This window comes from Xiphophorus couchianus, chromosome 7 (genome assembly GCF_001444195.1).
Source record: "Xiphophorus couchianus chromosome 7, X_couchianus-1.0, whole genome shotgun sequence".
NCBI classification, from domain to species: domain Eukaryota; kingdom Metazoa; phylum Chordata; class Actinopteri; order Cyprinodontiformes; family Poeciliidae; genus Xiphophorus; species Xiphophorus couchianus.
In genome coordinates this window covers 8,996,193-9,140,371 of record NC_040234.1, presented here as the reverse complement: position 1 = coordinate 9,140,371, position 144,179 = coordinate 8,996,193, and the positions used below count along the sequence as shown (strand labels likewise).

Genomic DNA, 144,179 nt, shown 5'->3' with positions numbered 1-144,179 from the left:
AGATGAACTTTCTGTTACCAGCTTCTAAATGTACTTAACTCATACCTCATTCGTACCAAACCACAGTCATAATGCCTGAATGGAGTACCAACATATACTCCAGCGGCAGTGAATACAGATAAAATAGATAAAAGGGAATATACATGTTTTTTGTTATGAATGTATTAAATCATGACACTACAGTATGTTTGTATCCAGCTTTTGAAAAGTCCTTCTGACGTTGATGGTTAACATGAAGATAAGCCTACAGAAAACAAATTTGAAGTCCTGTGAAGTGATGGGGACGTATGTGCGCGATGTGGAATAGATTTAAATGAGACATTCCAACATTGTGTCTGCGCAAGCCGCTACGCGTGTACACGACAGAGGCAGGCGTATCGTACACAACACGTGTGTTTGTATTTGTGCGCTCGTGCATCTACATCCATCTGCAACCATTTCCATTTGAAGGCGTCCATCCCGGCGCAGATAATAAGGCAGAGTGTGTCTCCCCAAAGGGAGTGAGTGACAGTCTGAGGGAGCGCGGCGCTACACTTATTCACACTGATGGAGAGATCAGAGTGAAACATGGCAGACGTTGTCATTGCAGCCTTTCCACCAGAGAACGGAAAGCTTCCTAATGTTGAATTCTGCAGCCGTGGATGGCGGACAGGGATGCTCTGAAGATGAACAATCGCGCAGGGCGGCTCGGAAGTAGAAAGAGAGGGAGGAGGACAACTGGGCAGCAGAGGAGGAGATGTGATGTTTGGATAAATTATAGTGTTAGAAATATATATATATTATCCTTTTTTCTATTGCCACTTTCTTAAACAGACTGAATCTACGGCATTCTCACATTTTATTTTTTGAGAGTGCACAGTGCATTTTGTAGGATAAGAACTTGCGTTGCACTCCAGCGCACAGGTTGCTTTACAGCAAGAAGGTCTTCTGTTCAGATCTTTGCCATTGCCAATTACTGATTACTAGCCACCTTTTTTTTGCAAAACACAAATCTGGGTTGAATGACCTTCAACAACATTTACAGTACTAAACATTCAAAGGTAAAAATCACTATTCAAAAATCACACACCCCTTCTTAAAGAAATAGAAACTGAAAAATCAAAACTTTTCATGTATATGAAATATTTATTCAGCACAACTTGGAAAAAAAAAGAAAAGTCATTAGGAGGGTGGGGGGACAAATAAAAAGGAGTTCATATTTTAATACTTTGTCAGTCTTTGGTAGAGGTCCAACAGCCTCCAACTGCTTGACCTGCTATCTGCCCACTCAAACTTGCAATGTTCTTCAAACCTTATAGATTGTAAGGCCATCTCTCGCCAACAGGTTTCTTCAGCTATATATGATAAATCAAACAATATTGGCAATGAGTTTGCAGCTCGTTGTTTTTTTGTTAGGACTTCTGCTGATCTGGAATTGTTTTGCGTTAAAAATGGACGCCACCTGCCGTGCCGCCTTTACTGGCTCAGAACGGCCATCTTTACATGATGGGTGGCTAACCAGAAAAGCAACTCAAGCACTCCTCTTCCCTTCAGCTTCTTGTCTGTCTTTATTTTACTGTTTAGAGTTGTCATGTCTCACCAGAGGACATTGCTCTGGTCCCATTACTGACTTTAGATGGGATCTAATAGCGGTCTAATGGGCTCAAGCTTCAGATCAATAGTCTATTCATAAGAATCAATAAGTACACCAGAGACACCATGCATGAGAACCAGAGGACGGCATGTTGCATGCACACTCTGATACCTGTTAGGGGAAAAAGGAAGACGGAGAGAGGAAGGAAGGATGGCAGATGATTTGGGCTGCAGGGGAAGCAGGGCCTTGGCATGGTAACAAAGGAAGCCTCGTCTGTCACAGCGATAGACTTTTCTTAACCTTTTAGCCGCACTGGGAATATTATAATCCAAGGATAATGAACATCTCATCTAAGGCTTTTTATGTCTGGCCTAATATCCTGTTGATTTTTAATGAATCTTTTTAATCAAGAGCTAAAATAATGATTTCTACAGGTTCTATTGCCATGATTGTGAATATTCCCATGCAGTGTGTGTGCCAGAGTTTTATCGAACATGCATGCCTGACTTCCAGGCTGCAGTCAGACACTGAAATAAACCAAGCCCAGCTGATGTGTGTTTACTTTCACTAAAGCCCAGGAGGATTTGGGTAATTGAGCATGAGAAAATCAGCAATAGAAAACCCATCTTGCACTGAGAAGCACACACACACGCCCACACACACTCCTGCCTTTACTTTCTTGTTGCCTATTGACACATGCTGATCCCTTTGAAGCAGTGGCGCATGAATGTGTGTTAACATAGATGGAAGTGTTGAGTGTGTGACGGTATCAACCCTACGGGATGAGTTGGACATTTATGATTTAACGGCAAGTATATAAATGACAGTATGATTTATAGTTTGTGAAGATGCTTAAAAAGGTAGAAGAAAATTATCATTACCTTATTGAAACATAAAAATTTACTTTTAGCTTGCAAGCCAAGTTAGACACAGATACATTTTTATTTATTGTGTTTAATAATTGTGAGTGAAAGGCAGCTGTGTGATGCACAGTACCACATATAAAGTCCCTAAGTGTAAAATAAAGGGGTTGATTTGCAAAATTTGAAACACCCAGCTGTCTGCTGAAAAGGTCGGGGTTCTTCTTTCAGATTCTATTGATGCCTGGTTCACTGTGACCCAACGCAACATGCTGTAGAGCTGTGACCATCAGAGCACCACAAACACAAACGCTGCTCTTAAAAACAACACACATCATGAAATGGGCTATTTCAGTACACCAGAGAGTACATTTAGTAGCATGACGGCACAGCTAAACTGTAAACATTTGATCACATTTATATTAAATATATTAACACATGGCATTCTTGTGGACGCAACAGTGGAAACAAACTATAAAAAACTGTTAAAAAAATAACAATCAAGGAAGCAAAAGAAACATACTAGCATCATCCAGCTGTTTATTTTTTTACCACGATAAAGCCCAATTCCTATCATAATAAAAAAATATATATTTTTACAGATCAATGACGCAATATCTGCATATGATTACTGACACCCTGACGAGGATGTACCCTGCCTGTTGTCGATGGATGGAGGATGGATGGATGGATGGATGGACGGATGGATGTTAATCTGAGTATTTTAACCTTGACACTCTATTATATCGATTTTTGAGACTCTTATTTTGAAATGAAGGGAAGTAGTTCTTGAATTGCTGTTAGTTGACTATCAATTATTTAGTACTGGTTGAAACCGATCAGCAGCAAAAGCAACAACGAACCATAGATCACTTGGGATATTTATTTATTCACTTATTTTAAATGTTAAAATACCTGGATTGATTAAACCTGAACTAGATTAATTAAATACTAATGCAAAAAGGGAGAATGTTCTGTTTCTTTTGCTATTTCATAGACATGCATAAAAACCACAGAAGGCAGACTCAAACCTGGACTGTATTAGTCTATAATATTTGGATAATCGAGACACAGTTTACAATTTTTCAGTGTTTGGTTCTTGGTTTCCTCAGAAGTTCTCATAAACACAACATCATGTTTCGTCTCGCCTTGTGAGCTTAACGTACAGTTACACCCTGTGGCCCACCACAAGTTTAAACACCTGCAGGAAGAGCTCCAAATCAATTCTGACCCAGAGATGCTCCAACTGGCATCATGCAGGACTTCAACGACTCGTCTCTGACATCTTTATTCTGGTTCTACAGACCATCTGAAGGGAAATGTCTCGTTTGTTTGGCAACGTTGCAGGACTTCCACATTATTAGCTAAGAGGTTTTTAGTGTTTTGGCTGATCAGTTTACATGATCAATGTCCCACCACTGGGAAGTAGAGCATGCATGTGTTTGTGCATGGATGTATGGATTTTCCTGTGTGTGTTTCTGTCTAAGCGTGCATGTTGATGGCATCATTGTAGCATCAGCTTCCCCGCTCTTGTAATGTAGCCATGTAATGGCGTAATGAAAATTCATGATGAGAGCATGTTAACTGCATTAGCCAGTCTCCTGAGTTCCAGCACATGAATAAAATGAACAAGAGAGGGGGGGGGGAGAACGAAAAAAAAACAGGAAAACTCATTTTGATGCCTAATTATTTTTGGACTTGACAGCCTGGCAGCAGCCTGGCCTGGGTATGTATGAGTATGCATGCATATATGTGTGTCTGTGTGTGTCTGCGTAGGTCGTCACTGTTGCTGAGTAGATGCACACAGCGGTAAGCAGGGCCCTTCATTATGGGCCATAATGAGTACATCCACCTCAGATACAGCACCTTGGGAACCTTTGTTGCATTGTTTTGTTCCAACACCTTGAGAAACAAATCAACACACTGTACATGGCTCAAGTGTCTGTATTCTTCGTCTTTCTCTAAATGTCTAACAGGGACAGATCCTGGCTTCGTGCATGTATACATGATTTTCTTTCATTATGAGCTCATGCTTTTTATTTTTCCTGTAGAAATCATTATGCTAAAAAAAAACATTGCAGGAAAGCATTTTTTTTAATAACTGTGTTATTTGTGTTGACAGATTCCATCTGATAGTGGAAAGCTGCAATATATTTATTGTTCATATTCCTGACAGAGAAACAAAGCAAGCTACGTAGACGCTAAGTTTCAACCTATAAACAGAGTCCTTGTTTCATCTGATTTGGTTGCTTTTTATCCTCCTAAATGTTAAAATATTCCCCCAAGTTGATTGTTTGGGAATGTTTGAGGTGAAATTTTGTTAACATGAGTTGTAGGTGTCATAATGTATTATACACCCACTTAAGTTGCCCACTGGAGGGTGAAGTTAAAATCCTAAAGCAATTCGGGTTTCAAAAGTGGGTCCCATCCAAGCAAATTCTGTCCAATACTCTTAAAAACCTTCATTGACTTTCAGTGTTTCTGCTCACTGTAAGTTTTTACAAGATCTCTGGATTAATGGTGTCAAATTTTCAAGGGTTTTTTCCACATAGGAAGATAATTACTGAGGTGTTGTCACTTACTGCTATTTCCTGTGTAAATAGTAATATTAAAAATGCAAATAGTTTGAGTAATGTGTAAGTAGTTCACATTTATCCTAAAATCTCTGTATTTGGTCTAGTAGTGACATCAGAATACACCTAAATCCGGATTTTTAGGCTAAATATAGACCTTTTTTTAGTCTATATGTGAGAGTGTATACTGATTTGAAATTTAATTCATGCTGAACTTTGGTGAATTGTCTATTACAAACAACTGGCATTAATCTATAGTGATATAGTCTTGTTGTCTCTGCTCGGCCTCTAAACCTTGAACGTTTTATCTCAAGTGTTTAGCGACACTTTTTAAAGTGTGTGTTGGTTCTATATCTAATATCTCAATTATTAATCTCAGTTATTAGCATTCCAAAAAATGGATTGTAAAATGGATTGTCGCAATTACCCCAACAGAACAAACGTTTAAATTATATTATGCATGGCAGTCTCAAGTGGGCTGCATGGTGATGTAGTTGGTAGTACCATTGCATAGCAACTTGGAGGTCCTGGGTTCAAATGTTCTCCCAACGCATGCATGGGTTTCCAAGTACTCCGGCTTCCTCTCACAGTCCAAAAGCAAGGTCTGCAAGGACAAGTGGGAATAAAAGACCGGACTAAAATGTTTGATATTTTTTGCCTGATAAACAGACATCTTTTGTCTGTCTCTTAGTTTTAGACTACACAGTTTTGATTCGGTCTATAACGAGATGAGGTACAGGTATGCAGCACTGATATGTCGCCTCAAATGTAACTATGGTTTACCAGTTCACACATTGGTATGATCAGTTGGTCTGGATATACTGTGTACAAAATGAAGATGGCATGAGGCATATCAACTATAAAAAACAAAGAACAAATATGCTAATGACCAAAACAGAACCTCATTTAAAAATCTTGAATTCTCCCTTTAAGGCTTTGCAGCAGTAAACTGTGCAGCATGTGCTGTTGTGGTTACCAACATAGAGGTTTTTTAATGTCTCACATGTGTCACCATTAAAACCTTATTCTCCTGGAAACTGTGGTTTGCTTGATTTTAAGGGCAATGAGCAGTCAAAGTAAAAGAAAAAAAAAACAGTAGATGTCGTGGCTCTGAAAGAAATGGATAAAAATGCTTTGTCTATGGAAATGTCCCAAAACAAAAGCTGATATTCAGCTCTACGAAGGTTCCCTACCTTACATAATCAGACACACCTGTGTGGTACAAATGATTGTGTGTGTAATCAACCCCCAAGGGATGGATGGATTTCTTCCTGACCATGACGGAGATACGCTCCAGTGCCACGGATGCAACGCGGGATTCCCGAAGCTCCAATCTTCCAGGATTAGACGGTCAAGGAACATGAAGCGGGGCTCCGGATGGCTCTTATGGGGTTATGATTGCCCTTATCCTTACTGCATTAACCTCCTGATTGCTTGAAAAGACATTATTAGATGCATCCAGTGGAACAAAAAAAAGGAGGAAGAAAAAAAAACGCAATGAGGATCAAGTATGGGCTAACAGGCAAGCATGCCCAACAGCCCATGTGCCTAATGTAAGGCCAAGGACACAAAGAGAGCGACAGCGCAACAGACATAAAAGGAAGGAAAGAAAGAGAGAGGGGAGGTGGGAGTGGGAGAGGGGGTCTTCGATCGTCGATTAAAGTGCAATTGTGCAATTTCATTCCTGTTCCAGCACAATGAGGAATGAGATTAAGCTCAATTTGGACCTGTTCAGGAGATCTCCTCACCTCTGTCGGAGGTGCACCGTTCGACACACACACGCAATCACGCAACACCTACACACCCCTGGAGCCCCTCACCATGTCAGCACCCCTCCAGGGAAATCAGGCGTCTGGAGACAGGTCAGCCCTGGCCCATGTATATATTCATGGGCTTAATCTGGCATCATTTCTCTGTGGTGCCGGAAAAAGAAATGTATTTAATTTACACAATCCCCATTTGGCTTGCCCACCAAGGAGAAATACATAGGGAAAGTAGGCCCACAGTCAGAGCTCCCGCTCTTTAACGTATGCTAGTTTGTACAACCAGTGTGTGCATATACAAGTTGTGCACGTCTCTGTGTTTCTGTGTATGTCAGGATGCATAGCAATATTCTGTCCGTGCATTGCGAGGGCAAAAAAAAAAAACACATCTTATCATATTCCAGACCTGTACAGTAGACCCAAACAGGGGCAGCTGTGCTCGTCAGTTTGAATGGGAGGATGGGAGTTGTACCCAGCAGATGCTGTGTGTGTATTAAACAGATTAATTATTAAAAGATGCTTGACAGATGAAAAGTGGGTCCTCGGGCTATAAAGGAAAATGTTTATTCTTCTGCCATAGACTGTAGTACACTTAGCTTCTGCTCTCAACTTATCCCGCGCCTCAATGAAGAAAGTAAACACTTTTCATGCTCTGCACGCTTAAAATCCGATCCAGAATCATTTAAAATGGCCGCCTGGGATGAAACCTTCAAATGTGGATGCGTGTTCAGTGATTTGGGTGAAATACGATTATTGTTCGGTAACAGCTTTTCCATACGTGTGTGTTTGCACAGGGCTGGGTAGCCTGAGGACAGACCCAATCACTTTTTTTTCTTTTTTTTCCCCAGATGGACACCGAATCAGATAACCTCGTTCTCAAATCCACGTCAACCTTTCATTGAGATCTGTTTCCTTTAAGATTTTAGAAAACCACACCTGAAAACGTCTGACTCTGGAGTAAAGGTTCTGCTGTAGTTATTAATTCTGTTTGTTGAATTGTCAGCATGATAGTAAACAGTTTCAGCGTTAATATGCTGGGAGGAACATCATTGTTATACATTATCACTGAGGTACATGTTGTTGTGATATCTAAGTAGCAATTGTCAAAGACGTATTTATTGCATTTTTTAAGTACAAAAACCAATTAGCATTCATGCAAAAAATAAAACTCATCTAAGAGATGAAAATCCTACAGATTATTAGGAGATTTAGATTTAGTTAGTACATGCCATTCTGAAGAATTTAAGTCACCTAAAAAAAATTTTATGAACACAAGGTTCAAGTATGTTTTTGGTGAGTATAAGTTCGTGGTTGTAAATAAGATCAGGATTTTTTGTATTCTCCATTGTTATTCTTAAAAGGTTGCGTCCATGCATCCATTAGATTTTTGCAGATGGGCGGAGCCTAAATCCAGCAGGGCAGGGCAGGGTGAACCCTGGACACGCTGACTGTCGACATTGTATCATTTATCTTTATTAGAAAAAAAAAGATCATGATGTGAGTTGTGATTTGTCATGACAATAATGGCAGTTTATTGTTTTTTTTATATATTTGCTTGATTGTTACGTTTACCGTTTGCTCACTGACGTTTGAAGGCTGCATAGGCAAGGCCTGGTATTTGATGGATTTATGGAAGCTATTTCTGCATAAATTAACAAACTGATCCTAAGAGTACCGAAAAGTCAGTAAAAGAAATTACACGTCAGAAAGACAGTGGGTATTCCTGCCTTAAGAACAGAAAGAAATGACACTACTGCAGGTTTTACAATTATTAGTTTACCAACATTTAGAAATATTACTTTTCCCTTTTGTAAGGCTATGATTTCTTCAAATCCATTACTGGGGGTGTGACGATGCATCTAGCTCCCAAGAGGAGATGATAAAAAACACTGAGTTCAAGAAAACCAGATGAGGCGAACGTTTTAGTCAACAAAGGCATTTATTACATATATTTTTAGAAACAAACTGTCTTTTAAAGCTTCTCTGTTAAATAGAGTTTCTAAGTATTTTAGATGCTGACTAAAAAATAAATAAATTCAGTCCAGATTGCTTAAAAACTGTGAAAAATCCTGTTGGTCCAGCACTTAGAGGAAGCAATTTCCAAACATCAGCAGTTCAGCTTCTTTCCAGAGTATTTTTAGCCATTCTGATGAGAAATCTTTATTAGCCATCTCTGTTGTCAGATCAACTCAGAAACCATCTCCTTCATTACTTTAAATTTAGAGTGTCAAACACAGATTGAACAGGGTGTCTAGCCTAAAGCACTCATCTTCCTTTCCAGGGCTCATAATGGTTGCTTACTTTACCAGACAGACTTTAATTTGATGAGAAATCCTATGGTGACTCGTTCAGAACCAGCATTAATTAGTCTGTATGAAAAGACTTAAAACAAAACTGGACAATACAAGAGAATGAGACAGATCAAAAAAAAAATTATAAGAAATCCCAAAAGAACAATCTTGTCTTCATCAGTTAGTAGCACAATTTCTATTTAAGGCAGTCAATGTGCTCTTTGGAAAACTGCAACCTCTGGCCCATGATGGATTTTCAACAGTTAAATTTTGCTGAGACTTGCAGCCAATTGCTTTGCTTCACGTAGATGTTTCGGTATGTAACTTGTACAAAAATTTGTTTTTATACTTTACACTGCCTACGTGTCGTGACAGTATAATATGACAGAGATAATCAGTGAAAAGACCAAGCTCCGCCTGTTGTTATCAATATGAGCAAAACCATATCTACATTTTTCCGTTTTTTTGTGTGCAATATATAGACAGGTATTAGCATGGAGACTTTACAAACTGAATGTATTCACTGTTATAGGGTACTAAACGTTTCCTCCATCAGTTTGTCGTCAACAATAAAAGCCAAAAATATGGGGAGCTAAATGATAATAATTCATTTTAAGGACAGTTTGTGAGAAGTCTTTATTTGCTTGTCTTTTTTTCCAGACAAGAGTGCAACACAGTGAACAAGAACCCCAGGAGAGGACAAGAGGATTGGGGGATGTTTGCTGTCAGACACATCTGTCTGCAGCGTGGGGAGGAGGGAGTGTGAGATACCACCTGCTCGTGCCATTTCCCCACTTCTTGACTCCATGTAAATAGGTTACAAATTCCTCACTCCTGGATCTGAGCATGCAAGGCCTATCTGAAAGTAGAGCCAAGAAAAATGGACCAGATAACTTTCCATTTTTGCTTTCTGCCTTTATATATGTATATAGACATGACAATAAATTTTCTCCCCTCCCCCCATTGCTGCAGACGCACACATACATTGATGCACACACATAGACACGGGTTGCTAGGCCCCCTGTTGCCTCATCTGTCAGCCCTTCAACCAGACACACACACACACCCGCACACACACAATTGCAAGATCTCAAGGGAGAGGGTCTCAGATGCAGATCATCAGTATTATCAGGCGGCGGAGGGATTAGCATCCCCCTGCAGTGACCTACAGGTGTAGCCCTGGGTTAAAGCAGACAGTTATCTTTGCAAGCATCTCTGGGTCCTGACCTCCGGCCCGCTCCGAAAGCACCTCACACCAAAAAAACAACAACAAAAAAAAACAGATGAGGAGGAGTTACACACTGCATAACATAATGCCTTAAAGAGAATCTGAAACAGTAAGCAAACAAAATAATCATTATAACGGAGAAAGTGCAGTTACTAATATAATCCTTTATAATTCAGAATAAGAGGATTTGCCTGAAGGTCTGCCGATTTCCCCCGTTTTATACTTTCAGGTTATAGAAAGCCCAAATGACAGGAGATTTTCTTTTCTACGCAGCAATAATAGAGTTACAAATGCTCCTGTAGACACTTTCATAAATTGTAAAGGCCGTGTCATCAAGTTCCCTTCAAATCTCTTTATATATATCCACAAAGTCCCGTTCTGTGCCTGAATTTCTGTCAACACACTACAGGAGGAATGCAGGGAACACCCTGGACCAGTCAAAAACTTCTGACTACCCTAAGAATAGGAACAGATGATTGTATCATTCATCTTTGTTGTGTGAAAAAATTATAATCATGCATAAAAAATGTGATTTATTGTGATAAATAAAACCTTCAGTTGATTGTGTCTGTAAACACTCAAAACCGACATTGCTGGGATTACTTTTGAGAGACTTTTTCTCCCCCACCATTAATAACTACCAGTTTAGTTGGAAAAATATTATGAATATATAAAGTAATAGTTTGCTGTTTACGTGTATGATGCAACGTAATCGCTGAAGTTGCCTCTTTAAAAGTGAGAAGATGTTTATTTTTCAAGTGATATTTGTGTTTGTGAAACACTGACTTCATGCAGTGACAGGTGTATTGTGAAAAAAAGGTAGTCAGGGAAACAACAGAGAAAATCTACACCTGCATAGGGAAACTTAACAAACATACAGGAAACCCCCAGCAGAGACTAGAACAGGAAGGCTTCATATTGTGAATCTGCAAAGCTTTTCAATGCTACTTCACTGCTATAAAATCATGTCAGCAATTCTGCCATATTCTCAAAATAATATAAAATTCTTACAGAATTCAATTGGTAAGACAGGGGAAGGAATTTGACTTATTTTATGGTTATCAATCATATATCACATTACTAATGTGTTCCAGCAACTATACTGACATGGGCTGGTTACCAGTATCAAGGTATGGCAAGTTGCATTACAAAAGAATAATAATAACAATAAATCCCTGGTACCGTTTACAGCAGAGTTTTCTCTGGTTGTAAGGAGCAGGGTTCACCTGTGACTACAAACTGCAGGTGAGCTGGCTGAAAGTAGCGCCCCACACTTTCACCCCAATTGTTAGATAGAAAACGTTGGCTGTTTGGAAATATTATCACATGGACAGTAACATCACGAAAACTAAATGGGTAACACCCATCAGTTTCATAGGAAATGAAGTATTTTATAGCTGTGGTTGGCAAGCTGTCAGAAACACAGCGGACTGGATCCTGGTAAAATGAATAGACGGGTCAACCAATTAACCAGCTGGTACCAAATCAATATGTTTGAGCTATTCTGAAGAGAAGAATTGCAAAAAAGCTGAAATCCTTCACAATAATTTGTTGAAAACTAGTATTCAATTTAGTGTTTTTTTAAAATATATTTTGTTAGGTTATTTAATATTTTATTATTTTTATTTTGATGCCTAAACTAACTGCAATAACAAATATGTTACATAGTTTTAGCAACAATAGGATTTTATTTTACATAATAAAGCTGTAAAATCATATTCTGTATTTTATTTTACTTATTTTTTTGCATAGATTCAATTAAAAATGATAGCATGATAGCTCAACGAGTGTGAAACTCACACAGTCTCGTGCCTAAATTAATTAGAGTTAGAAAAAACCCAGAACGTGAGTAGAAATTATTTTAGCAGTGTCATTTTTGCAATTTATTTTTAAAGGCTTTGACCCCTTTCGTTCGTTTCATCCTTTCTGGGTGCGTTTTCATACCTTACCCCCGTAATGTAATGCATGCTGGAGCCATCACCTGAGAAAAAGATGGCGTGATACACAGATGAAGTCAAAACAATGTGAAGATCGAGGCAGACAACCAAAAGGGCCTTTGGTGGTTGACGTTCGTGTTTTGTTTGCTGTAATATCATTTGAACCTGGCTTGTGTTGTTGCCTCCCGTCGGACTCCTCGCATTCTGTTGACATTGTGCTGTTATTTGTACGCCGCAAAGTGGTCCATTTTCCACGCATCAAAAGTGCTTTTACGTGCATGTGTCAGGATGTCTTTGGTGCTTACCTTCAGCTCCTGTCAGGCAGCGAGAGCAGGGCCTGTGCTCAGGAGCAGAGGGGGGAAAAGGCTTCTTTGTGCCCGAAGCGTTTTTTAGCGAAGGCGAGAGATCGCGGCTCAAAGGCTGTCAGTGCACACGCAAACACACATCAATGTACATACAACAACGAGCGTTTTTTTTCCCATCAGCTGCACTCTCGGAAAGAAACAAATGAAGTCCGCCTTGCATGCTGCATGCTCATTACATGGGTTCTGTGGCCTTGTTTGTCTGTGTTAAAGGCTGCAGAAGCGTGAGGGTGGTGAAGGAAGTTCTGATGAAAGCATGTAAAGTCGGGTCCAGATAAAAGCAAAACAGCCCACACTGTAAAACAATGCATCAGCAGCTGGAATTGAGTTACAAATGACATTTCTGTTTATGAAACAACAGTTGTGAAAGGATCTTTTGTGCTCCATCAGAAGGCAAATGCAATCTACACTTTTTTTATCCTACCTGTATTTCTGCAGAGGATAACATGATCAAGGAATTTTCAAATATAAGGAATCTTCTTACTACAGGCCTTCAGGAGGGTTAGGGTAACTCTATTGCAGGAAAGCTAAACATCTGACTTGGAAAAAGCCAATCACATTGTGAGATTTGTTTTGAAAATTAAGGACAACGTTTAATTTTGTGAAATCTCAGTTCGGTGGATCATGAAGAAATGTTTATGATTGAGTTTATAGCTAAGTTGATACAATTCCTCGAGTTAATCATATGACATGATTGCAGAAAACCCCCCGAGGTAAAAACATTCAGACTTGGAGGTTTGATTTACTCGTATGATCTTGGGATATTTACTGACACCCTCTTGGATTTGTGTAAAAACAAACGATGTTCAATACAAATTCTCCGCTAATCCAATAATATTCCAGAGTTTGCGATAGACGATGGCATCAGCTTGATTAGCTTCTGTCATTTTCACAAATTATCATTTACACTGTGACACTGACATTATAAAGCTTCTGAATTAATAAAAACAGAAGAAGTGTCTGCTGGTAAGTTATTGTATTAATATAAATTATATGCAAACAGTGCTGTGAAGAAATGTTGCCCGCTTACAGATGTGCTTCTGTTTTTTCTTCTTTTATCACATTCCAGTGTTTCAGATGATGAAAACAAAATGTTTATATTTTTTTTTTATTTCTTCATTTTAATTTAGCCTTTACTTAAGTTACCATTGTTCAGCTTGTTTCATGGGGACAATTAGTACAGATTTAACCAATATTTACTATGAGACTGCTTAGTGAATGTAGCTCCCTGAATCATCATAGACAGTACAGTTTTTACAAACTGTCAATCGGGAAGCTTAGTCACTGGGCATAACTGTGCAAAAAGAAAAAGAAAGAAAAAAAAACTTCTAAAAAAATTCACACACTGTGCAATGAAATCTCAAAGGTATCTGTAATGTTTAAAAGTACAAAATGGATTGAAAAACATTGATGTACAGTTTGTATAGATAATAGTTATTAGGGCTGTTAATAACTACACAAACTAGCACACCATAATGTTTCTTAACTTGAAACTGAAATAGCAAAATTGACAAAACATGTTTTTGGTTCTTTGTTGTCATTTCATTGTGCTTGTGTCAGCTCTCATTTTGGGATGAAAGCTGCAGAATAACATGTCACAGCAGATTATTCTGAAAAAGATCATTCTCTCCTTTCTACTAAAACCATGGTTGTTGTTTTTTTTGTCCGGACACAGTAGTTGTGCGAATATAATTTCTTACATAAACTAACTTTAAGCAAATGTTAAAAAAAAATAAAAATAAATAATGTACATTTATTAGAAAAAGCAATATATTATGCTTGTATACATTTCCTTTGATTTGTTTTAGGGTGTTAACCATTAAGTAATTACAAGTAGACTATCATCATCCGAGCGCAGTGTTGCGTATCCAAACGTAAGGAGCGGTTTACTCTCCTCGTTCTACATAACATGCGCCTTGTCGGAGGAATTCTGGATCTCAACTTTTCCTTCCCTGCAAATGACAGCAGTGTACCCCTGGTGTGTTGGAGGCTGCCAACCACTAAGCAGTCCTGGCATTCTTCAGACAGGCCAGACTTGTGGTTGTTGTTTTGCTCAGTCTTTGGCTGCAGGCTATATGCAGTGTACAGACAGCTAGCCTGTTCCCACACAAGGGTTCAGTGCTAAAGGTGTTCAGTCCAATACTCAACTTTGGGTACTATTTGCAAGGAAAGATCAGGTGGGCAAATCTGAGCAGAAAGGAGGAGCTGAGAAATAGAGATCTGTCTGAAATAAGTGTGTGTTGGTTCAGAGTAATTACCAGGAGCAGAAACGAATTTCAATTATGTGAAAAATGTAGAAAAGAAGTAAAAAAATTTAACTTCTACTAAATATTTTTAGTAGCTAAAAATATTTAGCTACTATCAAATCTAATAATTTGATAGTAGCTAAATATTTTGTTGTTGTTGTTTTTTCAACCATTTTCTTTCCTGTTACTCTTTCAGTCATTTGGTTTGAGTTGTCCAGAATGTTTTACCACAAACTCATATTGTCTCGAGTCATTTTTCACAAAAAGGAGAATTCTGGGCTAAGTTTGGGTTCCTTGGTGAGCCACGGGCCATCGTGACTCAACGTAACCATCCCTTGTCATGCTGTTTCAATTAGACATGACAGAAGCTGGAGGACTGTCTACAATTCAGTGTTTTTTAGAGGCAGTGTACCGTTTCACTACTTAAACACTATGTTTGGTCTTATTCTGGCATTCGCACACAACCATGGAAAGATCAAATGTGGAAATGTTTCTTCACTCGACTCACTCAATGTGATATAGTATCGTGTTTTAGAAGAAAACGCCTCTTCAGCGTTGTACAAAAGCTATAAATTAACTTATGGTGATCGTCTGATTATAGTTTAGTCTTTTTCTTTCTGAATAATGAACGCACCACACATAAGAGCAAAAAGATTGTGTCGACAACAACAGTCTTTGGTGCAGAAGTTGCTACAGCAAGAGGAAGGCTCGGCTGTTTTCGGTATCAGTGAAATGCTGGAAAATGAAATCAGAGGAAAGGGAAAAAGTGCAAAAAGCCTGTAAAAAGAAAACTATGTTTTTCGTAGAGATGTGTTGGCCTTTTCTTCAAAATGTAGCGAGACGGCAACAAATAACAGGAAGCTGAACGTATTACAGCAAAATTACCGTAGTTTTCTTTTCAATGCTACAGATCTGTGTGGTATTGATCGTTATAGATGAGAAAATGTCGATTTGTTGCACACGTCACAGTGAAGGGAATACTTACTGATGCTTAAAGTGAGAACTGATTTTCATTATAATCGCGCTAGAAACTATATAAGATTCTAAAGCAAGTTGAATTAGATTTTTGCTGTAGTTTAGACAATAATAGAGAAACAGTGTTTATCTGTGGAGCTGTGTAACACCACCTGCTCTCTCATGCTCACACGGTGGGACTACGGTCCTTATGGAAACAGTTAATAATTATTTAAAACAGAGACTACTTTGAGCTCTATTTTAGTCACAATAAATAACTATAAAAGACTTAATACAAATGATTAAAAATAATCATTTTTATTAATCTCAAATATCTCAAATATTAAGTTAGGATTTGAAAGGCTCTTTTTGACAAAAATTTAGACTTTTGAGATATAATGCTGTGCATTTTGAGGTCAAATGTTCCCGGTCTATATTCTGCATACATAAAACATGTCCAGCACTTTTTGGAGTTGGATTTTATTAATAAATATAGTATCTATCCCATGACCTTAACTGTTTTAATATTGGTAGGTTTTCAATGAGTCAGACCTGTAACATGAGGCTGCTCTTCAGGTCAGTTTGTTATTTTACTATAAAACATTTTATCGTGAAGACAGAAACATTTCTTTCTTCCCTTGGAAGTACAAAAAACCCATTTTATTTGTAATTGCAGTGCTTTAAGAAAAATCTAAATTGGCTGAAATTGGTATCGACAAGTCAGAGCTCTGTTGTATTTTGGACAAGGAAAATCTCTGAGTGTTGCATCTCAAGCAAAAATACTCCACAAATATCCTTTTAACAGGTGTCAAATATTTATTAAAAAAACAGTCATGACCTCTCTGATGAGTTAGTGTAATATAAGCCATTTTATTCACTTCCTGTGCTTGTATGTCCTGCTGTGATCCAAATCCCTCCTGGTCTGAGTGTTTGGTCATTTAGCTTAGACATACCAAAGTCTCTGCAGCACTAACCTGTTCATATATGCACTTTTAATTGAGTGATAATGAAGTGAGCTTGTCCAAGATGAGGCTAACGACAGTGTATTAATTTGAATAGGACCCTCTGGATTACCCCTGGCTCGGTTCATGCAAGAATCAAGACCATTTGGTATTTCGAAATGGGCCACAGGGCAACATAAGGGTGATTAGCATGTGATTTAGACCCATAGTTTATGCGAGTCTTGAATCCAAAACAGTTTATCCACCTTGATAAGAAATTCACCAGACAAACATGCAAGACGTTACTGCTAATAACCACAGGGCAAATTAGAAATCTATATCACTGAATCGTGACATAGATTTTTATCTTTCTTTTTATTTCTTCAGCCTTCTGTCCATCGCCCTTTCTGTCCCTATCCTCAGCCATTGTTGTCATCAAATGATACAGTTGCTCAAGCGCAGCATTTGAATCCTAAGGACCTCTGGGAGCGGATTTGTCTCCACCAAGCCCCTTCTAACGGGGATTAAGAGGATTAAAAACCATAAAATGACCCCAGCTCCAGGTCCCCAGAGCCAGGCCCTGCTCGTCTCAGACAAGCCCAGTCAGGAACGGAGCCCTTGGCCGTAGGCCTTTACCAAAGGCCCCTTAAAGCTCTCCGTTAGCATGACAAAGGAGCGCACCCGTCCCATGATCTGCCGAGGAGACGACACAATGGAGTGGCTGCTTTCTCTCCAGCTAATTTTCATGGAGACAAACAGCATTACACTTGGCAGTGACATTGTTCTAAACTCCAACACGGAGCCCCTCTTTCTCTGCGGAGCTCAAGGTGTCAAATTAATTATTTAAATCTGATTTGGATTTCCAGCGAGGGATCCCTCCAAGGCCTTCCTTGCAGCCAGAAGGTCTGGGATCTGCATTCGTTTGGTTAATTAGACCTGAAACCGAGCTTTGATCTCAACCAAAATCGGAAAAAAGAGCTAAACTTCCAGAATGCATTATTTCAGCCTAAACCTATTTCTTCTTTATAAGTCTTTCCAATTCATTTTCACCCCCTTTAAAATGTTGTGAACACAAATGTGTATCTGTCACCCTCGGTGTTTCTGAGCGAATTAGAGTGTTTGTTCAGTCACTGCTTTTGGGGTTAAGGATTTTGCAGTTAACCAGCTTCATAAGGTCAATGATGAAGGTAATTGAAGGCCACTTTAATCCACTCAGGAGGCATGACAGAACCATTTACTCACATCGCCCCACATGGACGGTACAGTTGGACTCACATGAAAGAAAAAAGTACATGGAAAGGTGGAGAGAACACGACAGCTCAGGCTGGGGTGGTCTTTCTCTCACAATCCCATTTAAACATAAAGAAGAAGAAGTTTGAATGGGAAAACGGTTAAATGTAACAAAGCTTTGAGCGTTTACACATTAATTCACCATAGATTGCACAATAATAGCAGAAAGAAGCTATGGAGGCTGCTCTTTGAGAGGTTCAAGTTGAGATGAAGTCCTGCAGGCAGCGTCATTCAAGCTCGACTAACAATGAAGCCCAGCAGTATGCACTGGAGCTGGCAGATGTAAAAATATATAACGGGGGTGTGTATCATGGCATCTCAGTTGCTGACTGGGTTTAAGTTCTATCAGATATGTTTAATAATATGAATGTGAGGGCGGGTCACATGGGGAGTGTGTGTGAAAGACAGGACAGCCACTAAGACATGCATTAAGCTCCCCGCTGTCGCTGTCAGAGATATATCTTCAGACAGCCCTCTCCACTGGATTCCGTGTCATTCCTCTTTGAACGGCCAAATTGACAAGTTTATGCATAATTGAGGTTTGTATTACGAGAAAGAGAATGAGGGGAACGTTTTCTTTTTTTTTTTTTCTTCTCTCTCGTTGAAAAAAGGATGAGCAGAAGGCTAAAAGCAGGATTGGGGAAGAGGGTGGGGGGCGTTTGAGGGGGTAACCTCTTTTCTGGTCCGGAGGATTGAGATGGAAGAAGGTGAACTGGGAGTTTCTCAAAGAAATGCAACGCCTAAAGCGTGGAGGTGGAGCCCAGGGTAGCAAGGCTTACCTACTAGATGAACTCTGTAGGATTCTCTCACACAACCCAGACGGCTCACAGAACACACCCAAATGGATCCAAATGAACTTTGGTTTCCTGTCTATGTTGATCATTAAAGTTGCAGTTTAAAAACTTCACAAATGTTTTTTTGAAACTGTCACAATGTCATGACTGTGTAATATGAGACAGATAATCTGTGAAAAAACAAAATCAAGCTCCTCCACTTCCTCTCAGGGTTAGGGTTAACCGCTATTGCGGTCTGAAAATGTTGAAGATTTGATCTTTTCCTCTATCTCTTTTAGCCTCTTTTAACTGCTTACATGCACACGCTGCAGCTTACATAACCATGTTTATGTGTGACTGCGAATACGTTTATGTGCGAATACGTTTAAGTTTTTTGCAAGTTTTCTCTTACCCACATGTGGTCAAAATTAAACTCAAATACATACAAACACCCCATTAACATCTCGTTAAATGCCATCAAGTTTCAGAGAAACCATATCCTTTCTGTAGCCTCACCAACACTCCAACAAGGCGTCACGTGGTGCAGTGGTTAGAGCGGGCGTCTCGAGTTCCCGTTGTTGGTTCCTTTGCCGCAAGTTTTCCCGCTTAACCTTAAGATCAGTCACTACTGCTAAATGATTATCTGCAATATAAGCATGAGGCACCTTGCCAGCTCATGGTGCATGGCTACTGAGGTGCATGTTGTAAGGGAAGTCCAGTGTTGAGTCAAAACAGTAAGGTCCGGGTTTGCAAGAAGGTTAAAATGGTCTAGTCAAAGTCTATATCGCAATAGAATCTATGGCAAGACTTGACATTAGATATGAATAAGCGAGACTGATACTGAGCTACATGGTAAACAAGGATGGGCATAAAAAGTGTCTACCTGTAGTTGCAGCCAAAATGTTCCTGCATTGTTTTTAGGGAAAAAAATAATTATTTTATTTTCACTAAATACTATATTACGACATGTTGGTTTATCACATTAAATTTCAATAAAATTCTCTGTACATATGTGATGAAATGTGAGAAACCAAAATATTTCATTTAGCAAATAGCAACATTAGCTAAAAGGTCTGGTAAACGTATTGTTGGACAGCTGCCCGTAAAACACCAATAGCCACACAAAACTAAAAAATAAAATCTTTTTTTTAAAAAAAACAACACAGACGTTATAAAAATTTCCACAGAAGCGTCCAGTGTAGTCATTCTGTCCCCTCCTGCATGAGGCCAATTTACTTCCCTCCTCTTGCACCATTTCTCAGATGTAGATCAAACTCGTGTCTCAAATGTGTCTCATTCTAATATCCAATTATTTATAAGCGATCGCCCCGAACCCAAAAAACGTGCCCATGAACACACACACAAACCCATTCCTATTCCCACAGACATACTTAGACTGACAAAAACATAATGACAGTGAGTGAAATAATCACACGCCTTCCCCTGTAGCACTGTGGGCTTGAAGTTGACCCCCTGCCCTAAAATACACACACACACACGCCAACGTCCATAAGTACACACAAGCAGCAGGGTCCTCTTCTCAGGCCCATGCGACCAGCCCTCAATGAATACAAAGGATTGTGGGGATTAGGCAGACATTTGGTCGGGCATTGTTCTGGCCGGCTAAATGAGGTTTGGCCGGTGGCAGCCGGCACGGGGGCCGGGTTCTGCGTGAGGCTAAAGCGGAGACAGCGGCCGCCCCTCGGAGGAAGAGTTCTAATTACCTCTTCCTGAGAGAGATGACAGCTTTGGCCTCTGCATCCCCGAATCTTGGACATTAGCAACTGAATAGAGAGCTTTCATACTGTATATCATTTTAATCTTTCATGCTCAGATCCAGCAGATGGCTTATTACCAGCCTGGGTGAGGAGGCAGCGAGGGAGACAAATGGCCCATGTCTCTTTTAAGAAGGGATGCCGGGGAAATGGCATTCATATAGGGCAAGAGCAGCGGATAATTGTATATCTGGCTGTTTTGGAGGTGCAGCACTGCTCACACGCTGTCAGCCTATAAATCATAAAACTATTAATCTTGGACAAATCCCACTCGGAAGGTCTGATGGTGAGGTGGGGGTGTGGGAGGATGTGGGGAGCGTGTTTGGTAAAATGAGATTCACCAAAAATACGAAGGATTTCAATATGACATGCATGTTAAGTCTTCAGACATTCTTGTGCAGCCCAATACATTTTTATGTGTTTACCTGGCTTTCTCCTGCATTAAACAAAGCCATAAAACACAGGGTATATTAAAAGATCTGATTATATGATCAGGGAATAGCTTTATCATTGATAAATAAATGAAATAATCTTAAAAGGGTTTACAGCCCTTTAACATTTTGTTGCGTTAACAAGCTTTAATGTGTTTAAATCTAATTTTATGTTAGACAAACTCAAGAGTGGCACAGTGTGAAGTGCTCATCTTTTCAGCCCCCTTCACACAAAAGTTTAAACATAAAGCTGTAAGACTTTCGTGTCATTTCATTGCCAGCTTCCCCCCCCCAATTCTTTGCAAAAAGCCCAAAACCATTCAATTGCACTTCTGTCTGTGTGTTTAGTGTCGTAGTCCAGCTGAAGGGGGAACCTCTGCCCCAGCCTCTTTTGCAGCCTCCAACAAGTTTTCTTCCAGGTTCGCCCCTTTTATTAGCTCTATCCATCTTCCCATCGGCTCTGATCAGGTTCTCTCTCCCTGCTGAAGAAAATCGTCTCCACAGCATGATGTTGCCACCACATTTCATTGTCGGAGGTGTTGCAGTGTTCATTTCAAATGAAGAGCATTTCAAGATGAGGCAGATACTTTTATTGTTGCAAACAAAATTAAAAAATGTATTGAAAGTCTTCCACTTCGCAATTGCCACTTTCTATTGGTCGGTAACATAAAACCTCAATAAAATGCATTCTTGTTTGTGGTTGTAATGGAAGGTGAAATGGAAAAGTTAGAACAGTATACTTTTTTTCAAGTCAGATTTTCTCTTTATTTTCTGTCTTTTATGCATTCAGATCGACCCATTGACTTATGTCGTTTCGGTTCTTTATTGCTTGTTTCTGCGAAACAGAACTTTTCGGAGATCGCCAGGACAAGCCCGAAGCATAAATCATCAAATAGTGGCCAGAAGAAGAGAATCCACAAAGTAATAAAAGTCTCGAAGAGCCAAGTTTTCTATTATTTGAAGAGGTGTGTGTGAGGACGTCGAACATCTGACTTTTATTACATTTTAATATACTTTGCATTTAGAGAGCCCACCACCTCTCCCACACTCTCACACATCCATCCCCCTTATTGATAATGCCCATCCAAAAAGAAACAATACAATTTCATCTCCCGCTCTGACAATGATGCATGGGCCTGATGGAAAACACTCTTCAGGTGTTGTCATTATGAAGCCGTTTTTTTTTTTTAACCCTCTTTTTCTTTCTGAAGCCCCGTGTGAAAGAAATACAAAAGACAGGGCCCAAAGTGTAGGACTCTAATAGCTCTGAAGCTTTTCATTGGCGTGTGTGGAGCCATGGCTGCTGGATTGTCTCCTTTTCAATTACCTGATCTTTTCAACTCAGTGGAAAATGAAAAACGTGCGGCACAGTAGGGAGCCCTGGACCAAAAGGACCTTCACTGGCCGCCCACTTTTATTCTCCTCTCCACTTCTCCCTCTCCAATCATTTCTCACATCTTCAGACCTGTGCAGCCTAAGTGTTTCCTTTAAAAATGTTTACCTTCTGTTAAAAATTAACGTTTGACAGCAATCACCCTCCTTTGCCAAACTAATTTAGCGCTGATATTAAACACTAGTCACAGATATGCTAACCTGATGTGGATGTCTGAACGTTTTGATTAATGGTTTCATTCATTTGCTGTGACTCGTTCTGGTTTGAGCATCAGCTGGAACAACTCTGGTGTCTGACTTCACTCTTCTTGTCCAGCTGCATTGTTGAAGACAATTTGCAGATTAGTCTTTGTTAAGACAAGATGTTTTGATACTTTTAAGTGACAAAGATCTGACAATAAAACCTGGTTTATAGTAAAATATTTGACAAATGACTCATCTAACGTGGAAGCAAAAGCTCACTTGAGCTCATCTTGATTGTTTCCTGATGTAAAGCTGCTTAATACTGTAAAAGAAACAGTCCGACATGGTATTCATTTGTTGAAATATCGTAGATTTAAAAAGTAGCTGTACAGGGCCCTCCACATTTATTGACATAGCTGGTGAAGAAGTGTCTCATTTAAAAATGTTTTAGTGCACTGTTGTAATTTCAAACTAAGCAATGTGTAAAAAATAAATAAATAATAAAAATCTACCCTTCAATTTCAGCACATTAATTCAATGGGAAAATAATCACATTTGAAGAAAAGTATTTTTTGTGTCAAATCATTTGTACCACCATTTTTGACACCACTTATGTCAACACTTCGTTGGTCAATATCACAGTCCTTATACTCCCAGAGCATGGTGGGAGTATGTTGAGAGGGAGAACGATTCGTCCTTTTCTTTCAGTGCAATTACATTATCCAAAGTGTTGGATGCTCTCTTATGCGCTCTACGTTTGTACAGAGATGAAGGTTGACTTAGTCATGTGTTTTTGACTGTTGCCTTGTTTAAAGAACCACTGATTATCCATTTTCAGTATTCTGGTGGAGGACACCAGATCCATCCATCCATCCATCCATTTTCTGTTCACCCTTGTCCCTAATGGGGTCGGGAGGGTTGCTGGTGCCTATCTCCAGCTACGTTCCGGGCGAGAGGCGGGGTACACCCTGGACAGGTCGCCAGTCTGTCGCAGGGCAACACAGAGACATACAGGACAAACAACCATGCACACACACACTCACACCTAGGGAGAATTTAGAGAAACCAATTGACCTGACAGTCATGTTTTTGGACTGTGGGAGGAAGCCGGAGTACCCGGAGAGAACCCACGCACGCACAGGGAGAACATGCAAACGAGGACACCAGATATTATTTAAAATTTCCTGATATTCAAAGACTCGTGAGTTCCTTTGGAAGAAAAGCAGACACACACCATTATAGATCTTCCACCATGCTTAGCTGGGAACATGAGGTGTTTTGCCATTTCATGGTTTCATCATTTTGTTTTACGCCAGACATGTCTGGACAAACTCTGTGCAAATTCCCAGGTAAACGTCAATTAGCATTTAGCAAACTCCCTACGTTTACGTTTGTGACGGTAGGACGGGAAAGGTTGTTTGTTTGTTGGTTTTTTGGGGGGCGGGGGGGGTTGGTATACCCTGAACACAACTAGTTACCATTAGATTGTGTCAAATGCTTGCAACGGAGACTTGCTGACCTCAGGATGCCGCCCTTCACTGCAGTTTTCAAACATTAAATATTGGACATTTTTACGTCCCTTACGAAAAGGCTTACTGTTCATACTGGCAACAAAAACTGAAGATATGAAGGCATGTGGCCAGAAATAGCCTTGTAAAGAAAGAAGTGCTTGTCCCTCAGTCTCCAAGTACAAGCAACGGAGAACTCTTTTGAAATGAGTTCTGGATCTCAAAGCTCCGTGATAAACAATATTCAGAAAGTGTTAGATTTGAGAAGAAGCTCACCGTATGTATAAATCACGTCACTTTAACCGAGTAAAGACATAAATGTAGCAGCAACGAGCCTTTTTAGGCCTTGAAAGAAATCCATTTTCTGATTCATGAAGATAAAGATTAACGTGATTTAATTCTATTGCATGTTCTCTTGTCTTACCCATTTTGAAGAGAGCCTAGGTAAAATTGCCTTGTGAAACATCTTATTTTTAGAAAAGAGGAGGTCATAGATTGCAAATTCAAACATCATAGATACTTGTATCGATAAACTGTACATTTTTTAAAAAATGCATTATTTACATTTTTTTACAGGAAAAAATTGTAAAAAATTTAACCAGGCATGTTGATAATTGGGGCACCGATTTTTATGGTAATTTGGATTTTTCTCTCTCTTAAATAAATGTATTTAGACAAAGAGGATGGATTTTCCTACATGTTTTTTGTGAGATTATGCAGCTGCCAGAAGAAATCCATCTTAGCTTTTTTTTTAAATTATTAATCTTACACATATTTACCAGCAGTGACTTTGACTTTATTTATGATATCTAAACATCAATAGTACACATGCTCGCTCCCTTTCTTGGGTTCGTGTTTTATAAAACAGGAAATCAAGCCATAACACAAGGTGTATTATGTGGTTAGTATATGTTATGCATGAGCCAATACCACAGCATAGCATTTGCTCAACAAACATCTGGCATCAGATAAAAAAAGGCAAATGTTTGTCGAAATGTGCCCTTTTTTATTGTTTGTTGTCAACAACTACAAAAACCATATCCTTTCGTAAAAAAAAGAAAAAGAAAATGTACAACAGCATGCAAGAAAAAAGCAGCGTTTTTACACCTGCAATCCACCACCAAAGCAGCTGCATGCTGATTGAGGCCAAAAAAGTAAGCAGTGTCCTTTGATTTTGAGCAGAAAAACAAAACTGCAAGACTAAGAGCCCCGCTCCCTGTCATGTCACTGTTCCCTTCAGAAACAGCAGAAAGACTCCAGTTTTCAAAGTCACATGCAACCGCAACTGTATAGTCTTTCAACTGCGGTTTGGGTTCAAAACCTTGCGGCTCCTTCGATTGCGGCAAAGTGAATTTACTAAGCAGGCAGACATGAGGGGAAAGCAGCTCGGCCTACTCTCCGTGGAGCTGCCAAAGTTTGATGAAAAAAAAAATAGAAAAAAAAATACAGCTTCCTTGCAATAAATAGCAACATCTGATAAATATGGTACAATCATTATTTTGTTTATGAATTTCTAACGACTACTCCAATAGCCTTGTTGTATCTCACAATAAAAAAAAACAAGGGGTTCTACTTTGAACAAAACAAAACAGACCAGGGAATAAAAAAATTATTTAAAAATCTGCCATTTTTGCATACTGATCATTTTTTGCTTTTATTTCTTCCTGGGTGATGTCTTCACTTTCCATTTTTTTGAAGCTAATTTAATTTCAAATAAGCCTATTTATTTTTATTAAACAAAACCCCTTGTGAATATGTATTACTATTCAACTTGAGCTCCAGCAAATAACATTTAGACAGTAAACAGAAACATGTAGCTTCCTGGAGAAAAAAAAAAAAGCTTCCTTTAAAAACATCTTCTCTTCTCTGTGCTGTTAAGACATGGGCTTGACAATATGCCCTAAAATTAATATTGTGATATACTTTGGACTTGTGATAGTATTTGCTGTATCTACACTTTTACAACAACATTTAACAACTTAAGTCTTTATTCAGAATTTTCTTCAAATGTGCTACAGATTGAAGCAGGACAATATGGCACAAATGTATCACAATATGTTTTTTGTTTTTTTTAAATTGCCATGACACAGTTTCAAATAACTGTTTCCAAGAAAGCATTGCTTAATACAAACTAAAAGTGCATATTGACCCAAACATCATTTGTTGCATCAGATGCAATACAACATGTACTGCATCTGGAAAGTATTTACAGAGCTTCACTTTTTCCACATTTTGTTACTTTACAGCCTTATTATTAAATTAATGTCTTTCCTCAAAATTCGACACACACACACACACACACACCATTATGATAATGTGGAAAAAAGTTTTAGTTTGTTTTTTTCACAGACTTTGCTTAATACTTTGTTGATCCACCTTTGGCAGCAGTTACAGACTCAAGTCTTCTTTGAATATAAAGCCACAAGCTTAGTTTACCTACCTTTGATCAGTTTGGCTCATTCTTGTTTGCAGTTTTTCTCAAGCTCCTTTAGGTTGGATGGCGATGTCTGTTTGGAATTCCAGATCTTTCCAGAAATGTTCGAAAGGATTCAAGTCTAGACTCTGGCTTGGCCATTCCAGAACATGCACAGAGTGACTCTGAAGCTTTTAAGGTCTCAGCTATGGCATTTGGGTTGTTGTCCTGTTGGGAAATGAACCGTCACCCCAATCTGAGGTCAAGATGCTCTGGAACAGGCTTTCCTCCACAGTGTCTCTGTACATTGCTGCGTTCATCTTTCCCTCTATCCTGCCTAGTCTGCCTGTTGCTGCTGCTGCTGCATAACATCCTCATAGCATGATGCTGCCACCGCCATGCTTCATTGTAGGGATAGTGGAGTTTTCTCCAAACATAGTGCCTGGCAATTGCACCAAACTGTTCAATCTTTGTCTCATCAGATCAGAGAATTTAGTTTCTTGTGGCCTGTGAGTCTTTCATGTGCCTTTTTGTTCAACTCCTCCAGATGGGCTGCCATGTGCCTTTTATTAAGGAATGGCTTTCCTCTGGCCACTCCACCACACTGGCCTAAGTGGTGCAGAGATGATTGTTCTTCTGGAAGCTTCTCTACTCTCCATCCAGGAACTTTAGAGCTCTTACGGAGTCACCGTCAGGTTCTTGGTCACCAGAACCAAGAACCAGCCAGCTCTAGGAAGAGTCCTGCTGGTTCTAAGCTTCTTCCATTCACTAACGATGGAGTCCATTAAGCTCACCAGGAGCTTCAAAGCAGCAGAAATGTTTCTGGATCCTTCCCCTTGATTTGTGCCTCTAGACAATCCTGTATCTGAGGTCTACAGGCAATTCCTTTGATTTCATGCTTGGTGTTTGGGCTTTGACCTGCACTGTAAACTGAACTAACCACAGATGGACTTCATTTAAGTTGTAGAAACATTTCAAGGATCATCAATGGAAACAGCTCAATTTTGAGACTCATTGGCAAAGGCTGTGAATACCTATGTAAATGTGATTTCTTGGTTTTCTATTTTCAATAACATTTTTTCAAAACACCAAAAAAATAAATAAAATCCACATTGTCATAGTGAGGAGATTGATTTAAGACTATTTGGAATAAGGGTGCAACGTGACAAAATGTGTAAAAATGGAGTCACTGTGAATACTTTTCAAATGCGCTGTGTTTTAAAGATTTGCCAGTATTATGGCTCAAAGCCAGGAAAGAGTTAACAAAAAAATCCCAAGTTGGGCTGTTTGCAACCCAGCAGCTTTTAGAGTGTAAGAACCTGGACATTTTACTTGTATCCAGCATCTTTCCTCTTGGAGTGATTATTCTAACAAATCAGCCACCGCATGAGCTAGTTATTCAGATCACAGTGTGTGAAGGTAACCTACTACTGTGCTGCTTTGAGGAGATCCAAAGGACACAAAAGCACAGAGCTGGTTGTTGTCCTTGCGGCTGAGATGCATGTTTGAGTTTTCAGCCTCCTGTGGGCAAATCATTAGAAGAGCTGCGACATCAGGAGCTGTAGGATGTCTCTGGAATCAGTGACAACTCTGAAACAGAGCAGGACCACGGAAACTTTGGCAGATGGGAACAGACAGAAGAAGAGAGCGAGGCACGACTCATTAACGCCATCCCAGAGGTGAGGGGAAGGAAGGGGGCAGGGCAGGGGTCCCACTGGTCTTTCTCATTTGTGACTGGGACTGCACAGGGATTGAAGGGGAACAGCTGGAGCAGGGTTCGACTTCTGTGACCCTCTAATCATTAGGCCGCAGAAGCGCTCAATTACAGTCAAACGGGAGGAACACAGAACAATAACACCCTTTAAAGCCATTGGGCGACTTTAGCAGCATGCCGACTCACACACAACCCCTAATCAAACAAACACACCTTGCTCTTATCTGCCGCCACGCACCTGCCAATCAAGCCACAGTTTGAAGACACAATCAAAAGTTGATTTCAAAGCTTGTTTCACAGTGGAAACTATGCGAGGGATATTTTTTGTTGTTGGTGTTTTAACTAAAACAGACACACATCTATATGTATTTGAATGAAAAAGCAGTCTGGGTTTAAAAGCAAGCGGCATGTGTTGGTGATGGAAGGCTGCGTCAGTAAAGCCTTTACAGGCGATCATGAGGCAGAAAGAGGACCGCATGTTACCAAAAGCATTGAGCAGGTGTTCTAATAATTGTCCTCAGATCAACTGACAACTGTTGCTCCCAAAGCATTGCCGCCTATGAACTGAGCGCTGCGTGTCCTTTCTAGGTATTTCAGCCATCACCGCCCGCTCGGTCTCGCTGCCTCTACAGCTGACGGCTGCCAGTGACAGAAACCTGTGAGAAACATAATAACAGCCTGCTATAAACCCAGCACCTGGCACTACGCTTCTCACAGGTGAGATGTGATCACGGCCAGGGCAGCTACGTGCATCCGAAGGCTGCCGCTCGCCGGTGAGTGCCAACTCCTCCATTATTTAAAGCTCCTGCCTCCACCCGGAACCCTTCGCTTCGTGCACTGACAGCACCATACACAGCCTCCGTAATTGCATCCGACTGAGTCGTGCCAACCGTCCTATTTGACACAGGCCCAGACTGAGACCTCTCACACAGCTCCCCTGAGGTCAAGGGGTCGACTGATGCAGACAGACACGCACAAAACCGTCCCCAGAGCACGACCAGGTGATGTGGAGATGATACCAAATGAGAAAATAGAGACGGGCAGTCAGTCAGATGGCAGGGAGAGGGGAGGAAAGGAGAGAAGAGCGATCATGAGGTCGGAGAGGCCGGCAGTGATTGATTGGATACATCACCAGGTAGCTATTTTGGGTTTTAATCAACCTTCTAAACACACAGAAATGTAAGCAGATATATGCACACATGAGGAATTACGGGAGTTAAGACATGGCTTACACAGCAGAGGATACAGACTTTCTTTTTATATCGAGACGTCACATCACAACATGTTTTGATAAATATCTGGAGTAAAGTTACGTTACAGTAAATTATCTTAAAGTTTACAGATAAATCATTCACAGCTAAATCAATGTGTTGACTTCCTCTCCCATGTGATACGATGCTCTAAAAGCTTAATACAGTATAAATATCATGATTTCATGGCATGCATACACAAAATTCATTAGGAAAATCTACACTGTGGTTTAAATTGTTCTTATTTACAACTTTAAAAAAAACACAATTATCCCTACTACTCCACAGCATCTTGATCACTGAGGTTGTCCATGACATTTAGTTTTGTTGTAATATTTGTTGACAGTCATTATTAGAAATGGCAGTCAGCTTTTTGAGGCACTGAGGACAATGATTTACAAATAATATTTTTCAGTTGACTATATTTAGGAAAAAGACAGAATTAAATTTGACTTTGGTCACAAGTAGTCAGATAAAAATTAAGCTATTGTGAGCCTAAGATTAAAAAAAAAAAGCAGATTTAATTTTTTAATGGATTGAGACAGTGGAACTGTCTTTTAAAAAAAAAATCTTTACCTTAATTACAGTGGGTGCCACTTCTTTAGTTTGAACACAACTTTGTGGAGGAGTTGACTTTTTGATAAATAACAGATATGAGAATGACCAGTAGAGCGGCAAAATAGGTAAGGAGGGAAGGAGAAAAGCATCTCTTTTCCACTCAATGAATGAAAAGGAATGGAAATACACAACAAAACTTTTTCTGCCCTCCTTTTTAATGCAGTTTGAGCCAAAGGAACAAGGTTACAGCTGGCATCTAAGGTTTGTGTACTTTGTTACATATTATATGTAATAAAATAAAGGGAATTCATCCTATTTATATCATTTCATGTGTTTGTCTTTCTTTTTTTGTATTTTGATCTAAAGAAGACATCTGAGTGAAACACTGTCATCTCGTTTACTCAAAAATACATGAATACATGTGCAAGAAGTATTTTCAGGCCCTTGTTTTTATTGTTTCTGTGTAAATTCCCATGATTAGGTTAAATGTAAATAGAGAAAATACACGAGGCCAAAACACTAAGCAGAAAGTTAATGGGTTGTACCTTCACTGGTTATACCTGCACCTGGCACTATGCTTCTCACAGGTGAGATGTGATCACCTGGAAAGATATGTCCAGGTATGTCCTGGTTATACCTGTCCATACCTGGACAGGTAGTAGTTGTTTGAGAACCTCTGCTTTAATCAATCTGTTTGAAACAAACAGCTTGAAAAAAGTATTTGTCTAAAAGGAAACTATCATCGCTATGTGTTGTGATAACAGTAAAGCACATTGCTCCACTCCTGTCTAAGAACACTGCAAGCGAAGAAGTGTGCAAACATCAGGAACTACTTATAACAATTTGCCTAAATCTTAAAAATCACCTAGTACTTATTGTCACTTCCCCAGAAGTAGGTGGATAAGCACAATCAAACAAACTATAATTTACTTCAACCACTAAAAAGCCAATGATTGGTCGCCATCAGTCAGGGTTTGATCCAGAACTTGACATTCAGCATGCCAGAGGAAATTTCAGAAGTAATCGACAAGAAGGCTTAAAACAGGAAATGTTGGCCCCACAAAAATCACATATTTGCTAATAACAAGGTTTAAAACTTTCTTTTTAATCGTTTTAAATTCTTCCTCAACATGGACAAAAATGTATGTTGAAGACAAGTATAACATCTGTCACTGCCAAAGCATTTATTGGCATGACTGTACAAACAATGTTTCTGAATCAATGTAGGGAGATTAGGTTTTTGTTCTGGTCCTTTCACTTTCACCACACAAACCCCTCTCCCACCCTGTTACCACTACTGTGTAGCATTTGGAGGCAAGCCAGACGCATGATAGTGTACGTCTTTATCAAAACCGAGCTGTATTAACATAATTGTCATCTTTTACTATATCTCGTCTCCTTAACATCATTGTGGTTGTATTTTTAGATTTGCGGCCCACTTGAAATTCAACGCGGCCAATTAAATAAACAGAGCCGCTCCACCACGCCAAATAAACTGATGTCTTCTCAGCAAGACTGTCAGATGAACCTGAACACTCACTCACACACACGCCCACCTAAATGCAAACACGCCTTCCTCCAGGAGACGCTGAATCCATTCTGATTACCGCAGTCATCGTCACAGACTGACCGGTGAGGCTGTGAGAAAGCACAAAGGCAACATTACCGGGGCAATAAAATGTTTACCTGTCCGGTAAATAAAGACGAAGGGAAAAAGTGAGAGGATGTGTCTTTAACTGTGTGTGCATGTGTGAGAGAAAAAAGCGAGAGAGTGTGTAAGATAATGACCTGGATGATTGATAATCAATGGCCTGCATCTCCTTCTTGTCTTGTGTTTCTGTTCTGGGGTTGTGTTTTAATGTTGCTCTTCTGCTCGCTGACCTCATTAAAGGATCTGGTTACCCTCAAACAGCTTTTTAATTTAGCCTAATGATTTTTTGCATAATAGATCAGATACTCTGTAAGCCCCAGGGAGCGGCCCTGTTCTTCAAGGTGCCTTTATAGCGAGAGCAGCTGAGGTTGGGAATGTTGTTATTGTGCTATATGTGCTTTTGTTTAATGTTGGTTTGGTTTTTGTAGAATATCTTTGTTGTTAATTGGCTGCTTCTGTAAGATTGTGTTCCCCTGAACCAGACTGAAGGAATCTATTTAAAAATGAGCACTTAATTCATAAAAATGTACTGGAAGGGAAAAGAAAAACTATTTGAAACTGTGCCATTTTCCGCAAACATTTAATATTCATTTGCTCTGGTTAAAACAGACACAAGAAGTAAGTAAACCCACCAAGTCAAATATTACTTTATTAGATTTTTCCAAAACGTTTCAAAATTCAAAACATTTTACCTTTTTAAATAATTGGAAAATGGCTTATTTTATAACCACCTTAGAAATAAAGATTGTTGAATGTTTGCCAGCAGAAGAAGAATCTATTCCAAATAAATGTTGGCGAGGTTAATAATCAGGGGAAAATACAATCTAGTATCATATTTCCTTTTTGCGCTTGGGTTTCTGATGAACATATGTGAACTGGTGCTAAAAAAAACAACTAACTGTAGTGAACTGAGGTCTACCATTCACAGCCTTTCAGATGTTTCTCAAGCATTCATGGCCATGATGGTGAGCTGGTCAGGTCCTGCTATCCCCAAACCACTTCCACCTACATCAGGGGTCTCAAACTCCAGTCCTCGAGGGCTGCAGACCTACAGTTTTTAGATGTGCCACAGGTACAAAACACTGGAATGAAATGGTTTAATTACCTCCTCCTTGTGTAGATCAGTTCTCCGAGCCTTAATGACCTAATTATTCTGTTCAGGTGTGGTGCAGCAGAGGCACATCTAAAAGTTGCAGGACTGCGGCCCTCGAGGACTGGAGTTTGAGACCCCTGACCTACATGCTTCAGAGTTGGGATAAGGGTCTTTCCTTGGATGCTGAATTTAGCTAAAAACCAAACATTTCCTCTATTCTGATGTTGAATTAATACAATTCCTCCTTGCACACCTTACAACGAAATTCTGTGGTGAACTTGATTAGTCATTTGGACATGTTGGTAGTTGTTTTGAATGTCCTCTAAAGTAGTTTTTCAATGCAGAGGAATGACTGATTTTGAATTTTTTTGAGACGCTTTTAAAGGCCTCAGTCTCAACACGGTGTTCACTTTCACTTCAACAGTTACTAATGGCAGTGTGGCTGTCTGTGATTTGTGTCATTTTAAATGTGGATGGGAATGTACCGATGAAATCTGTCCTGAGGAACTGCATGTTTTACATTTCACAGGAAGTTTAAAATTGTCTGCAATTCAGTAACTTGTATTGCTTGAGTTTCCCAGCGTTCTCAAAATCAAAATACTCTATTTATGGTTGTAAATATGAAAAACTGTGTTTTAGGTATCTTGTTTTTAAATGACACTAAGTGGACCTCTCTTTGTGGAAGGTTTTTAAACTGGAAACTAGTCATTCATAAAAAGTTTGCATAATAGATCAGAAAATTTGGTGATTTTAAAAAAGGTGATACGGTTTTCCTTTTCTTATTTTTGGCCATCTATGCAAGATAAAAAGTTTGGATTTGAAAAAATAAAAATACTACTAGATCCAGTAGTTGTAACGATTATGCATCACAGAGAGAAAGTATATCAACAGAAAACAAATCATGTAGAGCACTCAGGTTCATGTGCATTTCTCCAATAAAATGTCTTGGGAATTTTAAGCATGCCGAGCTCGTAGCTTTCTAGAATTCACAATGAATGAACTGTCACACACAAAACCCAAGTGATGAATGAAACTCACAATCAATTTCTTGCAACTGTCCTGGGACGGATCCCTCCACTCCATATTTGTGGACAGACATACAAATAAATATATAGATATACTATATAGATAAATATCAAATTTTTCCTATTTCAGAAACAGCAATCAAGCATATTTTCTTTTCCCTACACATCCTCAATCCGACCAATTCCACAACACAGAGAAAGAAAATAAAACTGCATCAGTGAGCATTAGGAGCAGAGACAGCCTCTGTCCCTGATCAGCAGTCACCCAGGCCGCCTCGTCTCGACATGATCAGTGCCTGTCATTAGTCAGTTTTGCTGTAAATTATTTAACCGTGCACATGTTTGGAACTGTCTAAACACACCAGACACAACGCCACGCAAAGTGCTTTCATGCGCCGAGCGACGCTCTGACACGCTCTCAGAAAAACGGACTCTCGGAATGAATGAATAAATAAGGTGGGGTGGGTAGGGGGAAATAAATAAATGAGCGAAACAAACAAAAAACAAGTTTGGCTGGTATGGAGTGGGTGTAGAGGGGGGGAGGGGTGAGCCTGTGCAGGGGAAAGATGATGATGATGATGCCATAAATTTAGCACTCAACTTCAATCCCAGTCAAATTAAAAGGGAATCTTAATGCATGTGTCTCTCCCATCACTGATGTGTTCTCTCTCTGTGATATAGCGCTGAGACGTTGGGCGCAATATGCCTGACAATCTATTCCCAGTCTGGCAATGCTGCCAGTCAAAGTAAAGCTACTGGAACTGTAAGACAGGCTCCTGAGGGAAACTGGTGACTTTCCAGTGCAGACTTCTATAAGGGATGGTTAGCGTATATTTGTACGGGATGGTATGAGCAGGCATGCTCACTGTACGTTTCCATGTGGTTTTCTGTGTGAATTTGTGTGCCGGGCCCCTCTAAGCCACATGTATACGAATGCGTGGGCATGTATGCATATTCAGCGAGGGTGTCGGAGCTCCAGGGCCTGGTAACGAGCTCTGAGCCACATTCCCCGACAAGGCCATTCCCCACCGCTGAGCATTGTGAGGCCTCGGCAGCCAGAACTTAAGACAACATTGCGCACAAAGTGGGTAAACAGTGTTTGACATGTTTTCAATATGGTTACATTAGAACAAGCTGGGTTTGATTGAAAAGCTAATATTCAAGCCATGCAAATCATCAATCATGGGAAAAGGCCTATTAATTATTCAATAAAACAGTCTAATTCAAGAATCAATGTCGGGAAGTGGAGAGAGGGATGAGCCGGCTCCCAGCAGAGAGCGCGGAGAGGGAGAGCGCGGCTAATATAAAGGAATAGGGAATTACCCCTCTCTCTGTGAGCTGTGGCCTATCTTGTCCCTAGCTGTCAAAAACAACTGCCGCTCCCGTGTTTCATCTCGCCAAGTTTAAAGACGACTTTGGAAACACTTTATTTTCCTCGCGAAACTCATTAGGTCTTTGTTCCTCATTAGTTCGACTTCTTTTCTCCATCTCCGTCTCTTACTCCTCCTCTGTTGCGCCCCCACCCCGTCGCACATCACCTCCTACCCCCTATTTCTTTTTTTTTCTTCGAAGTCATCGTTACGGCTCGAGCGACCGCCTGGCTCGGGCGTTTTGAAGTTTTTGTATTGTGGACTCTGATCTTTGGCAATTACAACCGGGCCAAATCTCTTCCTTGGGAATTTATTATTTACGTTCAATTAAACAAATTCATCAGCGGTCTTCCTCAGAAGAATTCGGGGCGTGTAAGTGGTCGGCTGTAACGAAGCCGGGGCGCAGACCGGCTCAATCAGCTCTAATACAAAGACTCATAGTGTCTCCTTCAGTCGGCTCCCCCCCCACCACCAGTACCTCAAAGGTGTTTCCACTGGCTTCATTACCCACTAGGGGCTTCTAAAGTCCAACAGCCGGACACTTCAAAGATCATTAGTATTTATTATTAATGAATTACTACCCAATATCTCCAATAGACCTCGGCTATCGTTAAAAAGTTCTGGAGCAAGAGTTAACTTCATTCAAAGCTAATTTGGGTGGCAGCGTCTGCACTTCCATTCAAGTGACTTTTTTGCAGATAATTTGAACAAAACTGAGACACAGCAGTGCCTGCTGAAGTCTTTAGTCTCTCTTGCTCGTGGGTTCATGAGGTGTCTATGAGCCGCTGAAAGCCCCTCAAGCCGCGCAGCAACGGCAGCTGGTCTATCTGATAACAACTGTGTGCTTCAGGGACAAAAGAAAAGTCAATAGAAAGTGGTTGTGGTGAGCTGATGAGGATTTCTGTGCAACCGCAGAAGCGCTTCAAAGGAAGTAATCTTTGCGAAGCGATGAAGTAATTTTGGAGCCAGAAATTGACTCAGAAAGGAGAAGATTTTAATCTTGTTTGAGCAACTTTGGAGAAAATTTGCTTCCCAATTATTATCAATAAAACCAGTGGCAGTGCCTTGCAAAGCTATTCACACCACTTTGTCACATTACAGCCACAAACAGCATTGCATTGTATTTGAATTTTCAGTGGTAGTCAAACGCAGAGTAGTGCTCAGTTGTGAAGAGTAGGAAAATAATAAATGGTCTGCAATCATTTTTCCAAAAACTGAAACTCTTGTATGCATTTGTTTTCACAACAAACTACCTTTCACTGCAGCTAGTAGCTGGAAGTTTTTTAAGGTTATGTGAAGGAAATTACATTTTTGCCCATGCGTTTTTACTAAATGTTTGAAGGTCAGAACAATTGCATATAGGCTATGTTGCTATGTTCAAGTTATGCTATACAATTTCTGTTGCATTTATTTAGTGAGAAATGTGAATACATAAATATTCTTTGATCTCAGCCATTCCATTGTAGCTCTGGTTGTATTTTTTGGGTCATTCTCTTGCAAGAAGGTGTACCAGTCTACGGTCTTTTGCAGGGTAAAACTTCTTTCTTCTTTTTGGCAGAATTGTCATGTATTTAGCTCCATCTGTCAAAACAAAAGCAACTCTTATTGTCATGCAGCCATCACTATGTTTCTCGTGGGACTGTTGGGTTTAGGGAAGTGTAGTTTTATATTACAGTCAATCTTTACTGTGCAACCAGGATTTCTAGTGGCTGCAAACATTAGAAATCGTCTTACGTCTTGAAATAATTTGCTTTTGGCATTTTGCAAGTCTGGATAACTGTGGGAAATTATTTACTTAGTGTCCTATTTCCCATAATGTAAAATAAGACTTTCTAAAACTAAATTAATCAAGAAAGTGAAGTAATGTTCAGAGTGATTATGCATAATAAATGTATGGAAGCAAGGAAGGCTGCACTAGCTTGTGATTCATTTTAGTGTGCTTCGCTCAAGATCATGAGGTAAACAACTCAATATTTCATGAAACAAAATGTTTTTAGATAGGAAGCTGATTATGGGCTACAACTGAGTAGTTCTTGTGTTGCACCCAGATTCATCCTTCTCTGCTATAGCATCAGGGCACTGAGGGATAATCTGTAAAAGCAATACAATTGGTTTATGATGGATGTTTTCATACGGTACCACCGGCAGTGCCACTGTCACGATTTGTGGGTGGAAATATTATCTCACAAATTTGGGCATTGAAATCATCACATGAAATTGTTCATAATGACCAACAAAGCAAACTAGAGTTCTCATTTTCTCTCAATGAAGGGATAATGAAACGGTCCCCCAAAATGAGATTTTGATTGTTTTCTTTACATGCAGAGGAAACTTATCTTGTTATTGGGATATAATGATAATGAAGCATCTCAAGATAAGGACATTTTAAAACTTTCATTTTCAACAAGCAAGCTCAAATGTTTAAAATGCTTAGGGTAGCTTTTGTCTGGAGTTGAGAGGAAAAAGAATCCATCATCACAAGAGCTATGATTGAAATATGTTAAGTTTGTTTTAATCATCACTACAAAAAACATTTTATTATCTCTAGATAATGCGAGAGTGAAACTGATTGTAACAAACCTTTTATTGTGTTATCTCAAGACGATAATATTAAAGTTAGGAGACTATTTCCTAAGTTGTCATAAACTTCTCGAGTTGTGATTACAATTACAAGGCAAGGTTATAGGAAAGAGCAAATCTCTAATCACGACACACAGGAATGTAATAATATATTGATACTTTTGACAATTGGAAAATCAATGTTGAGATCTTATTACATACAATGGAACAATGTATGGTTTGTTTACATTTTTTTTCTAACATGAAATAATAAAACCTGTCACACTGAAATGAGTTTAAAATCTTGTTATTATGCTAATGAGACAACTGTTTGTACAACAAAAACCTTTTATTATCTCGAGACAGTGAGACTACAATTGTAATCAACAAGGTCAAACTTTTGTTAGCTCAAGATAAAACAAGCTTCAAGTGTTTTCATTTCAAAATGACCGGATTAGCATTAGGGTATGTTCTCAGGAACTGGAGGTAAAGGGTTTTTTTTTTCTTAATATGTAACATTTGCACCTAAGTGTCAAGAAACAGTTTGAAAATCATAAGAGACACATCAGTTTTGGGGAAACATATGTAAATGTACTAAAGAGCTAACTTAAACAGACAATAGAAAATAACAAGGATAATCACAACCCAGAAAAACCAACATTTTTGCTGTCTTTGAAAAACACATACAATTATCTTGAGGATTCCAGAAAGTCTTCATAAGCAAAAGGTGTTCCTAGCAATTTTGTGATGTGCAGGCAGCAAATATTCTGGGAACACTCAGCGCATGCTTTATGAGCCAGCAACAAAGTCCTAATTAGAAGGCTGGCAGACCAGCTTTGGGATAATTTGCTGCATTGTTGCACTGGAGACCTCATTTGAATCCTCTGAGGCAAAATTTGAATTTCACCATCTCTGTCCCCTGAAAGTCTCCCATAAATCCCACTGTCATTCTGACTGCTTCGGTCTGATGGCCAAGCTGGATCATGTTTGGCTTCGCTTCACACAAAAGTTTTTCATAAGCCCACTTACTGCTGACAAAGCACTACTGTGTGGAAAGTTGTGAATGGGAACAGGTTCGCTGTTTTTGATAACATGCACTGATGAATAACATTTCAACTATTAATTAAAGATGTTTTATAAGTAGTGACAATTCAGTTCTTACAAAAACTTAAGCAACAAAAAACTAAACTTGAACCTTTAGAGGAGTGGTGTCATATCCATTTTTATTTTGGGCCACATAAATATCAAGAACATCTTTAAAGGGCTGGTTGTGGTGGAACGTTTTGATAAAACTTCTCATTAAACTGTTAAAATATTAACAAATGGCTGTCTCTGCATTTGATAAGAATTTCTTGAAATTTAACACTAAAAATCTTTCCACCTCGATCTAATTTGGCAGAATACAGACAAAACTACTGATTTGATTGGTAAAACTATATTTAAGCACACGACTGTAATCTTGAAGGTTGTATTACTAGAGTCACATGAAAACTTCTGGTGGGTCGAATTTGGCACATGTGCCTTAAAGGAAGTAAACCCTTAATGGAACACCAGTTTTCCATGTAACACAACCCAAGCTGATATAAAAGACACAGGAGAAAATAAGACAGGCGTGCTTAAAATCTCAACTGAATCGGCTTGTTGATGCCAGCAGAAGTTAGAGGTTAGTCAAAGAAAACAAGAATACGCAGCAGAAAATTGTCCCCTGTTTTTTTTGTTTTTTTTTCTTCTCAAACTCACAATTACACACTTACAAGTAGGATCATGAAAAGTAGCACCCAGGGCCCCTCTCTGTGCATGTTAAACAATACTCTGGCTGTCAACAATCAAGCATAAATTAGCAGCCGCAGCCTCTACTGTATTTACTCTGGTAATTACCTCCCGGGAGGGCACACGCGCACACAGCAGCAGACACCACAGCATGGCATGACGCACTTTCAGTGCACTAGAGTGTGTGCACTGTGAGAGAAAAAAAAAGAGAGAGAGAGAGGTCTATACACGTCCCATCAACACAGGGATGTGTGTGCGAGAATGTGCAGAGTAACATATGCTTGCAAAGAGAGAACTTATTTGTCCCTTTGATTGTGCACTAAAGCTTTAAACCATATAAATCAGCGAGCTGATAAAAGTTAATCATTCTCTTCCATTAGGGAACAGCAACCTCTGGGACAGATGGTGACTGATTGATTGGCAGTTCTGAAAGGATCGCAGATTCGAATATCAGAGTTCAATAACAGAAACTGACAAAAAAAGAGTGAAACGGCAAGACAGGCGGCGAGGCAGCGTGAGACAGAGCGGAGAAGGAAGAGGAGACATGAGAGCGAGGGAGGGAGACAGAGAGAGAGAGAGACGGGGACACGGGCAATGACAGCCACATGAAATCTCATCTCCATTTTTGACAATGGGGGAACCATCTGAAGAGCAGAGAACAGAGGGAGGAATTTAACTGCTTTCATCTTGTCATAATTATCTCCAAGAAGCCGCATGAAAGGAGAAATCTGTGTTTTTTGTTTATAAATTAGAGAACAAGGACATTTTCTGTGACAACTTTGATGGCATTCTTCCTCTGTGCATGGCTGAACAGTCCTGGGCTAATGATCCCTTCTCTTCTTAAAGGAGAGTGGGAAAAGAGAGCACAGATGAAGATTGCAATAAAAACAACACTAAACACAATTTAGCAAATGAGCCGAGAGCTGAAGTGTCATAATCCAGAGAGCATCATCGTCATTATTATTATTACAATTGTTGAGCCCTGATATATATCTGTGCATATAAAAATATTTGTTAGCATAGCTGCCTGCTAGCACTAAACAACGCAAATACAAAATACTATGTCCATGTGGAAAGAGGCTTCAGGATGTTAGCCTTACCCAACAAACTGAGTCGGGGTCATTTCTACCATCTGTGCAGTTACGCTTTCATGGGCAGAACAGCTAATGAAGACTGAAACCAAAGGCAGCAGCGATCAATAGTTCTCTTCCAAGACGCACAGGAGCACTCTGAGTATCCATCCGTCTCCATCCTGGGATGGAAAGTTAACCACAGACTGAAAATAATAACTGAACGGGTTAGTCTGTGCCTTGTTGTCAGTGCAACTCCTCAGGCACATTGCATTTTTGTCAGGTGCCTGTTTATTTCCTTACAGTTTAGTTCCTTGGGTTTTAAAGCTGTTCTAGGCACAGTTAAATGTTATTTCTCTGCAGCAGAAGAACTATACTCTGGGCTCATCCTACCCTTTAAGATCAGTGGACTTCAGTATAGTACAACATAATGTCTAAATTAGTATGCATTATCAGTCATCCACAGTCATATGCAATAGTGGGATGAGGTATTTGATTTTCAGCAAAACATGTACCTTGCATAACAGACAGGCATGTGATTTTTGGTCTTGTCTGCCCAGGAAGTATTGTTTTTTTTTTGTTTTTTTTAATCATACACTTAAGTTTTGCTGACATGCTCTTCATTTAAAGAAAATCTGCTAACCCTTTCAATTTAATTGTACTGTCATTAATGTCAGCAAATTTAAATAGGCCCCTCCCTACCAGAAAACCCGGTGTTGGAGCGGTCTAGCCAAAGTATGGACTTCCATTAAATTTGGATGTAGACCTTAACCACACTATTTAGACTCGAACGCCCTGCAAGTCTCCTCAAAGGAGAATGGGACAAAATCACACAGTGGTAGATCGCAGTTGTTGCTAGTTGTCAGGTTTAGGGAGAAATTACTTCCTCACATTGATCCAGGTTGGTGTGGATAGCTTTATTTTTCCCCCGTAAAGCATAAAATCATCCATTGAAAACAGCTTTTTGTTTGATGATCTGAAACATTTAAGTGTGACAACAAAGTAAAAACAGAAATAAATCTTTAACTGCATAATCTCGTACAGAAAAAAAAAATTTCTTTATGTGGGAAATACCCCCACTATCTTGTTGAAAGACCTGGTGAGGACACATTTTATATTGTCTGGCAGAGGAACCAGATTTTTATGTAACATTTCATATTTTGAAGAGTTCTTGATGCCATACTCTTCCCATAGCCTCTTTAAATGACATAGGTCCCACAGCATCATGGGTAATCCACCATGATGCAGTGGTCATGCTTAGCTGTTTTCACATATTAGTCCATTGTTTTACATTGCACTGTTTGTTGCTAAGAACCTGGGCTTTCCTTTTCTTGTCTTTACCAAAAAATATATCTGCAGGGTACTTCATATCCACTTATTAACAGTCAATAAAGAGCTTGTTTTTCCTATTGTTGTGCCAGTTTGACTTTTACTTTGCAACCAAATTCAAGACTTTTTCATTCATTCACAATGAGAAATGCAGACATGAGGAGTTCAGACCAGACACCACAACAATGAGAGCCTTTGCTAACTGGCCTGAGCAACAGATGAGAACAATTCAAACCCCCAAATACCTTCAGTCTGCCAGCTACTGAACTAAACGATACCAAAGAAACTCTTCATTGGGATAACATCTATCATGCAGTAAGTTTCCTGCTTTTTTTGGCAGATTTCTAATCCAGAAGCTGAGAGGTTCACTTCATGTGGCCAAAGACGATGTGCAGCAGAGCCAAAACACGAACAGGCCACACTAAATAAAAAGCATACACAATTTAAATGACAAATAACCTGTTTAATATGTCATCCTGTGTTCCAAAGTCTTCAAAAAGTTACAAGGATACACTAAACTGAGCCATATGTTCTTGCTCTCTGTATAAAATGCAGAGAGCAACATCTCAGATCATTCATCACTGCCTTATAAGAGAGGGAAAACAGTTTGGAAAGGCAACATATTGCCACAACACATTGCTGAAAAACCACAGAGACAATGCATACACATCTGCATCTTGTTCCTGTCTTTGTCTAGATTAGCCATCTGTGGCCTGGTCACCTCTGACCTTTTGGCAGAGGCCAACGCTGGTCAGGTTTTGTCTCAAGTTGAGTGTTGTTTCAGACAATCAGGCAGCATCTGTCTCGTTCTCAGCAGCACAGACAAATGCACATGCAAAAAACACGAGCAGCTATATTTTAATTTCCAAAACGTGCTGTTAACAACTCCGGAAATTTCCCTCTAAACAAACTCAGAAGAAGCGCACCAGAAATTCGACTCGCTCCCGACCGAGGGTTGCATAGTAAAATGAGAAGTATCCAGAGACATCGTGCAGTATGGTAATCGCTCCGCTAAAAGCAAGGCTGAGAGGGCAGTAAATCCAAAACAACCCAGCGCACTGCTGAAAACTTTTCCATGGAAATTACACAAACAGCTACAAAACCCATCAAGGGAGGAAGACTCAAGGTTTCCCTCCCCATACTTTGTGGTCATGCACATTTTGTTTCCCCATCACCTCTTTACCACCTTCCTTTTTCAGCCTTAATTGCAGTTTACAGAGAAAGGGTAATCACTTGTGAAAAAGGGTGTGTTATTTTCTTGCCCAGAGTGTGAATCCTAAGCAGGCCAATCGCCAGCTCTATTGCTCCATCTCTCCGCTGGCTGAATCTTAATGGCTGGATGGAGAGAAGGAGCGGAGGGGGAGAGAGAGAGAGAGAGAAAGGCTGACAGCGGGGCTTGACATGGGCATTAAATCATGCCCCGAGGAATCCTCCATCCACGGGCTCCTGACAAGCGCGCTGTCATCACGGCCAGGCCACTTCCTATGCCTCTTGACAACACTGGAGCAGAATTAGTCAGAGCATCAGATGTAAATTGGCGCTGTTCAAGGATGATAATGAGCACCAAGATACATGTCGGTGTCACTGACGGGACGCCATCATGATTGGCTGTCCCTCACACCGCGCTCCATTAGGTCTAATGGTATTCAGGCCAGGTATGGGCATGAGGCGGGAGCAGAGTGTGTGGAGTAGATGGGGGGGGGGGCAGGAATGGACAGGCGAGAAAGTTTTCCGGTGTGATCGGTTTGTTCCACGTTGAGAGAAAAGAGGACATTCCCACGGGGTCTGGTCAGCTTTTAATAAGATTATTTCCTTTTAAGAAAAAAGCGTTTCATGAACTGATCATGTATGCATTTTTAGTTTCCTCTTGATGTTGCTGTCCAGTAAACACCGAAAGGTTTGCCAATGAACAACGTTAGGCTTAAGGAGGTCAGCTCCGTCATTTTTCCCAGGCTATTTCAGAAATCTTTTGGCTCTTGGTGTATACAGCTTGCTAACATAATGCAGTAATAGTTGCCAGTGTGCCATTTTTCCTGCCCATGCTGAGGATCAGGCAGCCAAACCTGCCCCAGATGCATACATTTCCCATAATGAGGCAGGTGGCCTCGACAGACGGCTCGGTCGTGTGGGTGACATCGTGCACACCGGCAGCTCTGGGCATCTGACTGACAGACAGTGCCAGTCTCTTCTCTCCTCTCCTACATCGTCTCCCTTCTCTCACAACATCTTCTTTCTTGCTGCTCTCCTTCGCCTTCCCCTTGTTCCTTTATTTTGAGTTTGTGCACACGTGTGAGTACAAATGCTTCACAAGGGGGTTTGGCAAAATTCCTCTGCTCTGCCGCAATTTCAGATGAAGATAGCTGAAGGTCATTAATTGAACTGCCGCGGCTGTAACAGCGTAAAACTCGCTGTAATTAAGAGCGAATAAATAATTGATTATGTATATTTTCTTGTAATTGGCTTCTCGTTATCCTTCTACATGCTGAATGCTAATTGATGCTGGGAGTTAATTATCATTTCACTGTGAAGTTAGCGATTTATCCGGAGAGATGTTGAAGATGAATCACCAAGGTCCCTTCATGGCTATTTCTATAAACGCCAAGGTCGCCCCCCCACATCCACCCCATCCCTTCCTGCCGGTTCCAAAATTTTAGCAGGGAGAAAAAAAAAGAGGAGTGGTCAGAACATGGAGTGATACAAAATGCCCTGCCAGCCACCTAATTGCAAGTATTTAGAAAACTAGCAAAGGAAGTGGTAAATGGCAAGGATTAATCCAGAGGCCCTAAGCAAGAGGATCTATTAACAAGGATTCCCTTAGGCCTTACTAAACACTTAAGATTAAGTCTGTAAACTAAATGCAAGTCTGGCAACAGAGGCTGTAGGCTGATTAAAAGAAAACGCATACCTTCAGTACAGCTTCAGATAAAATACTTGTAGTAAAGCACAGTTAGAAATATTAACCAAAAGAAAAAGAATATGAAACTGAATGAGGAAATCTGCGTGCAGTAAGAAGTAATTCCTCTCACCAGTGTGGGAAGTAAAGCGAAAATAATTATAAAATGTTAGACATTTTATCTTTAAATTATAACACTTAATCTACATGCACCATTTTTATTGTTGTCTTAATTTTTTGGGAAACTGCTTGACTATTTGAAACTATTAAATTTGATTTGTGTGTCAGCTGTATGAGTATGATTTTTTATTTTTTATTTTTTTTTTGGATTTCTACTAATTAATTTTTTTAAACTCTCAAGTTGCTGAGAAAAACTTTACAACATAATCTGGGAAACCAGGTGGTGGCAGATTCCAGCTCCTATCTGTCGGTGTTCCAGTGCCAAATGCCCCGGGTGTCCCAGTGGGTCAAAGAAGTTGGGGCAATAGCATCAACTGGGGACAGTATGAGGCATCTAGGTTACTACATCTGTATTTATTACCACAAAAAAACACTCTGGAGGCGAAACACTCCCTCCACTAGAGTCTGATGTGTCTCCAGAGTCATTGTGAGGAAATTAAGTTTTCTGGTCTTTGAGCCTGAAGTTTGCATCTTCTCCGTGCGTGTATATGGTTTCTTGCCAGGTACTCTAGCTTTCTCTGACATTCCAAAAGCATCACTGTTAATTGGTTGTGCTAGGCTGCCCGTAGGTATAAGCAGAGGTGCGTAGAGTACCCGAAACTTATACTCGAGTAAGAGTGCTTTAACTCAAGTAAAAGTAAAAAGTAGCCGTCTAATAAGTTACGCAAGTAAGAGTAAAAAAGGATTAGGTATAAAAGGATTCTCAAGTACCAAATAACTGATAAAAACATCAATCATTTGATATTTAAAAATAACAGACAGGCCAAAATATAGGTATGTGGAAATTTTGATATTTTAAAAGACCAAACGAAAAATAATTCATATGAAAAACAAAATGATAAAATAACAATCAGTCTCTTACAATGAACCAAACATTGCATCTGATGAATTTTTGGTTAAAACAATCTTGTCCTTCATTCAGTGAAATTACTCAGTGGGTAGATTACCTAGAGGTAGAGAACGTGGGTGAAATGATGCTCGACATATTCAGTTTCTGAATAAAAAAGCCTTGTACTTGGTTAGCCTTCATCAAAGTCTTTGCTTTAAATTAAAAGGGTGATTTGTGCAAACTTAAAAACATGTATAATGCATCAAGTCTGCGTGACAAGTATTGAAAATAAGGGATCAAATTCAAAAACATTAACAACAGTTATCTTACAAGTTTTATTTTAAATGCAAGGACTTTCAGCTATGGCATAGAGAGCCTGAGTGTGAATGTGAAGAGAAAAAGACAGTATAAAAGAGCAAGCAGAAGCTCCAGTCTGCTAATAAGTTGCTCGCTCAGTCTGTACAGAGACAGCCATCGCCCTGTGTGCCAGGCCTTCTTAATGGAGTCTTAATGTGTCCAGCAGTGAACAAAGAAGACCAGAGACTCTACTCCTCTCTGCACTTTTGCCTTATAGGACCCCTTGTATCTGTCTGTCTTGCTGACTGAGGTGTCTTCTGGCTTGCCTAATTTAATTTTCAACAAAAGGCCAAGCCCTGGGCAGCTGTGTCAGCATCTTATGAGCATTCTGAGATCTCCGGGTTTTTAGTTCGTCTCCTCTATGCGACTGCTTGTACTCCGACGATCCTGCCAGGAAACTAGAAGGCAGAGATGCTCGTCTGGTTTCCTTAGAGAAGCCTGTGTGATCACCTGCCTCGGCGAAGGAGCATTTAGGGAAGAAAAAAACTAAGGGCTTATATGTGTGAGGCTCAAAATTTACAGAAATCCAGAAATAGATTTCTTTGGCACTGGAAACAGATACTACCTGGGGCTTTATGCACTCACAAAATGATATTGGTGGCACTTGGGTTGGCTCAGTGAAATGCTTTCTGTTCCTAGAAAGAATTTGCTTTTATGCTAGTTTTCAGCACCAGACACATTTACTGTATTGCACCGTTTCGTTTTCTTTTCATTTCGTTGTTTGTTTTTGGATGTGTTATTTCTGTCTTTGAATATTTCTTCCCCCGTGTCTTCCTGCTGTTTTCCGCATGTTTAATGTATCAGTCATTCAGGTGGGGAGTGACTGGTACGGCTTTGTCTCTCGCAACCGAAGAACTCTCTGTTTTCCAACAGCAGCGCCAGGTGTAACTGAAATTGACACGTCTTTCAATACATGGAGGAAATACGTTATTGGAAGAGACATCTTTTATTCTCCAGAACTTTACATCACAGGCGATCTTGTCCGAGAGCTCTGATCTGTATCCCTCTGTGGGTAAGAGGAGGAGGGAAGGGCTGCATAGGTAGGAGTGTGTGTGTGTGTGTGTGTGTGCGTGTGAGTAAGCATGCATTAAACACATGAGTCGAAAGGAAATCGATTAGTGCAGAAAAGCAGAAGTTTATTCAAGCAACAACAAAGAAAAAGTTCAGTGGAGATTCCATAACAGAAATGCTTTGTAGGTCAGTAATTTAGTGCTATACGTCCTTCTGCAGCGTCCATGAAATGTACTTCAAAGTTCAAACTGTAGAAACCCATTAATGTGATGTAATCGTTTGATATTTTTGGTGTTTTAAAAGTAAAAAAGATCAAAATTATGGTTCAAAATGGATAGAAAGGCAGCCTCCATATACAAAAAGTAGAAGGAAAAATATTTATTGTATAGACAACCTTAGCACAAACTATGCTTCCCACCTTTCTTATCCTGATTATTCTATGTTACATTTGTGAAATTACATTTATGAATCTACCATCTGAGATTGTAGTTGACATTATAGGTTCAAACAGAGCTTTACATCCATCGTCCTCTAATGTGGTTCCCGCCTCTCCATCAAACAGAAGATTTCAGTCCGTATTATTTGAACATAATGCAGAATAGTAAATCCAGAAATGTTTACGAAATGCAAAATTAGTTTTTATTTCAAGTGACAGAAGTGTCTTGGAAACGTTTTTCAGCTTTCTAAGTGTGAAAGCAACAGGTGGGTGAACGAACAGCACTCCATTTCTCTATGCGCCATTGAGTCAAAGAAAATACTGGTGATTCCTGCACTCTCTCTAGTGTCTTGTAAAAGGACTTTTAATTTTTTTTGCAGATTTGACCACATATCTTTTTTGAAATCTTTGGCATATACTGATAGCAATAACCAACCCATCCCTAGAAAAATGACTGAAGCTCTTGTGCACATTGTTTGTTTCATCACTTGTTTTCCAGGTTTCATCCACCTTTTGTTTTCTGCCCATCCATTATCTGGTAACAGGGTAACAGGTCCAGATGAAATCATAAAATACTTTGTACTTGACTCAGATTTTTTGCCCCAGTGACTCATGTACCTCACTGCAACTCGACCTGTTTGATTGGAAAAGACTTGATATGTTACACCAAACAGAACGTGTGTTACCAGTGATCCATGATCAAGCTGCTGCACGACACTTGCCATTTGCCAAGACATGCAAATGAGCTGCACCTACCGGACCGTTTACCTGCTTTTTCTCTCTATCCTACAATGACTCTGACAGTGCTGGAGAGGTCTTGTAATATAGCGCTATGACAGAGGACAACTATCACAAGGTTGGAAATAGAAAAAACACAACATTTTATTTCTAATTATGGACCAGTGAGATCAGTATTTTCTAAATCTGCTGCATGTTTTTTGTTTTGCTTAATATTTACTTTAAAAAGCAATGCCATTTTAGACAAATTTTAAGTTCACTTTTTCTTGCTGCTTGTTTTCCCAAAGAAAAGTACTTTTTACAATCATTTAAGGTTTGTTCATGTATTTATATTAAAGTAAAACCTCATTTACCCTCCCCCTCCAAAATAAGCCAACAAACTTGTCTGGAGCCGAGGCTGCTTGAAACGCGTGAAGGTAGGCTGAGGTTTTTCAACTTAAGCTGAGTTTCGTCCAAGGTCTCTCCTCACCAGTGTATTCCTTTGTCGTACACAAACAGAACAGATTTTACACTCACTCCCAGTCTTTCTGACTGCCTTGTGGCTTTTCGTCTCTTTGTTGCAGCGTTCACAACCATTGAGGGAGAGCCAAACTGGGGAGAGCCTGAGATGCTGACATAGTAGAAAGCTGCCCCATTGCTTTAATGAGTACACACACGCGCGCACCCCGACACACGCATACACATGACTGCTTGGCTATTAGGCTCCAAGAACAGGAGAAAAACTATTTGAAAGTGAATTTTAGATTTCCGGTCGTGGAGCTCTGCCTGGGAGTGGCAGCCAAGCAAAGGCGCAAGCAGTGCACACACATACACACCCACACGCATACACACCTCATGCACCTCACTGCTTCAGCCCCGGTTGCTCTCGCACACAGCATGGATGATCAAAAGAGGCCAACGGCTGCCGACCATTATGCCAATGACACTTTGAGTAAGAGTCCAGAGAGCGCAGCGACATGACAGCCATTAGGGATTGAAAGTGGGACTTTAAAGGAGGGCTGAAGGATAACTGTCAGTGCAGAATCAAAGGCGGAAAGTGAAATCTTCATAATGCATTGCAGTGGAGAAAATTCTTGCTCTCCCTGTCTCTCTAAACTACTCACTCAAAAGTATCCCATACAGAGATGCACCATTCAAATCAGCCCCCCTTTCCAAAAAAAACATGAAACAGAGACGAACAAAGGGCTGATGAGGGGAATTCAGAGACTGGCATACTGGTAAATGAAAGCGAACAGCGGTGTGGGCCATTGTGCGGGTGGTAGGCAGATCATTAGGACTGGACTGGGCTACACTCACAGCAAAGGAACAAGCAACTGGAGCGCTACACCTCTGTTTCCTCCAGCTTATATCCAGCTGACAAATGTGATTGAAACAGTATGGCAGCACAATTAGAGCTAATGAATAACACTCTGCGACAGTAATGTGGAGGACTTAAAACTTTGTTGAAAATGCAAACTGAAGCTTTTGTCACCAAGTGTCAAAATACAGCTCCATGTGTTTACCGCTGAGGCAAAATTTCAGGAACCAATAATACCCGTTCTGAGTGAAACTCCCCGTCCTTCAACTATGATGTCTGTACTTATTGTTTAAAAAACATAAACAGAGGTTTGCCCTTTTTGTCTGGTTTTTGATAGCTAAAATCAAGGTCTGCTGCTGGCACTGACCAAACACTCCCAGCTTGGCAGAAAACAGCCTCTAATGTGTCTTTCTGTCGCATAATCAGGGATTTCACACTAAATCTTTGATCATGGGAGAACCCTCTCTGATGGGAGAACCCTCCAACTGCTACCCACACATGCACACCCCAACACACACACACATTCACACACCCCTTTGGGTCTCTGATCTCCCTCCAATTAATGATGTCAAATGAGTGTGTTTACAGGCTCATTAGATTACTGCTGCAGAAGTAAAGCACCGCCCTGCATCATCCAGCACACTCTCAGGCATCCAGATCCAGAGACTTGCTCTGTCTTGACACCGTCCTTGGAGGATAGCCTGATGGCAAGGCACCAAAGTGCTAGTGCCATTGCAGTCATAGCAGCGGCTCTGCGCTGGTAGCTGAGCCATGATGGCACCACTCCACACGCTCAGATACACTTACAACAATTTACTAGATGTGCAACCCAGCTGGACCGCTTTGGAGCCCGTTCAGGACGATGATGCAGCCAAGTAAATCCCCTCAAGAGCTCTTTGAGTTTTGAAGGCTTCGGCCAAGGCCTGGAGACACAGTGTCAGGTGTGTGAGTCTTATAGAGACGAAATTAAAGAAGAGGAAGCACGTTTATAAAGAAAGGGAATAACGAAAGAGACAGAAAATTAAAAAAGAAGAAGAAAAAAAAAAAAAGATGGCAGCCGGAGAAGATACTCTTACTCCAGCCGGGAGTTTTTCATGTTTCATTTATTAACCAATTAGTCTCCCTTTACTGCTGCTTGTTACCACAGAAAGCAGCATGTAGCCGTTAAATAGAGCCTACGAGCGCAGCTGTGGACAGCACACAGGCCTGGTTCTGAACTTCTCCACTGCCCCCTGCTGGCTTGGAGGTCAGCCTCAACCTCCTCCAACTGAGAGCGCCACGGGCCGGCACTTTCACCTTAGCACTCAGACAAGGAGCTCGCTCGAGCCCCTCGCTTTTCAACCGGAGGTAATTATGACACTAATGAGAAGCGGAGCAAATCAGAGGGCTACATGTGGACAGGAAGGCGACTCTGACATGGCGCTTCAATTACAGAACAGTCTGTCTTTGTGGAGCCTGAAGACGAAAGGGTTTGAAAGGAGTTAAAGAGGATGAGGGAGAGCGAAGGGAGGAGGAGGACATATACGGCCTCTCTAATTCATATTTAATATCTGCATCTGTGTTTCAGAGCACCGGTAATGTAATCATCTCCTTAATTAGACAGCAACGATTGTTAATGCAGGAATTGTAAGCAGAATATTTTACATTTGGAAAAAGAAAATCACAATGCACAGGGCAATGAAAAAACTAGTCATTTTTAAGATTGCTGGGATTTTATGTGCTACACCAGCAGATTGTGGAGTAGAAGAAAAAGGACACTCGCTTTACATTTTTCTTTACCAATAAATCTGAAAAGTGTGGCATGAATTTATCTTCAGGCCCTGAAGTGTCAATACTTTGTAGAATCACGTTGTCTGTCATTTTGACTGACTGGGGCGAAGAAAATACAGTCATAATCTATTTTTCCCCGTCAGTTTTTTAAAATTATGATAATGACATATCCAGCAGCATTTAATTTTATTTGATTATATTAATATTCACTAAGCTGCACAGAGACTTTGATCTGCTTCCTTGTCTGCGCTGAAGCAAAAGCGTCCCACAGCATGATGCTGTCACTATCATGTTTCACACTACCAGTGGTGTATTCAGGGCAATGGGGCAAAAGGTTAAATTATCATCATACCTTCTTACACACGTGTTTAGTGTCCATTTGGTCGACTTTAAAATGTATTCTTATACATTTTTCTTGCAGCTCTTACATAAAGGTAAGATTTGTGGAGTGCTGGACTAACTAATGCTAACTAATGCTAATAGATTATTCCACTAGAGTTATGTTGAGCTTCTCCAATTACTGCTCATAGAAAGCTTGCGGCGCTACTCTTTCCAATTCTAAATGATGGAAAGTTCTAAAGTTTTAAGTATTATTTTTAATAACCTCTGTTTTAAGCTAGTCCATAACTTTATCCCTGACCTCTTTATGTTTGTCGAAAAGTATACTTTAATCAGATTACACACAGGTGGACTATGTTAACTGATTTGGTGAATTCTGAAGGGAATTTTACAGCAAAATGACTAAAAATGCATCCACTTGTAATTTGTAAAAACAGTTTCAAACTGTTCCATTGAACTTTATGGTTGTAATGTGATACAAAGTTCAATGGATATAAATAAATTAGCATGGCACTAAATAAGATAAAGTCACATTATAGTGATATAGAATCCAAATACTTTAGTTAAAAGATTATTTTTATCGTTTCTTAAGCTTACATTTGAGATATTTGACTAGGACTTGTCTGAGTCTGGTACTTTCCTCCCTGGGGAATTTGGCTAAACATCACACTTCTTGGCAGTCTGGATGACATGGTGACCCCAGCTGGAGTGACATAACCCACGGAGGAGAGTGCTGGCTCAGCAAATACTGCTGTAAGCAGTCACTCAAGGCATCATGATGCTCAAACGCCTTGGAAAAAAAACAAAGCCACACACACACACCACCAAGTGACACTGACAGTGACAAATACCCCTTTCAGATATCACACTCACACACTTGGTGCAGAGCTGCACACACTGTATGGGAGGCGTAAAAACAGGGGCTGACTGGCGCACACACACACACACACACACACACACACACACACACACACACACACACACACACACATCAACACTGGATGGCATATTACTATTCTATTGAGGTTTAACAGCACCACCTCCTCCTCCCATTGGGAATTCGATAAGCTGGAAAAGTCACGCCATTTTTCAAACACACAAACGCGTAATTTTCCTCTTCTGCTGCCACCCATTTAGCAAATTTTCTGGCACAAGGATATTTCCTCAATTGTCCTTCTATTTAGCAAAGACTCCACTAGTCCTTGCAGGTTGGGTTATATTAAAGCCATAACAGAAGAGGTGTTTTTGTTGTTTTGGTCTGTATGTTTTAGGCCCCTGCATCTGTTTTCTTTTCCTATCCTCTGGTCCTCTCTTATCTCGTTACACACTCTTCAGGCTTTGTGGTTAAATTATGTATTAAGGTCAATGTCAAAACACGGAAGATGTGTAATCTGCAGGGAGTTTCCTTTTATTCATTATTACAGTGAAGGCTGAGCACAACTGTCAGCTAGCCAGAGCTGTGCTCAGCATGGAAGCTTATGTGCTCAGCGGGGCCCCACCAAGCCCATCTCTCTCCTCTCCCCTCTTCTTCTGCTCTCCCCTGGCTTCTTCTCCCCCCTCACACACACTCACACACACACGCCCGGGCACGCCCGCATACACAAACACACTCTTCTTCATACTCTTCTTCCTCCTGGACAGAGTCCTGATAGATTTACCCAGCTAACCCCATCTCACTTTGCTATCTCCCTCCTCTGCAATGCCAATCTGATAGCTGTCAAGTGCACCTATATGCCAGAGCCATAAATCTGAAGGAGGGGAATAAGTGTGCGCCTGAACCCAAAGGGGAAAGAAGAAAATAGGAGGGGTGGGGGATGAAGGGGAAAAGGAAAGGGGTGTTTACCAAAAGGAGGGTGTCCCCTGGTTCGCTTTTCGTCGCAGTAGTTTGTCTAATCTGGAATTATGTCAGGATACAGCGCCGCTGTAGGAGGGTACGCCCTCTTCCCCTACACTGTAAAAACACCAAATCTTATAACAGAAATACTATCTTTAGTATTTCTGGTATAATTTCTAAAGTAAATATCTTAGTACACTTGAATTAAGACAAAACCAACATGCAAGTAACTTTTCAGCAAGATATAGGAGTTTGTTTTAAGTGAATGATCCATAATATTGATGAAAACGCACTAGTTCCACTAGCAGATTAATTAATTTATAAAAATGAAACTAGGCAGAAATAAACTAGGCAGATTATTTCTGCCTAATATTGAATTAACATTAACTACCTGCTTGTTCGGATCAGCTTGTTCTCTCTTTGCAGAGGAGGATGGCCAAGTTTCTTGAGGTCAAACTGGCACATTACATACACAGCAGGTAAATATTAGCGATTGGGACAACATTTAAAACTTCAACACCTCCAGGAAGCGATTGTTTCTCAACAGCCGAGAGCCAAGACCCTCCGTACGAAGCGAATAGTGTAGGACCAGAATCTGTTGACCAGGCTACCTCTTCCCCTACCCGCAACAAAACAGAAAGCAGTGGCTGTCAGCAGTTTTGTGTTTGTTTGTTCTACTCAAGGTTAAACTGACATCACATTATTTGTTGACAGGATAAGCTTTCGCCCCTACAGGGATTTGGGTCCAGAGGCCTTGCACCGTCTTGGCTCCTGTCTCACAGCAGCTCCACACTTGACCCGTTGTTTTCTCAATTGCTGTCAGTCAGAGTATGAGCTCTGTCAGATACATCCTGACAGCTTTGGCACGGTCAGCTTTGAAAGCCATGGATGCCTTTAACTCAGGTTTGTAATCTCCTGCTTTAATAGCTCGGGGGCTGAAAGAAACAGTTTGATGAATCAGTCCAGCTTTGCTCCAGCCACTGTAATTATCTTCTGATTAGATTAATTCGGTTAGGCCTCGCTCGCATTTATAATACAAACAGCATTCCTGGGAGGCGAGCACTTTGTCATGTTAACGTTACGCAATTATTTCTGTAAGTGATAAGTGCTGCTGTTTATCGACCACGTGACATGCAAAGATCCATTAATAAGCAGAATCCAGCAGCAGAAGGTAATACATTCAGAGCCTGAGAAAAGTGCTTATTGAACTTCACACTTTGTCACGTTACAATAAGAAACTTCAATAGGCTTTAATGGCATTTTAACTTAGCTATGGTCTTAAACCTACGAGTAAACGTGAAGAGGAAAACAAAATATAACTTTAAATTAAAAAAATGTAAAAATGCACAAAATTAATTTGTAATCAACCCTCCTTACCCTGAAAATCCCACATTAAAATTTAATGCAACGAATTGCCTGCAAAAATTGCCCAATTACTAAATGGAGTCTGATTTAATCTCAAAGTAAATCCAGTTGTTCTGTGAAAGCCTCAGATGTTTATTAGAGGACATTAATGTTAAATCGTAACTAGGAAATGGAAAAGTGTTTGACTCAAACCTGAAAAGACCTGGATTTCCACCTAAAAACAGCAAATTCAGGAAATCCATAGTAACTCTGAAGGAACTACTATGTTCCATAGCTTATGTGGGACAATTTGTTGACAGAACAGATTTTAGTCCTGCAAATAACACACATTTAAGTTTCTTGTTTTATTGTGAACTGTTCAATGAGCATCAATGCTTTTGAATGGACTGTAAAAGAAAATACACAAGTAGCTGTTTTTGTAGGATGGGGGAAGACTGAGAAAAAGGAGATAAAAAGAAAAATAAACTTCAAAGAAAAGTAAGGAAGGTGGACAAGAATAACAAAGCGTGGCCAAGGTTATTTCCCGTTTCTAGCGGTGATGGAGTGACTGATGGAGAAAGGTCGCAACCTCAGCTGCAAAAGCAAAGAGGCCAAGGTTTGCTTTCTTCTGGAAATCGACTCTCTCCTTCAACCCTCCTTTCTTTATCTCTCTCCTCCTGCAGCCTCTCTCCCGGTGGTTTTGCCGCCTCTTTCTCTGTCTCTCTCAAAGCTCACATGTTGTGCGTAGGAAAATGCCTCCTGACTGGTGGGCCTAATTACTGGCTCCTCACTGACCCACGCCGGGCCGAGGCCTCGTCAGAACACTGATTCAACATGAGCCCCGCGCCGGCCAGCACCTCACACTAATGAATACTAATGAATAATTATCGCTTGCCGGCTGGCATGTCGGCCCACTGCAGGGACACATGCGAGCGCGGCCGCTTGTAGAGCTGCAGGAGGAGCGTTGGAGGCCCTCAACAAGGAAAACGGGCGGTTTGGACCGTGCGAGGCAAGGCTACGTATGAAAGGCTCCCAGAAGGGATGCAGAGGAAGCATATACAGCCCTCAAGGTTAAGCAGAGGTAACGCTGAGCCGAGTGGCGTGCGCTGACCCCTGTGAAGACTGTTTTGATTGCCGTGACCTGTGCAGGGCTTAAGGAGCAAGTCATGGAGTTGATATGGGTTCTCCTGACGCTTAGGGTAGCAACTCAGGTGGTGATGATGAAACATGTCAGCCTCAAGTGTGGTGTCAACCAGCAGAGCAATGGAAACCTCTGATCTGCTTCCTGTAGATCAGAATTTTAAAGACATCTATACTTTAATATGACTGAGAGGGGGTGGGTATTGAATTGCAACCAATGAGAAAGGGACTTTTTTTAGAGCTTTGCAGGTAGAACCATTTGAGTAAATGGTGAATAGTGATGAGATTGTCAATTACTGTTTGCAGAAATATTCTTGAGGGTTTTTTCTTCAAAAAATAAGCACCTGTTCAAGTGTTTGTGCACACATCTTATATGTAACCTGCTATGACACTGAATCGTTATTTTAAAAAGCATCTATGTTTTATATGCATTTCCTTTTATTTTGCCCAAATTAATTGACTGGTTTGAAAGGACAATAAAATTTTCATACAATCGTTAAAATACAAATTTCAATGCTGCCGGTGTCTTATTAGACCAATAAAAACTTTAAAGAGGCTGCACTGTAATTTTTATTAGGTTTTTTTTCTGGACAGACAATTTTCTACTTAGAAGCCTGGATTCCTACCTAGATAATGACAGGGTCATTAGCAACATTCTGAATAGCTATTTGAAATTAAATCTTTTTTTATTTCCAACAAGTAAAATGTCAAAGAAACCTCTCCTTTCACCACAAATAGTCATGCTTACTTAAATTGGTTGGTTTCCTTGTGCAGACAGTGCATGTAGGTATAACTGATACATATTCAACAGGGTTGAGGTCAGGTCTAGTCAACATTCAATGAGGTTTGCTTCTTTTATCTATTTTATTTATTCTGTTTGGAACCATTGCCCTGTTGTGTCATTTAGGTCTTGAAGTGAAGCTGGAGAAGTTCAAAAAAACAAACCAAAGCGCTTCATACGACATTCAGACATTCACCCATTCATGCACAGATTCACCTTTGACCCCCACCAGCAGGTGAAGTGTCTTGCCCTTGGATAAGATGACAGAGGCAGTGGGATCAAACCACCTACCACCATCGCCACCATAGTAGAGAAACAAGATGGCCTCTCCAAGACGACTCACCTGGTTCCACTCATCGAGCTCCCCTCCTCCAAAGAATTGGAAAAGATCCTGTCCTGAAAGATGTTTCGCCTACACAGACTTCCTGTTGACATCGTCTCTGAAAGAAGGCCACAGTTCATCTCCCAGTTCTGGAGGGTGTTCTGTAAAGTTCTTGGGATGCAGGTGAGTCTCTCCCTCTGGATTTTCATCTGCAATTTGATGAGCAAACCAAATGACTTAAGCACAAGGAGGACACACAATTGCAGGTCCTTTGTGAACAGGACTCTACTAAATGGTACTTATGTAGAACATTACCTTAAAAAAAAACAACAAAAAAAAACTACACGCATACTTCAAAAACGTGTCAAGACTCAATTGCCACAAAATATTTTTGATTTAATCACCTTTAGATTCCATTAATACATTTGTAAATGCCTGAATACATTTCATTATGGAAAACAATAAAAGCAGCAAAACATCTTGTGGAACAGTACTAACCTCAAAAGTTTTTCATATTTATGGATAATTTTTAAAAGCTGGTTCCAAGCAAGGAAACCAACCAACTTAAATAAACTAATATATCTGACAAAATGCACCGTTAAATATCCAGTCAAATCAAAGCCATAAGTTTAAACTAGATCACTGTTTCCCAGAAACAAATACCCAAAATTTAAAAGCTGTCCTAAATGAGAAACCATTAAACATAAAATTCAATCAAGGCTCTAAACCCTAGAATCTTTTTTGTTATTCAAAGGAGGAAAACCTAAGGATTACACTTGTACATAAATGTACTTATGAACAAAGTTAAATACGTCGAAGAGACGCTGCATGTTCTGGTTAAAAAACACCAATGCATATTTAAACATCAAGTTGTCAATTTCGGGGAATTATTTCATAAAGGTTTTGCTTCAATGTATGTTATTTTACTTCTCAAAGGCTACTTTATGTATTTGGCACCGCTTTGTAAATCTAAATAGATGCTAAGCAAGTGAAAAGCTCTGTCAGTTTTCCTGAAGGTTTGAAGAGCAAAGGTGGTCAAATTAATCTCATATGATGAATGACTTAATGAATACATATGAATAAATGTATGAAACAAAAATTTTAACTGCATACTTAAAAGGAATATTTCTATAACATTTCTCAAATGGTTAAATAGCTTATTAAATTAATCTTTTAAAATAGTAAACCAGAAATTGTTAGAAGCAATCACTTTGAGTCAATTTAGTTTTAATGAAATATCTTGTCTTTCAGCTTTAACCATCAAAACTACTGGGAAAGGTTAGCATTGCCATTGATGGGATTATTGGGCTGCAGGCCATCAATCAAATGTTAGTGTCTGAAATAAATATTCATGATGTGTCATGTATGAAATAAAGTTAATCATGAAATTAATTTAAAAAGCATTTACACATGTACTTGTCCTATGTAATGTCTAATGTATTTCGCACAATTATGTTTAAACACACATCTAAAAATATTTGCTTAACAATAATTATTAGATTAAAGCTCTTATGATACATTATAATCAATAAAGTTCATTGGCTCATTACATTGGCTCATGTAAACCTCTAAATTTTTGCTTTTTAAGCATAAGTTACCCTAATGTAAACATTGTTTAAGCCCTTATTTTAAACTTCAATAGGCAGAAAAAACAGCACATTTTGTCTCCAGAATACCTTCAGTGTTAAGTTACAGTCAGTCTTTGTATCCAGGCTGCAGATTAAAATACCCTGCTACTTAAAATTGACTGTGGGTGTTTTATGTGGGTGCAGGATCGTACCAGCCTGCTGCTTTTCACCCTCATGAGGAAATGTAAAACTTCTTGGTGTGTTATTTTCTCCCCGTTTATTCTTTTGATCTGTGTGTACATTGTCTGCAGCTCTTTGAATTTCAATTTTGCCGTCATGTAAGCTTTTTTTTCCTCTCTTTTCTTTTTTTCCCCTATCGCAGCTGAGGGTTACAGCTCTAATAATATTCAACTTTTAGGTCACAGCGGAATGCTAATTAGATTGCTATTTTAATTAATATGTCCCTGCAGGTTTCTGTATCAATTCAGTTTTAACACAGAGCACCGTGCACTTTGAGCCAATAAATTAACACAAATTCCCAAAATAAATCTCTTCAAAAAAAGCAAAGACTGCAAGGTGTACAGGAGCTGTACTCGTTTGAACTGTGTTTACATAAATTGCTTGTTGGGGCTTAATAAACTCAATAAATTTCAAGCCACTCTGGGATGCTTTTCAAAAATTTTCAGTAAATCATAACAGATGTTCATTATTTACCCAAAAAAACCATCCTCTCATGAACCTATTTACAAGATTAAAAAAAAATTTCACTCACAAACAAAAGCAGATGAGTGCAGGCACTATAATACTACAGTGTGAGGTGTGTTTGTGCTGCATTTAAGGACTTCAAAGTGCTTCACTTTCCATCAGAGGGTCATTTGTCTGTCGGCATTTGTGTGTGCATGTTCCTGCGCTCGTCTGTGTGTATGTGTGTCACTGTGGATCCTCCCACTTCCATCCTGCCACTCAGTTTGTCCCATTCATCATGTTGAGAAGGAAAAGAGAGGCCGCCGTATTCTTCTCATAATCATCAACCGCTGTTCACTGCACAGAACTCACACAGACACGATATCATATTTGTTGCAAAATTTTAAAACACTATACATTTTCCTCCCTACTTGTATCATTCTCTCTCTGGTCTCGCATTTGTAAAATATTTTGGTTAAAGACTCAAGTTAGGATATAACTAACAAAATAAAAATCTTCCCAGCCCACATTCAGCTCCCCTTAAAGAAATAGAAGAGTGTTTTTGCACTCTAATCAAAATTTATATTCATGGACGAGCAGGGAGGGGGCTATTTGGATGTTTATTATACTTTAAAATGAAGTGATTCACACTTCTCTGCCTGCAAGGTAATTAATGTGGGGAAATCTTGAATTAAAGATGTAAATCCTGACACTTTGGCAGAGTTGTGGTGGGGGGGGGGGGGGGCGGTAAGGGACAGTGGTCTCCAAGGTCTAGATTATTCTTAGCGTATACCAATTAACACCATGTATCTTCTTTTATGTTCACTTCAATTAAGAGCCTTTACAATTTTTAAGTTCTTTTCTTCTCAGTAGTTAGAGAATGTCAGAGATGCTGATCAAAGGCATTAGCTGCGGTCGGTGCACCATAGGTGATGCTGTTTTGCATAAGGAAATCTACATATTGCTAAGAAGGTTTTCATTTCATTTTGCATGAATTATGGAGCCAGAGATGCTGCAAATAGATGGAGGTTGGTGAGGGATGATCATAGATCTCAACAAAGATATGTTCTCAGAACTGATTCTTTTCTGTATCTCGCAAATTTAGTCAAATCCTGGACGATTCTGTATTTTTGTGTCAGAAATCTACCAACACCAGTTGAATGCATCAGATGTTTTTGGCCTCCAGCTCTTGTGAAGGGCCTGCATACAAGACCTCTGGTGTACAGTTATATCTGTCCACTGTAAAATCTTCCTCGCATAAGCAAAGCTCCTGAAGTTATTACATTAGGAATAATTGTGGATTAATTTAAAAGTATTTTGCCAAAAGAGAAAAAGTCTACATCACTTTGTTTAAAAGTTCTGAAAATTAGTCTATGACTTGTTAAGATCTCCTTCACTCAATTGCTTCCTTATTAAGTTGAATTTACTGGATTTCTTTAGCTTCTTTCTTTGCAATTATTTGTCGTTTTTTTAAATTTTGGAGTCTAAAGAGAAATCAGAAAACATACAACAAATTTTGCAAATTAAAACTTTAAACTGTGTGCATGCATCAATGCAGTCAGTCTGCAATAAAACAAAATATATGATAGCAGTAACAAGCTGCACAGTTACAATAGAAATACGTGGAGGAAAAATACAGTTCTTGTCTGGTTTTCATCCTCCTAAATTTCTTCTTACCTGTTCTTGCCTATGTAGATGGGCAACTAATAGACATATACTGCACTGAGAAGTCAGATGTCCTTTGTTGTTTGAAACAACAGCAGCACCCTATTAAGTTGGAATTCTATTATTTATTAGCGCGTTTGATCATTTGTATCTTCTTGAACCAGTTGAACACAAAGAGACGTAAAATATACATTTCAGAGCATGTTCTCTATTTATTTGAATGTAATAATGTAAGAGAACATACATTGTTATGAGCTTGTAGTCACAATAACTACAGAATCCCACTGGTTTTCTAACTTTATTTACTTCTAGCACTCCTAGTAGAGTCAGGGAATGAAATATTACAGAAATAGTAATAAACTTTTAAAAACCATTCTGTAAAAGTTTACCTTTTCTTTGAAACCCACATCTATGGTACTTGACGGCTAATAAGCATTTTACAGCAAGTATAACGTTAGCATTAGCCATGTCTCTAAACTAGGTATGGCCAGATACAGATGGAAACTTTTACTCTCTCAAAACATTAGTCTTATGACAGTTCTTAACTTTGACATTTTAAATTATACCACTCATATTCATATCAGCCTTTCAGTTTTTTAAATTGTAGGATGATGAGAATTATGATTGACCTTCTGATTTTAAGTTATAGGATATATCTATCCATCTATCTAATGGCTAAGATCTAGCAGCCACAAAACTCCATTACAAAGTGAACCACTGCAAACAGATGCTGGAAAAAGCAGGCAACCTGTTCAGCTGTGATAATCACTGCTACCAAATTCAATTACTCTGTCAGCTTCCAATAAATCAATGATTGAGAAAAAAAAAAAGTAAGCGACCGGCAATGAGGAATAGCCATCCGGTTCTTGCCTGTGTGCTATCCCACTGATGTTCCTGTGATGGTCGTCCTGGAGATATTGAATGCTCTTTTAAGCTAAGTGCTGACATCATAATAAAAGGGCCACCGCGAACTGGCCGGCCGTGCGGTTTGGAGGCTTCAGGCCAGAGAGATGGAAGGCCTCTGAACGAGGACGAAAAAAGACAGTCTTTAAAGTCAATCCAAGCAAGTGCTCTGTGTGGTTGCATTTACCACACATAATGAAACTACAAAAGGCTTTATGCAAAATCCCATACAGATGAGCCACAAATGGTAGATGACTTTAAATAATTATACAATTTAAAACGATCATGATAAATAATGTGTTCAGTGGTGCCTTTCACATCAAAATTTGTTTTCAGTCCTGTCAGTTTACCTGAAGCACTAAAAAACACATCTAGATGTGTGGGGCATAGATTGAAAATGACATAGCATAGAGTTTATTTTTAAACAAACTCAAATGCCCTTTCACCTCCGTGTGTGTGCATCTGTGGCTAACTTCTTCTGATGACAGCATATTTAATCCATTGTTCGAGACCTCATGAAACAAACGAAGGGCTGACAAATTCAAACATCAAAACATGAAGCTGGGTGACATGTCTGTGTATTCATAACCTAGGTGTCTTGAAGCATTATTAACAAAAAGGATGTGCATTTCTGAGGCCTGTAGCAGCAGAAAGACTCTCTCTGAGAAGCACACGCAGCTCAGACAGCCATCTAGTGTCGGACGTGAGCAACAGCAGAGGGTTCAAGCAGGGGAGAAAAGGCACTTTACTGCGTTGTGTGTATATCCATTTGAAATGAGGCGTATTTCAGATAAACAGGCAAATCAAAACATAACCTCACAAAGGCTGGATTAAGTATGCAGTTAGGTGTTGTGTGACATCATTACACCCATAAAGTAGAGAAAAAATGCTCAAGATGGTTTTGTAGTCTCGACCTGGGGCACAGGAGGCACGCTAATGGTCAGAACTGGTCTTGTCAGCCCACACAGAACACAGTGCACCCTGGTTTAGCCTAATAATCAGCCCGTTATGAGATCTTAACCATTTTCCCAGGGATACTACAGAAATAACAAGACGCCTGCTCCTAGAGTCTGCTGTACTTCACAGCAGACTCTACCTCTGCTGTGAAGTACCTAGCTCTACTGTTACCTTTTGCCTTGTGTTTGCATTACAAGAGTACAAAATGTGACTTTGTGAGGCTTTCTGCTAATGCATGCAACCTAAATAATGTGTGCCACTGTGTACACATTGGGAGCATGAATATGAATTTTGCTGAGCGATTAAACAAAGACACAAAGGGAGGCCCAACCTGTTGTCGACTCAGCCCCTTTCTTTCCCCTGCTGTGAAAAAATCCTGCTCCCATAATTATCGCGCATCTTTATGACAATAGGTGTTAGGCAAAGCACATAATCACAAACGCATAAATACTGCACGACACTGCTTCATCAGCACACGTGTGAAGAGGGTATATGCTCAGGTTTCAGACATTAAACAGTTTATCTCTCTCACTCGATCACTCTCCCTCCCGTCTGCCGGAAAAGGTCTCGGCCTCCGTACAGTCACAGACTTATCATCTAATTGCTTCCCATTGATCCTGTCCGATCAGGTGCCTAATGCTCGTCCTTTTCCAGGGCTGTCTCCTGAGCACTTCTGCCAAACCCAATCAAAAAAGCGAACATTTGTTTCACTTCTCATAAAACATCCAGCGGCGAGAGCAACACAGCAGAGCATTGTTTTCGTGCTGCTGGAAAAGGTTACAGCAAAAACAGTCTTGTCTGATGTTTGTGAACTCCTATGGGATCTTGCAAAGGTAATAATGTTAAGCTTTAACATATTTTGTTACATTACAACCAAAAACGTAGTTGTACTTAAGGCATTTTTTCTGACAAATCAACAAAAAAAATCAAACATCAACTCATATGGAGGTTATATGGAGAGTGTCTGCCCACATCAACTTTCAAATGTCAGCAAATCCTCAGCTGAATTCAGATTTTGGACTTTTTTAATGAAATGACAACACTTCGATCTACAGTGCCTACAAAATATATTAACCGCAAACATTGCACATCATAACCAACAGATCATCCCTACTGTGAGGTATGATGGTGGCAGCATCATGCTGTGAGGATACTCTTAGCAGCAGGCTCTTGAAGGTTTGTAAAGGTAGAAGGTAAAATGAGTGCACTAAAACATAGGGAAATCCCAGAGCACAATTTGTTTCCATCTGCAAGAGAACTACAGCTAAAGCTACACTGAAATGTTTTGAAGACCACAATGTGGATGTTGTCAAGTGGCCCAGTCAAAGCCCAGACCTCAATCCCATAGATAATTTGTGGTTGGACTTGAAAAGGGATGTTTTGCAAGGAAGACTGGAGGAAAAATTGCAGAGTCCAGATGTGCACACCTGGCTGAGACCTCTCCAGACTCCATGCTGTGATTAGAGCCAAAGGTGCATCTACTAAATACTGCCTCAACAGGGTGAATATTTATGTAGCCACTTATTTTCTGTTACATATTTTTTATTTCATTGACATTATTTTGTAAAGAAAAAAAAATAGTTTCCACTTTGACATTAAAAGGGTACTTTTTTTTTTTTTTTTTTACAAAAAATTAAAGTTGATCATGAATAATTTTTAAAAGCAACAAAAAGGGTAAAACATCCAAGAGAGTGAATACTTTTCATGAGCACTGTAAGCCTTCAGTTGTAACTCTGACTTTAAGATAATGGTTGTTCTCCTGTTAGAAAATTAAGACTAACCCCAATGTCAAGTCTTTTGCCGTCTCTAACAGGTTTTCTTCCAAGGATCTAACCAGCTTTCCAATAACTCAAACCAGCTGTCGCTGCTAAAAAAAAAAAAAAAAAAAAAAAAAAACTCTACATGAAGGTGTTGCCACCACCATGTTTTGCTGTGAGTGGTGGCATATTTGAAGTTTTAGTTTTCCACCACACACAGCAATTTTGCAGATTTAAACCTTCAGATTTATTTATTTAAAAGCACATAAAGGACTAGACAAGTAGTAAGAATACATCAAAGAATGCACTCACTGGACATAAACATAAAAATTAAAACCAGAACACACAGTTGAGACATGGCATTACGAAACAGGTGTATTAAAAAAAAACATCCCTAAATTTCAGTCCCATTTGCAGAGCAACTCCTTCCACACTGCCGGGTTTCTTATGGCTTCCTTTTAACAATTCAAAAATCTTGCTCTTTTATATACTCCAGATTTAAGAATGCATTAATAATAGCTGTCCTCCTGTCAATACACTCCCAAAACAGAGCTGTTATCCTTGTAGCTGCTCCAGAGTTAGCTTATCTTATTTAATTTCTCTATTTGAATTTCACTACTGAGGGACAATGAAAGATATATTCTTTCTTTGCACAATTATGACCTACTTCAAATAGATCTATCACATAAAACCCCATTGAAATACATTTTTCTTTGTCGTTGCCAAAAAAGTTCCAGGGTAAGGCACCATATGTGTGTGTTTTGTTAAGACAGATTTCTCCGTTCTTTCTCATCCAGGACAGATGAAGACCTCAGCGTTCATTTTGAAGTTTGAAATATAGTTAAATCAATGTGGCTGGGCAGCATAACAGAGAAACCCCATTACCTAAAGGCAAGCAGAGAGCCTGTGAGCCTCCATCAAGAGGGGGTGCAAGAACAACCTTGTTTACTTTGGACGGCAGCTAGAGACTTTTCCGGTAAGGTGAACCAGGATCAAGGATTCGGGACAGAAATGCCAAGCTCCACCTAAAGATTAAATGAAATCGGCATCAAACACGAAGGCCAGTGTATGTTGGCAGGCACTGCGGTGGACCTGTTTGGGATTTCTTTCTGTTTGTTTTTTTTATTCTAATCAGCACATAAATTCAAAATACATTTTGTTTTGTTAACATCCCAAATCCTGGACGAGAGCCACAGCCTCCGATAAGAAACGTTCGGCCATCACAGCTTCACTTTAATATGCTTGCCACTTCTTAGGTGGGATCAGATCAATGGAGAGTCTCAAATTTGTCGCAGACACCGAGGTAGACAGAAGACACCATCTTTGGCACACATTAAGAGAGCACTTTCCCTCCTTCATGATCACATGTTTCCTTTTTTAAAATTTCTCTCTACTGTGCTGTTGACTAAGACTCAACTGTCTTGTGACGTCCATTAAAAATATTAACGTTAAAAGTGGAGCGTTCCCCCCTTCTACCCTTTGCAATGTGGGTTTAGGTTACTTTGAAAATAATGGCCTAATTAAAGCAACTTCGTTTGTTATTGTGCGCAAGAAAAATTATTTCTTCAAATCACTGAGCAGGTCCGTATAAAAACAAAAATCTGTTCACAATACTTCATATTTTTCAGAGAGTAAGCATTGAAAAACATTTTAGACACAAAACCAAATTTTCTTCAATTGATAATATTTATTTTCAACTGTTGATGCAAAGAATGAGAACATTTTACTTTAAAACAACATAATAGGGTACTCTATTGTGAAGAGTAAAAAGAGACCACCTACATTTTAGTGTACCTTGTAAGGTCTACGCTGTAAAGACTGCTGGGCTGAAATCAATCTTTTTTTAAATCCAGCTGGATCAAATAATAGGCTCTCTGGTTTATTTAAGATCCCAATTGAACCAGTGTACTGGGTTAGATTTTCAAGAAATGTTTTATATATATATATATATATATATATATATATATATATATTAAAGGCTGGTAAATAAGCAGGGAGAAAAGAAAATCTCATAACCTGGATGTGGTACCTATTACCTTCCTGGATGAAAAATAAAATGAGAATGGAATATAAAGTGTTTCCAGTCACACTAACTGTCCAATTTAAAAGTAACGCAGTATGAAAATGAATAATAAATAAATAATAAATATGACGCATTTCGTCTGGTTGGTAAAACTTTACATATGCATATTATCTGTGGCTGGAGCATCGGAAAGATCAGGAGCTTCTTAAAGAGACAAAGGCTAACTACTTTTAAATCATCTTTGATGTGTACGGCATTTTTGTAACAACTGAAGGTAACATAATTACTTGATTGTGCAATAAAATGTCATTATCTGTGTGGAAAATACACATTATTGCACCTTTAAGTGAACCTTGCTCTCGAATTCTGTCATTAACTCTTTCACTATTTCTAATTGTATTCCATTTAAGAAGTTAAATGAAGTCTGATCAGATTGTTGTACAGTTCAAAATGGCTCGGTGAGGATTGATGAGGATCCCTTTAAGCTGTGGTAGAGTTTGTGACTTAACCTTTAGATGAAACTACCCTACATTTCTCCTTGTGCCAACAGCCTAAACTTGGCATCTGGTTTCAAAAAATAACCCAGCAGTTTTATGTGTGTGTGTAGTGATGTAAAACCCACCCAAAATGTTAAACGGCCTAGCCGTCTTTCTTCATGCATAGAATTTCTTTAGCTGTTCTGTAAATACGGTGTAGCGGCGCGAACACCCTGCAAGCCTTCTGCCGTGCATTATTCAGTCTCATTCAGATGTACAGGCCGCCCTCCTCTCTCTCTCTCTCAGATGAGCCGACCACGAACACGCCGCACTAATGTGATGTAAAAGTGAATGATGAAATCCGAGGAGGCCAAATGAAAGAGGAACAGGGAGTGTGCGTGTGTGTGTGTGTGGGTGTGTGTGTGTAAACGCTGGCCCGGGTCTAAGGTGGTGCATGTGTGTTCAAAGGTGAGGCCTTGGGTGATGTGGAATAGGATTCCCTTACCTCCCTATAAGTACAGAGGAGGATAAAAGCCAGATGTAATGACCTTGGTATAATGAAGGCCTTGCTGATTTCCATGAGTTTTCTTGCCTTCGCGAATCACCCGTTCCATCGGAGTGGGGTTGGAGGGAGGCCGAGACGAAAAAAAAGAGGGGAAAAAGGGAGCTTTGTCTGCAGCCTGCAACATATGCCCACAATCGAACCCAAACTCTTGTTCCCATGTTCGAGCGATTATGTAAAAGATTATTATCTTGAGGCAAATTAATAGATGAAACACATTTTTCCAAATGGGTGGGTGTTTTTTTTAGTTGTTTTTTCCTTTTTTTTTTGTTAGGTTACCAATTTACTTGCAATTTCCTGAATTCGTCAAGTTATTTACAAAGTGATGTAATGCTCGTTTCTTTTTTATCTTGAAAGCGAAGGCAGCATGTTGTCTAGGGCCACTTTGTGCAGCTAATATGGCAAGACGAAATGAAAGACTTCAAAAGAGCTCCTCCACTCAGAGCCGATGCGGTGTCGTGGCCGACATCCAGATATCACTCGACTGCAGCGAAACACAACAATAGCAAACAATAAACAACTGGGTAATTGGTGTGATCCTCTGTCCCAACAAACAAAACAAAACAGAAAAATTCCTTGATTTGCTGCAAATTATGAGCGTTAACGTGTCTGCACACTGTGACCCTCAGAGGATATCAAAAGGCTCGTGATGGGCCTGTCTCATTAAAGACAAAGTTGGAAACAGATGTACAACACTGATCATTATAACTGGCACAAACTCACCTCTGATTCCTACTGAATGTGTGACTGGCATGAGATATCTGTGTTTTAGTGAAATGTTTCTGTGCACTGTCTATGAGAAAGTGAGTGAGAAAGGTGACAGGTGGCATCTCAGGTTAATTGCGCCCTCTTCAGGCAGTTGCTATACAGTATACCTTCTTGTGTAGTGCTTGAGGGGCAAAGGTGCAAATTGTGCAAAGCACATTCGTGTTAAAGTTAAGATTTCTTGAGCGAGAAGATATGTTAAATATCTGCGAACATGCACTGAGCTTTCTTTGGCATCCTCACAACTATTCCTGCCTGAGCTCTCCAACTCCATACATGCCACCTCTTTCATTAATATGTGATGAGAGAGAAAATCTCCAAAGGCCCAATAGGCAGAGGCATTGTTTCTCTTTTAAAGTCATCTCAGATGGAGGGAGCAAACTTCACAGCCTCAGTGAAGTGTCTAATGAAAGGAGTCTCCTCCTTCGCGCCTCAACTTCGCACAGCATATTAGGAATCTAAATGTTGACTGAAGACAGTTTGATTTTTTTAGTGCCTGTGATTTTCTTCTGGAAAAATAAGAATAATGATACAAAAAAAGTGGTAGCCATGAAAGAGCTTACGAGCAGGCACATCTTTGCTCAATGCCATTTTGGGAGGCGGGAAAGTGAGGTTCACACCACGGTTCATTTGAAAGCCTTATCAAACGGAGGCTGTTTAAGGCAAAGATCAAAGCGATTTCTGGGCCAAAATATCACTAGACTGGCAATATCCTTGTAAGATTTCTGCTTTATGCTAACAACTGTTTCAACAATGTCTGGCTATTATTGGAGATAAAGCAGACACTGTGCACAGTGGGACACAGACAATTAAGTCTACTGTTCAGGAGTATAGCTCAAGCATAAGTACCTAAGTGTTCATTACAGTTTGAATCACGGTGAAAGTCACAGGCCTGCTTAATAGCTGGAAACTTCATTCTTGGAGAAGAAAAACACTCAGATGAGATTCTGCTTAAGGTCTTAATACAAAATTTATTTTCCATTTTTGAAATTGTTGATGATTTTCCCACAATGTCGAGATGCAGAGAGAAGATGCTTTAGGATGATGAAAACATTTAAATTGTTGCCCTGAATGCTAACTTGTTACCAGAAGCTACAGGAAATGGGTAAGGCACAGTAAATAATAATTTTTGCATCGTAGCCACCACAATTAATTCATGCTTACTAGGTTATAAATCTTGTTTAAATTTTTTTTAAAGACACTACATATACACCTGTTCTTGCAGAGTAATATTTTGTCATAATATTATGAAAATTACAATCGCAACAGTAACTGTCTGTTATTGTACTCAAGGTAAAATGATGGCTTCTAATTACTGAAAAGGTACTTACAAAAATAAAATGTGCTAAAAAATACTGTATGTTTTCTGGAAGACAAAACAATGAAGTATTTTTGTGAAATTATCAAATTTCTTTAACCTTAAATTTATTAAACCAATGTTTATTTTACGCTGAGAATGTTAAGACTGAGAAAATGTTGTTATAGGAAAATATAATTTTCTACTGTAAAAAGTAAGAGACCACCTGATTTTTCTGTTCCCTATAAATATACACTTTAAAAACAGCTGGTTTTTGCCTCGTTGGATCTAAGATAGATTTAACTGTAACCCTGGAGCTTTAGGTTATGGCATTTTGGGTTACATTTTTAACCCACAAATGTGTTAAAGTACTAAATATCAACATTACAGCTACCAAAGAGTGGATTAAAATGGCCAACATATCACATTAAATAGTAAACATATCAGATTTGGATTCAAATGAATTACTTATTTATTTTTTATGTATTGCATAATTCAGTACAAATACACCGATAACAAAATTCAAACAAACCAATAAGTGTATGTTGTCAGTAAAATTCATACTTAGTATACAACACTGTAAAATATTGTGTGCTTTAAGAACAATTTTATTGTTAAAGTGGGAATTTTGAGTTCAGCTAGCATTAGCTTTAAAAAGATAGAACTAATTTATGATTTTGGAGATGAGGTTCGATTGGAGACTAAAACTAGTTAATATCTCGCCTGCAGCAGTTAACTCTCCTGGTATCCTCATTTAGCATAATTCCAGATTAGTTGTCACAGAGGCTCAAGCTAGCGGCTAGTACAAGAAAGCAGCTAGAACCAAAGCAGACTGCTACTATCTTAAAACATTTCGAATGTCATAAATGTCATAGCAATTTGTGCAAACATCATCGATTGATTTATGTACTACTTTACTAATAATTGAGACAGTTATTCTGACAAGAAAAACTTTATATATTCTGTTCTAAGACGTGTTTCACACAGGAAAGTCTTTGTTGACACACAGCCTCCAGTTCCTCCAGTAAAAATAATCAGACTTCTATGTAAAACAACAACAAAAAAGGAAAACAACTTTGGATTAACAATGAATTAAAGGTTGGTAACAGTGATCACTTAACTAAAACTTATGTTTTTGCCAAAGAAGTTGTTTTACAATGATAGAAGTTCAATTTAGTCTTGGATAAGCCATTTTTTACTAGTGGCATTTATAATAAATAAATATGCTGAGAGCATATTTAGCAGAACCTCATTAAGAAGAAAGCAAATTGTCCTTTTAATATTTTGAAATCTATATCTTCAGATAACTTCAATCCCATTTGACAACTTTTCAACTCTGTCCTGTAAAATAGTTTCTATGATTATGCATGTTCTTTTCACATACACCAAGTAAAATGACTCCATTTTATTTTATTACGATTAATACTCAGTTTTATTTTGCTTGGGAGTTTCAAATTGCTGAAGATTTTTCAGTAGATTTGTTTCCCTCTAAGTCCAGATAAAACACTAAATAACAACCCACGACCAAAAGTTGCAGGAAACATCTGAGGCACAGTCAGCATTAATTTCACCTTTGTATTCACTTTGTGGTTCATTTTTGGTCAATTATAGTCTTTGTTCTGTAGTCCTAAAAAGCTACATTGCTTATACACCTGCTAGTCTTAATGTCATGAAAATTGCATTGTTGATGTATTAAGGGGGGGTTTTTAGCTGCTATTATAACACAAGTATATATTATGGCTGTAGAAATAGACTGATTAGATGAAGAAATTCTAATTTCAAAATAATGTTTTTGGATTGCAGACCAAAGGAGAACAATCCGCCTCCAAAAACACTGCTCCCAGAAGAATTCATTTGCAAAATGTTAGAGAAGTACTCAACCTACCATTAGTTAAATAGTACTTTAAGGGGAATATGTAAAAACTTTTGGGACATCTTATCATGATCCATGTGGCTTTAGGAATGAGCTGACATACATCTTTCTCTGTTGTTAACAATTTTTGCAGCATAGTGTATGTGCTGTAAAAATGAAGTATCTGTACATAAATTTAAATTGTAAATGGATAAACAATATGGGATTAAATTCATTCCACATATCTTCTGGGAAATCTGTAAAAACTACTTAATTTGGGAAATCTGCAACAGATGTAGAGCTAATTTCTTTTAATGATTAAATGTTTGTGCTTATCTCTGACTCACTCAAAAATGTAAAAACAAAACAAAATCTACTGCTTGACCAAAGGTTGAAGAACAGGTTCAGGCAGAGGTGGCAAAACAAATTTTTACAAAATTCACTTGGCCCGAGGCTGTAGCTGAACTGGAGAACTACATAAGCTACAGTGCCTTCAGAAGTATTTATGTTCCTTTAACTTTTTATATTTTGTCATTTTTACAACCAAAGATTTCAGTGATAAGCCGACACAATGTAGTGCCTTATTATGAAGTTGAAGGAAGAAGATGTGTGGTTTTCAAAATACTTTAAATTTATTCCTGGTAGAATACCTCAAGCTCTGTGAGCCACAACTTTCAAGTCTTTCCATGAATTTAAGCCTGGACTTTGACTAGGCCGTTAAAAATCTGAATACACTTTGAACTAAGTTATTCTAAAGCAGTTCTGGCTGTATGTTCACACTACTAAAATGTAAACCTCTGGTTATTCCATCAACTACAACCAGGTTCCTTGTCCCTGTGGAAGAATAGCATCTCCACAGCATGATTCTGCCACCTCCATGTTTCACCGTAAGGATAGTGCACTCAGTGTGACACTCGGTTCGAGTTATACACCACATAAAGTGCTTTGCATGTACAGTAAAAATTTATTTTGGTCTCATCTGACCAGAGTACCTTCTTCCATATGGTTGCCTCATCCCCTGCATGGCTTTCTTCTTGGCACTCTCCCATTTAGAAAAACAAGCGTAATATTTCCTCCTCTTCGTATTTATGTGCCGTTTTGTGCTTCTGTATTATACGAAATCCCAATAAAGTACACTGTGAAATTAGTGATGCCAACATGAAACATCCTGAAACTGTCAAGGGGTGTGAATACTTTCAAATTAGGCACCGGCTGTTAATTATGCAACGATAGGATAAGGGATACATGTAGAAGATAAATGTCAAACAATCATTTTAAATGTAAGCTTAACTTCTAAAAATACAAAAAAAAAAAAACTGCTTAACCCTTTATATGCCCACTGTTCTTCCTCATTAAATATGCCAAATATTACGTGTAAATATTGCCAAAGAATGTTTTCCCTTTAACTTGTAAATTTTCAGCCAATTAAAAAGAAGAAATTTCAATATGGGAATTTGCGTTAGAAGAAATGCAATAAAACCCTAAACATATACAATGTCAAAGACCTATTTTTTATCCCCCCAAATCTGAAAAGTGCACCATTTTCAGCTCTCCTTATTAGAGCGGATTGCTTATCATCTGCTTCAGAGAGGGCCCGTATAGCATAGCTGACAGCAGTAAAGGAGAGCTGCACACATGAACTCTTCACTAACGCTTTTCCTACGCTAACCAGCTGTCCCCCTGTGGTTTCAGCCTCAGCTAAAAGCTTTGAAATGTCCTTCAAGGCATGGAGGAAAAAGAAAAAAAATAAGACAACATGCACACCGCTTTGGGTAAAATCCTATTTGTACACTGTAATTACACTTTGAAAAGTTGCAAAGTTTAAAGTTTCGAGACCTTCATTTTTCTCTTCTCATTTCGGATATTGATCCGGCTCTAAAATGCATGTGAGGCGGGGTTGTTGTACAGAACAAAGAGGGCTCTCATTACATGTTGCGCCTCAGACAACTTTGAATCCTTCAGATTTGATTTGCTTGCGCTATCAAGGGACACATAAAGGAGAATGCAGTCAATAATTTTCACAACTGTGGAACCACTGCTAATCTTCTCTTAACAACAAGGCCAGAGGCACTTTGAATGGGGTTATTAAGAAGGTAGGTGGAGGTTTGGAAAAATGGGCGTCTCTGATGTATTTCTTACAGAAAATAAAAAGAAACATCTGTAAAAACAGTGACAGACAAGCCCAGAAAAGTTAGCCTCGCAACTGTGCTACTGTCTTTTATTCAAAGGTAACATTCTCGCTTCAAAATACAATTTCTGGAAGGCATCTTTTATGCTGCAACTGAGTGATTATGTTCAAAATAGAGGCAGAGGCATAAATGCGTAAAGATATATTTTTTTTTTAAACAAAAAAGAAAAGAAGCAAAAGTAGTGTTTACATCTGTTGTTTCTCATGACCGAAAGGGGACAAATTAGTCTGGACAAAATTTGTTGCGTTGGCTGCGTGATAAGTGTAATTGCCCAGCAACACTGTACTTACAGAAACACAAAGTAATTAAGTTGTTGCTTTTGATTGCAGCGCTTGTGCAAGTAAAAATAATTCCAAGGGAAACTGTTTCTGTGCCATTAAGATAGGGCCCCGTTATCATGTGAAACCAAATGTTTCTTCATACCTAAATGACCTGCTTATCTGTCTGGCATGAAATATCCCAATATAGAATATAAATTTTATTTCCTCTCTGCCGGTGTCAAATACTGTGTCCATTATATAAACTGACCTCTACTTTTGTTGCCCTCTTGCAGTCCGGGAGAGGATACAGCGAGGAAGCCATACAGCCAGAGACCACTTACGTAAAGCAGTAATCAATAAGGATTTCCAGCTCCGCTCACACCAGGTGCTCTGTCAAGCCACTTTGGAAGAAATGCAACAAAATAAAAAAAACACAAAAGAGAGTGGAATTAAGTACAGATGTGTTATTGTTAGCCATGCAAAGAAAGTCTGGATAAAATTTGTAAGAGGACACATTAAATTAAATGTGCACAGCTAGTCTCCTGAACATAATTGTGGTAATGAGCAGTTTGTGTATGGAGTTTTAATTTGCATAAGAGACATAAATTAAAAAACATAACAGGATGTAGATGTTCATTTTAAGTGGGAGGAATTTTTGATGTCATGTAACTGTGGAAACGAGACAAGCGTAAAGTGCTTTGCAAAATATTCATACCCGTTTCATTTTCCGTCACGTTACAAGGACAGACTTTACTGCATCTCCAGGAGTAAATTAAATCCACTGGAACCAATTGCCTTAAGCAGTCCGCTCATTTTGAAGTAAAGTCAACTTGAATACATTTTATTCTCTGTATAATACCAACTGGTTTTGCCTCAAAGGGTGTTTTTTTTTTTAGATAGAACATTAGTGGGGAAAAAAACAACATCGTGAAGACTAAAGAAGACCACAGATAGGTTAGGAATAAGGTTGCAAAGATCTTCAAAGCAGGGTTGCATCATTAAACAAAACCCTAAGCTTTGAACATCTCACAGAAATCTGTTAAATTCATCATCTGAAGACATGGCTGTCCACCAAAAGCTACAGGAGAACATTAATCAGAGGAGTAGCCAAGAAGCCCTCGGCACCTCTGGAGGAGTTGCAGAGATCAACAGCTCAGATGGGAGAAGCTGTTCACCTACTGGTTGTTAGTTGCAGACTGCATATATCTAGTATTTATGGAAGAGTTGTTAGAACACAGACATTGCTGGGGGGAAAAAAAGACATAAGAGGCCCTGTTAAATGTTTGCCAGAGAAGGGAACAAATAAATACAGGTCAGTTCTGCAAGAAGTTTTTCTGCAAAAGATTTGAGACTGGGACGAAGGGTTGCCTGCCAGTAAAACAAAAGACCCACAAGGGTGTAGTTTAGATTAAAAGACTATTCATGTGGTTGGACGACACAGAGATCCAGGCCACATCCAACTGTGGCAAGACCTGAAAATTGCTGTTCATAGACGCTCTCTTCTTGCCGTCTGACTAAGCATGAGCTATTTTGCAAAGAACCTAGTTTGGGCACTGATTTTAGTCTCTAGATGGTAATGTCAGTAGAAGCATATTCCAAAGGATTCACATGTGTAATTGCAATAAAACTTTGTTCCAACACGTGGGAACTGAATACACACACTACCCTTCCCAGCCACAAACGTAACAATGAAAATGTAATTGCCAACAGTCTTTGTCTTATTAATCGGTGCAATGGGTGAGAATGATTATTATTATCCGAAAAGCTTGTTATTTAATGAGGTTATATTTATTTTAAAAATACATTTGAGAATCACTCATAATGTAGTTTAGTTTTATGCACCGCTACTAAAATTGTCTACTTTGGTTTCCACCGTGAAAATCTGAAATAATCATAAATTAATACAATTTAATAGCTGCCACTGTCTCGGATCAGCATGAATTAAAGAACGTCAAATTTAACACACGGCTAAACACAGATTTCCAGATTTAAAGATTTTAAATTAGCTGCTCGCAACACAGTGCCTGGAATGTACCTTTAAGTATTTCCCCTGCGTTGTTTAAAGGCGAACAGGGAATCCAAATGGTCAAAGAAACGAAGTTTACCCGTGTTTTCCTGGCTTTCCATTTAACAGGTGTGAATGATTGGTAATCAGGTGTGTCACTCGCGACTGAGCCAGCTCAGTATGCTAGTTCGTTATGTTACCAAACAGGGCAGCTCTGATGTTTATTGCTGAATGGAATAGAATAGAATAGAATAGAATAGAATAGAATAGAATAGAATTTTATATACAAGAATAACAAAACTGATGAGGTCCAGGATAGTGCAAAAAGAAAAAGTTGTGGCGAAGGAGGAGTGGTATTTGATGCTTCTGTCTGGGGGAATCATACTTGCTAGTAACCGTCTGCACAGACACTGGTAATTCATTTTAGTTTAAGCTTTCAGTTATGCTTTTTATATTAAATAATATGGAAAATATTACAAAAAATATTTAGTATTTTTCCTTTACATAGTATTAATAGTCTGCTCTTATAAAGACTTTGTCACATTAATTAAAATAATAAAAAGAAGGTATTAGATGAATAATAGGCAGAAATAATACTCAGAAAGGATGAAAAAAAATCTATTCTTGTCAGTGATTGTAGCCAAAAGCTAAGATCCCAGAAAAGCACCGGAATTCTCATCACCGGGAGCGAACTTTTCGAAAAATCTCGCGATAGTCTAGTGTGGTTACCAGGGGAACGCGATCTTAAAAGTTATTTGCTCCATTTGCTCCGTGTTTCACTTCCAGGAATTAGCGTCAGGACCGCAGCTTTATTTTGCTCCAACTGTATGTAAATGCAGTGTCGCTCATGAAGGAAAAGTAGTGCAATGAGATGCCGGAGCGTTTCGCCCTACCGTCCGCTCACAGTGAGGTTTGTGTGTTCGTTTAGGTAGCATTAGCATGTCAAAGCTATGTAGCTAACTGAGTCGGAGTTTATTTTCACCAAGTGACATCATCAATAGACCAATTCTCTAAACTGTGGTTTATAATTTGTACCTTACGGGGCCGATTTCAGGTGAATCTCAAATAGGTTGAAGTGTTGTTGTGCTCAAGAATATAGTTTAAATGATCAGTTTGTGAGAGTAGAGTGCAGGTTCATGTTATACGTTCTCCCTGTGGGCTAATATAGAGTGAAAGTTCGCGGTAAAATTCGATATTGTTTACGAATGTTAGATGTTCACTTTAAACTCAAAGTAGATGTGTTCGTCTGTCTCATTCAACAACATTGATATTTGAACTTATGTTAATTGTTTTTTCTGAAAAAAAAAAATGTTTTGCTTTGACACTGATGCTACTTTCCTCCCCTACACAGTTTCGTCCTTCAGAGAAACATTAGTCAGCAAGATGCCGTCACCACAAGTTCTCCAACCGGTTCTCAAAGTAAAGGTTGACGAGCTGTTTCTCAACTGGCTGAGTGATCCTGGAACGCAGTCGGTCCTCAAGGATTTTCTAGACTTAATTAAAAGTGGCGAGTATAACGGCTTGAGTAGTGGAAATGCACAGGACAAAAAGTCGTTGAGCTTCAACGAGAACAACAACGTAGCATCACAGAAGAACCTTTCAGAGAAAAAGCCCCTGGGTACCAATTCAAGCCCTGCACCCAACAGCACCCTGCCCTCTCGCAGCAGCAGCAATGCACGGGTGACAGGACCCAATGGGAGAGTACTGCGGAGGTCTGTCAGCACGAAGAAGGTAAACGATCTCTTTAAGCACAAAGTTATAACATGGACACTGCATTATGACGGCTTCAGACACAAGATGTGCTCCCCTGTCTTTCCATTTTTGTATCTCCATCCATCCATTGTGTTCTGCTTAACCAGATCTGGTCACAGTAGTACTAGGTCCAGTAGGGAAGCCCAGGTATTTCTCTCCTCGGCAACATACTTCATCTCATTCGGTGCGATTCCACGATGCTTCCAGGCTGGAATGGAAACATAGCCTCTCCACTGTGCTCTGGGTCGTCCTCCATATTTCCTCCCAACGTTATGCATGTGGAGAAATTGCGTTAAATGACGGGTATTTCAACCAGCCTCCAAGTAATAACGTAGCCCACACAAATAACGACACTGATATCTTGGTGAGGAATCACGTTATTGTTTCTTTTGAATTTTTTTTTTCTTTTGGAAAAAGAAAGAGACATCCCTACACACTGACTATTCATCAAATTTGTACTGGCCTTCAGATATTTTGTATAAGTTTCTTAACCAGTGATTTAAAGTTGTTTTTGTTTTTTTTTTCTTGCCATAATCTACTTTTACCCTTCTGCAAGGAAATGTGGTTATGTGACGGCAGTGAATATTATCTGTTGGGAAAAAGTCACTGAAAGTTTTTTTATTTTTGGTTTAACTGTCTTTTCCGAATCAGATGAGCGCAATCCCATAGCGCAATCATATCGTAGATTTGAGCATTTTCAATCACTATTTGTCAATATAATTAATAAAAAATACTTACTAAAAAGATAGAAATAAGTGATTTGTGGAGCTTAAATACTTGAATACAGAATTGCTAATTTATAGGTAATAAGTAGATGGAGGTAGGAATTTGTGTGGATTAGAAAATAGGGTAATAATTGACCTGGAGGCGCAAGTTGATCTTCCATCAAATGTCCCATTTTTAAATTAAGTTATTTTTAACAAATACAGTTTTTAAAAAATTATTTGTATTTTTATAATGATCAATTAACAAGTTTTTTCCATTTAAAAGAAACAGCCTTATGAGTTGAAAATGCAAGAATCTTCAACCGGTAAGATAAATATCTGTGAAACAAGAGCTTCAGTTAAATGATATTCTGATGCATGATATTCATGTGTCGTATATTTTGTGTCAATAAATGAAAGTGTAAAATGACTAAAACTAAACAGATTAGTTCTGTAGTTACTATATTTTTTGTTGAGTATTTGCAACATTTCAGAATAACATCGTTATTTTTAATGGTTTTTAGCAATTCACAAAAATTGTCCAGAGTAAAGCACAGAAGCTCTGCTGGATGCATTATTATCTCAATGTAAACAGTGGAAATAACAGAACTCATCTTGTTGTACCTTTAAATCAAATTAATGAAGGTACACTGAAGCTTCTACCTGAAAACACTGGGTTTCCAATCCACTAATAACTTATATCTGAAATGTGAATCTTCACTGTGAGTAGAAAACTTTGTATTAGGGGTCAATTTCATGTTTTCATGGAAGAGATGGCAGCAACTGATTAGAAAAATCTGCAAATGTGGATGTGTTTTGTTACGGCCCAAGGCCTATCCTCTGGCCGTAACAGTTTACAGTACTTCTGTATTGCTGTTTTCTCTTGGATTTTAACTTTCTCTTGCTGGCCACAAGAGGCTGCTGACAACCTCATAGCAGTAATTATATCCCAAACAGAGTCTTCATGTTTGTGGGTCTATGTTGTAGATATTAATCAAATTGTCTAGCCCCTCCCTTCAATGAATGTGGTATGCGGTCAGGGAGTGTTTCACCCAGCCCCACCTGAATCACTCAGGTTGCTCCCTGAGTTTTTGTGTTATTGATCTTATTTCATCACATCTAAGCCTCTGTGATAAATAGTTTCAATTGTGGGGGAAACAAATCTACCTGCCAAAAGAAAGGTTAAGTCAAAAGAATGTTTGTCGAAGAACTCGCGTCCTGGTGTTGGATTATGAATGACACCGAGACCGTCAGACAGCTGGCTGTACGTGCTTCTCAAGAATGCATAACCCACATGATGCTGACTTGCTAAAGAGGGGCACAAGTGAACGTTCAAGTAGTTATTGGTTGCCCATCTGTGTCCTTACTGCCTGGAACATCAGGGCAGGAGAACATAAGAAATATAAAGTCAAATCCCCAAATTTACTTTGAAGTAAGTCCAGTTTCTCACTCAATTTCTTAACTGCACTGACTGGTTTGCATGGAAAACTGGCCGAGTGTTTTCATTTTTTACATGAATCCGTAATCTCCCCAATAACCTTTGGCCCCAGTACCCGCTCACCACAGATTATTGTAAAGCAGCTGCTGGACAGTTCCTGTATTCCCCTGCAACGTGTCACGCGTTGCGACCGCTCTGATTCACTCGGTATCAAAGCAATAATGATGTCGTACGGGTGTGATATTTCTATTTTGAGACAACAGAAATAAATTCCGGCATTCAGATGCATTCTTTAAAGGATTACTCAAAAATTCGATTTATGTCACACTGATGCAGGCTGGAACAGCTGCTCTGACTTTGACATCAGACACTGATAAAGATAGCCTTGGTTCCCTTGTGTTGGCATTAGTTACCCAGAACTCTGGCAGCGAGATGAGGTGTGGCAGCACATTCATCCTCTGCTTAATTTACTTTTATACCACCTCTATTAGATGCTGCTCATTGTCGGGATATGTGGCCGTAGATTGTTTATTTAAAATATGTGCAGTAAATGCCAGGTCTTTGTGAATGGATGGCTTTCCTGCCTGCTAGCTCAACTCATAAAATTATTTATCTTGTGAGCGTACTTGGCCATTGACAAAGAACCAATACTGTGTGGACAATACGGAGCGGTTAAAAGAACTTTTCTTTGACGTGACGTGGAGAACACATTTCTCAACCTCTTTATTTCTTTTTAACTTGCTTAGTGGGGTTAAGCAACATATCTACTGTTACAAGCATGGGCCTCTGAGAACATGTTATCAGTTGCCTGCCTTTCAAGAGGGGGGACATTGTGTCATTCCCCAAAGTGCTTTTGTTTTAGTTGTGGTTGGATGTCAAGAGTAGACAGTTTCAAAGTGTGGTTTCACATCCGACCGGGAATAGCTTTAGCAATAGACACGTTTACGTTCTGTGATTTCAGGCAGAAAATAGCAGGGAATGATAAAATACACCTGTAAAAACGACACTATGTTTACTACGGTGTCTTTTACAGTGGTGCATGAGATTTAAGATTTTGTCTGTGGTGTTCTTTTACTCTCTTCAGTTTATTTTATCCATCGTGTTTATTAATTAATTAATAACGCATGTGCAGGTAAAATGTATCAAATTGCTGGGTAAAAACATCCTGAAATCTGTTCAGTCATCTGCTGATGAAGACCTGTTGTTCCCAAGGTTTACCATTTCTGATGGTAAACTATCTTGTTGAGCAAGAAAGAAATGTGCTCAATTTAAATAAAAATAATAATGATGATAAAGAAGCTGACAATAATCTGCTTCAAACAGCAAAAAGGATCTATCCTCTAGACTTCTAGACGAGAGTTTTTTCTTGAACAATATGATGAAGATGAACAATATGTTGTAAACAAAAAAATAATGAATTAAAACAAAAAAAACGAAAGTGGCACCAATGGTCCAGTGTCCTTCCTGTGCTAAAAACTCCTTTCTGAAAGAAAACAAAACAAAAACTTGTTACACATATGCACACACGTTAGTTGATCTCTGCTGTGCTGGATGTTACTTCCCTGTATCCCTTCATTCAGATTAGATTGTCACCTTCATTAACAATATTTCTCATGAGCAATAAGATCCCTAGCTGAATACCGTAAAGTCCTCTAACTTAGAATCTTTTATCCACTTCTTCTACTCTGCAGGCTTGTAGGTTTATTTTTATTTATTTATTTTTTCAGCAGTGTGATGATGCTATTGCTTTTATTCTTATGCAAGATGGCTGATCTGCTTACATCATAAAGTAGATCCTGGCACCCATGCTGTCAGTCAGTGAGTTCATCATGTTATCAGTAAATCAGGCCTATGTTTGGCACGTTTTCACATTACATTCATAATCCTTGTCACATATATTGAGCGGCAGCAGCACGATTACTCATGATGTAACTGTGCTGTAGCTTAAGCAAAGGGATATGTGCACAACTTGTCCCTCTGGTGCAACTAGGTTACTAATGCTAAATCTAAAGATATCTGTTCTTAGCATTAGTGGAGCATCATGCATGCTGCTTTAACTAGTGTTTGAGTAATGGTCACTTACTCGAAATGTTTCATTTTAGCTGTTGTGCAATGAGGTGAATATGACTGGGCTCATGTTTGTGTACAAATCAGATTTACTGCTGGAGTTTACAGATTAGAGACGCATGGTGGAGTCACTGGGTTCCTGTGTTTGTTTTCATGTTGTTAAATTGATCCATCAGCGTGGAGACAGACAAAAGCAGCTTGTTGACCCACTCGCTGGTGAGTTGTAGTTTGGATTGATTGCCGAAAGTTTCTCATCTTCATGATTTTAAGGGAAAACCCTTAATGTAATTCCAGAAGGAGGTTAAATTCTAATAGGCATCACATGCTGTTGTGATAGCAGCAGGTCTTTCCTCTTAAAACATAAATTTAGTTTGTTTCATGTTGTCAGGAACTCAGCAGTAAGGCCAAAGATGTTCTGTTTAATATTTCTAAAAAATGGTTAACACAAACCCATCAAAAAGCAAAAATCTAGAAAAAGAAAATGCCAACAAAGATAAATCTGATTACAAACAAAACTTACCTCTGACAATGAACACACAGGGAAATTTATACACAAAGGTTAGCCTATAAGAAACAAGGAGAGAAGGGGGGAGGATACTAAGACAATTAAATGCACCTAGGGATTTAATTCAAGCCAACAAATTATAACTTCAACACAAATGTGACAACTAAAAACATCATAACATGAGGATGTTTCCAATCCTTGGGATGTAGAGATCTTTGTGTTTTCTCCAGAGTCAAATCCCTCTGCTTCCAGCAGCCTGATGGATTCCTTCACGTTGTGGTGTTGCATCATAAAAAGTCAATTTCTTTAATCTCAGCAAAAATAAATGGACAGTTAATGACCTAAACAGCTTTTATCAAATATGTGAACCCATGTTAGCAAACAGCGGTTTTAAATCAATATTGCAAAAAATAAGAAAAATATGATCCAGTTTGCTGATGTGAAAAACAGATTTTCTAGCTAGGTATAGATTATGTAAATAGTTATAAAGAGATATATTTATATCAGTGCCAATTTACAGACCATCTCACAACACATTAAGCTCAGTTGATTACTCAAATGAAAGTTTTCAGTCTAAGGCTGTGAACAGCCTTCATACCTTCATACCTTCCTTTTCAATGAAGTGCAGTGTGCTGCGTGGTGTACAACCACATCAACAGGGTTTGTACAAACCAGTGGAAAAACTGGATTCTGTGAACCTAAGAAAACATGACCAGTGTTTTTAGTTTCTGTTCACAATAATAGTGTCGTAAACACATAAAGGTTTATTGACCTAGCTTTCCCATGTGGACATTCTGTAATTTTTTGATTGTCAGATGATAGACGATATAGCTAACTATATCTCTCTGTATAGTTAGCTTTTCGAGGACGACTGTTGAGCTGCAGGACAGGTGAATTTGCCATCATTCCAGGGCAGCAAAAACTGGAAGTGGATGTTTGTTTGAGGACTAAAGATACACTCTTGTTTCCCCCATATCTAGTTTCTTGGGTTGCCCAAACAGTGTTTGGTGATGCTTTTAATAGGCGCAGACTGAGTTGGTAATCATTCTTTGAGTTTGACATGCCGGCCCCACCTCCCCCGCTCTCAATGGCCCATCAACTATAATAAGACCTGGAATGACTGGCAGCTGAAGCTTGCAAAGGGAAGTCAAAATAAAAATCACAAAGATTGGATGTTAAGTAGTTTGTAATATGTGTGATGAAATTATGGCTTGACCTGCAGCTATTTTATCTTGGAGTACTAAATCCTACTTTGTTTACTTTTAGTCTTTCCTCTATGTTTTTCAGGCTCAGTTTATTGCAGACTGAGCCACATTATTATACTATAATGTGTAGCCTTTATGGTAGATCCTGTTTTTAGAAATCTCATAGTTCTGTAATGTCAAGATTTCTAATCCAGCTGGATTTTCGGGCTCTTATCAAGGACAAAGTTTTGTCAAAGCATAGTGTGTGGAAGCTTTTTACAAGAAACATCGGTAAACACGAGCAGCGCGTTCTCATATCGAGGTGCATCTTCCCAATTGATCGCCAAACACTGCAGGCAACAACAAGTCCCGTCTCTTTACATAACCTTTCCACGAGCACGGAGGAATGTAAACTGGAAAGGGCAGATCCACCTCTCACACCCCTCCCATCCCACACACACAGTCCAAGTGAGTCCCACACACATGCACCCAGGCACTCCTTATCTCCACCAACAGCTTTGAAGCAAGAGCACCCTGACCCGTCCACATGTGTGTACGTGCACGTTAGGTAGAGTCAGGGACAGCAGGCAAGAGCCGAGGGTTTTGCGATCAGATCTGGAATGGGAGGGAATGTCACAGTAACAGCTGCTCCCTTGCATTAAGAGGCTCTGAGGCTGACAGAGGACAATCACAGGGACATACCCCCAAAGAGGACCCTCCACTGTGGTGAAGTCGCAGTGCAGATTGCCTGTGGTTTGCGCAGCCAAGAGAGGGGAACGCTGGATTGAGGCGTTTGTTTGTGCGCGCGACTGCCCCATCCTGTCTGGAGCAAAGATGAGGATGAGGGAGCTTACTTTACGTCAGGATCCCGACCTCAGGAAGGAGCTGGCTCTCCTGGCGCGGGGATGCGACTTTGTTCTGCCTTCTCGGTTCAAGAAGCGGCTCAAAGCCTTCCAGCAAGGACAGGCAGGTGTTTTTATTGAGTGTGCTGAACTTTTGTGTCGTACATCATCATTGTTTCTCGTTCTTAAAGCGGAAACAAAACGATTGTTGAACTTTCTAAAGGAAAGGTAACACGAAGTTATTGTGGGGGGGGGGTTTTCTCTCCAAAGATGAAGGGGGAACTTTCTTCTACCTGATTATATTTCTGTTTTGGTACATTGTGTCCAGCTGCTACCCTGTCCTCTTTCAGACCACATCATTTGCAATGTGCAAAATGTCATGTGGCTTAACAGTTGTGCTCAAGAACTCTGCAAGCATGAAGCGAGAGAGGGGACAGCGCGGGGCAACAGGAGATGTTTATGTCCTTTTATAGCCATGGCTGATACCAACACAGAGCACTGACAAGCAGAGGATCAGCAGCATTTGTCATTTGTCATGATAAGCAGATTATCACTTGTGGTTTACAAGCATCTTTTGTGCCAGGCCCAGAATTTAAAGGCCTTAATAAGCTGTTGTTGAAATCTTTATTGATAATCGATCAATACAAACCCCAGAGACATTATTTCATATTTTAACAAGATGCAGTGTGGGTGTGTTTTTCTTTTTTAGTCACAAATTGATTCATTTGTAAATTTATTAGGGCTAGCAAAAGGACCTTTGTGTGGGAGTAGCGTCATGTTTTCAAGTTGCTTTATTAGTAGAATAACATAACAATACTGACTGTAAGTGGTTTTATCTGTCATTATATTATTAAAATGCGACACTCTCATTATTTGGTTAAACTTAATGTCACTTTGTGATACACAAAACAGGGACCGTAACAGTGTAATCTCATAACTCCAAAGTCTTCACAGTTGGAGATTTAAGTGGTTTCCAGTTGAGTTTGTGGTGATGGTGAGACTTCTACAAGCCTAAAGATCTGCTCTGTTTGTGTTGCCACTAAAAAGGAGGACAATTATAGAAAACAACAAACATCCCATATTAACAAAAACATCACAATCACAAAAGACCTTCATTGTGCATTTGATCTAAGGGTAGGGTTAGAAAATGATGCTTCTTGTTTGGTATTGTTTGCTGATGAATGAAAATTGACTAACAGTTTGTGTTTGTCATTCTGTGATTTCAGTTTTTGACTGATATAGTTGATTCTTGGTTTGATTTGGAGGTTATTGTTCTTTAATAGAGGGAGAAGATTTGAATCCAATAGAAGATGGAGAAATTCAAAGATTATTCTGATTTCTGCATTAATGCATCTGAAGTGGCAATACTCTAAAACAAGGGTGTCAAACTCTAGTCCTCAAGGGCCGGTGTCCTGCAGTTTTTAGATGTGTCACAGCTACAAAACACTGGAATGAAATGGCTTAATTACCTCCTTTTTGTGTAGATAAGTTCTCCAGAGCCTTGCTAATGACCCAATTACTGTATTCAGATGTGGTGCAGCAGAGGCACATCTAAAAGTTGCAGGACAACGGCCCTCCAGGACTGGAGTTTAACACCTGTGCTCTAAAACTTTTTTTTTTTATCACTGAACCCAATAAAAAGGAGTCTATTTACTTGTTCTTGTTAGATTCAAGTAGATGAAGAAACACATATTTGCTGTCTTCTTTTAGTATAACTTTATAAAGATCCCTTACACTTGAGTACGTATTTATTTATTAGAAGACTGTTGCTGTTAAAGAAATAATAGCAAGCACTTCATAAAAACGCAGCAGTGCACCAGTTTTCTTTTTCTTTCAAAGATTATGCAGCTGCTTTATTCAATGTTGTTTAACAGTGATATCATGTTTGTGTTATCGGGAAGTTTAACAGGTCTTTATCTGTTCAACGGTTATCAATGTGAAGCGTAAAAGCATGATTCAACTCCCACAACCCTGGGGGTGAGTTGGGTTCAGTCCAGTTCACCTTTTATCAATTAGACTCTGTTGGTGTGAAAACAAGCAAACTAGACAATCCACCAAGAATATGATTCCTATTGAATAATTTTACCGTAGTAATTGTGTCTTCACACCTGTGGGAAACGTTATAAAAACCGATTTATTGCCTCCTATTTTATTAATGAGAAGTTTAAAGAACTGTCTTTAGATTATGTAATATCCTATGTAAATTGGTCTAAAATGTAGGGGTGCACCAATGAGTTAGCCCAGATTTTCCTTAATTTTTTGATAATTGCATATGAAACCCACCTTATCCATTGATCTTACCTGCCTCCCCAAAGGTTTAAAAATCTGCCACTGTCTGCCGCTTATCTGGGGTGGGGTCACGGGGGTAGCAGCTTAAGAAGGGAAGCCAGACTTCTCTCTCCCCGGCTACTTGTTCCAGCTCTTCCGGGGGAATCCTAAGACGTTCCCAGGTCAGCAAGGAGACATAGTCCCTCCAGCGTGTCCTGGGTCTTCCCCGGTTCCTCCTCCCGGTGGGACGAGCCTGGAACACCTCACCAGGGAGGCGTCCAGGAGGCATGCTGACCAGATGCCCGAGCCACCTCAACTGGCTCCTCTCGATGTGAAGGAGCAGCGGCTCTGCTCTGAGTCCCTCCCGGATGACTGAGCTTCTCACCCTATCTCTAAGGGAGAGCCCAGACACCCTATGGAGAAAACCCATTTCAGCCGCTTGTATCCTTGATCTCGTTCTTTCGGTCATGATCCAAAGCTCATGACCAATGATGAGAGTGGGAACGTAGATTGACCGGTAAATCGAGTTCTTCGCTTTTTGACTCAGCTCTCTCTTCACCACGACGGACTGGCACAGCGCCCGCTTCATGGCAGACGCTGCACCAATCCACCTGTCGATCTCCCGCTACCTTCCTCCCTCATTCGTGAACAAGATCCCGAGACACTTAAACTCCTTCACTTGGGGCAGGACACCCCCCCAACCCAGAGAAGGCACTCTTGCCTTTTCCAGCTCAAGACCATGGCCTCGGATTTGGAGGCACTGATCCTCATCCCAGCCACTTCACTCTCGGCTGCGAACCGCTCCAGCGAGAGCCGCAGATCACGACCTGATGAAGCCAACAGGACCACATCGTCTGCAAAAAGCAGAGATACGATCAAAACGGATCCCCTCAACACCTTGGCTGCGCCTAGAAATTCAGTCCATAAAAGTAATGAACAGAATCGTAATGAACAGAATTCATTGTGACAATAGTCACAATGAAATTTACCACTATGAAAAACTCTCTAAGTTTTATCAACACTAATAATATCTCTAAATTAACAAAAAACACATTAGTGTGTGACTGAGAGGTGACTCAACCTAATATTAGCCAGACGCTTCAGCTAGCTGCTTCCCATGCAAAGATCCATAATACAAGAAAGTTACAAGTTTTTGCTCAAATAGTCCTTTTAGAAAAAAGCGTTGGCAGACTTCAGAGTTCACACCTGAAGATTATTTACTTTACAGAAAGCACAGTTTTTTTTTAAGTTGGAAATAACAGAAAATATGTAATATCCGTGCAAAAATCTAGGCTATTTTTGCAAGAAATCTTTATTCATTTTTAGGTGAAATATTGTGTTTAATTTGTGAAACAAGAAATGCAAAATTTAAAACTCGAATTTGGTTAAATATAAAACTGAATTTGAGAAAAAATAAAATATTTGGAAAATATAAGGCTGCTTGCTGTCTTTTTCTCCTTTCCGTAAGCTTTATAAAACAACTTTTATGTAGATGTGCATTGGTGCACTTTATGAATTAAAAGCGGTTTGTGTTTAAGACAAAGCCAACTTTGAACTGTAAGTTTTGCATATCGGTTATGCTGGACATGAGTTTGATGATTTTTATGAACTAAATGCTTCATTGTGTTTTCCTTTTCTTTAAAGGTTTTGTATTTGCTTTGAGAAAACTGTGATAAAATGGAAGTCAGGGTTTTACAGAACAGATGCTGTGGTATATTTTTGCCCTATAGCTGACCCTCTAACTGTGGAGCCCTAACGTGTCTCCTGCCAGAATTTAAAATTAACACATGCACTGCATGCCCCCTATAATTAAACCATTAAGTCTGTCGTTTATACATGCCATACTACTGCCTCTAATCAGGTAGCAGTTTTTTTACACTGTGGAAAGATGTCTCTGCGTGTTTGTTTTTTTTTCTTCAATATGAACCACAAACATTCCTGCATCATAGGATTGTACTCTATTGATCCCTGGGGAGTCAACATTGTGGTTTTTGAGAGAACATATAATAGCTTCTAGTAATCTACATTTCAGACTGGAAAACCTGGCTTCACATCTTCAAAGCCACCACACCGATGATAAAATACCTTTTAGAAAAGGTTATGTAAAAGTGTCTAGAAAGTACTATTTTACAGTTTTAATAGTTACCACCGATTGTTGCGATAAACAATGTTGTTTTGAGACAATTTCAAGTCTCAAAACAAAATTGGTTATATTGTATTATTTTGATAATGGCACAATGATGCAAATTTGCTCTCTCAATAAAAAATAAACTTTACTTTATTTTTTTTTAAAGAACACTTCACACTGGAACTGGAAGATATTGTAAATATACAAAATAAAACATGACAAACGATAAATAAATAGGAAATAAAAATCGCACACAGCAGGAACCATAAATACAATGGGTTACGATGTCTCTTTAAATAGCATTGCCCTTCAGGATATATAAATCAATAGAATGGAAATGATCAAATCCATTTCATCATGTGATTAATCAATTATTCCAACATGCAATAAAGGTCGAAAACTGCTCTAGGAGACTGATGTGTTAATCCTGTCTGTGTCTGTCGGAGCTTATAGAATTTAAGAAAGCCACAAAAAACTTTAACTGGAAAAAATTATGTTAAGAATTACTGAAACATGACTTCATGCACATCAGGATTACCATTAGATTCTAACTTCATCAGGAATATCTATTACAGATAAGTGGATAATGATTATGAGTCCTAAGTATTCACAGGCCTTCCCTGATGAGGTCTTCAGACTGCTTAGAGATATGGTTACATGTGGAATAAGCTGTGCTAGCATTTCGCTGCATCAGTAGCTAACAGTTTTTGTCTCTGTTTTGTTTTTATTTTCTTCTTCTTCAGGCCCAGGTGAGGACGGAGGAGCCGGTTACCACTGCACTGAGTGAAAACATTCCCAAGTTTTACTTCCCACAGGGCCGGCCGCAAGCCAACCTCAACATCGACAGCCTCATTTCCAAAATTGAGAAAATATTTTCACAATTCCCAAATGAAAGGGCCACCATTGAAGACATGGGGCTAGTCGCCAAGGTGAGAACGTGAGCAGTCGCATCGCAGTCCGGCCGCCCACCGGCGGATTATTTTCACTGGTGCCATTTGGCTTCCGACGATTTGAATGTTTACTGGTTATTAAAAAAACCTCCAATTGGAAAATATCATTTCCGTGTTGCTAAGGAATGTGGTCAGTGGCCTGAGGAGCACCTGAGAGCAAGGACTGCCAGGTTTACTTAGGGAAATCTGTAAATGATATAATACTGCCTTTTTTCCACCAAACATAGTTTTGAATTAAAACTCCCATCTGTATTTCTTTTACATTTGCTCTATTTTAGAAGCTGTAGAACACACATAACTAGTGTTTTACTGTATGCACTGCCTTGTTTTTCTGTCTTAGGCCTGTGAGTGTCCCCTCTACTGGAAAATGCCATTGTTCTACTCAGCTGGAGGCGACAGGACGGGTTTCGTCTCGGTACACAAGTTTGTGGCTATGTGGAGAAAGTAAGACAATAGCTATTTTTATTCCCACTAGACCATTGGGTCATTCTCTTCCAGCTAAATAGCTCACACATTGGCCTCTGAACAATTGTGGCTGCTCACTCGGGGAACATGGTCTCTGAAAACACATCTATACTGATGGGGGGGGTTTTTGGCGTCATTGGCTTTAGAAAGAGCAGAGAAAGTCACAAAGGAAGAAGAGGGCAGTAAAGGGAAGAAACTAACCATTTAGTGTTTTACTGTATGAAGCTTAGATACTGTGGGGTTTCTATGAAAGTATCTATGAGCTGAATGTTGCTGTGTGCAATAGGCATGCCCTTGTTTTAATGTGCGAGTCTCCAGAGAACTCGGACAGACGTGGCCTTTGACCTAAACCCATAACTAGAGCTTTCTTCATTTGGACGCCATAACATCCTGAGCACCTTAATCAACCAGCGCCAATGCAGAATTCTAATTTCAGAATGCATTATTCTGCACTTGTAATCTTTAGTCTCAGGAGTTAAACCTTGACTGAATGATGAAAAGTGGCTTTCGAGCCAACGAGGCAGCAACCTCACAACCATCTGTTCTCTCTTTTGCTTTTCCAGAACGCTGCAGACCTGTCACGATGATGCTTCTAAATTTGTGCACCTCTTGGCCAAGCCTGGCTGTAATTACCTGGAACAAGACGACTTTATTCCATTCCTGCAGGTACTGACTGCAGCACACCCAGGGAGAGAGCAAGACTTGGCAGTGTGGGATGGCAAAATTGCCCTGGCTTGGGTGGTGCAAACTGAGCTTAATTTGCGGCATGCCCTTCTGAGACCTTCCTTGTTTATGTAAAGAAGGGAAAATTTGTGGGGGTTTTTACATCGCCATGCAGAAGTATTTCTAATACATGTTCATATTTTGTCATATTACGACCACATACCTGTGAGGGTTGTATTCCAATGTGCTTCATTGGATTTCTTTTCAGTTATATCAACACAAAGTGGTGCATAATTGTGCAGTGGAAAGAAAACAGCTTTTTTTTTTTTTTTAATTATTATTATGTTTTTTGTGTGTGTTGTGTACATTTGTATTCAACTCCCTGAGTCGGGACTTCGTAGAATCATGTTTTGCTGTACTTACAGCTCCAAGTCTTTTTGGGTAGATTTCCACAATATTTGCGTATCTAGAGATTAAAATTCTAGACAATTCTGTTCACCTGACTAAAGATGATACAATTTGTTCGCTAATGATCTAAAAAAAAATATTAGTTCAACGACCAGATGCGTTTTTGCTTAGCTTAACTTACACACTTACCTTAATTAATTGCCCCTGATTTTTATCAACGGGTATCACATTAAAGAGTGTCAAATAGAAATGTATGCCACTCTTTTTGTTTGTAAAAAGTGGTAAATGTGTAGTTTTCCTTCCACTTTGCTTTAGTAACGCTGCTTGTGTTGTCATTCCATCCGGCAGGTTGTTCGCGGGTCACAGAAACCGGCCCTTCCCTACACCTGATTCACATTCATGCTTGCGTGAGCTTTCAGTCTCAGGCCGAACTCCCGTTAGCATAGTGGCAGAGATTCCGTGTGGCACACGCTGTTTAATTTGTACGGCTCCTCTCGGCGAATCGCCTTTGACTGTTTTGATGAATGAAAGGTGGATTGCAGTGGAGTAGATTTGACTGTCCCAGCCTGTTTCCTATGGCCAGTGATTTATGTGTTTTCTATGATTTAATTTCTCCCAGTAAGAGTCAAAGAGGCATGACGGCTGCCACGGAATAAGGCCTTTTAATATCATTGCCACCATTGCATTTATGTCAACGCTTTCTTCCCTTGGTGGGTGCCAGGAAGGTTGGATAGAGGAAAGACATGAAGAATTGTTTTAATAAGACTGTAACTACAGTTTATTAGAAAACGCATGCTTTGGTGACTTCATGGCATTACGAAAGTAGTAGTATTTGCTCAACTGTCTCACTGAGTGCTTTAAGATTTCACAGGAACATTTGTATTGGCCAGCTTCTCTCAGTAATCTCTGATGTGTTTTCTGCTCCCACGAGAATTGTGACAAAATGTACAAGAGGCCGACATCTGATGTCTCTATTAGTGTGGATTCATACTCCTGTTCAGGCAGGCTTTGGGATATATCTTTCACAGATTTAAACCAGATGTGGACTGTTACTTAGCTTGTCTTTGAAAGTAACGGTGTAATTTACCAGAACGTATCTGTTAAAGTGGCGGTTGTAAAACTTCACAGAGCTAAAACTGATTGTTTCTTTTGTGGGGCAAAAACTGAGTAAACCATCTGTACTTTATGCTTTCAGGATGTAGTGAACTCGCATGCAGGTTTGGCCTTTCTAAAAGAAGCACCGGACTTTCACTCGAGATATATCACCACGGTATGTGGGGGGGGAAAGCCCATTCACAAGGCGATGGTACTGAACAGGATTTTCTGTTTTTGTGTCATTTTTGGAAGTTAACACCGCTGATTCTTTTTCAGGTAATTCAGAGGATATTTTACAATGTGAACCGGTCATGGACTGGAAAAATAACCTTTTCTGAGCTCAAGAAAAGTAATTTTCTTCAGGTAAATCTCATAATTGTTGTTTTTTCTTCTTATATCTGGTGCCCTGGTTCTTATTGATACACCCTGTAATATTTCCACATTTTGTCATATTACAACTTTTAACTACAAAGTATTTTGTTCATACTCAGTTGGACCAAAACAAAGTGGCAAATGGTTGTGAAGTAGAAGCCATATGGTACATTGTTTTGCCTTACTTTAGTAAAAAAAGAAAAAACTGAAAAGCATTTGTATTTTTCCTCTCAGACACTGAAATCTTTTCCCATTTATCTTTGCAAAATGATTTAAGCTGAGTAAGACTGGACAGTTCTGGCTTTACCACCTAAAGATAACAGTTGTTGGCTTAAATAATATTTTATCAATCAAACCACTTTTTATTTGTATAGGTCCAAATTGCATCAGCGTGGAAAGATATTAAATATTGTCTTATTTTAAGTACTCATTAAATACGGGGAAAATTAATATTTGAATAGTTTAATAGGTAGTTACATTAATAAAGTCTGCCGCCCATGGCCCTTTCAGGCATGTTTTGTTCATTATTTTTAATCCTTTATTTAAATGGGAAAATCTTTTGAGACTCATTGTCTCATTTACAAGGGAGATCCATTAAATGCCTCGACAACAAATAGCATAAAAAAAATAGAATCTATTTAACAATTCTAAAAAGCAAATGTTCACAGTGATGTGCAGTTTTGTTTTTTGCCGTTTACAACTGCTCTGTATTTTTCTTTTACGTATTTTATGTATTTTTTAAAAAACACATAGAATTTTGTGCTTGTAAGGAGACAAACTGTGAAAAAATTTCCAAACATGGAATTTTGTGAAGACACTTAATTTAATTTGGGGATTTGTATATTATTATTTTTTTAAGATCATACTAGACTATTAGGTTAAACGTCACATGGGAAGAAAAACCTTTTCCCGTCATTTATTTGCACAGAATGTGGCGCTGCTGGAGCAGGAGGAAGATGTGAACCAGCTGACAGAATACTTCTCCTATGAGCATTTTTATGTGATCTACTGCAAGTTTTGGGAGCTGGACTCTGATCATGACCTCTACATTGACCAGAAAGACCTGGTGCGGCACAATGACCAAGGTGAACCAGTCACGATCACTTAATCACATCCAAAAACTCTCCCTACCTTTTTATTCAACACTAAGCCATTAACTTGCTCCATTTATGACATTTTTTTTTTATTTCTCCAGAACTTAAACGGGCAAATAGGAGAGTTTTGTAGGACCGTATTAGCTCCTCACCCATAGCCAGTAAAATAGATTAATCTCCCCCTCTCTTCACACCACATGTTTTTTGCTGATGATTCGAGGGTGAGGCAAGGGACATAAGACACAAGATCAATAAGAGAGCAGCGTATATACTCTGCTTTAATGACGCCATGTCTGGAACAATTTCTAACACTATGCGGTCACAGCGATGACCACCGTGAGTTATGGTGCTGTCACAAAAACCGAACTGGAAAGAATGAGAACGGGGCCACATGTGTCGAGTTGTTTGGTGACCGAGAGAGAGAGCGAGTGCTCTGTTGTAAGCGACCGCTCCACTTTGTGTTTTGCAGCCATTTCCCAGAAATTGATTGAAAGGATATTCTCAGGAACAGTTACAAGGTGAGTCGAGTATTAGAATATGTTGTTTTAATGCACGCTACCAGTATTTATCCCCTTTATCTGCTGCTGTTGTCATCAGGGACAGACGGGTGTATAAGGAGGGAAGGCTAAGCTACGCTGATTTTGTTTGGTTCCTCATTTCTGAGGAAGACAAGAAGACTGACACCAGGTATCTTGACTTTTGGCTGCACTGACTATATAATCCTTCTTCCTGTTTTCTAAACTGATTGTATTTTTTTCCTTTGCAGCATAGAGTACTGGTTCCGCTGTATGGACCTGGACGGGGACGGGGTGCTCAGCATGTATGAGCTGGAGTACTTCTACGACGATCAGTGTCAGAAACTGGAGGCCATGGCCATCGAGCCCCTTCCGTTCGAGGACTGCCTCTGCCAAATGCTCGACCTCGTCAAACCCGAGGTGGAAGGTCGGCGCTGTTTCACATTTGTCCTCATAGCGCGCAGTCTGGCTGTCCTCGGTGGCAGATGCACAGGCGCGTTTTCAGGCCAGATCATTGATCATCGGCCGAGGGAACGGTTACAGATGAGAGGACTAACTGGGCTGCCTGCGGCCAGCTGCTGGTGTCATCCACACTGTCAACAAATTCCCTCCAACACTTAACTCCTCCACTGTGTGATTTAGAAGTTCACAGTGGGGTATGCGTGTTTAGTATTGACGGCCACTGCTGGAATGTGACCCAAGTGCAGCCCGATGGTGTGCTGCACGAGTAGAGTTGTATAAAATTACATGTAACCTGATATGGAACAACCTCTTCACCGAGATGTTTTTCCGAACAGTAACTAGGCAGAGCAACCCAAAGTGTTCGAACAGATTGTGGGGGGCACTTAAAATTCTTCACGTAGGTAATGTCATAAATTCAAAGAATATCCATACTGATGCCAAGATGTGTAACTTTAAAGCCTATTGCTTCCCTACAGCTGTGCAGAAACAGCTGAAGCCTTCATTGTCATTCCCACAAATACACTAACTGACAAAGCCAGGATTTTTGAGTATATATCTGAATTTGAAGCAGTAGACGACTTAATACAAAACAGGCTAACCTTTGAGGACAGGGAAATACCTGTAAATCTTTTGGTGTTTAATAGTGTAGTATCGAGGACAACACCATTTGTCTTATTTTAGGGAAATGGCTTCTTTTGGGATGCCCCTGATAGTGATCCAAGTTATTAGAATGTAGGCGTATATCTAGTCCAACTCGATATATGCCTTCATTAAAACCATGTACTCACAATAAACTCAGCAGCTTTATTATATTTTGTCGTAATAATACTTTGAAAAGCATGCCATCTCCAGGTATATCAGTCAATGACTTTTATTCGTACAGTACATTTCAGCAACAAAGTACATCAAAGTTCTGTACATCATGAAAACATGATGAAAAGTCACATCTTGATGATGCTTTTGGCTAGGCTAATGCTAGTACGTTTACTCCATTTTGATGTGACTCATTGATAATTCGACTTGTAACATATATCAGTTCCAGTTGTGCATGTGCAGACGAGATGCTAGTAAAAACTGTTTGTATCCTTCATAAACGTTCCACTTTGAATGTCGTAAATTGTAATCGCAAGAGTTTCAGCTGCTTTCCATGTAGACTGAGCACGTGCATGGTCGATTATACACTTTTAAAGTCAGGTTTAGTTTCTGAAAGGCGGCTGAAATATTGGCAACATTTCTTGCTCTGTTTCGAATCCCATTCAGTACAACAGACATCAATGGCTAAGATTAGTAGAAGAAATAATTGCCCCCAATATTATTTATAATTTGGTATTTGCTGATTAATCAGGTGGTTTATTGATCTTACTGGTTGCAGCACAGCTTTACCAGGACCTGTAAACTGACTGAATATTAAAACAATTAAATATTATTCCAAAATGGTCGTTTATTATAACGACCATTATAATTTATTTCCACTGTTAAACACATAAAACTGTCTGGTACTGCTGGAATATATTATTACTAATATGCTCAGTGTAAGCAAAGGCATAAAATGGACAAACAGTATTCATTCTGTTCCAGAATTATTCACACTCTTGTCACATTACAAGAGTGTGTGGACATGAAGTCCCTGTGTGGGACTTCACATGACAGGCCAACACAGATTGGTGTATAACTGTGAAGTGAAAGGACAAGTATGCATCCCTTTTCTCCTAGCTCCCTTAAAATAGTAGGTCACCTACTAAGTAAATAGAGTCCGTCTGGATGTAATTTAAACTCACTGTAAATTCAGTTGCTTGGTAAATTTAAGAAATGTAGATACTTTCTAAAGCCCCTGTTTGGGTACTTAAATGTCTTTTATTTTATTTTATTTTATTTATATATTTATTTGTTTATTTTTACATTGGGTAGATAAGATAACCCTGCGGGATCTCAAGAGGTGCAAGTTGGCCCATATCTTCTTTGACACTTTCTTCAACATCGAGAAGTACCTGAACCACGAGCAACGGGACCCTTTCTCTGTCATAAGGGTGCGTAAGACACGATGGGTTAGGGTCATCCTCCCATCAGAGGTCAGGTCCATTTTCTAACCACTCCTGTTTTGTTTTGTGTTTTTTTTTGTTGTTCCAAGGAGACTGAGACGGACGGCCAGGAGGTCTCAGACTGGGAGAAGTACGCAGCAGAGGAGTACGACATACTGGTGGCAGAGGAGGCTGAAAATAATCACTGCAACGATGTGTAAGTGTGACGGCAGAAACAGCTGCAGCTCCAATAATCGGGGGCAGATTTTATTAAAAAATATTGACGAAGCGCAACGTCCACCTGTTGAAAGTCTTTCAGAAAAGTTTAATCTAGACATTTTTTGCTTCATTTGATTGTAGAAATACCATTGTTTTTTTTACTGACTATGCGTTAGAGTTACATTAGTTAGAATTTAACATTTGCTGTACATTTATTGATGCTAAAAATGGAAGAAAGAGAGCTTTTTAAAGGCGTTTGAGCTGAAAAGTCTGGTTGTTTTGACTTGCCTGTCATGGTGGACATTTTATGTAGCCAGCTTTCTCTGACTGAGGATAATGTGCAGCAGCAGATGAGCTCCCCCCGACCCCTCTGACAGTGAATCAGTGATAAAACCAGGCTGTTGACAGGCATGTTGTGTGGCGCTTTTAGGAACACCACTGACCTCTAAAGACAGGCAACTCCCCAGAGCAGGTAAGACACTCAGGGTCTCAGCAGGGCCAAAAGTTTTCCTCCTTCCCTTTTGTTTTTTTTGTTCCTTCTCTCTGGGAAAGTTTCAACCTAAACCTACTCCTAGCGTCTATCCTCCCCCCGCCAAATATTCACGCATTCAAGACAGAAAGTAGACCTGGAAGTTTTTTACCGAAACTTACAGCTTTTTACATTTAAATCTTTATTTTACCTGAGGGAAAACATGAAAGCTCCTCCACATCTGTCCCTGCCTTCGTGTGGTGCTCCTGTGTCCTTTCCGGTTACATCTGCTTGCTAAAAGACGCGGTTCAAGGTCATGGATAAATCTATTTTACTTGCTTCCTTGCCATGACGACTAATTTCACTCATTCCGGCTTTTGGCGTCCTTTAAAGCTTTATCGGCACCATGTGGTAAGTTTGTAGAAAAACGGCGATCTCGGTTTCTCGTCAATGAGAAACCGTCTTCTGCTGCCAGGTTTGATTATTCTTCAACTCCTGGCAAGAAAGCAAACGTGTTTCCCGCCCGTGTTCATACCATGGGTTCATTTACCCCATACTGCTGTTGAATGTGTAGAAATGGCACAAGTTGGAAATTCATTTTAAAAATATATGCATTTTTATCATTCTATCGAATTTAGCGCGCACACAGTGAAATCCAGACGTGTTAATAACCCTTGAACTTGGTTGAAATGCTTTGTCATATTACAATCACCAATTGTCCTGTTTTACGAGATGGGCCAACACAAATTCAATTCAAAACTACTTTATTTATCTCGAAGGGAATAAATAAATAATCTACTTCATTTGCTTTTGCCACTTATTTTTAAAAATCTTTTTCTGATTATATGGTTAGATGTTGAAGTAGGAGATGTGATCCTTATCCGTTGTGATTGATGGTTTAAACTTCCTCCTCCTCTCCTCTTTATCAACTTCTCTAGGATTTGGGTTTATAATTCAGGGCATTATTTGAGCTTTGGATCAGCTGCTCCCAGTTGTGCAAAAAAAATAAATAAATAAATACCCTGCTGCCACGGATATCAATTGTCCAAAAATAATGATAATTTTTTTTTTAAATCCTTCCAGCTGCACAGCATCATAAACCAAAGGGAACAATTGTCCCAAACATGCAGAACCAAAACCAAAAATATTATAAACATTTTTTTTTCTTTTGAAAAAGAACAAATCAGAACGTAAGTGAGCTACGCCAACATACTACCACCAGGAGTCGTGTAGTTCTAGAAAGACAGCACATAGATGTGAAGTGAAAGAGAGATTGTGACAATCTGGGAATAGTGGCATGCTTTTGTATTCAGCTCAGAGCGTCACCTTCCAGCAGGAATCAAAGATTTGCATCTAAATCCAACTAATAATCCGTTGCAAGACTTGAATATCGATTTTAATCTGACTGATCTGGAGCTTTGTTGCAAAGAATGGAGAAGGATTTCAGTGTTTAGATGTCCGACGCCGATAGAGACAGAAAACCGTGCATCATCTACAGTACCTTCCGCTTTGTATTGGTCCATCCCAAAAAAAAATTTAAAAATCCCAATAAAATGTAGTCCAAAGGGTGTGAATACTTTTGCAGGACACATACCTGTTAGAAGAGCCCGCCAATCGACAAACAAAAAGTTTGCCGATTGGCACTTCTAACAGTGTCATAAGTCTTGGAATACATTTTCAGCATGATTGTTTAAATCCAGCATTAATTAATAGCACCTTAATGTCCTGTAGAGAATTTCCAGAGGATTTATTGGTATCCAACAACTGTATTATTGGTAATCCCCGTCTCCTTGTGTCTGTTTAGGTATGATAATCCCTTGAGCCCGTTGGGGCAGCACATCTCCAGCGAGCTGGGTCTGACGAAGAGACACTTCTTTGAGATCCCCACGCCACACTGCAACCTGGACATGGACGAATACGAGTACGAAGACGACTTCGAATGACCCCAACCTCCCACCCCTCCTCTTCCGTATATACAGTCAACGTGACGTGGTTATGAAAACAGCGCAACGCGAAAAAAATAAATAAATCAACAGACGCAAGACTCAAAAACCAGAAGACGCCTTAGACATCTCGAAGTCCCGCACGTCTAACGAACGAATGGTTAAAAAGAGTGTGGCGCTGCAAGGTTTCCAGCACTCGGAGAGGCAACTTTATATTTTCATGTGTTACACTTTAAAAAAAAAAAAAAATCACCAGAGATGACTTAATAATGTTGAAAGCTGTAGGTCTTTTTCTTTTTTTTTTCTTTCTTTCGCTATTGTTCCCTCCTCATGTTAAGAAGCCTTTACCGTCACGGATCATTCAGGGAACGTCCTGCTGCACCAAAACATCGGAGTTGCCAAACGGCATTAGTTCTACACCAGATCTCCCTGAATAGTTTTAAGAGACCATTCAGGGATCAGATTTATTGGCTAATGTTACATTCCAGTGATCATATCAAAGGGGTTTTCTACAAGGCTGTAAATGCTTAAAGGGTCTGTTGCTGTAAACTCCTAACGAGCCACAGTCTAAGCCTTCTGCTCGCCGTTCACATGACCACACACAAACCGCATACTGAACGTGTCTGCATTCATTAGGACTTTAACGTAGAGCTGGGTTTCTAAATTATTTGAGATGAATTTATGAAGTACTGTACATATTTATTATGAGTTTGCCGTGTTGTAAATGATGTGGAGTTTTAGACATTTTTCTATGGTACAGAGTACTTTGCGTGAATGTGCTTCGAGAGGAAATAAAGGAAGATTTGGTTGTTTTTTTTTGTTTTTTTTTTTATTAATAATGAAGCTTTAGATCCAACAGTAAAGGAATAGTGCTGGTTTTTATACTATATGACTAATTTCATCTGAAAAGAATGTAGGACATTCTCAGAATGTATGGTTTTCTTGTTTTTGTTTAGTTGTTTTTTTCCAGTTGCCCATATTGCTCTGTCACCGTTTTACTTCTGCTGTGCACTCACACCTGCATAAATGTTCCGATGCCAAAAACATAATTTATTTATTTTATTTTATATTTTTTTTTGCTTTTTTCCACATGGGTATGAAGTTGCTTAAGGATTCGGCAGGAAGGTAAACACTGAGAAATGTTTTGTATGTTTCGATACATTGGCTGAAAGGAAAATTGAGCAATGATGCAAAAATGATGGCGTTAGTATCGTGAGGAAAATTCAGGTACAGGCTATGATGTAGTACTGCAAAAAATAAATTCAAAATAAGCATTCAATCTTTCTATTAGACTAATATTTGAAACATTTTAGCTACAGTTATTAACGGGACATTTATTTTACTGATCAACGTTCTGAATGTCTCAGCTGAAATAAACTTTTCATATAATAGAATACATTCAAGTTTTTTTTCATACGGTCAAGGATTGTATGCATCATTAAGAGGCTACAGGTATCGTTTTATTCAAATGATTTAGATTACAAATAGATACAAACTGTCATGACGAATAATTGCCAACAGAGCCAATGAAATCCGACACCGATATAAAAAGCTAAATTGATGAACTTAAAGATGTATTTTTTTATTACAGCACTGTCTAAAAAATATATATAATAGTCACATAATACAAATAGTCCTTGATGTAAAATCATGTGCGTGTAATCAAACCCTGATCGACCAGAAGGTTTAAAAGACACTTTCTAACTCATAATGTAATGACTGCGTGAGCGGTGTCACACTTTGATAGAACATAAATCCACAAGTGACAATCAGAAATGATATTTATGAGGCCAGAGGAGGGGGAAAAAATCCTTCTAACTTCACAGATACAGAGTTGGTCGCTCTTTGCCGACATGTCCAAAAGACGTTCTGGACAGTTTTACTCGTCAGCCGAGGTGTGTTTTCTGTTTTGGGGCAGCAGCTACTTGGTTCATACGCACAAGATTTTACAGACTGTTTCTCACTGAATTTACAACCTGTTATAAGTTTGTAAGTACAAACTTTTTCTGTGATTTTGTAAAATGGTCAGGGTGTTTTATTCTTATTCTGCCTTAAATACTACTTTTAAAAAAAAAGTAACTGTACGCAAGCCCTGTTTTATCACATGGTCTTTGGGTTTTAAAGTAATCCTAAAAAGAAAAAAGGTATTTATCGTTATTTCTTAAGCATTTAGATTAAGCATATTTTTGAGTTAGGAATTCCAAACTATCCAGATGTTGACATCACTATACACTTTCAAACTTCTCTGTGATTCGGCGTTTCCGGTTATTCTGATATTTTTACATTTTTCTTGAATATATTCAGTTTCTGAAAGTCAGTTCAGTCTCAATCGGTGATTTCCACAGGGTTCCCACACATCTCTATTTTAAATTTCCAGACCTTTCCAGTCACAAGTTTCTAGATTTTTCCAGCAATCTTGCAAACATTACATACATCAGCTTTTTGACATCTGGGATAACACACCATCAAGGTTTTTCTTGATAGGGTTTAAATGTAGGTTCTTAAAAGCACAGTTCATGATATTCAATACATTCTTCTAATTCTACAAACTAAAAATGTATTTCAAAAATTAAACTTCTGTCAGAAAAACTAAAACTTCCCCTTTTTTTCCCCCATTCTTGAGCGCATTCAATTTTGAGTTTTCAGTTAGTAAAGTTTGTAATGAAGCAAACTAGAATATCATCAAAATATTAATCCCAATGTTCCCCTAATACATTTAGTTTAGAAAATAGAACCCAGGCAGGAAACACATTTTTTCATTGTTAGTTTGGTATTCTCTGTACTTATCCAAACCTGGAAAGCTGTAAAAGCAAAATTTCTCACTTTTCAAGACTGTATAGGAACCCTGGATCCTTTAATAAATAAATAGTGTTTCTTAGTTTGGCACTACTTCAACTACCAGCTTATGTCGCGTATCAAGTATTGCTAGAAACAAAAACAAAAAAATGCTTTACGATATGACAAAAAAACCAACTAAATAACACAAACAGCATTAAAACTTAACATGATTTTGGTCATATTTTCCCCTTTAGAACTTAAAACACTAATTGTTTAAACGTAACAAAACATTGGAGTCTGGATCTCTGCACAACCTAGCGAAGTGGACACTAGATATCAGGTGCAGATTTAGAAGAGACAGCTAATGGAAGTCCTGTCCGGTCAGGAGAGACGGTCCGCTCCCACTTCCTGGTCCTCACAGCTCGATGTCCACGCTGCCGTCATCTGACTCGCTGTTGTTGCAGAGGACAGTGGCAGCCATGTTGAAGCTTCTTCCGTGGAGCTCCGGAGGGACGGAGAACGGATCCGTGTCACCCGGGTTCACCTGAGAGCTGAGGAGGTGATTTGGGTAAAAATAATGTGAATCAACTGCTTTTGTGAATCGTTTAAAAAAAAGCTTCATCACCTGTGGCTGATGCTGGGTTTGTTAACCTTAGTGACTTGTTCAGCTGGGCGACCTTGACTTAGGGACTTGTATCCTAAAAACATAATTAAGAGGCAACATGTGTCAGCAACCAACTTTTCCAGACTCAGTTCTTCATGGTCATTTTAAAATATAAAACATTAAGTTCACAATTAAAATTATGACAGGAAGGAGAGAAGGACACAAAAAAAACAGAAAAACGAGAATAAAAAGGAAGGAAGGATGCGAAGGAATGAAAGCAGGGAAGAAAAAAAGGAAAATAAAGACAGGAGGTACAATAGAAGACAAGAAACAGAAGAAAAGGAAAGATAAACAATGAAAAAACACTACAAAAGGAAGGATTATGTGAAGGATAGAATGGACATGAGGAAGTGAGGTAAGCAAGGCAGGGAAGGATGGATACAATTAAGGGAAGAAATGAAGTACAAAAGAAATCAAAACAGGAAGGAAAGAAAGTAGGATAAAATAAAAAATAATGACAAGGATGCATGGATGGACAGAAAAGGAAAGAAGGACTCAAAGAAAGGTATAAGAGAAAGGAAAGACAAAAATGTAAAAGAAAGCAGAGAAGGAAGGACGAAGAAGGGAATAAAGTCTGGAAATATTTTTTCCCCGGCTCCTCTTGTTTCTCCAAACTTACCTAGAACTAGAAGATATTTAAATCAAACCCCTACTTTTCCAGACTATGTCGGAGCCCTCTCTCATTCTACAAAGAAAGGCGCAGGGTCATACCTTCCGGTTTTTGTTTGGAGACAGGAGAGCGACTGTGAAGGCAGGGCCTCCTGTCTGAGCTCACATACGACACGGCGTCCTCCATTTCTGCCACGGCCAATAAAGACGCACGATAGTAGATGAGCGGCTGCCAGCACTCCTCCCTGAGGTCAATTATGTGCTCTGCGGTGAGTTTTTGCAGGTAGGAGAGCCTGAGAATACAGAGGGAGGGAAAAAAATAAAGAGTTTGAGAAATGTCAAAGTTCATATCCATCCAAGTTGCCCGTTGCTTGCAACACTCACACTGCCTTCTTGTCTGGCTTGAGCAGTTTGTTGGAGAACTCGCTAAGGAGGGTCAGGTAGTTGAGGTACAGCGGTGTTGCGTTGTCTGGAGTCTGTCTGAATTCTTGGAACACAAACTCCATGCCGTTCCTAAACACATTCGCACGAGAACTTGAGCGAACGGAAATCGGAACCGACGCGCATCCGAAAACAGTCGGGAGAGCGCGAGGAGCGCCTGGCTGACCTGTGGATCATGACGAGACACTCGCGAAACTTGACGAGGTCTCCGAACGTGAGGGCGAAGCGCCTGGCCAGCTCCTTAATGCAGGTGAAAGTCTGCACGCCCGAGTGAGCCCTGCCACCGCTCTCTTGTTCCCGCTTAAGCTGCACAAACAGCTGGGGAGGAAAAAAAAAAAAAAAAACTCATCAGCAGCTGTGCTGACAGGAGAGGAGGTTGACTTTTTTGTTGTTGTCGTTTTGTTTTTGTATGAGCAAACCATGTTTTACCTGCTGCAAGCAGAGCACCAGAGTACGAGTGCTCTCGATTTTATCCGTCTGTCTGGTCCTGTAAATCGTTTCCTTGATGATGTCGCCAAAGTCGCTGTAATGCTGGGGACAAAAATAAATAAATAAATGGAGTCATTTTGCAATAGGTCACTGGAAGATGCATCATTTGACGTCATGTATAGCACCAGCAGATAGCTGAGAATATACACAGTTTTTAGGCAATATTTGAAACTGCAACTTAAACTCCAAGTTTAGGTTTACTTGGAACCCTAACGTCTTATCCCAACACTGAAACATAAACTACTGATCAGCACTTTTGACCGTTTGTATTTCTTTAAATCTTTTAAACAAAATCCCCCAGCCTTACTGCAGCTGAACTGCACAATGATGCATATTTGACACATAAATAAAGTATCCTACAAACCGGAACTGCAAAAATGGCTTAATTATGCCCTTACCAATTATGCCTAACGTCACTAATTTACATCATATCAAACCTTAAGTGCACTGGACATGTTATATTCAAATGGACAATCTCAATTTTTACTTTTTAGAAGAAACATTATTTCAGGAAGTTGAAATAACTGGGGCATCCACCCTTTGTTATGAAACTTTTTTTTTTTAGTATCTGAACTGAAAAATAAAAGATAAAAATACAGCAGTACTTTACTACTAACACTACGATAATTAGGAAATAGCACTGGTTTTCAGACTTGAACATGTGCAGCTCCGGTTCGATGTCATTGCCAGGAAGTTCGGAGGCAAATTGAATGCATCGCTAGACCCCAAATGTTCAGGTGGTATTCTTGTTTCTTTTTGATTGTACTTGGAAGTAATATGCTCAAACTTAATGCACTATAAGGATTCATGGAAGTCATTTCAATTTATGATTAAGAGGGAAAAAAGCACAAATAGCATCCAAACTGATCGGGGGGTTTTTTGTTCGTTTGTTTGTTTACTTCATTCCTGTGTTGGGGGGGGGAAAATTGCTCTTTTGAAAATTTTGCACGATAATGAAATACCAAATATCTTGGAAAAGCAAAGACCATATGATACAGAAATGAAAAAGTTGAGTCAAATGAATATTCATCAAAATGTACTTTTTTTTTCAGAAATGTTTATGATGCCTCTTAAAATAAAGCCAAGAAAAAATATTTATTTATTTAGTGACTGAATTTGGGAAGTAAAATTTAATTCTGTTCTTACACGAAATGTGAAGAAAAATAGAATACACACGTTTTTGTTGTTGTGGTCAAATGTTAAAAAAAATAAGGATTGTAACCTTAACCCTATCAGACACAAGAACTTTGTTGATTTTGGCAACAACAACAAAAAAAACATAATAATGAATCAGTACGTATATATGAACGTGAATAGATGCGATCTCTAGCATCCAACCCATCTGACCGAGTTAACCTTCACCTTCATGTAGTGCGTGTAGATTCCCGCCGCCGTGCTCATCTCCAGCACTCCGTGTACGATCAGCTTGCAGTAGGCCGCCAGCAGATTCCTTCTCCTGTGAAGCTCCTCCAGCCTCTCCACTTCAGAGCTCTCGCTGACTGAGGAAGAGGAGGGGTGGGGTGCGGTTGAAACACGTGATTGGATGTGAAATGGTCAAGAAGTACAAAAAAAAAAAAAAAAAAAGACGAGGAGAAAAATATGGGAATGACGCAAAAAAAAAAAAAGAGAGGGATTAATCACACAGAATCATATAATGGAAAGAAAAGAAAGAAGAACAAAGCCTAAACGAGGAGAGTGAGAGTTTGAGTCTTGGGACGATGGCTTTAGCAGGTGGAAATCAAAGATAACATCAGACTGTAGTTATGGGTGTGACACCATGTGGCTTCAATCTTTCTCAAGGCTAATAAAATGGTCTCGGAGGCGAGCCAGAGTTAATGGAATTTTCTCACGGAAAGAGATTGCCCTGATTTTTTTTTTTTTTTTTTGATTTACCTCAGTGCCCCTGCCCTCTGAGTGATCTCTGATCCCGCAGCTAATAGAAAACACTGTCCATATAACAAAATCATTACCAGGAATATCCAATAAAACAATAGCTTTTTATTACATGTTCAAAAACCAATAATCTTGGATTACATTTGCTTGAACATTTAAGAGAGTCCCACCAGGACAGTTATTGGCTTTTCCCGGACTTCTCCCACATTTTGGATGCAATATGTCTGTGGAAGCAGAAGCCGCTATGAGAGACAATGAAATATTTCGGATGCGGCGAATGAATTCAGACGTTTACCTGCAGGACTCTGCAAAGAAATCACCCTATTCTTTTTCCCCCCACACGTCACTCGTTTTCTTCATTATGAATCAAAGAGGAGCGCGCCGCCGTCATCATCATCATCGGGTTTACACGCTGCATCGCTTTGCATAACAAAGTCGAACACGCTTCCATACAAATTAGTCAATCCTGTTTCAGTCTGAAGGTATTAATGGGGCCTCCTTTGTAAATGGGAGGGGGGGGGGTCAATTGTCAGGTCAGGTTGGAAATCGGGAGAGGTTTACAGTCGGGCAAGCGGCTCTGCTGCGACTTATTAAGCCAAACGTGTGGCCGTGCATTTAATAATCGGCGCGGCTGTGCGCGCAGGAAGCTGCGGGGTTTTCTACTGTGAGGCGACGCGGAGTGACAGTGCCATCTACTGTGCAACACTGCAGGGAAGGAAAGTTCTCCACACTCAACTTTGTGTGCAACTCTTTGCACTTTTACTCCTCTGCCGGCCTCGAACAAAAAAAAACAGCAAAAAGAACTTTATAAAGCTAAATCTGTTTTCTATTTTTGTATTTTCCTGGGGGGGGGGGGGGTTGTTGGTTTTTTTGTGGTTCAGATGAAAAGCAAAATCTTGTCATCTCTTAAATGTTGGAGAACATTTGCTTTCTCTGATGGTTTGATCTACCTGAATTGCAAAGGCCCAAAATGTGCAAATGCTCTAGGTTCCATCAAAAACATCACTTTTTTTTTAACATAACATACTTTTTCAAAAAAAAAATTTACCCCCTGGTCCTTTTTTCCTTTTAATATCCTCGTCAAGTTTTGAAGGAAACCTACAGCTTCATCTAAATAAGACAGAATATCAGCGTGAAGTTGATTAATTTCAGCAATTCAATTCAGATTACATTAATTAATTACACACAAAGTAATACATTTCAAGCACTTATTTCTGTTAATGTCATTGATTGTTGCTTGCAGCTTACAGACTCTCAGAAAACTTACATACTATCATTTAATAAAAAGAGGACGTTTAATACAAAAATGTTATGCTATAGTCTAAGCAAACATGGGGAAGGCTGCTGACATCCTCCAGAAGGAGTGTAAGCCTCAACAGGTCATTGTTGATGAATCTAATCCTAGCACAGTGATGGAAAGTTGAGTGGAAGGAAGAAAAACAACTGTGAAAGAGGTGTTCAAGCAACACTGATTATTGCGGTCTTGAAAGGATTTCAAAACAAAGCCCATTACGCAGTTTGATTTTCATGGTTCCCTCTGCTGACAAGTTTCATAAAAATATTGACGTCCGACAGCTCAGTCTAAAAACAAAAACTAACTGTACTAATTGTCTTATTATAAGTTTCTGTTCTGAGAAACAGAATTTCTATGTTTTTCATTAGCTGAAAGCCACAAGTGCCAAAATGATGAATTAATTAGGTTTAAGGACAGCCATCATGAGTATAATCTAACAAACCATGATAAATTCTAAATAACATGTTTACTTTAAGAACTTTGTCCCGTTTTATTCTGTGTTACTTCGTTACACTTAATTCTTATTCATGCTTATGCTATTTCAGCATCATGATTTTGTTTTCTTAATTTCTATGCACAAAGAAAGAAATATCAGATAAACACAAAGTACTGTAACTATATCAAGCAATATTTTTGAAATTAGATATTTGTCCAGCATGTTTTTATTGTGAAAACATCTTTTTTTATTATTATTATTTTTGGCTAATGTCATAAACATCCTGAAGTTTATGCCGTCAACTTCTGTTACAACTTTCTGAGATAAAAAACCCTCAAATGATGACCATTTAAATTGGCAGCAGAATATTTTATGTGGGTATATAATTCTCTATATGAAGGTTAAAGTGAAATAAAAAATAAATAAATCTTACCTCTGCTCTGGTTGTCGCTGTCTGGGACGACAAACACGTTCATGCATACAAAGGTAAGCAGCGCCCTCTGCAGTTTGGGACTGGGAGTGTAGAGCAGAGGCCCGAAGCAGGTGGGATCCCACACCTGCATCTGGTATGAGTGAGCCGTCAGGACATCGCACACACCCAGGAAGGCCTGAGGAAAAGGAAAAGGTTAGGAAAGAAGGTGGTAAGATGTTCTTCACCCTGCTTCCCGCTGTACCTGATTCTTCACACTGTGGTTGCAGTGGGAGAGACACCGATAGCTCCTCTCACAGAAGAGACGCAGCTGGAGCCTCTGGGCCACAGCTTTCTCCTAAAAAAAACAAACAAACAAAAAAATATATACACATTGCATCTCCAAAGTTTTCCAGTGGGATCACAAAGCTAGAAAAATGCATCCACCTTTCCAGATAGTGGAAACACAATCATGCTAAGCATAAATCTCCTAAAATTGACGATTGATACACTCCGACTAGATATATGACCTATGTTTTTTTCTTTTTTAGGAATGTTGGTAAAGTTCATATAAACTGGTTGATTTCCAAAATTCATCCTCAAATGAAAGCAATTTAGTGAGAATCAAGCCTGCATTGAACTGACAAATAGTGGCGTACTGTCACCGTTCACAGCAAGTCGCACAGAAACAAACACTGAACTATTTGGCCATTACGACATGAGGTTTACACAGAGGGGTGAACCTGAAGTTTTCACACATGAGAACGCTTTATCGGCTGTCAAGCATGGGGGTGGCGGCATCGTGACGATCCTATGTCTGTTTTTAACATCTCGCTGTTTGAACTGCCCCTTGGGGACAAATAAAAGTTTTACTGAATGGAATTGAATTGTGGATTCTAACATCTGATGGGATACCGAAGAAGGAGGAATACCACCGGATTTTTTTATTTTTATTTTTAATCGCAAACGAACAGCTAGATGGTTGAAAGTTGGAGAAAGTTGGATGTTCCCACAGCACAATGACCCCAAACGCACAACCAAACCGGCTTTGGAGTAAATGAAGCTGGCTAACATTAAGGTGCAACCTATTGGAGTTTGAGGCACCGAATCGTGAGCACGAACCAGTTCAAATGAACTCTACCGCCACTGCCAAGAACAGCAGTCAAATATCCAATCAGAATCATGCCGGACGTTTGTTGCTGTAGTTTTGCGTCACCAGTGAAAATCAATCTGGATTGATTTTCCCCATTGAACTGAATCTGTATGTGAAGTTTTCATTATATGTGACCTAAAAATATCCTCAATAAATGTAATTTTAATACCTAAAATGCGTTGAAATGTTATATCATCATCCACCCAGACAACAGCTCAAATACATGATTAAAAAAAACTAAATGAACATGGAATTCATACCCATGGTGTGTGTATTTAGACTTTACAATTAAAATAAAGTATATAAAGTATATATAAATATAAAGTAATCACAGCCAAATAAACAGTACAGTACAGTATTTTCTTAACGTACATTTTGAATTGGAGAAGAAAGTTCCCTACTCATAACAAGCCTGCACATACAAAGTAGTTCAAGTACACTGCTGCAGTGAAAGCAGGATTCAGATTGATCATGTTTTCATGATGTAGATGTAACTCACCCTGCAAGTTAGAGTTTGGCTGCTCGTACTGAGGGACCACAGCATGGCAAACGACATGCACTGCAGTGCCTCCTCCAGCACCTGTGGAAACAGCACCTCATCAGAGCAAAACACTGAGAACAAAAACCATTAAAAGTGTCTAACTTCATGACGGTACCTCTGGCGGTGGTCCTCCCAGTCTGCCGTCCTCCGTCAGGAGAGGAGACAGCAGGTCAAACACGCCCCATCGACTGAGGTCATGACAGCTAAAACAACGCAGACAGAGACAGGTTGGAACAGGATCGATCTAGAAGCAGGTTACACTAAACCGTTGAGTTGGCTGCGCGTCCTCGTCGGCCAGATCTCACTTGTGGAAAGCTCTGAGTTTCTTCAGTGTCGCTACAATTTGTCTCGTCTCGTCTTCCTCAGCAGAAAAACAGCCACGCTGCAAGAGAGCGGGTAAACAGAAAAACAACCCAGTTAGGTAGGACTCACTGTTTATTTCACAGAACATAAATTCTACGCTTATGAACAAAACGTAAGACTTCTCTAATTAAATTATTGGAAAAATTTGAGGCCTGTCAGTTACACAGATCTTCTATTTTCTAAAACCAAGTCAATTTTGAAGTGTGAATAATTCCTGAAAAGATTGTCACTAAAAATTATTTTATTTTTTTTCCCCAATACTCCATTTAGCTATTTTTTTTACATTTGGAAAATTGAGAGCAAAGCATTTACCATAGGAAAAGAAAAAAAAACTCATGTTGAAGTTAACTTCCAATCTGATGTAGGAATAAATTTCACAGATGTTTTTCAATGTAACCAGATCAGCTCTAGTTAGAAATCCATAACATTTAGACTTTCCAAACTGGACCTGAATATACTGCTCTCAATACATATCTTTTAAAATCTATTTTTGGAGCGTTTAATGTTTATTTTGCATGTTAAAATCTACGTAACTTTAGTATAAGATTTAATCAGTTTTTGATAAAAAAGGAGGGTTTCGTTGCATAAAACAAATGCGTGTGTAATTGATATCCTTGATCTAAGAAAGTTTAGAGTCCAAAAAAGCTGTAAAATTATCAAATAAATATATATATTAACTAATTAAAATTAATGTGCATTTATCTGTGATTGAAAACACAGCGGGTAAATCAAACTGGACAAAGGCTCAAGTTGTGATGTGGTAAATTAAAGATAAATAACAACTTAAATGCGAGTTCAAGCAAAAAGAACAAAAAAAACAATATTTTTCAGGAATTCTGATTTTTATCTGAGGCCTGGAACCGCAAACATTTTCCCATAACACATTTTCATTTTTTCCCCCCCATACTTATGAAGAGCTGGAAAATCATAAAGCCCAACTGTTCCAGACTTTTAAATACTGCGTAGGAACCCTAAGGCCACATGTTGGCCACTGCTTGCTTATCTCTTCAGAATCTAAAATTGACAAAAGTGTGGCTGATTCAACAAAGGAACTAAAAACAGATGACGGCTAATTTCCAAAAATATATCTGGCTGCACAAAGGGAACCGAGACGCCTACCCTGAGCGACGCCCCCATCGTCTCTGTCAGTCGGTCCACCCAGCGCTGGACCAGAGAGTCTCGTGAGGCTCCGGCCGCCGCGGCCCAGGCTGCGCCATCGCCACACAGACTGAGGTATGTTCGAGCCGCCGCTTCCAGAACCGCAGGACCCGAGTGAAGGTCCAAAGCAGCTGCCATCTCTGTCATCAGGCTTGAAACTGACTGCACAAAAGGCATCATACGAAATGGCTATGAACTATTTTTGTTCGGTTATGCTATCAACTAAAGACACACGAAAACAAAAAACAGAAATGATAATTGATTAGTTGTCTTCCTAAAGCTCCTATTGCCTCAATTTTCCATGTAATTTTACAAGAAAAATAAAATAAAATCTATCGGTACTGAAAGTCAACACACAAAAAAATGTAAGAACTCTGCAGTGGATTGACAAGATGAACTAAATTGGATGTTGTTTAAAAGGTAAACTAGAAACACTTCCCCCCACAATTTTAAAAATAATACAGTTTTTTTTTTAAATAAACCTCAATTATCACTAACTGTTTTAATATAAGGAAAACATTGCAGTTTAAAATATTTTATTATTTAATATGGAACTGGCTATGATGCAGACCTGTGTGTTTTTAGCTTCCTGACTGTCTGGGTGGAAGTACTGAGGAATCCGCATCAGGGAAGCAACAGTGTCGCCACTACATGAAAACTGCAGGAACAAAATAAAACAATTCACATTATTTTTTATTTAATTTTTTAACCACATAGAGTAAACGGAGCTTATTGCATGGACTGCTGCATGTGGTATAAATACCTTGGAGAGTAACTTGGGAAGCACAGAAAACAGATGTTCAGTGAGCGTTAGACAGTCGTCAGCTTGAATTTTCTTTTCTCTATTGCTCATGATCTGTTAGCAAACAAAGTTTGTTCATGGCATTTGAATTTAAAGCCGTAATGTTTGACCAGATGAAAAATGAGATATCATTCAGCCTTCTTTTTACCTTCTTGGCCCCGCTCCTCCCTACCAGAGCTGGCCCGTCTGTGGCCTGACGCACCGACGCAACCAGGATCTCCACAATCACAGCTTGTTCTGCCGGAGTAAAACCTACAACACAAACACCCGCGGTTTGAGTAATACCTACACAATATAATAGTAAGAGATTGTAAAATCTTATGAAATTCTGTAACTATTGACAAATTTAAAGAATGTTCTTCAAAATGTGTTGCAATTATATTATGTGACAAAGCAAAAGGAATATTGGGTAACGCCGTGTTTGAAGGGGTGTGCATAAGACTGTCTTAAACATGACATAACACGTGTTATGAACATGAAGGAGTCTTCATGAATGTTTACGACTGTTGTCGTGAAGAAGTGTCATCCGGGTAAATAATGACACTTTTAATGCAAAGTTGACATTTTTAATTGAATTTTAATGCAAGTTTTAATGCAGCTTTGCATTAAAAGTGTCGTTATTTACCAAATCACACTTTAGGGCAACAGTCGTAAACATTCACGAAGACTCCTTCGTGTTCATAACAGGTGTTATGTCATGTTTATGACAGTACAAGAAAGAACAGGTTTCTCCCCACACACACCCCAAACTCACACACATGCTTTTCTACCTGAGCTGTTCTGCAGCAGTGCAGCTGTGAGTGTGGGCCAGTCTTTCAGCAGAGACCCACCACAGTCCCAAAGGCTGTCCACCAGGTAAACAACATGCTTGTGGAGCTGAAGGTTTACGTAATAAAAAATTTAAAAAAAGAAGAAAAAAAATCATCCATTAAATATGAAATGCAACAAGCATTTTTTTTTTGTAAACTAAAAAAATGCAAAAACAACCTGTCACCTCAGACTCCTGATAAAACCGCAGTAAAGCTTTAAGTCTGTCAAACATCTGTCTTCTTCGCTCGTCCTCTTCGCTCCTTTCATCCTGATTATCGGAGGTTGGAGCTACAGCACTGAGAATCCTGAAACAGACCAATGACGCTTCTTGTTTTTGTCAAAACAAGCAATTAGTAAATTTAGCCAAGCGACGGAGGCGTTTTTACCTTGAGTAGAGCAGCTCCCCTGCAGTGGCCGCGAGAGGCCGATGAGAGGAGTAAACAACCTGAAGGAGCTGCTTGTAGTCTTCAGATGTCAGCACATCGTCTGTGGCTCTGGGGAGCAGGGGAGAGAAGGATAATGGGGTGAGGAGGGGGGGAAGAAAAAGGGAACAAAAATGGAATCATTATTAATACAACTTACCTGGAGATTAGCACCAATAGTTTCATGGTCTGTACTGCCACCTCATTGTCCTTATCTAGCACCATGGAGATCAGACGATTCTGCCACACAATGGGACGGAGAATATAATGACGATAAAGGACGCTTGGACCTCAGGGAGAAATGTGGACGATTTAACTGAAAGTTTTGATCAAATATTTTTATAGTTCTTACTTTAATATATCCGGGGATTTATTTTAAATAAGTACTAATATTAAATATATCCCTTTCAAAAGTATTGACCTCTTCAACATTTTTTTTTAATGTTTGCTGCATTACAACAACCCTAGTATGTTTTTTTGGTACTTTATGTGATGGTTCAACACAAAGTAGTGTAAAATTGTAATTTGAAAGAAAAAGACCACTGGTTTTCTATTTTTATTTTTTTACCATTTATTTTCTTCTTACAAAATTTTCAAAAATTAAAAGTGGCAAGTATTTGTTCCTAGACCCCTGTGTAAACATAAATGTCTTGTGGGTTTCTTCCAACAACAGCTTTCTTCCTTTAGTTCCGCCATTTATGCCAGATTTACTGAGTCTATAACTGACCGTTTGTGTTGATAGAGCCACCTGAGCTGTCGATCACTGCAACTCCTCCGAAGTAACCATTGGCCTGTTGGCAACTTCTCATTCTGGTCGACAACAAAGATCTATTCTATTCTACAATCTGATTAATCTTCTCATACCTCCATACTGTATTTATACTGAGATTGAACTACACACAGATTGACTCTACCCACCAATTAGCACAACTGATTGCATTCCATTTTATTTAGGGGAATCAGATTAAAGGCACCTCACTTTTTATATTTTTGACTTGTACAAAGCTTTCCAAGTCATATTTTTCTTCCAATTCCACAATTATGCGCAACTTTCTGTTGGTCTATCGCAAAAAAAAACCCAATAAAATACACTAAAGTTTGCAGTTGTGATGCAATAAAATACTAATAAGTTCTTAGGGGTGTGAATATTTTTGCATTGTGAGCCAGATACAGGAATTCATAAGACATAGTGTGCAGCTGAAGGCTTTAAACAAGGAGCCTCTTTACCTTGAAGCGACTGATGAATAGATCTAGTTTAGGGAGAACAGGATCACCGAACAGACCCTGCAGAGCTAACACACACTTCTGACGCACATCCGGTACCTGAAAGGTGACGTATAAAGAGTTTCAGTTTGTTTTCAGGGTCTGAAAAGCTGCTTGAATTGCCTGTAAAAGCAGCTGTTGACCTTATCGTGCATCATCCAGCCCATGTATTTGAGGTAACTATCATTGAGGAATGATGAACTGTAGAGCTTCATCCACAAGCCCAACTCCTCCATGCAGACTGCGCGAATTTCTGGAAGCATATCCCTGCTCAAATGTATACAATATGTGCGGAGTATTACCTGTCGACATGAAAACGCTACAAACTTTTAAAAAATAAATAAAATAAAATGAATTGCAAGCAGCAATGTAAGAAGTGTTGTGTACCGATATCTTTTGAGAAAAACCCCTTTGAAGATGACGTCCATCATGCTCTCTACCTCCGCCCTCTTTTCCTGCAACTTTTAGAGGTGTCAGACTGCATTAAAATTCGATTCAGTCACACAAAGCAAACATTCAGTCCTCCAAGCATTTTCAATCCACAAATCTTACCTCCGAGATCTTCTTCTGCGTCCTCTCCAGTTGCTGGGTCTTCTGTCTCACCGTCTTCGTCCTCTGCACGTTGTACAGCTTCTGACTGTTTTCGATCCCGACGCTCAGGCTCAGAGCCACGCTCAGCAGAGAGCTCAGCAACTTCACCGCTTGACACACACACACACACATTCAGATCAAAGAGTCAAAGTTAAATGATTTAACAATGATTACTGCATTTGTGTGTGGAAAGCCAGACGGACCAAAACCACCTGAAATGTGTGTGTGTTTTTGAGGCTTTGTTGTTGTTATTTGCAGTTTGCATGTTGCTTATCAAGTACGTGTTCGATTCAACTTTTAAATAACATTTTAACAAAACATCTGACACAAGCACACACAAGAAATTAATAATAATCATAATAATAATTTTTTTTTAATTTAATCATATGTTTTTGGCCCTGCTGGACTTCCATATATGCATCCGCATGCGTCTCGTCTCTTACCCGCAAGCGTGCATGTGTGTCTGAACGCCCTTACGTATGAGTTGGACAGCTCAGTGAGCAGCGAGATGACGCTGTTCATCAGGTAGCTATCAAAAAGGACGCTGTGCTGACACTGAGCCACCAGCACCGACACAAAGTCGCAGAACTCTGAGTGAAACCAGCGACCGGACGGCCCGGACTGCACGAGTGGATACTCTGCACTATCCTATAGTTTAGAAGGAAACAGAAAGAGGATTCCAACTCACAGCAGCAGAGATTTGAGCACAACAAAATGACAAGTAGCATCATTATATCATAGAAGAGTATTGCAAAGTGGCGATACTGTTGTGGTACATTTGCGTTCCACAAAAGATGTTTGTGGAAAAGATGTTTAGTTCCATACACAGCAACTCAGACATGTTTATCGTGGTTTAAAAAATACAATGCATAGCACAAAAGGTGCTAAAATCATCTAAAGTCATCAAGATAACGGACACAACAAATCTGCTACAGAAAGAAAAAGCATGGACTGACTGCATCCATGGGCCACGTGACGGTCAGAATCCAAGGAAAAGCTAGGAATCGCTTATACTGCAGACCAACAGCCTGAAACACACAGACGTCCACATCTGTTTAAGTCAGCCTCTCTTTACAATCAGACAGGGGAGAGGACAGGACAAAATATAAAGGTGTTTACCTCATCCAGCTCCTCGACCATTTTACTTTTCACTTGCTTGTCCTCTTTACTCTGGCACATCTCTGCTGTGACCGCGCCTGGAGAGGATGCGAAAACAGAAGGATGTACACATAAAACCAGTTCTGTGTGTCTGGCGTGTTTCTGGCTGTTGGAAGGAGTTTGAAATTGTGCATTTGTGTACGAATTGCTTGCCTTTGCAGCCACAGCACTGGATAAAGAAGCTGATGAGGTCGAGTAGAGAGGCGTCTCTGTCCGTCACGTATGCCTCAATCCAATCATCTATCACTGCCTGTCCAGGCACCAGATAATAGTCAGAGAATTAATTTATGCTAGAACATATTCTTACTTAACTGTTGGTTTAATAGGAAGAGCCTCAGGCGTTAGACCAATTTTCCTTTTATCTGTTATCACTACTTTATTTTCACCTTTACTGATGTGAAGACATGTTTGCCCTCTTACAGACATCGTTTGATTGTGCTTTGTTGTCATGCTTCAAATCATGAAACTGATCTTAATGTCAAACCAATGTCTGGAGTAAAAAAAAAGGAGCATTTTTAAAAATACTATTTCAAAACCAAACAGAACTCCCCCATGTAGTCAGTCTGGAAAGGGCTAAAAGCCCATTTCAAAGTCTGTGGGAATCCATCCAACCAGAAAATATGGTATCCATTGGAAAGGAGACACTCGCCTTTTTCAAACCAAAAACAACACAAAGGCCTGCATCACATCCTAAAACAAACGTCTTGATGATCGTCAATACTTCTGGGAAAACATTTTGTGGAAGATGAGACGAAAGCAAGCATGTGAATAGTGTTACATCTGGTGTAAAACTAATTTCAGGGTGCAATTGCTTTTTCACAAGTTGCCAGATCGGTTTGAAATGATTGGATTTCAGTGTCATAAAAATACGCTTTCCTACAGCGATCATCAACCCTGCTTATGCTATCGTTCTTACCTCAACAACAACATTAAAACACACCCAATAAAAATTCCCATTACTGGGTGGTGTCTACCAGTAATGTACGCTGAGTAAGCCATCTTACCTGTATGGCGCTCTTGCCCATGGTGATCACCTCAAACAAGGTCACTGCCTCCACTTGCTTCTCTTTGGCGCGTTTGCCCCGTGCCCTTCGAACACTGCTGCCGCTGGCTCTGGCTCTTTTGCTCTTGACATTTTCCGAGACGCTGCACGCTCTTCTTCGTCGTCTCTGCATAATTACATTTTCATTTTATCAGTAATGACACTGAGATTTAAATTTTAAAATTCATAACAGTCTTAAAAAAAAAAAAAACCTATGGGGTAAAATATATTCACAGATATTATTTCCTAATTTGGATCACTAAACTTCTAAAAGGTTTCGCTCTATTTATTTGGAAACATTTTCTTTTTAAATGTACTTGAAATGTCACAGAAATTCACTTATATATGTTGTTGTAGTTACACAATGTGAAAAGGTTCAATTGAAATCAATAATTTTTCAAGCCACTGTTTGTCTATAAAAGCATTCCCACACTCTTCACTTTAGTTAATGAGTCCCATCACTCTATTTCTGCTCTCGTTTGCATTTCTGCAAGTAAACAGCGTCGGTAGAAGAAACCCACCACACTCTTCTGTCGGTTCTCGTTCCCTGACTCTTCCTCAGAGGGACTGACGGCTCCAGAGGAGGTCGCCTCAGCCTGAGAGTTTGCACTGGAAAACCAAAAAGACAACAACAACAAAAATCATCATATTTCATTACATAAATTTAGAAGGACATTTAAAACTACATCAAAATAGCGTCATCCACAGTTTTGAAAACCAATAGTTACTTTTTCCCTGAAGACCTGGATGCAGCAGAAGGTTCTGGTATCATCTCCTCCTTAGATCTTCACACCGGACTCACCATGATGTAATCAGAGGGATGCTTGTGCAGACAACAACAACGTGCGTTCGTAAACAATAACAAAAGCTCGCAACTTTGCCTCTTTCTGCAGGCGCAGCTGGTAGTCTCAATTAGTCCAAAAATAACAAATAAAAAAAAATCTGAGTTTAGCAGATGTGAGGTGGTTAAACTGTACAATTTAAATTAAGTGTGCGTTTTTTGTATATATATATAAACAAGCCCTAATTACGATCCGTGAAATTTTAAAGAAATACCAGTAGCTTCTTTAATCCGATAAAACCGCTACAGCACATGACAATAAGTAGACAATAACCTATAGGTGACTGTTACACTATCCAAACTTACCTCCATTACACAGGTTCGTGAGTTTGTGATGCTGATGGATGTTTCGGTTTTAATCTGCGGCATGTCAGAGTCAAATAATTTAAAGGGTTTCCTCTCATTTCCTCCGTCGTCGAGCCGAGCTCTCACAGTCAAGCATCGGACAGCCTAACTCGAGCTGATTGGCTGTAAACTGAAATGCTGACACCTGATAGGCTGCTCTGCAACGTCAGCGTCTGTTACGTCCCTCCCGTTGCGGCTGTGGTAGCAGAAGCGCGCGCCCGTCCATCCATCCATCCATTTTCTGTGCACCCTTGTCCCTAATGGGGTCGGGAGGGTTGCTGGTGCCCATCTCCAGCTACGTTCCAGGCGGGAGGCGGGGTACACCCTGGACAGGTCGCCAGTCTGTCCGGGTTGGTTTTCTACTGCCACAGCTGAGGCACAGCTGGGCTAAAACATACGTCATCGGCCTTTAGTAACATGTCAGGTTTACATAAATAAAAGCTAATAGCACTATTGTTTCTGCTAATACTTTACAGAGATTTTCGTAGCAGGATTCAAACACTTCCTGGTGTGTTTTTTAATTAAGAACTCTCGACAGGACGGGAGCTGTGATGGTATTTCCTGGTTTTACATCATTTAAACAGCAGGGGGAGCTATTTATCTATCTTTGGTGTGTAGACTGGCGGTCAGAAATTCACAAACAGATTATAGGATGGCGTCTTTTATTTCATTGATTCATTTTTTAAGTAAAATCCAAGTATTATATAGATTTATTACTCCAAGTTATATATCTAAAGGGTTTATTTATTAAAAAAACAAAACAAATATAGTCAATTTTGATGGCTTAAAGCTAATGAAAACTCGGAACATTTGGCCGTTAAATAAGGCAGATAAAAAAAAACTAACAAAAAAATGATGTTGTAAAAGTGTCTTAGTTAGTTATCTCTTTAACTAATTATATATTAATATCCAAAAAGACATGTGTGGAAACAATTATAGCAGTTATGTCCAAAAGAGTGGATCATAACTCAAACTATTACAAAATTAGCTACTGTGCAGCTTGTGGAAAACATTTGACCCAAGTCGTACATTCATTTTAATGAACTTTATTCTTCCATGATATTTAAAAAAAAAAAAAAAAGTTGTAATTACAGTAGTGCAAGGGTGGCTTCATCAAGCTGTCATTCAGTCCCAAACACGAGAACGACAAAATAACAAAAACTCTACATTATCTGTAAGTAAGCTAGGCTGTCCAGCTCTTCGTTGAGTTGAATCAAACGGCATAGCACCTTTTTAAAAGTCAGTCATGGTTCAGTTCAGTTAGTAGCCGGATCCTTACTGGAGTTACCGGGATGTTTGCGGGGGCGACTCTGCTTCTAGGACAGGAACTGAGACACGAAGGTGAAAGCCTGATGAAGGTCCTCTGTCAACTCCTCTGGCAGTGACAGAACCAGCGACGTTAGGCCTTTCGTTATTTCCAATATCCTGCAACGGGGAACAAAGTATGGCCTCTTAATCAGATTGTCCGCGGATTAATCATCGTCTTCTCAAAGGCTGGAACTCACCAGCTGATGTAATGAGCTGTCAGCTGAGGCTCGTGCCTGCAGCCTTCCTCCGCCATCAGAGACTGCTTCATCTGTTTGAAGTTGGTCTCAATGTCCTTCTTTATTTTTGAAAAGACCTGGATTCCCCTGAAAGAGCTGATGACTTGCTTCAAAAGAAAAGAAAAAAAGAGACACATTAAGGGAACAGGCAGAACAGTTTAGAAGACTGGAGAGGAATCAATTCAAAGAAAGCAGAAGACAGATTCACCCCACTTACATATATAACTGAGAGCTGGTGGGCTATGTATTTATGACTACCCAGGTGCCTGATGTCCTCCTCCAGCTGCTGACTCAGCACCAGCAGCTGGTTCAGTTTGGCGACATGGAAGAAGTATTCTGTAGAACAAACAGTAGCAGAGATTGGTGCCGGCAGCAGAAATTTAACTTTTAAACATTTTTTTCAACGCTGTAATCAGAACTTTCAGTGTTTTGTCACAGCGATTTTCTGTGACAAGCCAGCAAAAAGTAGTGGATAATTATGAGGACGTTGGGAAATGATACATGATTTTTGCAAACAAAAAATTGGAAAAGAACAATGTGCATGTGTGTTTTAGTACCCCTGAAAAGTAAAATGGTCCCCAACATGGATTGCAAAATAAAAGCTCAAGCTCAGTCAGACTGGATGGAGAGGATATTGTCACCTTCCTAAAATGATGGCCCAAGTGATTTGTCTTTTTTTTTTTTTTTTTTTTTACCAAAAGTGACTATTTTTGCTTGAAACGTCTTTTGGAAAGAAGGAGGATGTGATTTTTTTTTATTTTTTTTTACAATTTTTGCCAAAATAACTTTTGCCAAAAGTGACTTGGGCCAATATTTTAAGAAGGTAACAATAGGAAAACAACAATTTCCAAGCGTTGACACAGATTCTTAGTTAGATTTAGTTCAGCAAAGCCACTCTGACAGATGAATATACTGTGATCTAAACCATTCCATTGCATTTATAACTGTATTTCCAGAGTCCTTGTCCTGTTTTGAGTTTAATTGCTAAAGAAAAGCATTCCCGCATGACACCAACACGATTCAACGTGTATAGCACTGACTTTTTGTTACTCTTTTATTAAAGTATGTTTTTAATCCACAAGTTACACGTGCTTACTACCAATATGGCAATTTCCTGTTGTGTAATTTGTGATAGAAGTATCATTTATTTACCTTCATGCAATATTTGAACAGAAGTAAAGAAAATTCTCAAAATGGGTCTTCATGTGAACATCGAGGATGCTTCCTTAAAGCGAAAGTCATCCTGGAAATAATTTTATGTTATTGCAGTCTTATAGAAAATATTAGGACGATGAGACAAGCCCAGGATGTTTTTATTTGAAATCTTAAAGTACCACTATCAAGCTCAGTGACAAACATTAAGACTTTATTGTTTAGACATTGTACTAATGTCCAATTAGGCATCTGTTCAATAGAACTATGTAATATTTAACCGGGCATAGCTATATTAGTAAGAGATGTTGCCACCAGAGAGTGCAAAGAAATAACTTAGTGCTCTGTTTTTGTTGGTTGGGAATCATTTAAATTTTCTTACCATCCATCAGCGGCCGATCCAGCATATCAACAGGGCTGCCTTGAATAAGGAAGACCTCGACACGAGGAAACATGGCTGAGAGGCCCACCATGTCCAGGTAGTCCTGAGCAAACATGTGAGAATTGAATCTGTGCTAAGAAAAATCAAATATTTTATTAGGGTAACACTATTAGGCGTAACACCTCTAGCTGTGGCATAGGCTTTGGTAGATGTTCAAGGCACTGCAGCATTTGGTCAAGAATCTCTGACCCTGGGAGGATAAAAGAAGAAACACATGAAATACACAGAGTTTAGCGAAGCTAGAATGATGCCCGACGGTTTGTTGGCATCGTACCTTCACTCTGAAAGGTGTCCGACTCTTCTGGGCTACAGCCTTGACCTAACTGCTCCTGGAACTGCAAATTTGGAAAAAAAACAGAATAAAGTTTCACGTGTAAGAAAAACACACATAAAATCAATTTATTCTGTAGGAACCATGATATTAAGATTGCTCTAATTTTACAGATGAAGGTGTGAGATGCGCATGTCACATATGTACAGAGGTTATGTGCAAAAGTTGACAGTCTCTAAAGTCTTTACATTGTAAAAATGTTGGAAAAAAAACCCAACAATAATAATTACAATTTAATGTAAAAACATTGACACTGGTAAATACTTTAAAACCTGTTCTGCCTTTGATGTAACATTTATATTTGGAGAACCTTTGCAAGACAAAGAAAGCGGCTCAACAAACTATTTCCTGGTGTTCACACACGTATACCAAGCTTATTGCGACTTTTTATTCTTTTCTCTTTTTTTTAACCGATTTCCTTGCAATCAGTTTTACAGTTTGATCAAATTGTTTGTACCTAAAAGTCTGGCACTTTAGTTTAAGTGTGTGTATGTATGTTTGTTTGCTTGTCAGAAGTCAGCCTACCTGTTGCATCTGCGCCCTGATCAGGAGGTCCAGTTGCCCACAGAGACACAGCATCTCCAGCCCCACCTGCTCAGGACTCAGGCGAACAGGCATCAGAGGTCGCCTCACCTGAAGCTCCACTGACCACACCAAACCAAACCACATCAGCACATTTTCTTATTTTACTCTTTTTTTCTTTTTCTTTTTACCATCTACTCTATGTAAAGCTTCAGAGAGAGGTGTCACCACAGCCTGGGACCCTGCATCAACCCTCTGTGGGGTGCTTGATGATGACAGGAGGGGAGTGGTCAGGTTTTGGGGAAGCAGACAAAAGCCTGTAGGACGAAGTTCTACCACCATCAATTATCATTCTTCCACATATTACACTGAAATCAGACATGAGGCAGAGTCTTACCTTTAAAATCTTCATGATAGACGCAGGGCTGACAGAGCGGCTCCGTTGTGCTGACTGCCATATCTAACCGGGATGTGACGTGATGAGGCTCCTTATGTCGTCCTGCTGGTAAAAGCCATAAGAAGCGTCTCGTACGAGCAACACAGGACAGCAGACGACCGATGTTTCTATTTAATTGAACGCATTTCCCCGGCGGTATCCACAGCGAGTGGTGCGTTCGAGTGCCAAAGGCTCGGGCGGGTAAATGAATACCGGTTGTTCATTCAGAAAGTCGTCGTCTTCTTCTCGCAGATGACAACGACTAAACGTCGCGGCGTGACGAAGCATCCTTTATTCCCGGTGTTTCCATGTGGTTTCGAATAGATTGGAGCAAAACAAAACAATGGTGAAACGCGGACGCCTGCTACCACTGAATCCAGTGTCGGTTTCACTGAACGCCAGTCCCACGCAGACTGGGGAGATGATGTCATGGTTTAAGGTTGAGGATCACAGCATCACAGTCAGAATGAAACCTTAAAGCTATCACAGGTAAATAATAAATTCCAGTTTATTATTTACCTCAATAAACTAGAATATTGTTTTTTTTTAATTATGTGATTGAACAACTGCACAGTATCACGTGTTTGTTCAATTTGATGACTGTGGTTGCAGTAAATAAAAAGCCAAAACGTAGCAAAGGTTATAAACTGTTCAATCATAGGGAAGGCTGCTGATCTGACAGTTGTCCAGTTGACAGTCATTGGATAAGTCATAAAAATGTTTTTGCTACAGAAGCTGGGTATTGATGGGAGGTTTAGTGGAAGTAAAAAGTGAAGTGCCACCAAAAAAGATGCATAAACAAAGTCCATTTCAGAGTAGAGGGGACATTCACAAGCAGTGTTGGTTTTCAAAATGGGGTGCAAGGGCAGTTGCCCAGGGCAGGAGGAAAAAGCGACAAGGCAAATATTGAAAATTTTGTTTTCTCAGTCTGGAGGAAGAGTCTATATATATATATACAGTACAGACCAAAAGTTTGGACACACCTTCTAATTCAATGGGTTTTCTTTATTTTCATGACTATTTATAAGGCAAGAAATCCCACTTATTAACCTGACAGGGCAGGTTGACCTATGAAGTGAAAACCATTTCAGGTGACGACCTCTTGAAGCTCATCAAGAAAATGCAGAGTGTGTGCAAAGCAGTAATCACAGCAAAAGGTTGCTACTTTGAAGAAACTAGAATATAAGGGGTATTTTCAGTTGTTTTACACTTTTTTGTTTAGTGCATATTTCCACATGTGTTATTCATAGTTTTGATGCCTTCAGTGTGAATCTACAATGTCAATAGTCATGAAAATAAAGGAAACTCACTGAATTAAAAGGTGTGTCCAAACATTTGGTCTGTACTGTATATATATATATATACAGTCAGTCATGATTTGGGTAACCATGATATATCCTGGTGCTTGTACTATGCGATTTATCTGTGATTTTACTTTTTTTTTTTTCCTTCACAGGAGGCAGAAATAGGAAATCCATAGATCAAAACCTAAGTATGTTTTTTGTAATGGAAAATAAGTGCATTGTGATATTTTACAGATAATTAACTTGAGCATGAAATATTTACCACAGACTTAAAAAAACCCCGTAAATTTATGCTTAATTTTCTTAAATTATTGTATGAAAAGCAGATAATCTCATTTGTAATGTATAACCTCTTGTTTGTTTTTTACTTTATTATAAAATTTAAATATACAAGCTGCTTTAAAGTCTGGACAGTTCAAATTATCATTAGACCAAGTTATTTTTTTATTATGGACGAATTTCCCCAAGAGGAACATTCTGAACCACAGGTATATCTACAATCCAACCTCATCTACGTTGATGAGGAAATACACCAAAAGAAGGAAATCTCAGCTGAAATGTGCTTCCTCCCTAGGGTGGCATTGAGAGGGAATAATTCTTTTTCTAAGTCAGCTCTGAGGAGAGTGAGCACTGCAACAGTCATCACTGAAAGGAAGATCCTTAAAGCACAAACCAACACGGGGCGTTGTTTATTAAATAGCAAAGTCAGACAGCATGTCTCCAAATCCTTCAATCAGGACTCAAAATGGTTCTTAGTAAAATACAACTGGCTTATAAAGTTTATCACAGTTTTAGAGTATATAAAATGAAAAATTCAAATAAAAAAAGAAAAGCAGAGATACTGATAAAACAAAGGCAATTAGATCATTAAATAGTGTGCTAAGGAATCTGTCCCCTGAAAACTACAATAATATCAGACAAGAAGAAAAAAAAAATCTCACAAAAACTATCTCACCTGATTTTCTTTCTGACAAGCAAATTTACAACAATATACATATTTTTGTAAACAATCTTAATTTTCAATAGATACTTTTGCTTACAACTGCCTGCAGGACAAAAATAACACATTTATATTTTTTTTTCCTTTGCATTCAGCATTCATTTCATTCCAAGTCAGTTTTCAGCTGAAGAGAGATGGCATGCTGGATTCAGACGACCGCTTTTCCTCTTTTTTTTGTCAAGTCAGCTCTGGACTCGATCTCAGGCGACTCCAGTTCGGTTTCAGGACAAAGTCTGAACAGGTTACTGTCGAGTGCTGGGGGGAAGCGACAGGCTGGCCATCAGCTCTTGAACAGATGCAAATATGGTGCACTCACCTGAAAAACAAGAGCGTATTAGAAAGGTTGACTCCCGTAAAGTCAGAATCGGAGTCGATATTATATTAATGGGGGTTGTTATGGAGCCTTACCCTGCCTGGAAGGGTGCAGCTCGTTGAACCTCTTGAGGATATTAGAGACCAGAAGCGCTGCAGCCCCAGAGGAGCTGTGCTGCCTGGGAATATCAGCCTGCTGAGTGAGGCCCGTGGCCATATCGTACACGATGGGAACAATGATGCTCACAGGGTCCTGGGGCACCGGGATGCGCTGGGTGAGCTGTAGCTGTGAGACAAAAATGATCAAACACACACACAGTCAGACTCCTGCAAATATTTAAAGGTCTATAATGTACATTGAGGTAGGAAAGATGGTGCAACTTACAAAAAAAAGCATTTTGGCCTTGAGCACCACAGCGATGGTCCCAGGAGGAGCGATAGGGGGAGCACTGGGAGGGATGGTGAGACAAAATTGGACATTCCACTTGAGCTGTCCAGCCTGGTCAGGGAACTGGCAAGAGAGAAATATTTTAGTCAAGCCTGACTTAGAGATACACAGATAAAACATGTGTTGGTTGGAGCTGGATGAGTTTCAGTGAGATCACCCCTGACTGGAGAATGGGTAGTGGGAAACTTGAAAAGGCATATCTTTTCAGATTATTAGACCAATTTATGTGTAATAAATTGGTCATAACATCAACAACTACTCACTCACACAGTGTGACTTCGCCTCTGCTCCAAGCAGAAATGAATAAAATCTAATGTGACGGTAAGGGCAGAAAATGGGTTTTGAAAGCTGTTTTGGAATTTTTGTATAACTATAAAAATGCTAACTGGAAATTTAAATATTTACATCTTTTACAATAAAGAATTCACTAATAAGACAAAAGAAGCCTTTAAAGCAGAAGTGAAAGCTACGCACCAGCTCAAGCTTCATGATGCGCACACAGTCTCTAAGAACATTAGTGGGAGCACCGAGCAGTTTCGTGAAGGCACTCAGAGTGTTGAATTTAAAGGGAGGACCAGCAACCTGACAAGAGAAAATTAAAAGAAGGGTTATTAGGATAAAACGAAGTGGAGGTGTGCCATTTTAGGTGTTGACTGGCGTTTTCACTTACCCGGGTCTCAAAGAATCTCTCCAGCACCTGAAGCTCCTCCTGGGACCAGGGCCCTGTGTTTTCTGGGGTAACTTTGAGTTGCAGAGTCTGATAGTTCTTTGGATTGAGAGCCACTCGGCACTTGAGAACATCCGTCTTGAACATGATCACGCCTGGCTCGTTGGAGTTCACGATCGATAACTGAAGCAGACGCGACACGACAGGCGATTACAATAAAAACACTCAAATTTAACGCAAGAAGCAAACAACCAATTACTGATGAGACACTCACCGTCGCCTCCTGCTGGATGATCCTCTGTAGGTGTCGTCTCATGATAACGGAACCCAAAAAGCGCTCCAGTGGCGAGCAGAGATAGCTCCCTGCCAGGCCGGGTACCATGCAGGGGGTGGGTGAGGGGAGCAGAAGCACGTGTAAGGCATTGTGGGAGAGGATGGTGGGGATGGATGCAGCCCAGGGGCGCTGAGGTAGCTTTCGGGGAGGAGGCATACTGGTAGGCATGACTTGGGAACCTAAGGCAAAGACAGACAAAAAAGAGGGGATTTTGAAAAGGTAGAAAAACACAGAATTGAATATACTTAAGCCTGATCTAAGTGACTGTTCTGTTGTAGTGAAGGATGATGCACTGCTCAGGTTTCTGTTTATTAAAGTTTTTTTCTCCAGGTACCTCAACTAATCACTAATAATGATAATCTTTTCATCTTTGTTTTGTCTCTGTGTGACAGACAATATTAGGTCTGTCACACGCAGGGAAGGCAACAAAAAAAAATTTTTCCATGCAACTTATTTATAGTTCATATAAAAAAAAGTATCAGATAAACCTGCTATTTGCAGATCAGAACTTTGGAAAAACTTAAAATTGATAACTGGCCACTAAACTTTGATCCTCACAATATTAGAAAATACGTTATGGTGGCATTTACTTAAAAAATTTTGATGGCAATTTCATTTGCAATAAATATGGAGTCCTCACTCATCTCTTCCTCAAATGTCATGATGATGCTGCCAACGCTCTATGATTTTATCATCTCTGTCATCATCCTCTTTTTATGTGTGGGTATTTCCTGCAGTGAGGCTGAGAGTATTTTTAGCATGAAAAGTGTGAATATTAGAACCAACAAACATTGCACTTCAACTGGTCCTTTAAATTTGCATCATTGCACAGACTAATATTGCAAAAGTTGTGCATTTAAGATATATTATGCAGCCCTAATAGAGTTAGTTTTAGTATTGAGAAAGCGGTACTTACTACTCCCAGCACGTGGAGAGTTGGGGTCGGGAATAGGTGAGTGCAGCGAAGGATTACCGGGGGACATGCCAGGGATTCTGGCCCCAGGAGAAGGCCCTGAAACCTGGGGCGAGCCTGGCCACTGGCCCCTATGGCTGGGAGACACCATGGTGTAAGGAGAGCTGGGGTCCAGAGGACCTAGGTAGGAGAGAGCCAATAATCTGTCACTGAACATAATTTACAATCAAAGTCATAAATACACCACTGTGTGCTCTGGCTTTATAAGTCTTAAATGTTTGCAGGGCACAAAAGGCTTGGTCATGTTCGCTTCGGCCTGTTCAAGCCCCTTGCCCAGCAGGGGCCAGCATTTACGGCCCTCCCTGCTGCTTACCGTGGGGACTGGCAAAGCTGGTCTGGCCCATGGCTATGCCCAGAGACGACGGAGACGGGGTGGGGCCAAAAGGAGAGGGCGCCCTCAAAGCTCCGCTAGGGGAGCCAGAGGCATGGATGTTCCCTGCATATACATACACACACACATTCATCAAATGGCTCATAAGACTCTGCTCCTCTCACACACAACCACAATCTCTCGTGAGCATACAAGCTAAAGCTGGACGGAGAGGCTGTAGCGTCTGGCTGGGTGCTGAGATGGAGACCAATGGAGGGAGGGAACATGGCTGAACACATGCTTTTTTTTCGGTGTGCACATGTTGCATGAGAAACATAAATGGTCTTGTATTTTCATCAAACTAAAAAGGGCACACATGGCAGCAAAAGCTCTCAGATGATTTGCTCCGGCAACAAATACATCGGTGACCATGACGACATGAGAGTCAAACTAAAAATTTCATTGTTTAGAACAAGATGTCTGAATGAGATGAGACGACACAAACGGAACAAGATCTCCACACTCACAAGTATAAGAGAGAATCACAATGTCCGTTACCTGGCGACTGTGTGGGCATCATGGAGGGCGACGGAGTGACGTTGGCGAGATAATTCGGTGGAGGCGACGTAAGAGGCGGGTATACGCCTCCGGCGCCCCCTCTCATGGTCTGGGGCTGCTGCTGACCCTGAAACTGGTTCATCAGGCTGTCCATCACGTCAACGCCCACAGGGGAGGGAGGGTTGTCATCTTCGTTGACGGAACGTCTGCGGGCGTCTTGGCTGCTGTCCACAAACATGTTAAGGAATGTCTGAAGGAGGAGAGAGAGAAATGTTTGCTGTGGAAAAACTGAATCACATCACTGGTTTTTGGGGTTATTTTTAGTGTCTAGTGTCCTGCAAAACTATTGACACCACTTAATTGTTGCTAATTAAGTGGTGTCTACATAATTATTCAGATTATATGCAACACAAAGTAATGCAAAGTTATGAAGTTGAAAGAAAGTAATAAATGAGTTTAATGAATGAAACCAGGGTCGTTGCAGGTTTTATTAACTCAAATTTAAGACTATTATGAAATGAATTTAAAGCCGTAATCTTCACAGTAATGTACAAACATCACTGTCAATCTTACCCAATACCCATCTCTCACATGATCAATAGACGAAAAAAAGCTAGCTAGCAAGGGTACATTAGCAGCTAGTGAGAGGTAGCCTCAACCGACTCAGGTCACAGAAGACAATTAAGCTATCCGAGTGCGACTCAAATTTTTGCCTGACAGAGAAGTCCAACGAGAAAAAGTATACATATGTACGTCATATGAACATATATGTAATGTATTAGATTAAAAAGTTCTGTTGAGACAAACCTTAAGACCTTGAAATAACATATTCACATTTTTAAACGAATTTAAGACATTTTAAGGCCTTGATTTCAGCTACATTGATGTAAGACCTTCTAAGGAATGCGCAGACATCCTGGAAACACTAAAGACGATATGCACTCCCAGAGCATGATACTGCCAACACCATGTTTCACTATCCGGCAGCAGTGCTCAGGTTAATGTGCAGTTTGTTAGCTCTCCTTCACACTTAGCATTTTGTGAGTAATAAAAAACTAATAATCAAAGACAAAATCTAATAAACTTACTAAAATTTTATCTAAAAAATAAATAAACAAATACAAAAAAAACAAGCATCTTCTCTTTCATAGTTTGAAAACGAGTGCAAGTTGTTTCACTTTAACCCTCTTCCTCCGGTTTACCTTGAGACCTGGAGCGGGGTAAAACCCTTCCACAATCTTAGTGTTGTCAAACAGGCTGTAGGCTCCGTCTCGAATGGCTACCACTCCTCGGCTGCGGCAGTAGATGTCGATGCAGTACATGTTGCGGAACGCTAGGCGGATGTGCGTGGGGGACTGGGGCAGAATGGAGAAACACTGGTAGGCAGTGTTGGTGCGCTGGGTGAGGCCCAGCATGGGCACTGTTGGTAGCTTGTTGATTGCATTGAGAGGAGCTTGTGTGTCATAGAGCACCTGGAAAGTCACAAACAGGTTTTAAGAAAAATAATTTTGCAGATCTGTGCAGTTTGTTTTGATAATACAGATACTGAAATAACTTCATGTTTTATTTTCTAATCACAGCTCTTTAAATCAGTCCCTCTAGTAAGTTGCAACCGCTGCTATTAATGTAAATTAAAGCAAAGTATTCGCAAATTTGGCGCCGACTTGCAATCTTCAGTTATCAAAACTTTTCAGCAAATTCAGCCAATCACCTTAACGTTTTTTTTTTTATATGACCAATCACTGCAACTTGGCTGAATTTTGGAAAATCCCTTTAACCCTTACCATAAAAGCATGATGCTAAATGGTAACTTTTTTTTCTGTAATCCTATTTCTGTTCAATAGGATTTGTTTACACTGTGTAAATGTAAACTTGAATGACCAATACAGAATTACTATTTTGCACTTTGACAACTCCTCAGGACATGATTTTATTTGAAAGTGTTTTTTGCACTTTGCATATTAAAATCTTGTCTTTTTTGGGAAGATTATGTGAAGCAATGTCAACATTTTTGCAAGACAATGTTATGGCAAAAATAAAGCTTAAATTGCAACTTTCCCAGCTTCGTTTTGAAAAAGGTGAAAGATAATCAGCAATTTTAGACATCAGCAACCACAAGAACCCATCTCAACATCCTAGAGGCACTGATAAATGATAATTAAATGCAACACCCCTGTGGTTTAAAACAGTGGTCCTCAACCTCCGGGCCATCGCCCGGTACCGGTCCGTGGACCAATTGTTACCGGGCCGTGCAAGAAATAATTAAATATTTCCGTTTTATGTATTATTTGAGTCTGGAGGATCTTTAATTTTGAAAATTCTTTAACCAGATTCTCTCGGCTCCGTCTTGCGCGTCAACATTGAGCCCACAAGCAGCAAAATGAGTAAAAAACAGATCAGAGTCTATGGAAAGTTTCTTTGCAAAGGGGAAAAGGCCCAGAAAAGAAACAGGAGAATGGATTTATCCCGGTAGGTGATTCCCACATTCCAAGCTCTGCATGATATGGTGACCGGATGTTAATGAAACAATGAAGCTTCAAACTGCTTCACCACGTAGAGACCGAGCACCCTGTGCATAAGCAACACTTCGGGTGTCATTGTCTCTCATCACTCTCAGGTGGGACCGTCTGGTTGCAGAGAAACAAGCTCAGGGCTCCCATTAGTCGTTATTGTGAGTTAAAATTTTCACGAAAGTAAAATGTTCATTTTTGTGGCACATCTGTATCTTATTTAAACTATAAGGACTGTACTCCCCTACCTTCTCATACAACAATAACGCATGGACTATCCTCACACACACATCACGGACTGTTTTCTTCACACACACATACAACCTGGAAATTTTGTCTGCCATTATTCATCTATAATCCATTCCCTAACATTCTTGTATATTCTGTATAATCAGTATAATCTGTGCATATAGCTCCCATATTTATATTTATACACAATATCTACAGTATATCTCTTGCTACAACCCCTTATAGTCCATACATAGATAGTCTTGTACATCCGTAAATAAATATTTATATCTCGTAGAGCACTTCTGGATAGATGCAAACTACATCTCGTTGCTTGTACTTGTGACAGTGCAATGACAATAAAGTTGAATTCTATTCTATTCTATTATTTTGAAGGGATATGTAAATGTTACCATAGCGACCAGAGTCAGAGAGCGTTAGGGCAGTGGTCGAGACGAGATGAGAGGAGTAGAGCTTGTGAGTTTTAGGTCTGGTTCACACGATTTAAGGATTGTTGGCCAATTTTCCAAACCTCTGTGACCACAGAGCCGATAAAAGTCCAACAGGTTCGGTCGGTTCGTGTCTCCAGCCACATGGCAGGAGCAACACACCACACCACAGAACCGAGTCCAGTCACGAACATCCCGATTCCAGAAGAAAATCCAGTAAAACCCCCAACATGCCAAACGTGAATTTATAATAATCAAACACGGATGATGATGTAGAAGCAGCAGTGATAGTTTGTGGCTCATTTTAAGCGATAAAAGACGCAACAAAAAGAAAAGGCGCTTGACAAAAGACGGAGGGAGCAGCCGCTCTATTTGCTGCACTATGATTTGGAGGTGAGTTATGTTTTTTCGTAGTTAACAATTTAACTGAATAAACATAACCACATATAATAAACATATATAAAAATTACCTTTACATATTGTAATAAACATTTCCACATATCACCTCCGATGTCGACCGGACTCTCAGTTGCCATGTCAACTGTCTGGGATTCCCTTCCGTTCTGACGTCACTGCGCTTTCTGATTGGCTACCTGTCACATTCAACAGGCTGCGTTCTCGCTCCCAGTCAGGGAAAAACCCCACAGGCTGCAATAATCGGTCCAAGACAATGTTGAATATGTCCAATTTTAGATCGGGGATATTCAACACACCACACACTGCAGGACACGTTGTAAGATTATCGTAAAGGGAAAATCGGGGCAAAAAAAAAAAATGGCTTTAGCGGGAACACCAACATGCAGAAGTATTTCGCCTCCCCAACCCCCAGGCTGCAGCAAAATTGCCAAGTCTTGACCGGTCCGTGGTAATAAAAAGGTTGGGGACCACTGGTTTAAAGATCATCTGACTTGTTTTTCACATCCATCAATTTATTAGAAAGTTCAGCACACCAAAGCAGCCACTTGAATATACTTTCTATGAGTACTGTTTTAAGAGTTTTGACCGTGTACCTGCAGCAGCTGCAGCACGTTCGGGTTCTTGTTGAACATCTCCTGCAGCTGGTGGAGGATGATGTTGTGGCAGTTGGAGCAGCCCGAGTTGGGCCCCACGGTGCCCAGGGCGAGGTGGAAGCGCTGCGTGTTGGAGTTCCACTGGATGGTGACGGAGCTGCCTTTGGTGGTGCCGTAGCACAGCACCAGCTTGCGGTAGTTATACAGCCGGACCTCTGAGAACTGGCTCAGGTAAGGCGGCATTTCTGGAGTGAAGAAATCAGCGTGTTACACAGCAGAAACAATACTTACAAATATAGGTGGATTTTCCTATGCAGAAAACATAGAATCCAGACTACAAGATTCCTACATGGTGTTCTAAATGTATTTTTTTTCAAGATACAAATTTCCAAAGTCCAATTTTTGAACAATTGTTAAAACATGAGTACCAGATTTCACTCTGAATTGTCTACAGATATTTATACAAAGGTCCGCTTTAATAAAATAATATATGGAAAAATAGTCAAAAGGGGGGATTGATGCATTCATGAGAAAATTTGGACATGCTACAGATTTTTCATTTAACCACTTAAGCCAATTATATAAAATATTAGAAATATAATAAAATAACAAATAACTCAGTTCCTTTTTTAAATAAGAAAAACATGTTTTTGCCTAAAATCCAATAACTTAGCATTCCTTTAGTGAATTGGAAGCTAAAACTGCCACTTGAAGAGATTTGGCTAAAACATATTTAAAGACAGAGGTGTTTTTATCTTAAATGCAAATGTATATAAATCATCTTAGCTTAATTACTGCTCAAAATATGTTGTTTTTTCAGCAAATGGCCTTTTTGAGTCTGTGTACTCCAGTTAATGACTAATCAGTTAATGACTAGTTGATTATTTTATTAATCGATTAATCACTTCAGCCCTAGTTTGTAAATTTTTTTATATTTCTCCACACCTGGAAATTACTTAATTAAAATTCCAAATGTTCCCAGTCTTTGTAGGAGCCTCGCTAATCTCTGCAATTGGATTGTTGGCAAATGTGAAGACCTTTTCAGGTCAATATGCACCCACCTGGCAGTGTGCAAGAAAAGTTCAGAACACACTGGTAGAGCTGGCTGATAGCTTTCCAGTCGTTCAGGAACATCTCCACCACCTTCCTCCCGCCCACAGGCTCCGACAGAGGGTTTTCATAGGTCAAATACACATGGCGAGTGGAAGCTGGTGGAACAGGGAAACTCAGTGAGAAGACGGATCGCAATGCAAACAGAGGAAAATTTTTTCTATAAAGAATAATGACAAAATTACAGAGGTATCATAATACATTATTCTGAATAAAAAAGATGCTAAAATGATTATGTTCAGTGAATGAAATGATGTGCATTTGGTAAAAATGAAAAGGACCTTGTTCCTTGCTGTTGGTGCTGCTGAGCGGACAGTTGGCCAGCACCAGCTCAGCCACCCAGGTCCGGTTATTCCTGCCCTGCAAGCGAATGGTGCTGTCCAAGAGGGAGCGCTCCAAAGCTCTCCTGGTTTCCTCTCCGACATCTCTACAAGGGGGAATCCTAGAAAACACGAGCCATACCAGTTTAGCGTTTTACAGATTGAAGGGAACAAAACACGAAAGAAAGCACATGGAGGTTTGTATTACTTTAGCAGTCGGATTGCGTGACTACTCCCGTCACCTTCCACTTGCACTCCCTCATTTGGAATCACCATGTTGGAAAGCTACTCAGAAGAGAAAGAAAAACCATTTGGGATCAGTTGGGAATTACAAGCCGTGAATCCACAAATATACCCCTGAAGACCAAAAGCTGACTGACCTCTGCTCTGAGACCAATAAAAGGCATGTTGGTATCGCACATGGCTACAAGATGAGCCAGCTCCTTGTTAAAAGCACACATTTCTCCAGACCTCTTGGGCTTCTTAGGCTCCGAGTCTCCTTGATCTCCAGCAATCTACAGAGCAGAAGGCAGAGAACAATGTCTAAGGTGTCTATAAAGTATCTACAGTAACTTTAGGAAGACAGTGTGAGTGTGGTAGTTTTGCAGTTGTGCCTGACTTTCTATTTAGCTGTTATAAACTATAACAGGGCCCAAAACATTTCTACACAAAGTTCATAATCCAACATTAAACCCATTAATTTCTTCACAATATAAAATAAACAACTACTTTTCTTTTTGTTCCAGGTCGAGCCTCTCTCCCTGTTGTTGGGTCCTGGACAAGGTATTCCAGGTTGGGTTTAAAAAGCTGTAAAAGTTGTGCGCACATAGGCCCATCCTCTCCCTCTAACTGAGAAACTGATAGGAAAGAGTATTTGTACTGTAATGCTGTGGGACTGCTAGGCACTTCAAGCATTTCCACCACCTGCAAGGAAACAAGAGAAAATATTTGTAAAAAATAAATAAATGCATGGGAATGAACAGGTCTTTAAACAATAAACTAGCCAACAAAACTCACAATGTAGTACTGTGGGAGACGAGTGAGCTTGATGAAGAGTTTGTGCTTGGACAAGCTGCCGACTGGGTGCGTGGCTGAATTGGAGAGGTGAACGATGTCTGAGCAAACGGTGGGAAGGTGCTTCACGGACTGTCGACATCGCTGCTCCCCTAGCCAGAACCTAACAGGAAAGAATGAATGCCTCACAATCCTGCACAGGGTTCATAATTTATTACATTCAGTAAATAAAGATTGACTTAGTTTATATGAACTTACTTGAGCTGCTGAAGCCAAGAGAGAATGCGCTTCATATCATCATTGACCGTCTTTTCAATGTCATCCAGCATGGACTGGTCTATAGAGAGAACAAACCAGGATTTATGGCTCAGAGACTGAAGAAAGCTAATAAATCACAATTATAGATAAATGTGCAGGCAAAGCTTTAAACACAATCAGATGAAAGTTGACAGAAAAAAGATCATCAACAGAAGGAGTTACATTTTAAATTAAACTAGTTAAATTGTAGTTAAAACACAAAGAGTATAATTTACTAAAAGCTTGTTTTAAAATACAACACTATTGCAGAACTGGTGTAAGAGTCAGGCTAATCAAAACAAACACAAAAATATAGGGTCCAATAAAAGAGGAGTTAACATTTGCTGCTGCTTACCTAATCCATAGAGCATGGGTTGAAACATGCCAGAATGAAGATCTACAAAAATGTGCAGGCACTCTGAGCGACCACATGGCTCAAGTATTGGAACGACCAACGTGGGCAAAGCTGTCTCAATGAATGCTGGAGAAACAAATACAGTAAAACAAACAAGTATTTAACACTAAATATGACTGGAAAACATACACTGGGACAAATCAAGACAGACTAGTAAAATATGTGATTTAGAAAGAAAAATATACAGCTTTAGTACCCAAGACTGGTAAAGCTGTGCAGTGATTTCATTTACTAAGGGGGGAAAAGTGATCCAATCCTCCTCGTTATATGTGGGAAACTTACTGAGACACTTGTTAAGAGTTTCTGCAGGTTTCACCAACTCAAATTTGAGATTTTTTAAGCCCATAATGAATGGGAATCAAGTCTGTATCACGACAGAAATGTACAAAAGAAAAACACAAATAAATCGTATGGGTTGGCAATAAGATAAAGACCTTTAAAGGATGCAACCAAAAGCCTATCTTCATGATCCCCAATACTTTTCAGTAAATATTCAAATGATGCAAGAGGGGGAAAAAAAGAACATGGAACCTTATTACATCTAGCATAAAACTAACACTGCAGAACGGTTCTGGGTTTTAATGACTCTGTCAAGTAGAAACAAAGATGAAATACATACAGTTATCACTGGGATTGCTGGTCTTTAAAATGGCCTTGAGTTCCTGCAGCTTCTGATGGGCGCGGGCATGAACACTGTCAATCAGCAGCTTCTCCACTGAGAGATGATCAATCTAAAAAAAAAAATTAAAAAAAAAACTTAGCTGAAGCTGTAATTTAAATGCAAAGAAAATCCTAATGGTCTAAATGTTGCATTACATTAGGTACAGAAACCATTTTAATTTTTAATTTCACCTTCATGGCTCGCTCCATTAACTTTGAGTCGCAGGCAGGGAGAGCAGGCTCATGAGATATTTGCAATGGCTTAGATCCATCTGATTCATCAATTTTGATTGTGACTTTATGCACTGACGCTGTGCCAGTTTTTCTACCCAAAACCTGTTGGCTGTACAGATGAAATAAATAAAAGCAATTTGGTCTTTTTTTTTAATGTTTCTTCATTAAACCTTTTTTTTTTTTTCGTCTGAAAGTGTAGAAGCCTTACTTCCAGACGGAAAGCGTGAGGTATTTTGCCGGAACATATTTTTCCTCCTGTACCAGGTCTCCCCAGCGCTCTCTGATCAGCATCAGTGTCTGAGAATGGAGAACCTCAAGCTGCAGCGACAGACAAAAGGAATCTGGATACGGTGCAGTTAAAGAAAGCACGGTACGGGGGAAATTACAGATCAAGGTAGACGGTTGACTATTTTACTTATTGCGGCATTAACATTCAAAACACACACACACACACATCCTTCAAGGTGTAGATTATTAGTTAAAGGGCTGCTTGTGCCTCACACAGACTGCTCTTTGACGTGGCGGTGGGTGGAAGCCAGTGCAGAGATGTACTGATTAGCATTGTGATTAGCACAGCCTTGCTCAACTCGCATACTCGATGAAGTCTTTAAGAGTTTGACGATTTCATAAATGCTAATACCTGGTTGTTTCTATCGCTGCTTCAAAGATGCATTTTAACAGAAACTAATATCAAGATTTTGTACGCTAAAGCATTGCTGCCGCATGCAAATGTTTAGTTAAATATACAGTAGGTCGAAGCTCTGTAATTGACAGAAAATGGAATTTCGCCGTATTTCATAAACATGCTGACAGGTGTGGTAGCACACATCTCTTAAGTAGTAAAAAAAAAAAAAAAAACACCTCAGATGACCGATGCTTGCAGGAACAGTGCTGCTCTTTCTTTGCCGTTAACAAAAAGCCGATTTGTTATTTAAGAATTAATGAAAGGGTGCTAGGCAGGATGCATTACTGCAGCTGGGATTCTCATTGGAATTCTACACTTGTCTGCTTGATCAGTCAATACCCTATATGCTTCAACACACACACTACTGCAGAGGGTCAGAGCAGAACTGGACAAAACCTGAACCGTTGCACAAAAGCCATGTATGAAGTGCATTTAAATCTGATACATATTGCATCAGTTTTAAAGCATAGGTACAAAGCTTCATCTAAATTCATGAAATTATCTACAGGGACTAGTCATTAAAGATGGACTGAACTGCTAGAAAATGGAAGCAGAAATACGTTCTGTGAATACCAATATTTTTCCCCTGCTCTCGTAAACTTTCTCCACGTACATCCAGACCAGGAAACACCCTTAAAATGTTTGTCTCAATGAGCAAACACAGAAACATTTAAAAGGATACGCAGGCAGTTATACATGTCCTGTAGGGGTTTTTCATCGGCACAAAGTCGAGCCTGGACCAACTCGTGGATGAAGTTCACCTGCAAACTGTGGACCAGTGCTCGTCCATCTGTTAGTAAGCAATAGAAGTAAAAAAAAAGAAGAGGAAATCACCAATTTGGCCACACTATGGAGATTACTCATAAAAAATAATCAGAATTAGTTTCCTCACCTCCAGTTTCTTTATCTTCCACTAGAATTTCCAACTTCAACAGCCGCCAGGGAATGTCGGGATCATCTCCCATTACTGTCAGAGTGGCCTCAAACTCTCCCTCCACCCGAAACTTAACACGACCATTAGCTAAAGAATATACAAATAAGCAAGATAAATAATAATAATTTAAAAAATAAATAAAAAATCAGCAGTAAGCGGTTAAAATTCAAGACCTTTACACAAACTGCTTACCAACTGTGAGATTTGCCAGCTGTGGAGGCAAGTCAGTGGTGACAAGGCGATGTCGTAGAATCTGATTAAGCTGGTTTAAAGTGGTCTGCTTCTCCGTTTTAGTGATTGGGTCGGGAGGTATTATTTTATCCTGAACAAAGACAGAAAAAATAAATAAATAAAGCGACACATTAGACAGACAAGTCAGAATATCTAAATCTGCATCTTCTTTTTATCCAGCTTTATCGGGGAAAGAAAAGTTAAGGTTCAAGACTTACACGTATACACGTAGGCAGGCGTGGGTATGACCCTGTCGTCAAGACGTCGATGGCGAAGGGGATGGCGAAGCTGGGTAAGCGAGCGTGCACGAGGGCGTCCCGAGCCAGCAGAGCCAGTCTGTCGGCTGTGTCCACAAACAAGATGGCCTGCTGATCCAGGAAACTGGAGATCATCTGTCACAACACAACCCAAGTCAGAGAGGTACGGTCAGCTAAACGTTTGTGCTTCTGTCGACAGACCACAAAACGTACAGCGGGAGGATTTCATTAAACACAACGTACCGCACACTTCTCAACTTTTCCCGCATTGCTTGCCCACTTAACCAGGGCCAGGAGGCGTACAAACAGCTGCCTGGTGCGACTTGCAAACTGGACAATCTCAATTTTCCTTCATGAAAAAGAAGTTTAAGAAATGACAGTCAAATTAAAAGAAATGTCCCTTAAAAAAGTTGTGCATCTAATTATTGTATTTAATAAATAAGAGGAAATATTTTAAAACAAACATACCGCTCCATATCAGTTTTTCGAGGGAGCCTGCAAAACAAACATTGATTTTAAAGTAAGCCACATTTAAATCACAGCATTAACACATCTTCTATGCTAAAAAGTTATAACATGCTCTGCTCTTTATGATTTTAGCTGTATTTTTGTGAACAATAATCTAAGACACTTGTTTTGTTTTATACTGCTTAAAGATAGTTTGCAATTGTGTTTTTGCTTTTCTTTTTCCACAAACTTTGTCATAGAATAACTCAAGGTTTTTGACTGATTGCTTGACTTTGTTGACTCCTCCAACCCCTGATGGATATTTATATGGATGTCAAAGCCACAGCTAAACATGACGATGACAATGATCCATACCCATAAAATTAGTCAATTCTATATTCTGTTTGTACCAGTTGAAATAGTTTAATGATTTAACACTAAACTGCTTTAGCGTCAAATCACTAAAGTGGTTTGACACTTTGCCATTTACTCTGCGAACGCCAGAGTAAATGGTATTCACATTTACTCTGGACCATTAGTACTTTAGCTTACTCAAACAATTTATATCTTTCTTTCTGACTGCCAATCAATCGTTCTTAAATTTTCTCTCTGGCATTGACTAACTCTAGGAACTCTCTCAGATTTAACAGTCTGACTGTCATGATGGTATTTCAGTTGAATTTGCGGTGACGGACAAGCACAGTAACATTCTTTAAGTCAACTGACCAGTGCACAACAAACAGGGTCAGACCTGCATCACTATATAGGCTCACTTTCTCTGGCACTTTCCTGGACATCAAGTCCAGGAAATAATATTTAAAAAAAATATATATAGTGGCTTTGAATGTGTTTTAAACCTTTGTATACTTTGTTACGAGTAAAAAAAACACAAATATGACTTATTGGAAACATGCAAATAAAAAGAAGAATAAAGAAATATGAAAGCAACGTGCAACCCGGTTGCCTTATGTGATGCCACCAGGGGAATGAGAGTGTGGGAGCTTGAAAGTGACAGGGTCTCAAATAAGTAACTGATTTTGGGTAAACAGCACAACAAAGGAAGCCTGATATTTAAAAAAAAAGAAAACTAACTATATGAACAATAGCTTTTATTGATTTGAGTAGTAGATTTAACAACACTGTACTTACTGGTAAACTTCTGATCACTGATTATGAAGCGGTAGTGGCAAGTTATTTACTTGTACTCCCCTTAAGAAAGCAGTCACTTTATATGCATCGAGTCTTTTTTAAATATAACAAAATAGTATTATGGTCATAGTGATTGTTTGAGGGTAGTAAAACAACAAAAGTTTATTTAACAGCTCTAAAGTTCTCTTAAGTTTACAAGCGTTAGCCTGTGGGCCTGCTAAGCTAACTGTTACTTACAGCTCAGCCAGCAGGGTAATTTCATGGTAAGTCCGCTGGAGAAGAAATTCAATAAGCAAGCTTAGTTTGACGCCCTGTGTAGCTGGGGTCCCGGGAGGTGGTGGCTGTGGACCCGACACAACGGGACCTCCGAGCGGGACGAGCGGCCCATCTGACCCAATCTGCACCGGAGCCATTTTAAAAATTGACGGTAGAGGCTAGTTAGCTTCTCCGCTGTCCAAACAGCCAGACAACGGGAAACTCTCGGCTAGTAGTGGCCCGCTCCTCCTCAAAAGACACTTTCCTCGTATTCTCACACCATTTCTTCTATCGGAAGAGCAGCGCTGCAATGACTTAGTCACTTCTGTAAACAACAAAAAGTCAGCTAATGCTTAATTTAGTAAGTCATTGCGGAGAAGATTTTCAATGCTGCTTGGCCGCCATCTTTGATATCGGGATAATTAGCATACAAGTTGGAGAGACAGAAAACCCAGACAGGACTTTTCAAAGAGCGAGACTCAATAATATTCTGCAGCTTATGTGGACTTTTTAACCAGACTGGATGGCTTTGACAGCGAAGAAAAAATGCTTACATCATGTTTATAATTCAGACTACTCCGACTTACAGGTAAGATGTTTGAGTGTTTGTAACTTTGTTAACAGCTTGTGGTAGTTTGTCATTTAAGCTATGCTTCTGAAATTGTTGCCCTAGAAACAAGTGACAGTATACTACTTTAAATATATTAGCTTAAATATGTTTTGTTTGCTAGTTCACATAAACTATAGTGTTGAGGTTGTGAGGTGTGTATGCAGGAGGAAAAAAATTAAGTTTCATCCCAAACCACCTTTTATTTATTTATTTATTTATTTATTTTTTTTCCTCTTTATTGAACAGGTGTAGTGGTTTTATTGCAGATTACTATAAGGTGTCAATATCTTTATTAATACCCAATACACAAATTAAAATGATTTGCAAAACAATCAAAAATCTTAAAGTCAAAAATGTTTGTTTTAAAATAAATCTTTCTCATTTTAGGTTGCAAAAGAAATGATTCATATTTAGTTCTAGTTATGTTTTTGAAAAAGGAATTTAATGAGAGATATTCTCAAACTCATTAGACTTTGGGAAAACTCTCATGAGGAAGAGAAAACTACATTTCTATTAAATTCCCAGATCAAACATAAATGTTATCAATACATAAAGCAGGAATAAAAAGCGTTACTAAACACACATCAAATCACTTTAACCAGATGATTAAAGCTAAAGGTAAAGTTTTGTGTAACCAGCAGTGAGCAGTTGAAACCTCAGACTGAAATCATTATAATTAAGAACATATATATTCCTTTATTTAATCAGGTAAACCCCGTTGAGATCTAGATCTCATTTTCAAGAGGGACCTGAGCAAAAATTTGCAATACATAGCAACCTGGTTACAAGATAAAAACAATTAATACATATGCACAAGTATAAAACAATAAAAACAATTTAAAAACAATGACACTGTTTCATAGAATCTTGTTGCCTATCTTTAAGAACTGCTCGAAATAAGTCCAGTGAAATCATTTCCGACATCTTAAGTTCTAACATGCTCTTTGTCTTCCAGTAAATGAACACTGAAGCAACTGTATGAATGTCATAATTTGATAACTTACAGGATAGCTTCAAAATGATATATAAAGCAAACAATTTCACCAACCTTCAAGAAGATATATTGTTATATTCAGAACCTTCCTGAAGTACACGCCAAGATGATCAGGTTGAAAAAATCAACAGCTTCATGTGTACAAAGGAAAACTTACCTATTTTATCAACATAATAAATTAAAACTTATTTATTTATAACTTATTTATAAACATTTTATGTACATGTTAAATGCTTGTGAATAGACCAAAGATTAAAAACCTCATGTTTGATGGTTGATTCAGATGTGGCTCTTATTGTGTAAAGTCTAATGCAAAAAATAAATACACCATCAAGGATAGATAATATAAACAAGAACTTGGCCCCAAATTAATTTATATAAAAGCCCTAACACTCATTGACATATTTTTGAATTTGACAATTGAATTTGGACAAAACTTTAGATGGATTCTGATTTTATTTTGTTGAAAAATATGACAGTGATAATGTTAAATAACTTTTCCATACCAAAATCTTGACTGATGTAGTACTCATCAATATCAGTACTGGTGTTAATAATAACAGGTGTCAATAACAGTGAGGGAGCGCCAGGGACTGAGGCTCTTAGGCCTTAGCGTAAACTGTTCATCTCCTGGCTGAATCATTTGCTACATATATCTTTCTATTCATTCTTTGCTCCTATCATGTTTATACCTTTTCAAATAAAAGCCTCAATGATTCAAAAATCAATGTTTAAAAAAGTGAAATCAGTTGCAGTCGGCCAAAAAACTGCAATCGGTGCACCCCCTGTGCAAAGCCACAAGAGAACTGTGGACTATGGAAATATGGATTACATGTACATAATTCCAATGTTTTGAGC

At 39.4% G+C, this 144,179-nt stretch overlaps 4 protein-coding genes and 1 long non-coding RNA gene across 11 annotated transcripts; 1 reads left to right on the top strand and 4 right to left on the bottom strand.

Annotated features, from left to right (window-relative positions):
* Positions 1-56,547: 56,547 nt before the first annotated feature.
* LOC114148922 (uncharacterized) lies at positions 56,548-76,258 on the bottom strand. The gene is made up of 3 exons (XR_003596384.1): positions 76,147-76,258; positions 74,380-74,512; positions 56,548-57,362 (listed from the first exon to the last, which is right to left on the bottom strand). It is a non-coding gene; the product is annotated as an uncharacterized LOC114148922 (long non-coding RNA).
* A 590-nt stretch (positions 76,259-76,848) lies between these two features.
* ppp2r3b (protein phosphatase 2, regulatory subunit B'', beta) lies at positions 76,849-100,956 on the top strand. 3 transcript variants are annotated; one of them, XM_028022267.1, is made up of 15 exons: positions 76,849-77,026; positions 77,468-77,847; positions 89,748-89,933; positions 90,295-90,398; positions 90,983-91,085; positions 92,686-92,760; positions 92,862-92,948; positions 93,886-94,042; positions 94,521-94,569; positions 94,649-94,738; positions 94,818-94,993; positions 96,937-97,055; positions 97,157-97,263; positions 97,696-97,737; positions 99,539-99,675. In XM_028022267.1, the coding sequence occupies exons 2-14, from the start codon at positions 77,500-77,502 to the stop codon at positions 97,712-97,714; spliced, it is 1,620 nt and encodes a 539-aa protein (XP_027878068.1). In that variant the 5' UTR covers positions 76,849-77,026; positions 77,468-77,499; the 3' UTR covers positions 97,715-97,737; positions 99,539-99,675. The 3 variants fall into 3 exon arrangements, with proteins under 3 accessions (XP_027878068.1, XP_027878067.1, XP_027878069.1); XM_028022266.1 differs by lacking the exon at positions 97,696-97,737 and having other exon boundaries at positions 99,539-100,956; XM_028022268.1 differs by lacking the exons at positions 76,849-77,026; positions 77,468-77,847; positions 97,696-97,737 and adding an exon at positions 84,257-84,732 and having other exon boundaries at positions 99,539-100,956.
* LOC114147705 (cohesin subunit SA-2) lies at positions 100,749-119,292 on the bottom strand. Of its 2 annotated transcripts, XM_028022264.1 has the most exons (32): positions 119,141-119,292; positions 118,722-118,816; positions 118,515-118,602; positions 117,956-118,120; positions 117,105-117,201; positions 116,913-116,989; positions 116,750-116,821; positions 116,237-116,441; positions 115,755-115,903; positions 115,590-115,663; positions 115,346-115,469; positions 115,167-115,262; positions 114,100-114,179; positions 113,904-114,011; positions 113,702-113,822; positions 113,478-113,583; positions 112,856-112,959; positions 112,669-112,761; positions 112,477-112,563; positions 111,867-112,067; positions 110,690-110,766; positions 110,500-110,587; positions 110,343-110,423; positions 108,956-109,048; positions 108,715-108,889; positions 106,021-106,157; positions 104,599-104,700; positions 104,336-104,487; positions 104,113-104,241; positions 103,831-104,021; positions 103,081-103,153; positions 100,749-103,006 (listed from the first exon to the last, which is right to left on the bottom strand). In XM_028022264.1, exons 2-32 carry the CDS (start codon positions 118,763-118,765, stop codon positions 102,871-102,873), a joined length of 3,525 nt encoding a protein of 1,174 aa, XP_027878065.1. In that variant the 5' UTR covers positions 118,766-118,816; positions 119,141-119,292; the 3' UTR covers positions 100,749-102,870. The 2 variants fall into 2 exon arrangements, with proteins under 2 accessions (XP_027878065.1, XP_027878066.1); XM_028022265.1 differs by lacking the exons at positions 100,749-103,006; positions 103,081-103,153 and adding an exon at positions 103,623-103,804 and having other exon boundaries at positions 103,895-104,021.
* Positions 119,293-120,205: 913 nt separating this feature from the next.
* LOC114147505 (uncharacterized) lies at positions 120,206-124,045 on the bottom strand. Of its 2 annotated transcripts, none has more exons than XM_028021960.1 (8): positions 123,568-124,045; positions 123,174-123,487; positions 122,592-122,652; positions 122,440-122,507; positions 122,258-122,360; positions 120,941-121,059; positions 120,685-120,830; positions 120,206-120,604 (listed from the first exon to the last, which is right to left on the bottom strand). In XM_028021960.1, the coding sequence occupies exons 2-8, from the start codon at positions 123,315-123,317 to the stop codon at positions 120,496-120,498; spliced, it is 750 nt and encodes a 249-aa protein (XP_027877761.1). In that variant the 5' UTR covers positions 123,318-123,487; positions 123,568-124,045; the 3' UTR covers positions 120,206-120,495. The 2 variants fall into 2 exon arrangements, with proteins under 2 accessions (XP_027877761.1, XP_027877760.1); XM_028021959.1 differs by having other exon boundaries at positions 123,174-123,292.
* Positions 124,046-125,570: 1,525 nt separating this feature from the next.
* Positions 125,571-142,153, bottom strand: med14 (mediator complex subunit 14). Of its 3 annotated transcripts, none has more exons than XR_003596241.1 (29): positions 141,700-142,153; positions 140,335-140,361; positions 140,110-140,215; positions 139,828-140,001; positions 139,571-139,700; positions 139,337-139,465; positions 139,127-139,234; positions 137,968-138,100; positions 137,718-137,868; positions 137,485-137,596; positions 136,806-136,931; positions 136,412-136,490; positions 136,157-136,316; positions 135,869-136,063; positions 135,520-135,654; positions 135,348-135,424; positions 135,101-135,261; positions 134,771-134,917; positions 133,710-133,954; positions 130,715-130,984; positions 129,513-129,762; positions 128,958-129,080; positions 128,588-128,764; positions 127,612-127,850; positions 127,341-127,520; positions 127,145-127,252; positions 126,601-126,733; positions 126,319-126,508; positions 125,571-126,226 (listed from the first exon to the last, which is right to left on the bottom strand). XR_003596241.1 is itself a non-coding variant. In XM_028023392.1 (29 exons), the coding sequence occupies exons 1-29, from the start codon at positions 141,873-141,875 to the stop codon at positions 126,153-126,155; spliced, it is 4,308 nt and encodes a 1,435-aa protein (XP_027879193.1). In that variant the 5' UTR covers positions 141,876-142,153; the 3' UTR covers positions 125,571-126,152. The 3 variants fall into 3 exon arrangements, 2 of the variants coding, with proteins under 2 accessions (XP_027879193.1, XP_027879194.1); XM_028023392.1 differs by having other exon boundaries at positions 126,608-126,733; XM_028023393.1 differs by lacking the exon at positions 128,958-129,080 and having other exon boundaries at positions 126,608-126,733.
* Positions 142,154-144,179: the final 2,026 nt, after the last annotated feature.

Bases quoted from the DNA above. Each gene is read 5' to 3' on its own strand.
- LOC114147505 (XM_028021959.1), bottom strand. From the start codon at position 123,628: ATGGCAGTCAGCACAACGGAGCCGCTCTGTCAGCCCTGCGTCTATCAT. The intron at 122,508-122,591 runs GTACGATGCCAA...TTATCCTCCCAG, and splicing joins GGACACCTTTCAGAGTGAAG to GGTCAGAGATTCTTGACCAA. The intron at 120,831-120,940 runs GTAAGTGGGGTG...TTTCTTTTGAAG, and splicing joins ACCAGCTCTCAGTTATATAT to CAAGTCATCAGCTCTTTCAG.
- LOC114147705 (XM_028022264.1), bottom strand. From the start codon at position 118,765: ATGATACCAGAACCTTCTGCTGCATCCAGGTCTTCAGGGAAAAA. The intron at 112,762-112,855 runs GTAAAAAGAAGG...GTTTGCTAACAG, and splicing joins GGAGGAGCGGGGCCAAGAAG to ATCATGAGCAATAGAGAAAA. The intron at 110,767-111,866 runs GTAGGCGTCTCG...GCTCTCTTGCAG, and splicing joins CGATGGGGGCGTCGCTCAGG to CGTGGCTGTTTTTCTGCTGA.
- ppp2r3b (XM_028022266.1), top strand. From the start codon at position 77,500: ATGCCGTCACCACAAGTTCTCCAACCGGTTCTCAAAGTAAAGGTTGAC. The intron at 90,399-90,982 runs GTAAGACAATAG...TTGCTTTTCCAG, and splicing joins TTTGTGGCTATGTGGAGAAA to AACGCTGCAGACCTGTCACG. The intron at 97,056-97,156 runs GTGCGTAAGACA...TGTTGTTCCAAG, and splicing joins ACCCTTTCTCTGTCATAAGG to GAGACTGAGACGGACGGCCA.
- med14 (XM_028023392.1), bottom strand. From the start codon at position 141,875: ATGGCTCCGGTGCAGATTGGGTCAGATGGGCCGCTCGTCCCGCTCGGA. The intron at 136,064-136,156 runs GTGAGTTTTGTT...GTTTCCTTGCAG, and splicing joins GTCTCCCACAGTACTACATT to GTGGTGGAAATGCTTGAAGT. The intron at 130,985-133,709 runs GTACACGGTCAA...GTGACTTTCCAG, and splicing joins ACGTGCTGCAGCTGCTGCAG to GTGCTCTATGACACACAAGC.